Source organism: Capronia coronata, assembly GCF_000585585.1.
Source record: "Capronia coronata CBS 617.96 chromosome Unknown acBCG-supercont1.1, whole genome shotgun sequence".
In the NCBI taxonomy this organism is placed as follows: Eukaryota; Fungi; Ascomycota; class Eurotiomycetes; order Chaetothyriales; family Herpotrichiellaceae; genus Capronia; species Capronia coronata.
This window is the reverse complement of record NW_006912893.1, coordinates 3,385,180-3,518,335: the sequence shown is the minus strand read 5'-3', so window position 1 is coordinate 3,518,335 and position 133,156 is coordinate 3,385,180. Positions and strand designations below refer to the sequence as shown.

The following is a 133,156-nucleotide window of genomic DNA, read 5'->3' as shown; positions in this document are numbered from 1 at the left end:
CGCCTGCGATACCAGTGATCAACAAGCTGCTCTGACCTATGCGCACGGCATCTGCGATCCTGTCGGTGCATCATCCCGCCTGGTACGTTCTGTTCGAAGCTGTGATATTATGATATTTTTGCCGTATCTTTTTGTTATCTTTCTTGCGGGGTGCACATTGTGGAGAGGATGGGTGGAACACTGTACCTCTCTCCATACCCACCAGGAGTTGACATAATCATGCCCGGGAGAAGGACTGGCTCCGCCGAGCTGGAGTTTTGGTTCGCGTCCAGATGTGAAAGATCTGTTCCTGTTCAAGTTTCCACACCACTCTTGCCAGCTCTATCGACCACCGAATTGCCCGAGACGACAACCCGTTCAAGTACCACCCGCTAATCATATCTCCGTATAGCCCACTTCGGCAGGCTGCTCTAGCACCTCTGGCAGCGCCAGTGCTACTGGCAGCTCCGCGGCTGCGAGCACTACCGGCAGCAGCTCCGCTAGTGCAACAGGTGCAGCGGCCTCATCGGCCTCATCGGCTTCAGAGTCGTCCTCTTCAGCTGTTGCGTCTGCTTCCTCCGCCCTCAGCAGCTTGTCCTCGTCCGTGAGTGCGTCGGCATCCAGTGCCAGCGCCAGCGCCAGCAGCGCAGCTTCCACTGCCTCGGCCGCTGTATCCAGCGCTGCTCCTGCGAGCGCTTCGTCCAGCGGTCTGGCTGGAGACCGTTTGGGCGTTCAAGGTGCCGGCATGAGTGCCGTCGGTGCTGCTTTGATGGGGTTGGCTGCCTTTTTGTAAAGGATGTTGCTCCTGGGAAAAGAGATGGGCTGAAAATATGTCAAATATTGCAGACCATTTTGCGGATGTTCTACCATCCTAAGTAACATATTGTGCAAAATTGGGATACTTAATGCCAAAGACATTGACTGGGATCCTAGAAGCAAGAGTAACTTGTCTGATGCTTTACCCCCGTTCCGCCTATGCGTAGGAGCCTTTAGTGTCAGCTTCATCTTCAGAGACGGTCATGTTATTGGACTATACTTCATATAATACCTCCGTTCCAGTTGTGTCTACGTACCCTGTATATTCTGCGTGGGGATCAAGTATACAAACTTTTGCAGGGACCTTGCTCTCCCTTTAGAAAAGACAAGGATATAGCGGCTCTTTCACGCTCCACGTCTTCCGTGGACATTGCTCATTCATCGTCCCCCTCCTGTTGCTGCTGCACCTCCCTCCTCCTGGCCAGCGCTTTCGCCACTTCCCGTCCTTCTTCCTTGAGCACCGTCCACAGATAACCCCAAAACAACATATCCAGAAACGCAGCCGTAAAAGTAGCGCGATTGGCCAGCCTAGCGAGACCGAGGAAAGACGCAGCCACACTCGCCTGCAGCTGCGACTGCGACTGCGCCGCCGAAGTCGAATAGAACACATAGATCCAGACAGCCAATACCGCCGAGCCCAGTACATGAAGACCGGTGAGTGTCAGCCAGCGCGACTGGGCGTTATAAATAGTGCTCAGTTCCTCAGCAAGACGAGAAGAAGAGGCAGAAGAAGAGCTAGAATTGGTGTTTGTATTGTCTCTCTTTGACGATGATGATGATGACGACGACGACGCCGACGCAAACCCAACAGAAGCCAGACTCAGATCTCCAGCGAACAGGAATTGCGTGACTGCATACACGACGAACATCAGCGCCAGAAGCGCGAAGAGTTCCAGTTCCGACTCCGAGTGTCCTCCAGCCCGCGCCGACGTGGTTCGCAGTAGAGACGGAGCTCGGAAACCTTTCGAGCCAGAGCTAGGACTGGCCGCGGCGTCGTCGGGGTCGTCCAGGGCGAAAGCCGCGGGGCGCACGTGCATGCTTTCGCCGAGAAGCCATATCGGCGTCGAGGAGAGGAGTTGGGCCGGCGAGGTCAGGAGGTAGTAGGATAGCGTCACGAGCGAGAGGGCATGCGTTCGGAGCAGAAGCGTCGAGGAGAGGAGTGGCATTTTTTGGGGCGGGGGAGTGGTCCAAGATCAAGAAGTGAGAGAACAAAATGTCGTGAAGTTCCGAGTTCAAGTTTGAAGTTGGAGTAAATATTTTGGTCAATACTAAGCTTCGACGAGGCTGCGGTTGGGAATCACTATTATTTTCGGTTTGGTGTTATTATTCCTTGAGACCCTTTATTAGGTTTTTCTCGATAGGTACCTGACGCAGGGAAAGCTAAGGGTACCTGGGTTAGGAATATATGTCATCGTGGATGAGAGACAGGAGGGTTTCGTCTGGAAATATGGGGTAAGGTCACTTTAATCGTTACTCTGTACAGAGTATATGATGAGCGATCCTCACTGGGATGCTGGTCCCCTTGATTTTTCCGCCGCGACTGTTCTACACTGCAGAGTAACTTATACTAATTATTGTTTGGCTACTGTGTATTGATGTACGTGGCGAGCTGCTTGGACGGAAGTGATGGAAAAGTCCTTGGCCGTCAAACGCGCGTCGCGCAATACTCACTCCGAGGTTGGCGTTAGGAGCCTCCATAGCCCCCCACCTAACTAAGTAACACATGCCTAAGGTACCTAAGGTAGGTATGATCGAAACCGACCGGAAACAACATGCGTTCGTGGCTAATTAATCACCAGGCATTGTAGGTGAGATGGCATCCGAGATCTTCCCATTCGGAACTACTAGTTTATATCAGACAGCGGACCCTCTGCTCGAAGGGACCGAAGCTATGAACATTTCAAGTTTGCCAAGGGCTCATGTGAATGGTGGTACGTCTCCCGTCTATATACGGACATACGGTAGGTACCTACCTTGGCCTCCTACCTCAGGCATCTGTTACTTGAAAAAGATGGAAGATCGGGGGCTTCCGCAATAATTCCTGGGTCCTCTTGGAAGGTACAACGCCTGGAAGAACCAGAGTCTAGACCTGCATCGTCCCACTGGCACTGGCACTGCGTCTTACAGAGCTTGTTCAGCTTGGCCGAGAGGTGCAGGTGCAGATACCACTGCAGTGCTAAGTTGCTGCACGCTGCTTGAAAGGCAGATACCAAGTATCAATGTGATGTTGGATACATTTTGTATCTTATACATGTAAACATCAATCGAGTGGCACCAACACCACTGCAAGAGCCTCAAATGGTGCCTGGTGCAGTGCTTGGTGCACGGCGTAGGATTGGCGTGTATCTTGATTGCGTGGACTTTGATGGGGGCGGTCGAGAGGACGCGCGGCGGGCGGGCTCAACACTACTGTAAACAGGCACAAGAACAAGAGGCCGATGGAGCGTTTTCTCCGCTACACTCAGTAGGCGGCCGTCGTCGTCAGCCTCAAGCAAAGGAGATGGAGAATTTGAAGCAGAGAGGATACCACTGTAGGTAGCTGTGGTAGCAGGAGTGATCAAGTAGTACGTAAGGACTACCACACTTGCTATGCCTGGACTTCAAGTACCAGGCAATAAATAATGCCCCTCAGGCAGCAAATTCCCAGCTATGGCCCTGAAACCTAGGCTTCTAGGTACAACTAGCCCTTAAGAGCTCAGACTTACGCCTCCGAGGGATCTCCTCTGCTGCCTAGACCGTACTCTGTAATACTATGATGAGCACCAAAGACACATGCTGTACAGGCTGATGGATGCTTACCTACCTATTTGGCAGGTGCAATTGACTTTAGTCTCCCTAAAACTCCGTAGTACGGTGCTGGCTTTACTAGTACAGTACGTACCTCTTCTTGACTCGCTCCCCCATACGCACCTAGTAATCGAACCACCGGACCGACAGCTCTGCAGGCGGTGGGTGCAAAGTGGCTCATACAATCCCCGTCCACGTCCACGTAGTCAATTCACTTGGGTTGCGTCTCTCATCACACTGGCACTGGCAAGTCCTCCTCGTCGCCGCCTCGTCTTTTCCACCACGCACACGCACACGCACGCCCAGACCTCTACTCGACATTGTTCCTTCCTTCTACACACCTCTTGACGACTCGGCTGCTGCGACGACTCGACAGTCTTTTGTTCATATGCCTTCAAACACCCTCTCCATAATGCTCCCGTGAATGGGCTGTCCCTTGAATCTCTCTTTGCGGCCGCATTGTGGCAAGGCACTCGACTTGGGCTGTGCTCCGCAAATTGCGCCAATCGTCACTTCCACCGCAACCGCAACCGCAAACCGCAGTTGCGATTCCATCAACGGCCACAATCCGTCCCTTGGACCGACCTGCAGTGTCGATTCTTCTTCTGTCCAGTCTGTCCGACTCCCTCCTCCTCTGGTTGACGGCGAGGAGTCAATCTCGCAGTCATGGCGGATCACTCACGGCCGCGCATTCTCGACGACGAGTTCGACTTTGACGCAGGCGACCTTACCAAACAATTCGAGCAGTTGCTGCGGACAAGAAGACTGAATGAACTCGAGGAACAAGCACGAACACCGCGCTCTGCTTCACCTCGGCTGGCACCTCAATCATCCTCGCAACAGCCCGCCTCGCCGTACCCTCCGACCCCGAACTCCACGCGCTCTTCGCGACCTTCTCAGCAACAGCCGCCCACATATACATCCTTCCGGAGCCATCCCATTGTTCCATCGCCTCCACAAGATGCTGCTTCTCTCAAATTCCGAAATCTCCTCCTCACTTTGTCCATGACGCCCACCAAATACGAAAACCCGGGCCTCCTGGACGAGGCATTGACCCATGTTCCCATCGACCGGATATACACTGAAGCCGAAGAAGAACATAATCTTATGAAGGCCATGGCGGCTTCAAAGGGTGATAATGTGAAGCCTGAATGGGGCTATCAAGACTGCGTTATCCGATCACTGCTAAGGTAGGAACTCCTCACTACTCTGGCCGTCGCGGGTTGCGTTTCTGACAATGACACTGCAGGTGGTTCAAAAGGTCCTTTTTCACCTTCGTCAATAATCCTCCATGCTCAAGATGTAATGGCGCAACTGTCCCACAGGGCCAAACTCCTCCAACCCCAGATGAGGTCGCTCGGGGAGCCACAAGAGTAGAACTTTACAGATGCACAGCTCCTGGCTGTCAGGGCTTCGAAAGGTTCCCTCGGTACTCTGATGTCTGGACGCTGCTCGAAACCCGAAGGGGTCGGGCGGGAGAATTCGCCAATTGCTTTAGCATGCTGTGTCGTGCTGCCGGTGCCAGGGTCCGCTGGGTCTGGAACAGTGAAGACCATGTGTGGACCGAAGTCTACAGCGAACATCAGCGCAGGTGGATTCACGTTGATCCATGTGAAGAGATGTGGGATAACCCCAGGGTCTACACCGAAGGTGAGCCATTTGTTAAGTGGTCTTTTGCCTTTTACAATACTGACGTCTGTTTAGGCTGGAATCGAAAGATTGCCTATTGCATTGCCTTCTCCAACGACGGCGCAACCGACGTCACTCGCCGGTATGTGCGAAATCACCGCTACAGCCTGCCTCGGACCCGGTGTTCCGAGGAAGTGCTCTTATGGATCATGCACGAGATCCGCAAAATTCGAAGAGAAAACACGGATAAATCTGTGAGACAAAAGTTGATGAGGGAGGACGAGCGAGAGGAACGAGAGCTGCGAGGCTACGTCGCCCAGTCTTTGGCAAGCGACATGCTCAGCTCCATCCCCGGTTCCGTTAATACCCAGCGGAGCGACGAGATTAAGTCTCCCGCCGACAGGCAACAGGAGGCCGCCGTTCAGTGGGCTAATCAACAGCACATGGATTTACCGCGTCGTTGACGAGAAGCTCGGTGCTTTCTTCCCACAAAACGGGGAGCAACCTCCGAAGCCGGCCGGGATTGCTCTCCGCTCTCCGACCTCTCCCTGCGCTTGCTAAACCTTGATATGTTTTGACGATACCATCTTACGAGCAATTATTTTTACATTTTGGCGCACTGCATGGCCTCAGGCGCAAAGCGAGGTTACTATGCATTTTGTATGGAGTCCAGACGACTTGAATGTGTGTGGGAACTGGAATTGGAACAAGACCTCGGATCTGGTGGGAGGCTTTCCGCACGCATGTCGGGCGTTAGTTTAGGATTGTGTTTACATGGCTGGTACTCATACGCACGTTCTACGATGGAAGTACTGTTATGCAGCAGGCAGAAGGGCACAGATCGGTCTATCACCCGCAGCAGAGACCAAGGAGGGTCGGTTGCATTTGCGGAGCAAGAGGGATTCACTGCCGCTTTCAGAGGAAGAACAAGGACGGCGGCTAGCTTGCATGCTACTGCTCGGAGACGGGCATTATATCTATTACTTGGTTGCCACGATGGAACGAGTCCATCTTGGGATTCTCGAATGGTGGTGTCGAGCATTGGATGTCATGAAGTACCTTACGTTGTTGAGATGTACGATGGGTGTTTCAGAATATCTATCCCAGAAATGATGAGATCTGTGAACAATTGACTTTCTTGGATATGCCTTTGATGTCTCTGGGACGTGATATACGCCTCCCAGTGTCAAAGTTGGTCGATCATCGTGATGCTAGATCGTCTCAAATAAGATTCGCCTCGGTCCTTCTCCTGGCGCATGATCAGGCGCAAGATGTAAGTACTGAAAGGCTATAAAGCAGAGGATATCACTTTTCGCGCGGAGAAAGCAGAAACATACGGTCCTTTAGCACACTAGCATAGCATTACTATCCATTTGGTCCACTCTCTTCGCCTGCTAGTGAGCGGGCGCAGTGGTGATCGGAAAGGTCCACGTAACGCGGTGACGGGCCGCCCGACGATGCTTACGTCGTCCTCTGGATCTCCTTCCCTGTCTGGCTCTTTTCCCCCTCGGACTATTCCACCTCGACAAACCCGTCTTGTTTCATTGGATAGTAGTCCCATGTCCATGGTGTGTAGCACCGATTAGTGACGAACTATACGATACGGTCAAATCTTCTTGAAGAAGCTGACGAGGAGCCTCTGCCGGAGTTGAGGTCGTTGTCGTCAGTCTGCCAGACCAGCGTGGCAGCGCGCCGGTCCAACGGTGCAAGGAGGCAGAAGACACGGATTGTGGCGGCAAACCCAAGATTGATGTCAACGTCAACATGACAAAGCAGGAGCTCCAGTTCGAGACCATGGTCACAATCAAGTCTCCCATTCCTGGCCCCCGTCAAATCTGGGGAGCTGGGCGACGTCGTACATGGAGCGCTCCACGATGACGACTTCGACGTTCTCGTCCGGCGATGACGGCGACGCCGAGTTTCCCAGTTTTTCAGATGGACCCGTAGATGGTGTTGTTTCATCGCGATCTGAGATGGGAGTGGGCCCAATGACGGATATACCCAGGATCGAACGATACGCGAACGTGTGCCAGTGCGAGGGTCGCGAATTGGACGCCGTCGACAGGGCAGGCTCTGTTGAGCTCAGAGCTCGAGCGTCGGTTGCGTCCGCATTGCGGCGCATGAGGGCTAGAACATCGTCGTCATTGGTCTCGTCGAGGTCCGCGTCCATCTCACTGTCACGATCGACTCCGTCGGTGTCGATGTCGATCATGTGAACGTCGTCGCCGTCGGGCTTGAATTTGAGCATTGCGCTGCCGACCCCACTCTGTCGCTCGCGTTCCGGGATCGTGTCGCCCGCTCCAGTATTACGTTTGCGCTTCTTGTTGGTCTTGTCTTTCGTGTGATCTGTCAGGAGGGAAATCTGCCCCGGCGGCTTCTCCTCCGAGCTGGACTGATCATTGGTGCCAAGGACATTCTGGTCAACCGGCTGTAACACGTCGTAGCGGCCCAGTCTTCCTGTCTTCTCGCCTGTCGCTGGCCCGTCGATGGAGTTCCTTGATACCGGTTGTAGATCTTGAGAAACGTCGAACATGAAGAGCCAGGGGGTCCCATACAGCCACAGCCTCTCCCCTCTCTTTGCTCGGTTCCGATAGTCCCAGAAATGGCCCACGACGCGATCTTTGAGCCGGGTAAAGTCGTGCGGGAGATATTTGGAGGGATTCCGTCGCGACCAATCGCTCAATTTGCAACTCAGGACATCGAATTCCACGAGCTGATGAGTGGCGGTGACGGCGATCACCTTGTGATCAGTGGCAGGAAACTCGGGTGAGACGGGGTGCGGAGTGTGGCGTGTGGCATGGAGACCCAGATTGCCGCTCGCGGGATTCGATGTCGATGTCACAGGTGAAGGGCGGAATGTCAGAATCAAGATGGAGGAGTCAAGTTGCGGGAACTCTGACCCGACCGGGTTACGAATCCATTTCTGCCCGTATATAACAGGCGAGTCGTCTTCATCTTCGTCCTCGTCTGAGGATGAAGAAGAGGATGATGACGAGCCCGTCGACTTGTCTGAGCTGTCTGATGCAGCTTCAACGTAGCCCAGATCTTCGTGACCTTCGAGAATCCATGCGTCGACTGCGCCGGACAGGTCGCCTACTGCAAGAACCCGGCTATCGTTTGAGAACGCAACCTGCGTTATGGTTTGATCATAAGCCCCGAGTGAGGACGGCGCTCTCTTTCGAGATGTGCGATACAGCTTCGCGATCTTCTCGTGGATTGAAGGGCGTTCTTTTTGATCCTCCGATACCAGAACTCTCGCAAGGGCGACCGTGTGGTCTTTCCTGATCATGTATAGCCATTTGCCATCAGGGGAGAATCCCACTCGCCTCGCGCCCAGACGAGCCATTGACGGGGCTAGGTCGACCTGTCTGGTTCGAAGGCAGAGGCGTCCAGATACCTGGGCTTTTCGCAACTGGAACAATTTGACGCTGTTGCTCGTGGCTGCCACAACAAACCTTCCGTCGTCCGAAAGTGTGGCATCCTGAAGGTTCTCGTCGTCTTGCATGACCAGTCTGGCAAGAGTCTCGTAGGACGAATCCGCAGAAGGATCGTCGTTGAAATCGTCGTCGATGCTCCTCTGTCTCCGCACATGGTAAACCACAATCTCGCGATCCCACCAGGAAATAAAGAGCCTGGCTGCTGGAGAAGAAGAGATAGGAGGCCTTTGTGACAGATGTGGCAGAGTTCGATGCAGTTCGCTTTGTGATTTGCGTATTGGGAGGACGACTGGTCTGGCATCCATGCCGCCTGAAACCAAAACACTCAATTCCTTGCTCTCGAAGCTTGCGGAGCATTTGACATCATGTTGATGGAACCTTCTGTGAGAGACCTCGGCCCATCTCATTTTCTTGGAGCCGGGGTGTGCGGCAACCGTCTTGTAAGTCACGGTTCGTCTGTCAACGCCCAGCGAGAAGATCATGTCTCCGGAAGGGCTGGTAGCAATATCGAGGATATCAGCCTTGTGGCTCTTGAGTCTTTGCACCAAAGAAAAGTTCTTCGAGTCCCATATCTTCAGTTCGCCTGAAGAATCGCCAGACACTATGGTACCATCAGGAAGGCACTTCACAGTCCATACCACAGAGTGGTTGCCGTCGACGGGTTTTCCCAGACTCATGTTGCGGAGAATTCTCCGGCTTGGGACATCGATGACTCGAATAATGCTGTCCTCATAACCAACGACCACTGTATTGCGGTCTCGCCAGGCGATGCTCAAGGCCTTCGGCTTCCTGACGGGCGGTGCTAGGAGAGTTCGTGAATAGCGCAGATCATCATCATCTGTAGAGAATAGAACGACTGTGCCATTGGAGCATCCTGCAGCCAGAAGCTGAGAAGGCGCACCATCTGCGAGTCCTTCCCCGTTATCAACATTCTCCAATTGTGGTTGTGCAGCAAAACACCAGATGTCCCCGAAATTTCCCTCCGCCCGTCTCTTGGGGGATCCTGTAGACAGGTCCCATTCAGTCACAGAGCTCGTGCCTGCTGTGCTGAATAGACGCAGTGGTCCTTGTGAATCTTTAGGGACCGGAGCATCATCGTTGAAAAGTGTGTCCTGCGTCCATGCTAATTGCTCGATCGTAGTATCTTTGCTCCCTCTGAGAGTCGTCTCCTGTACCCACAGACCGTTTCTAGGATTCCACAATTCGATGTCGCCGTTGTTGCGACCGATGGCGAGACGAAGGTCTGAAGGCGCCTTGTGCTTTGAATCGGAAGAATGAGAGAAGGCGAGTGCATTAATAGAGTGCGGCGGGTATTGCACGAAGCGGCATCGGTGAATATCCATAATGTCGGGATGAAATAGGACACACAAGCTAATTGATCATTGCCAGATACTCTTGCCGTCCATTGTCGGGATCGCGAAATCAAGGATCTTCTTCTTCTTGTGGACAGTGAGTGAGTGAGTGAGTGCCTGGTGGAAACAAACTTATGGTGCCGCCAGTTTTGCAGGCGCAGGAAAAAAAGTTACAGCCCTCGGGGTTTAGCTCTGCCAATAATAATGTCCGACCCGCCTCATTGTCGTTATCGATAAGACTCTGACTTCTGTCTGATAAAGGGCGCGGGGAGAAGAACTAACTGACTTGAACTGCCTGCGCCCCTTTTGGCTGCGATCTGCCTCGTCTGAAGAGTCAATCTACTAATCTACCTCTGCTCGGACCAGCACTGATCACGAACGACTTGGTCTCATGGCACGGCATCTCGATTACACAATCATGTTGCATGGTCTCGGCGATCTGACCCTCCCTGATCTCTCGGTCCTTCTCACTGCATGGTTTTCCAAGTAGCGACCTGCTTGTCACCTTACCCTTTCTTGCCTCTAGTCTTCTCACTCGGAGCTCGAAGGTGCACTGCACGACTGATTGCAATAGCAAGGCCCAGGCGCTTTACCGCTCTGGGATGCCTAGTGCTGGCAATAGACTACACGATAGACTCATCTGTCATCTTCGCCTCTGTCCGCATCGCCGTTGCTGTGGCCCCTCCTACCGCTTATATACCAAGAAGTGATGCGCCTTCGACACAGGAGACTCCTTGGTCTTGTGCCTCTGGTGCCTAAGGCGCCGGTCGCAAATCGGGCAGCTATCTGAAGGCTTCATTGAGGCGGTGTCATCCTCCACGGCTCATGAAATCACGGAGCCAACCTGCACATCCCACCACGACATCTCTGCCAAATAGTGAATACCTTCTGGTTTTACCTTCTAGCAGGCCTGACACGAATCATTCCAGACCTTACGGTTTGGGATGACGAAAATTGGCTAGGTACAATCATGGCTACATTAATCAATTACAATCTGTCAACTTTCAGAGACAATCCCCAACCCAACAAGCGTCGGCTTCAGGAACTGCAGCATTCAGAGGCCAGAGCTCATGCCGCCCGCGTTTCCTACTGGAGAAAACGAAAGGGTGAAGTATCCAATGGAGCCGAGAAGAAGGTAGTGAGTAGGGCAGGCGAAGAGGACGAAAATCTGAGGCCACTTTCGACAGCCTTACTTCTGACAAGGCCGCTGTCTGGTAATGGCGGTTGGGCCTTGGCTCCTCAGAGAAACTGTGTGACAGACGAGCAGAGTGCAGCCTCGGGACCTGCTTTTCTCGAGGGTCTTAGATCAGGAGTTCCGTTCAGCATTCAGTCAACCTCGACGGGCACAAGCGCGCATGAAAGCCCAATCAGCAACAGCGAGAGAAGCGCTTCCAGCTCCTACGATAGCTGGGATACCGGTGGCAAGGATGTCGATTGTCGCGATGATTCCCCCCCGTATGTGAGGCTTACTCGAGCACCAAGCTCTAGGCTTTTTGACCCACTGGATTCCTTTCCCGTCCGGCAAGGCGACGAGGTTTCCGCGGCCATGAATCATTGTACAGTCTCATATCCCTTTCCCTTGACCAAGACTGCTCTAATATTTGGCAGACGTCACTCATTGGGCTCCGTCACAGCGGCCTGGATTGAAAGACCAGACAAGAGACAACCCTCTGATCAGAGAGACGCTATCATCGGCGCTCCAGAACGTGGAGCTCTTTGAAGCCATCGTTGCGCTATGTTTGAGCTTCAAAGCAGCCGGTCAAGACTTCCACATCCGCCTGTCAAATGCTGCTTTACATCACAAAGTTCAAACACTAGCTGCAATTAGACGCAAATTGGCCTCGGGGATTGTGGACGAGGCCATCATCATGGCGACCGTCTTTCTGATGATTATTGATGTGAGTCTTGCTACTGGAGTTATCGCGGTTGTAATTAATAAGTACAGAATGTCTTCTTGGATGAACAAGCATATCAAGCACACCTCGAAGGTCTCCGCAAGATGGTCGCGGCAGGGATTTCAAGGCACGGGAGGGCGCCTGCGGCGTCTGTTCTGTCCTTTGTATCTTGGTGAGTCAAGCCCACGCATCTGCGGGCCGGTATTTAACAGCAGTGAAAAGGGCTGAATGCAATGCGCTGCTCATCTTCGAGGCCAGTATCGCCTCAAGTGACTCCACTGTCGACAGCTCAAGGTTGCAATATCCCCAAAAGCCCTTCTCGCCTTTAGTCCTCAACATGACCAAAGCCCTTACGCCTGGCTTCCAAATGATCGCCATGGATGGGCATCTATCGATACAAGCCTTACGTGCTCTTGGTAATACTGTCCGGTGGACGACTTGTGTTGATGACTTGTACGGACAGACGCCCTCACATGAGAAACAAGCGTTTCTAACAGACTTCGACCCTCGGGCAAACAATGCTAAACTCATGAGACTCTGCCGAGCTTCCCGCCACAGTCACCCCATGGAGGAAGCGACCTGCAAGGTTCTTTTCATATACCAGGCAAATCTCCTGAATTGGACCTGTCGTTGTTCGGGATACCGTCGTATTGTTGCCGAGCTTGTGGAGGCTGTTCGGTTCTGTGATACCCAAGAGGCGGGGAGTGGAGACTTTTGGAGTTGGGTAGCCCTGATCACAGCGAATGCAGCAAGGCGAGGCGGCATGTATGAACTCCAGATGGATGCCATGACCAGCTTCATGACCCTGAGAGGAGAAGCACATTCTTGGGAGCCTATTCAAGGGCTTTTGAGGCACTTTCTCATACACAGCGCTTTGGAGCGGGAATGCAGACTGTGCTGGGAAACGGCAACAGTTTCTCCCACACGGCCGCTTTGATACCGAGGATTTGCGCCATACCAAGGAGAGTGGGGAGGTCGAACATGACTCGTCGCATGTGACAGGCCATGGCTTGATACCGGGAAGTCCCTCCCGGTTAGCTCTACGATCCCGTCCGATCCGTCAAGCTTGCACTTCGCATCTTCGCCCGGCTCAAGAGCGCGCTTGCACGCCGTGTGTGCTCTGTCCGCTCTCATCGGGCGCGTATTCTGGTATCTTGGTTATAGGGATCGAACAGAACACCGGCCGAGAGGCTGGAGAGACTGGTCTCCCATCGGAAGAGCCAAGACAGGGACTAATGCATGCAAAGATGGTGTCTGGGGATACAGCTGGTCGCCTCTACGATGTACTCATCCGTCATCAATGTGCACCAAGCAGTACAGGGAAGATGAGCGTGGATCCCAGATCCTTCGACATATACGTCTTGTACTCTATATATCAGATTCAATTGATAATGACTTCTCCGCGTCTCCTCCCCGTCGGCTGCTCGGTTAATCCGACCCGAGCCAAGCCCTCTCGGTAAACCTGCCCTCCTGAAGGGCGGAGGCAGCGACCGTCGGACTTGCCCAATTCGAACGCGTTGCGGCGCGGACTCCCCAGCCGCATTTACAAGGCTCAGCACGACTCCCTTCTTCCATCACCTCTCTCCTTTCCTCGCCCTTTCCCTGTCCTCCTCGTCGTCGACAAGACCGGGCTGCTCCACTGCTGCTCTCCCAAGTTGCCGATTCCAAGACTGTATGTCATGAATCTCAACATCATTTGCCTGTAGACTCAACCGTGCACGGAAGATGAGCGAAGTCCCTAGTCCCCAGTCAGTGGCGATCCCGCCCCTCGGTTCGGCCAATACGAGGCTAACATAGAGCACAGTACTGGGGAGAAGCAGGCCAAGCGGGCATGCACAGAATGTCGGCAACAGAAAGTGCGTTCTTTGAAGTGCTCCTGGATGGGGTCTGTCCGTCAGGATATTGACACCATCACTGACTGGCCCATAGGCGAAATGCGATGCATACCTGAATCCAGGCAGTCCTTGCTCAAGATGCCGGAAGATGAATAGGGGATGCACCATCTCCGAGCCTTTCAAGCGCGAACACAAACGCAAGTATGCAGCCCTCTCTTTACTACCCCTGGTAGGAATAGGCTTTGACAAATTTCGCCTCGTATAGGCGGATGTCTGAGTTGGAGCACCAGACCGATGAACTCCAGGAGCGACTCAGGTCTTCTAGCCAGCCCGTTGCCCCGGCTTTACCAGAACATGCGTGGACTGCAGTTAACGACCATCGGACCGCTGAATCGGAAAGCCGGCTGGCCTCGGTGGCCCCGTTCTTCAGAGATGCGGCTATCGCTCCAGTCTCGTTTCGGTCGTTCTCCCAAGCACCCGAGTCCTTGCAGACTCCAGAAAGCCTCCCACATGACCAGCAGACTTCCAGGACTCTGCCTCGCAGCTTAGAGGGTTATACGATCGATGCGAAGGACATTGACGCCATGTTTCAAACGTTTGTCCTTTCTCGTCAACGCAGTTCCGTACGAGTGCTAAGCGTCCCACAGATACTTCCGCGATTATGCGAGTCTCGTGCCCGTACTTGATCCTTCCATGACCCCAAACGCGTATTATGCGCTCTCTCCCTTCCTGTTCTGGGCCATTATCGGCGTCGGCTGTCGGACCTATTACAGAAATCCGACGTTGCTAGGGGTTCTCCCTTCCAAGATCAAGAGCCTTGCACTCCTCACCATGGATTGCGTTATCACCCTTCCGATTGTGCAAGGCTATCTCCTGCTTCTATACTGGCCATTTCCCAAGTCGAACAATACGCCGGATTTTACCTTTCCTTTCAGCGCTGCCGTCTTACACATGGCAATCGCAATGGGGCTCCATTTGCCAGTGTCATCCCAAGAATTCAGCAAGGTCAGAATCCGATTGAGTGAAGACGAGAGCAAGAAACGTGCCGAGACTTGGGGCTATTGTATGCTGGCCTACCAACGGTGAGTCTAGGCTACTGTCAATTTGATACTCTTGCTGATGTCCTCGTTTAAGCTCGTGCCTCTGCAAAGGGAGTCCGGCAATACCAATCTTCGACATTCCACACGATCTTGAGCAGAGACGCACACTATTCCAGAAAATGACATCAAAGCTGAAATTCGAGCTGAAGCTACAGGACGTTGTGACGCGGAGCTGTATAGCCTTCTCGCAAAATGGACTACGCATCATGTCACCAGAACAGGAGAGATCGCTGGACGCTTTGCTCAACCTCTTTCAATCTCAGATTGCCAGTGTGGGCCTGGAATATGCATCAGGTAACGCTGGAACACCCATGTCCCCTTCGGCGGCTAACCTTTCCGAAGACATCGAACATCTTTATGTTCAGATTGCAACGCTGCACATACAATCTTTCAACCTGTACAAGTCTCCAGCCGCTCAGGATCCTACGTCGCTGTACGATCTTTGTGCATCATGCTGTCAGGTCATTGAGTCCTTTGACAATCTCGACAAGGCTGGGCAAATTTCGCTCCCTTCGTCTGGAGTGTATTTCAATTTCAGCCTAATACTACCCTGTCACATCCTCCTTCGGCTGTTGAAGACCTCCTTCTCACGATATGTTCACGTCGAGCGAGCCAAAAGCGCATTGTTCCTTGGCATCAGTCTCCACAAGCGCATGTCATTACAAAACGACGACCTACCGGCCCGGAACGGGGTAGCCTTGACCCAACTGTGGAATAGTACGAGGGTTTTCCGGAAACCTAACGGGACAGAAGCAGTTGCGCTCCGTATTCGAAGTCGCCTATGTGGGAGCATCCTCCTCGACGGGATAGTGTGGTGGAGGGAAGAATTTGGGGGTTTCATGGGGGTTTATCCACCGCCCTTAGTGGAGGGACGCAATGGTAAGAGACGTGTGAGCAGTGAATCAATGCAAAATAGACTGACGATAGCAGAAAACCCAGACGAAGGCCCGGTCAGCGGGACGGCGACTGCACTCAATGACACTGCGATGCAGACCATGGTGAAACCCGACTACACCAGTTTTCTCGACGATCCCATGTTGGCTGAATTCGGCTTCCCCATCGGCGACGAGATCTTTTCGTCAATGTGGACCGACACCACGGCTGAGACGGTGTGATGGAAAAGTTTGTACGATTGATTAATATTCCAAGTAATGACACGACACGGTCAGGGGAGCTGCCGGTGAAAGCGTATACGAGCGACGTCACAACAAAAATCGATTCTCGATCTACCAACATTGGTGGAACTCCCGACGACTAGGGTATCAATTCCTCCTTCTCATTAGCCCCTATGACCACTTGTTCTCGTATCTCCCGACCCAGACTCCCCAGCCGATGATTTTACCCCTGATCTGCTGCATCACTTCCCCCTTTGTCGCCAACGGGCTCATCTCCGCAGTATTGATTTTTTCCTTCAAGGCCACCACCTCGAAGAAGTACCGGTGCTCGCCGTGCCCGAGGACAGGCCTGGGGCCGGTATACAGCGTACCTCTTAAATTCTTCCCGAGTCGGAAGCCGCCCTTCAGCCATTTCTCTCCGCCCGCACCTTTGCCCTGGCTGGTGTCAGAATCAATGTCCTCAGGCCTAATTTCCATCTTGGTGGGCGGGATCGCGTAATACACGGCATGGGTGCCTGGTGTGGGAATAGGTGCGTCCGGATCCTCCACGAACAGAAGGTATTCCTTGATGTCGGACTGGGAAATGCCGGCGTCGCTCGCCAGCGTCCATTTCAGGTGCGGGAACTTGTTGTCGCCGAGCAAGGAGTGCTTCAGAGTCATGTGCGAGCCTGACGGTCCGACTTCGGGGGAGTCGACGTGGATGTTCTGCGGGACGTCTGTGAACAGGTCGCTTTTCGTGACGAGTTTGTCGTCGTGGCCTCGGACCCCGGAGAAGAGTTGCCCTAGACTCCATTCTATATACTTTGCGACACCCATATTGTGTTGGTCGGTTGTTGCTCGTCGATTTGCGGTTGCTGTCGAGCCGGAATTGATCGTCTCTCTTGGACTGGTTAAAGATAATCAGATCAGATTTGTTGGTTCCCACGAGACTTCTAGGTCCGGCTGTGCTGAATGAAGCTTCGATTACAATGCCCAGGAATATATGAGTTGTGGGATATCAGCTCCGATATCCTCTGTATGTGTTCTACTGCCAGTTGAAGAGTGCGCAAGAGGCCAGAGATGGGGGATGAAAAATAGATTGATGGCAGGGAGGGAGACTCGACGGCGGGGTCTGGAGTCAGGAGTATTAATTTAAACCATGTGCACTACAGAGAGGGAACCTTCCAACCCTGCTGGATAGAAATCTTATGCTATGCATCTTTTCACCTCGACCCGGGCTTTAAATCCGTCCGAAGTGCAGAATTCGTCCAACGGAGAAGAAAGCGTGGTCGGACTTTGGGGAAGGAAATACGTAGTAGGAGAAAACAAGAAGAGCCGGGACGCCCAAAACCGGCCCGTATCGAGACCGCGTGTGTGATTACCTACCTAGGTACCTACAGATAAAGGGTTTTGTTTTAAGGTGCGTACAAGCAAGTACTCTGTAGTATAGCGCCTGTTTTAATCAAGCACGTGCCGTGACCGGACCGGTCGTTGCTGATCGGTCGGGTATTATTGGTCGGTGGGCCACAGCTCAGGCCCGTTCAGGCCGGACCGGGTATCATGGCCAACGGCCATGGAACGAATGGATCACTGGCAGGATTGTTGGCTGCCGCAGGCAAACACAACAGTGTGAAATCACATAGATCGGAAGATCAAAGGTCGCTGCCATTCAGAGTACTATCTATCTATCTATCTATCTATCTACTTACCTGCCTGCCTGCCTGTCTAGGGCCAGTGACTCCCCCTGCTCATCGATCCCTCATGTCTCTCCGTTTCGAGTTCCTTCTTCGTCCCGTGGTTGGACGCTGGTAGATGTGAATGTGGATCGACCGGCGTGGCAGGGAGCGATAGTTTGATGCCCTCGTGCCGTCCGAACGACGATCCAGCTGGCACAGTGACGCTACGGACACCGATGACCGGGAGCCTTACAATGAGGCCCCCTGCGCAGATGACATAAAAATCAACGGGCGTGATTTCTGGTAGCAACACTAGTCATATATAGTTGATAGGGGCGCATCCCTCTCACTCAACATCGAGAATCTGGCACCACCGCACGTCTGAAACCGCGAAACATCGAGGCTTTTTACGAAGCAAACAAAAGTCTGAACAATCATTCTGTCCACACGACCAGAGGCACAGGTGCTGCACACTGTCAAGAAGAAAAACCACGTCCGTCCGAAAACCGAGCCATTAGGGTCGGCGGCGGTATGAGTGAAGAAGATGAAAGAAGAGGTGTAGGCGAAGTCCCCACGGAGCAGGAACCGACCCCGAGTGATGGCTCATCAACAAAGTATGAGCAACCAGACGATAACCAAGGTAGTCAAGACACCGACAGTCCGGTCGACGTCGAGCGGCAGGACAATACCGTCGCAGGGATGGCCGGGAAGGTAGAGCCTGCGGTGCCACCCAAGGCCTTTTCGGTGTGGAGTAAGAACGAAAAGAGACTCATCATTGCAACCGGCTCGCTTGCAGGATTCTTCTCGCCGCTCTCGAGCTCAATATACTTCCCGGCGCTGAACACGATAGCCGTCGCCTTGGGCGTGTCGGGATCCCAAATCAACCTGACGGTCACAACATACCTGATCTTGCAGGGGGCGGCGCCGATGGTGATCGCCGGTTTCTCGGACAGCATGGGCCGCCGGCCTGCATATGTGCTCTGCTTCACCATTTATCTGGCGGCAAACCTTGGCCTTTCGCTGCAGAACAGCTATGCGGCGTTGCTCGTTCTGCGGTGTCTGCAGAGTGCTGGGAGCAGTGGCACGGTCGCCCTGGCCAACGGGCTGGTCGGCGACACCGTGACGTCGGACGAGCGAGGTCAATATATCGCCTTTGCGTCGCTGGGAGGACTTCTGGGTCCTTCTGTGTCGCCCATCATCGGCGGTGCCATCAGCCAGTCCCTGGATTGGCACTGGATCTTTTGGTTCCTGCTCATCTTTTCGGGCGTGTTTTGCGTGCCACTGTTCCTGTTCCTTCCGGAGACATGCCGCAAAATCGTTGGCGATGGCTCCATACCTCCTCCTCCCTTGAACTGGTCTCTGACCGATGTTATCCGTCACAGGCGCCGGGAAAGACAAGGGGTGACCTACGACCCCGAGGATAGAGCAGCCTTGCTGCAGAATTACAAGTTTCGGTTTCCCAACCCCCTGCCTACCATCATGATCCTTCTCGATCCGGAATCGCTGATGATCTTGGTCGCCACTGGGTTAGCACTTGCTTGCTTCTATGCTATATCCACGGGGGCTTCTTCGTCGTTCAGGGACATCTATGGGTTCAACAACATGGAAGTCGCCCTTATGTTCATTCCGATCGGTGTGGGTGGCATAGTATCAGCGTTCTCGACGGGACGGATGATCGACTGGAATTACCGGAGGTATGCACGGAAAAAGGGTATCACAATCGTCAAGGGCGTGAGGCAAGACTTGACCGATTTCCCCATCGAAAGAGCACGTATGGAAATAGCCTTACCGTTGGTGGTTTTGTGTTCGGCGTTCGTGATAGGTTATGGGTGGACGATGGATCACAAAGTGAGCATAGCAGGTCCGGTGATCCTGCTCTTCTGTATAGGGTACACGGCGACGGCCACGTATCAAACCCTCAACGTGTTGATGACGGACATCTGGCCAGGAAACGCGGCCGCAGCGACGGCTGCCAACAACTTTGTGCGATGCGAGCTCGGTGCAGCAGCATCGGCGGCGATCGATCCCATGACCAAGGCGATGGGTCGAGGGTGGACGTATACAACGCTCGCACTGATCTACCTCGCGGCTACGCCGACCTTGCTCATTCTGATGCGTCGTGGCATCCAGATGCGCAAGGCCAAGACGGAGCGACAAGAGCGACGAAGGCTTCGGAAGAAGGAGAAGGCTGGGCAAGAGACCTGACGGGGATCGCTCAATCAAATCTTGACATAGGCGTAGAGGTTCACGAACGACAGCAGAGTATGTCACTTACCGCAGTCACACAAGCACCCAACGAATCTCCTTGACGGTGTTCCCAGATTCAAGATATTCAAATATTTGTTACTCGAGGCACCCTCCTCTTTCTTGGTCAATTCCCGTAGTGTAGCCTATACGATCTGCTCCGGAATCCTCCTGGATCACAGCACAAGTTCCACAGCACGTAGTAAGATGCGTGAGTTCCAGACAGGCGTACGCCCAATGGCCGAGAGCGCTCTCACAGGGCGTCTTTCATTTTCTTGGGCGCCGTCGTGCCATTTGCATCCTGGGGCGAGTGTCCGTTTGACACGGATGTGGTGTCTGCATATTATGATCGGTTTATCATGCCTCATAGCCGGCGTGAAAAGGTTGCTGCTAAAGGACGCGAGGAATTATCCCTCCATCCGCAGGGCGCAGAGGATCCGTCTTATTAGGTCTATTTGACCCAGAGACTTGCATTGCTTCGGTTGAACAGGACTCGTTTGAGGGACAGGTTGGCGAGGAGAATGAAGCACAGCAATGGCAGGTCATGCCTGGGTTGAGTGGGAAGGGTAGAGGGAGTGATGGCAGGGCAAAGATAGAAGAAGATAGGCGCAGGTGGACATCACGAGAAGCTAAAGGCGCAGTCTGTGACTATTGGACAAAACGCCGCAGTTTACGAATAATGCAAACTGCAGACTGCAAACTGCGCATTGCAAACTGCGCATTCATTCATTATTCACTCACGGACCTCTGCCACTGCTAGTACTCAGCGACTGTCCTCTACTGTTTAAACTGTGTTGTGATTGTGGATTATACTATCAGAAGTTCTTTAACTACGATTATGTACGTATGTGGCCTACAGAAACTACTAGGTACGTGTCTAGGTATGACCGAAGCTGGCCCGTGGCGCCTTATAGCCACCCACAACATCTGTGGGTTGTGGGTTGACGGTCACGTAAGAGGCTGCGGGCGACACTCATCACTCATCTCTCATCACTCATCATTCATCATTCATCGTGGAGGACCCTTGTCCCCTTGTCCTTTTATCGTTCATCCTGACCTTATTCTTCCTTAGTTCCATCTTCCAACCGGTTCGCTCTCGATCCGCACCCATCTTGTTCCTTTCAACCTTTCTAAACAACGGTTAAGGAGGTCCTCATGGCCATGGTCATGGCAATGGCAATGGCATAAAGCAGCTGTCAAACCTGCCGCAGTTCTCACACCCTTCATACTCTTCTCCAACAACCACCAACAACTTTGCCATCCTTGTCACCCTACAAGCTCCGACCACCTCGATTTTTGACGTCCAAGCTTACCTAATAACCGCCCTGCTTGAGCCACTGCACCAGACATTGATCTTGACTTTGTGCACACATCGTGCGCGCCCGCACCAGCCGACTCATCCGTGCCGCCAGCGTCAGACAATCTTCCAGCCTCACTTAAAAATAACGACCATCATCAGGCCAGCCGGACAACTGACGCGGCGGGAGTGACGAAGCATGGCAGAGTCCTTTTATTCTTCTTGACACTGCCTGGATCCTGCTTCTAAAACCCGCACAATGCCGTCAAGGATGCGTCCGAACCTGCTTAAGCGGGCACAAAGTTCGAACGCTCGCCAAGGGCTCAGCAATCTATTACATTCCAGAGGCAACTCGCCGCACCCGCAACCCGATACTATTTCGGGCCTGAAGGTCATCGAAGAGGAGACATTGCCCAGGTACAATGCCGAAAGCTTCTATCCTGCACGTCTGGGAGAGGTCCTGAACGACCGCTACAAACTCCTCGTAAAACTGGGCTATGGCATGACTGCCACAGTCTGGCTGGCCCACGATCTACAAGCGTAAGTATCCCCGCCTACTCGGGCAAGATGGCGCCAATCGCTTACATGTGCCACCAACAGTGCCGCAGATGCTGGGAATCGGAAATACGTGACAGTCAAAATCAACGTGAATAATTTGTCCGATGAGTTTCTCCAGGGTCGTCGTGAAATCGCGGAAAGGCTCCAGACAGCGAATCCGAACCACCCCGGCTATAACCATGTTCGATTCATGCTCGACACGTTTCGCATCAAAGGCAGACAGGGCGAGCATCTGTGTATCGTCTACGATGTTCTGCGTGAACCCATCGACATGTGCATGGAGAAATTCCCCGGGCGACGGTTCAATTCCGAGAAGCTTCGAAAGCTGTTGCCCGCCCTTCTCCTGGGCCTTGATTACATGCACAGCGAAGCACGGGTCGTGCATACTGATCTGAAAGCCGACAACATTATGATGGGGCTTGGGGACCCGTCAGTTCTCGACCGGTTTGTACAGCATGAGCTCGAGCATCCCTCGCCGCGCAAGATGCCGGACCACCACGGCCGCATCATCTATACCTCCTGCAGCGACTTTGGTGAGGCTCCTTCAGACGCGGTCATCGAGTCGGCCAAGATCACCGACATTGGCCTGGCTCAATGGGGAGACGTGAAAAACACGAGACCCATCCAGTCGAACGCGTTCATGGCCCCCGAAGTCATCCTACAGTGTGGCTGGTCCTATCCGGCCGACATCTGGAATTTGGGAGTCATGCTGTGGGACTTGTTCGAAAACTTCGGCTTATTTGACGGTATCGACACGCGGCCTGGGCATTATCGACCGGAAAAGCATCTAGGTCTCATGATCGCCCTGCTTGGGCCACCCCCCATGGAACTCCTGAAGCGGGGCGCGAAGACGTCAAACTACTTCGATGCTCAGGGACAGTTCAAGTACCCTGACTATATATCCAACGACGACCTCACCTTTGAAAGCTCCATTGTGCGCTTCAGGGGAGAAGAAAAGGAGCTGTTCATCGACTTCGCCAAGAAAATGATCACTTGGCTACCGGAGGACCGGTGGACCGCGAAGCAACTGCTCCAGCACCCCTACCTGACCAAAGAGCGGGAATATATCCCCACCCCGGCCTTGAGCCGAGCGTCAACAGAGACATTCGGCTCCCTGATGCCGTCACGCGTCGGAACCCCTGGGCCTTCAGCACATCCGTTATCGTCATGCATCCAAGTGTCAACTCCCCCGGAGGAGCCGCCTGCTCACACCTCTCCGACCGACCCGCGCGGTGCTCCGCTGCAGAAAGCCGTTTCCATCCCCCGTTCCCATATGACGACCTTGCCGTATCAGCTGAAGAAAACAGACTCGGTTCTGAGCGAGAGCGCAAAGTCTACTGTTCCACAGTCGAACAAGTCTTCGCAGGACCTTATCGACTCGATCCTTAAAAGGGGAAAAGCAAATCAACCTAAGCCCGCGGAGCCGAATTGAGAGTCCGCGTGAAGCATTTAGCATCTCAGGGCAGTACCGCCGTACAAGGGTTACTGGGCTTGGGTCTTGGGTCTCATTTGCTTTCAGCTGTGCATTATGATCCGCGCATGGAGTCCGTGGAATTGGCCAAAATGGTTATTTGGGGCCAGGCTTCTCTGTCGACAGCCACTATGGGAAGGGTTATGGGCCAGAGAAAATGGGAGGTGCCGGCCTCATGCTCGTTCGCAGGCAGATACGATGCCATAATTCAGTTTCTTCACCTTTCGCTCGATGATTGCCTTTCTTCTCTTACTTCCTGACCGACTAATCATGTTCTCCCAGTCGTGTTCTATATTGACATCGATGTTCTCCCTCTCCTCATCTCCTCTACTCCCTGGACCTTGGTCTTTCGTTTTCTACTAACGCGCCCTAGTCGTCAAACTCTGCCTAGTCATATTCTAACTGGAACCCAAACGATCAAAATGACTGCCTTACTCACTATTCAAACAGTTCGAGTTCGCTTTCTCTCCTCAAGAGTCTGTGCACAGGCAACATATCGAAGCGTTTCTTTGCCGCCGGGGGTTGAATGGAAGGCACCTTTTTACGAACAGCCTCGAGCTCTGCACCACGGTCCTGCAATTGGTATATCTCCAGCAACTGCTCGTAGATGATACCCGCGCGAGGACTATCCGGGTCAATGATCTTCTTGCATTCGACATCATCGACCAGCGCAAGACAGTCTCGCTCCGCCTCTGCAAGCTTGCCCATACGGATCTTCACATGGACAAGTCCTGACCGATTGTGAATGGAGTCGGGGTGCCGTGGAGGGATAACGTCGACCAAGCCAGTCAGCAGGGTCTCTGCTTCAGCCCATCGCTCGCAGAGGACGTAGGCACGGGCAAGATTTGATTTGGTCATGGTCATACCGACGTGCTTTTCACCCAACGTGCGTACGACTACGGGAATGATGGCCTCGAGGTTGTCGACGGCCTGTGTCGCCTTCTGTCGTTCACACAAGACTTTGGCCAAGTCGTTGATCGACCACAGAGTGTATGCATGCTCTTCTCCCAATATTTGTTTTCGGGATTCGACGACATTTGCGACCAGCCTTTCTGCAACGGCTAGCCTCATTTTCTGCGCACAGATATTCATCCCCAGTTCATTCCTTGTCATGAGCGTATCGGGGTGGTTCATCCCGAAAAGCTTCTTGCGCTTGACCAACACTCGTACGAGCAACTTGTGACTGATTTGGTGCTGGCCCATGTGTAAATAAGTCCGAGCAAGGTTGAACATTGCATTCAAGGTTCGCGGATCGTCAGGCCCCAGGATCTTGATGAGACCTCGAACCGCCCGCTCTCCGGTTCGCTTGGACAATTCCCGCAAACCGGCTAGCCACAATGTGAGGGTCAGGTCATCCAAAGCCAGACAGTATTCGATATGGGTTGGCTTCCAAGGAGGCCATAGAAGCCAATGCTTCAGAGATGGCCGCAGCCACCATCGAGTGATCAAGACGGCCCTCTGTATTGAAATAGCAGATTCCACCTCAAAGAGGTTCCAATCTGTGTGGGCCAGGCTCTGCTGGATCCTGAGCGTTTCCTCATGCCATCTGCCCAGCCTTTTCCTCCTGAGGTCCAACACGCTTTGTTGCAGAGCTCGGGCATGTTTCCATCTCCCGTTCTCGGCGTACACAGACGCGAATCTCTCAACCTCAGCAGCTCTTGACAGAGTATCTGGCAGCGTCTGACAGTGGAAGCGAAGCTCCCGTAAACAAGCGTCGATGTGAGGCAAGAGAGACCTACGAAATTGCTGTCCTGAAGCCTCTAGGTGAGGGGAGACGCAGTGGGACAAGATGGCACTTGTACAAGTTAGCCATTTCATTTGATCTGTCTCAGCCATTCTCTCTTGAGCCCATTGATGCACGACGGGATGTAGGGAACAAGTCTCGCTGTCTGGATCGTGATCGATAATAGAGTGATCATACAGTATTCGTATCGCACGCCGGAACCTAGCTTGGGCCTCTTCATCCCACGGCCCGTCCATCTGAAGAAGCCGAGGGTATGACATCTTCGTTGACGAAACGCTAGGCAAGTCGTGCCATGATCTCCGGAAAATCTTTTCTGGGATAGACTCGAAATGTAAAAAAGCGAAGATGTGCACCAACTCCACAGCATCTTGATACTCGGTGGACTGTCGTGCAGCAATTTTCTGGAAGGGTATTTCCCACGTTGTGATGGTGTCCGCATGGACAGTCCCAGACGTGTTGTGTCTACTTGTGATCAGTTTGCGATGGCCCAGGTAATGATGAAGATAGACTTCTAGTGTATAGATCTTGTTGCGAATTGTAGCTCCGGCTTGGGCCAGGGCAATAGCTAGGTAGCCCAAGCGCTGGGCGATCGCCTGTGCGAGACCTCGTCTGGTCGGATCCAGAGTCTGTGGTTCAGGTTCTGGGTACGCGGCACGCAGGAGCAGCGTGATGGCTTCCTCCGGGTCCATGCCGCTCAGTCTCATGCAACCCACGGTAGCGTACACATTGGCTCCTGGATTTCGCGTAGTTACCATAATATGGCCATTTCCTCCCGGTGGGAAGTATCGAGATATGTCCATGTCCAGCTCGTCTGCATTGTCGAAGACTAGTAACCAGGGTTTCAGACACGTCGACAGCCAATGGACGGCACTGGGTGGCGTCGACCCCTTGCCATACATCATTGCCAAAGAAGCGAGTCCAGAGTCCAATGCCTCAATGCTTGATGCGTCGATCCAAAAGACGCCCCAATAGACAGATCGGGCTTCCTCCGCGTATCTGAGGACGAATTGGGTCTTTCCGGCACCACCAAGTCCGCAGACAACAAGCACTTTGGGTTTGCGCCATGCGGGTCCTTCTTCGACTGGTCCAAGGGCCTCCCTTGCCTCCTTCGCATGCACATGTCTTCCAATGAAGAAGTTCGTTGACGCATGAGGGACGACGTACTCTCGACGTTCGGTTGCTCCACAGCCCATTGCCAGCTTTTGAGCAGGACTGCTCTGACGTTGGTTCTGCATCCTGAGCTCAGTTGCCTGTTGCTCTCTTTCAGCGGAGCGCTGAGAAAGCTCATCCCTCCACCGCGACTGAATCAAAGAGAGCGCGTCGCGCTGATACCGGATCAAGGCCGCGTGCACGACTCGATAGCCACTGTCATGCTTGCTCTTGAACTTGACCATTCCAGAATGTGTGGCCTGTATACCGCAGCGCTCGTCAATGTCCCAGGCGGGTGCCGCAGAGTCTTCATGAACAACGAAGGTTCTAATATTGCCCACAGTGGTCATGATCTCCTCCCAGAAGTTAAAAATGGTGAACCTTTTCATGACAGGTGCAAACTGGTCTGTGACTTCGGTGAGAAAGGGTGAATCTCTAAGTAGACTGTTGAGGAAGCGTCGATTGACTGTGGAGATCAGGTTGTTCGGCGCGAATAAGAAAGATTTCTCCATTCCTCGATGAGGAGTTCCCATGAACAGGATCGCAAATGTTGAGGTGTAGATTGAGCTTTCCATTTCCTTCGAACGATGTGCTGAAGCATGCACCAACGCTTTCTTAATCAGCAATCCACCGAAGCCGTGCCCTATGAAGATGAGGGGGCGCTCCATTCCATTGTCATGCCAGCGGTAGGCTGCAAGTTCCGCAACCAGGCTGGTGGCAAGTGGGAGGAGTTGGGACGCAGAGCCTTCTCCGGAAGAGATCAAACTCTGGACTGGGTAGTCGTATGCCAGTATCCTGGCGTTCTGTGCCCGGTGAGGGAACAAGTCGCGTAGCCATAATGTTCCGCTGGCTGGGTCTGTCCAGGTCTCACGGGCTTGTTCGTGGAGACCGTGGACCGCTACAATGCTGTATCACGTATTAGTTGTCTTGATCTTACGAGGCACAACACCGCCCGCTGATCTTGAGACTCACTCAACGGTAGCCTGAGCATGACTTGGCTCACTGTCGTGAGAACTAGACTCTGTGAGCTCCAAGATGCTCATGGTCTTCACTCACCGCAGTCATGGTGTTGAGCTGAGCTGAGCTGAGGTAGTAACGAAGGAGGAACAATCTCCATCTAACGCAGGATATGGACGAGTTCGAGGAGGCTCAGTAGGGTCGCCTACACATGTACTAGTACTGCACACCATGCAGCAGGCCTGGTGTGGTGGAAAGGCCGCCTAGGGTAGCCCCTGCGCCCTCGCCTATCCTTGCAAGCGACATCTTTCACCATCGCCGCATCGCGACACCCTGAGTGTGAAGGAGGCTGCGGGTTTCCAAGCTGGGCAGTTCCTGCCCAACTAGCCAGTGGTTGGTGGCAGGTAGTAGCTGATGCGTGACGAGGGATGACATTGTGACCAAACCCGTTGCTGGTTTGGAGGGTAGACAGGAAGATAAGAAAGCAGGAGATATGTCGCCCAATATTGTCCAGGTGGCCGCCCCCAACAAGATCCAGTGAATGCTGGCGTCTCTTGGGCCCTCCTGAAAGGATTATGGACGTCGCTGTATGATGCTGCCTCTCTGTGCAGGGCGTGCTGTAGGATTCCCCGACAAGAGCGTCTAAGCGTGACTGATGCACGTAAAATTAGGCTCATCCGGGTTCAACCTTAAGGTAAAAAAAAAAAGGCAGGACAGGTTTCTATCGTTCCTTCCCGCTCTCGTTATCGGGGAAGCGCCTGGCCCCTGCATCCCCGGGCGCCTAATGTCTTGTCTGTGCCTCTATGAAACTCCCTAAAATCCCTAAAATCCCTGGAAGTCCCTAACTGGCCATTTGACTCGCTTCTTGATGCAAGCCAGACTTCAATAAAGGTACGTTATCGCGAGCTATTCTTCTCGGCTTGAGAAGATGGCAAAGACGTGTTTGGTTGGGTTACATCGATGCTGGTGTCTAGAAACACCACCAGCAGTTCTTCCCATTCCGCTCTCTTTCGATGTGATTGCTTTTCAAAACCGACAACGTTGTTACCATGGAGCGCCCTCATGCCTTACTGGCAGTCTTTGTGCTAATGATCGTGATCTATATCCACGGTAGGATTGTTAAGTACCAAGAGTCTCTAGTATATCACCCCAGAGTGGAAGAGTCCGAGGGTATTAACGGGTTACCAGGAGTACAAGCAACTTGCAGATCAGCATGGCTGTCTTCCACCGCCGAGGCTGCAGAATCAACGGCCCTGGGGCATCGACCGCCTCGAGCAGATATTCCGGGCGAACGCGGAGTCCAGGCTCATGGAACTTTTCCTGTTTCATTTCCAGCAAACTGGGAATCCTCTCGAGCAGGTGTTTCTAGGAACCAAAGCTTTTGGAACCATTGAACCGGCTAATCTGGAAGCGATGCTGGCCACCAACTTCAAAGGTGACCCGGTTTCCCCCTATCGTGCAATTCCAATTGACTGGAGCCCTAGATTACAGTATGGGACCAAGGCGGGACATTACGCTCCCCATGTTTGGAGATGGCATCTTTACCCAGGAGGGTGCGGCCTGGAAACATTCGCGGGATCTGCTCAGGCCACAGTTCGTCCACAAGCAGTACGAGGATCTGACGGTGTTTCGCGAGGCGGTGGATGACCTCCTAGATGCTATCCCTCACTCGGAAGGTGTCGTTGATCTCCAGCCCTTATTCTTTCGGTTGACCCTCGACACCACTACCGCATTTCTCTTCGGTGAATCTGTGCGAAGCCTGAGAGCACCCGATAAGGTTGGCGAGCAGACATTTGCCGATGCCTTCAATATCGCGCAAGAATATGTGGCGAAACGATTTCGACTCCTGGATCTCTACTGGCTAATTGGAGGGAGGAAGTTCCAGGAAGCATGCGATAATGTACACAAATTTGCAGACCAAATCATCGAGCGGAAGCTCCAGACGAAGGAAAACGGCGCGGGTCATGAAGGAGGATACACGTTCTTGGGCGCCGTTTCCAAGGAGATCCCGGATCGACATGCTCTTCGAAGCCAGATCATAAACATCCTGGTTGCTGGTCGAGATACTACGGCTTGCCTCCTCTCCTGGACATTGTATGTTCCCTTAAGGTGCCTCAAATCCTCCATTCTCAGCTGACGATGCTATGCAGCTTCACTTTGGTCCGGTATCCTAGAGTCCTTGCCAAATTGCGCGAAGAGATCGCCTTGGCTTGTGAAGGGAAGTCGCAGCTCAATAGGAACGATCTGCGAAACATGGCCTATCTTCAAAATGTGATCCGAGAGAGTAAGCTCGCAGGCCTTATCCTCCAGGGCCAGCACCGAGGCCACCAAAAAGCCACTGAGCTGACCTATTGTAGCTCTGCGGCTTTACCCATCGGTCCCATTCAATACCCGCACAGCGACAAAGACGACCATCTTACCCACTGGTGGTGGGCCGGACCGCACATCTCCCGTTCTCATTCCCAATGGCTCGGCTGTGGCGTACAGTGTCTATTCAATGCACCGTCGTCCGGATCTCTAAGGAATGGACGCAGAGATCTTCCGTCCTGAAAGATGGGACGAGGAGATGCCATTATATCACGATTCAACAAATGCCAAATGGGGCTATCTACCTTTCAACGGTGGCCCCAGGATATGTTTGGGCAGTATGGTCTTGCCCCTACTCTGGATTGAATCTGTACAAGCCGTATTGCTAACCATCTTCAAAGTGGACTTTGCTCTAACTGAAGCCGCATACACCATCGTTCGAATCATCCAACGATATCCCAGTCTCGGGCTGCCCAAGAGCGAAGTAGTCGAGCTGACTGGGGTTGAGAAACAGACAATGACGCTAGTAATGTTTATTGCCGAAGGATGTAAAGTTGACTTGTACTCTTGAACATCACCCACCAAACCACAACCTGGAACCGTTTCGTACTGGAAAGTCCTTCTAGGTTCCTCCGACGGGCTCTTCTCTGCTAAGTACCTATAAACAATTCAGCAGCCTCATTTGTCCGCATCGACCTCAACAACGAGTCTGTGTGGATCCATCTCTGCGCGACAACATATGACGCTTCTTCGGAATAGCGCATCAGGGCCGCAACGACGACTCGATATCCGGGGGATGTTCGGGATTCGAATCTGCACAGATTGCGATGATCATACGGTAGTCCACAGCGCTCCGTACCGTCAAGAATGGGAGCAGCGGAAGACTCGGTGACAATCTGCCCAGGGTTATTGACCTGCAGGTGGCGACACGAAAGGAAACGATTCAAAAGGTGGTTTCGTACATACATAATCATTCGTGACATGCAGATCTGTCTTCTCCTGCTCCCAGAAGAAGTAAATGCGGAACTTCTTCATCAGGGGTACAAACAAGTCGGTGATGTTTTTCAATGCCTCAGAGCCGGGCTTCAGGGCTTCTAGAAGTTGGCCATCGGTGTCACAGAGCTTAGAAGGAACCATCACGTCCACGATCCGGCGGGTGGAAGAAGCGATACCGGCTTTGGTGCTTCCATCGTGTGGGGTTCCCAGAAACAACAGGCCGAAAGTGGAAACGTAGATGGAATGCATATTCTGAATGGACTTTGCTGTCCGACTCTGTGAGAGGATGATGGCCTATTTTTTCGCCATTCAACCAATGTTCAGATGGATCAAAGAGGAAAGGACAGACACACTCGCTTCACAATGATTCCGCCCAATGAGTGGCAGACGAAAATCAGTGGGCGCCGGCTAGCATTTTCCAACTAGACGCCGGCAACATTTTTTGTTAATGACGGTTGGCCTTGGAACCAGTTGTTTGGCTGTACCGAACTCACCTGACGATCGGCGATCAGCTCTGCGACGAGAGTATGGGCATGCTCCAAGATGCGATCGGACGAGGTTCTGCCGAAGAGCTCAGTCACGGAGGCATTATAGCTGTACGTCAGAACACGGGCTTGGGGCAGGTTGGATGGTAACATGTCAGGTTCTCGTAGCCAACACCGCCCCGTCTTTGAGGTCGTCCAAGACATGAGAGCGTCGCCGTTCAGTCCATGTACTGCGACGATACTGTAGGCACGTTAGCGGACGGCAGGACGGCAGCATGCAAAGCATGGGAGCCTCACTCCACGATGGGGTTTTCTCCCCTGTAGAGTTCAGTCAGCGCTGGATGTCGTGACATGTTGGAGTCCTCGTAGATCCGGTGACTCGAATCAGGCTTCTTCCAAGGCATCTGTCATAAAGAATCGGCAACAGCAGACAGAAAAGAAAAGGATCTCAAAAAAGGGTCAAAGACTCGTCCTGCAAAATGGCGAGCAAAGACACAGAAATCATGGGAGAGAGGAGAGAGGAGAGAGGAGGGAAGACATAGGCCTGTCCTAGCCTTTCGAACACGCCCAGGTAGAGGCGGCCCAAGAGATAACCCACAGCCACGCCCGAGGCTGAGCATGGCCATCTGCAGTCTCCGGCGCTTACTAGGAAGTACAGACCGTCGAATATGGGCTCAGTCTGCGCGTTTCGTCTGGCGGTGTCTGTGGACATGGCTGCATCACAATATCTGTGAGAGGCGTGATTCCTGTCAAGCGCTTGCTGGAGCCTAGAGAGCCTTGCCGCCGTAGACCACATCCATCATAAGCTTCTTCAACAAAACCGCTTAAAGCATCGGCAAATGTCTGCTCGCCGACCATGTTGGGTGCTTCTTAGATAAGGGCGTGAAGCACCATGTAGTCCCATTGCTGGTGGGACCAATAGCCTTCCTGGGAAATTCTTCACCTATAAGACTCCCTTTCAGACCTAGATCATAGGTGCCTATGTAATTGAAGACGCCGGGCCTCAGAAGCGGTGGTCAGGGGTTTCCACGCACAACTTGTGTAAGGATGGAGAGTGCCGATAGGCACGATGGGAATTCCAGTCTCATGTGCCTGAAAATTTAACCTACTGTTGATCTTGTTTTATCATGCCGCGACGCCTGCAGTACAGGGAAGGGCATATGGTCAAGGCCGGGTGCCAAAACAAATGGCGGTTATCTCACCCGGGTGTTTCTGGTCAGGACTCGTCGTCCAGGTTCCTAACCATTCGAAGGGCGATGCCGAACAGGTCCAAGGGATCTGATAATATAAGTAGGCAGGTAGCTAGTCAGATATTGATGCCGGTGGGTTGAACGTTGTGGCAGCCAGCCAGTGAGTGAGTGAGTGACGGACGGGAGGTGCCGCCTCCACTCGTACATCATGACCCTTCGTACAACCAGCTTGGCCCACTAGTGACAGCCGATCATGATCAAAGTTCGACGTCTTGCTTCTTCGTATCAACCTCTCATCAATCCATGTTCGATCTGTTCCTCTTCCTCTCCATCCCACTCGGCCTACGCCGGGTCTCATCCGGCTGTGCAATTGGCCAGAGTCTGCGACGGAGATCCAGTCGCACATGGACCCTGTCCTCTACGCGTGTCACAGCCTCGATTTGATGTTTTCATACTAGGGAGTCCCCGCCACCGCTGCCTACATAATGTACGAGGCTGCTATGATGGCCGGTTAACACCAAGGTTGAGATATTCCTCGTCTAGATGCTATAAAGCCTGCCTTCGTCCCCAGATCAAATGTCCAGTTATCATTCTTCATCATCAGAACACAGCCGAAGCCAACACAACCCATCTTCCTTGCGAAAAGCATCCCTTATCAGTCTTGATCCCTTTCCTGATTCATTCGATTCCAACGCAAACTACCCATCTTCACAGACATCAAGAGCAAGATGTCCGGCATCATCGTCGAACCCGTTAACGCCTCCCAGCCTGATCTGGGAGCAGTGCTGAGCAACATCGACCTGGACAACCTGTCTGACGCCGGCTTCAAAGTCCTCCGAGATGCGCTGTACACTCACAACGTGATCTGCCTCAAAGGACAATCCAAGCTCACACCCCAAGCGCAAGCCGAGCTGACCCGGCGCTTCGACCCGGAAGCCATGTCCTACGGCCACGGCAAGACGATTGACGCGAAGCGGTCGATTCTGCACCCGGACCTGAAGACGATCCCGCACCAGCCAGAAGTTCAGGTGATCGGCAACGGCTTCGTCGCCGAGTACGAAGGGCTGAAGAACATCACGCTGCGCCACCCGCACCACCGGACGTTCCACAAGACCGTGATCCCCGACGACCAGGATCTCGACCACACGCGCTTCTACCGCTGGCACATCGACGCCGCGCTGTACGGCAAGCTGCACCCGCCGCTGGTGACGTCGTTGCTGGCCGTCAAGGTCCCCGGCGGCCGGACCCAGACTCTCCTCTACGACGATGGGAGCAACGACACGCTCCAGGTCCCGCTGGGCACGACGGCCTTTGTGTCGGGCTACACCATGTTCGACCGCCTCAGCCCCGAGCAGAAGGAGTTCGTGTTGACCTCCAAGATCGAGTACGCGCCGCATCCGTACGTCTGGATCTCGACGGCAAAGTCGCGCCCAGACGGGCTCGGCATGGTCTCCGAGGGCAAGGAGGTGCCTCTACAGTCGCTCCCTCCCATCGAAAATTCCGCCGACATCCAGATCCTGCCTATGGTCTGGCAGAACCCCGTCACCGGCCGCTTTGCGCTGCAGATCCACCCTTCCGTCGTGCGCAAGATCCATCTCCGCGATGGCCGCGTCATTGACGACCTCGCCGAGGTCCGCGAAATTGTGCACTCCTTGCAGCGACCTGGCATCGCTCCGGACCTGGTCTACGCTCATGACTGGCAGGAAGGCGATCTGGTGCTATTCAACAACCATGGCGTCTTGCATAGCGTCGTCGGCGCTTTCGCCGAAGACGAGGTCCGGCTCTTCCGTCAGTGCAACCTGGCTGCGAGTCGACCGCCGATTGGGCCCGGAAGCGAAGTGCTGGTCAACTAAGAGGCTTGTTCCTCGGACCATCGAGCACCACTGTCGCATTCGAGAAGTCGAGGCTACGACTGCATTTGTGCAATCAATCTCGCTGCCACCATTGGTGAGCCTTTCATTATGCGAGGCACGCGGATATGACATCTTATGAACTCTACGTTGTCTATTGGAATTGGGCGTCACTTCTTATATCTTGCTTTTGTTTGTTTGATTATCATGTATTATGGGCGAAAATATTACTGAGTTGGAAGGCAAATGGGATAAGCTAGTGGTTTGGACCGCCAAAAAAGTACTTAGACAGCAGGCGACAAAATATAGCGGAATTTCCAGACAAAGATCAATGCTACAAAAGACAAGTAAACGGGATGACTCGTAAATCTCCTGCTTATATCTGAACCATTCAAGACCCAGACATTCGACCTTCTCCCAAGATCCTATACCTGCCAACACTGTCTCCAAAAAGGTTAAGACAGTTCGTATGTTGAAATGGCAAGCTGCCTGCTACATGCAGATCAGTAAATCGGCCACAAAGAATACAATAATCCCCTTTCCTATGTCCCCGTTTTGCAGACTAGTGGGTGGGTCGGTAACGCTCCGCTCATCAGTTCAAAACTTGTACACCCCGGGAGCCCACTCTCCCTCTCCTTTCTCCTCAGCCTCGATGCTCTCCATGATTCTCTTCTTGATGACCTCTGTCGAAGGAGGGCCTGCGCCAGCTGGGGTCTTGCTGGTATCGGCGACGAAAAATGGCACCGCCTTGACAGCCTCAACGGCGGCGCGGATCCGTTGGAACTCCTCTGGCGAGTAACCCCCGCCTACTATGATCAAGCCCACGTCCGATCTGTTGGAGCCTTCGGCATTGGTACCGAGTCCGGAAGAAGGCGCGCTCACGCTGCCTTTGAGAAGGGCTGGTATCTCCATCACGGCGGCATCGACCGTGGTGCAAGCAAGAACAACTGTTGCCCCAAGTCAGTGGGCACAGAGAATGGACAAGGAAAATATCCCTTGCAACATCATAGGGCAAAAGAAGACGATTTTGTGGAAAATGAGGCTCACCTTCGATCTTTGGCAACAGGTTTTTGACCATATACTCGACATGGTGAGGCACTCTGCCACAAAGAACGGCAGCAACAGGGGCCATTGTGACTGTCAGATCTGTGATCGTCCAAAGCGGATCTGTCCGAGGGTTTGAGGCTAAACTAGTGCAGACGATGGTTAGTACGGGGTTCCGGGAAGAGAGGTATCGCGGACTACCTGGATTTCGATCTTGTGGTTACCGATTTGAGCTGTTGGATAGAGATCTTGTGCGTTGGATAGTCCTAGTCCAGATATATGGGAGGAATTGCAACAAACAAAGGAAGACTCTTTGGGCTTTCGGGTCAACAGTGGAGTGCGGCAGGAATCAAGCGACTGGTGGTTGGCGGGGAAGCAAGAGAAATGTCGACGCGGGTCGGCGAAACCCTCAGGAGGTTCCGTGTTTCAGTAGAGTATCCGGGGAAACTCTATCCTCGAATGGCTGGGAAGAAGTTCGGGAGCAGGGTCAATTGAAGCCTGCGGGTGTTAGACGGACAACAGGCATTATATGACAGAATTTCCCCCAAGCACAGTCTGTCGTGGGCAACCAGAGTGAGACAAGAAGCTCTTCAACCTTGTTGCTTGTACCAGACCTGCCGCGTCATGCACAAGAGCGGCTGATTGCATCCCGATTGCACGTTTAACAGCGGGGGAATGGGCCGTATTTAATACAGGGCTTGATTGTCTCCAGGGAGACCGGGCGTGAGGAGCGCATCTTACCAAACGCAAACCTCCTCCATACCCACGAAGTCGCAGGTTGCCCGTGGAGAAAACCCCGGGGCATAGAACAGTTATGGCCAGGCATGTCTGTTATTAGCCAGATGGACCTCATCCAAACTCACTCTGGCTTCAGCTCCAAAGATACCTGGGGGCAGAGAACTGAACCTGGCAGCAGCCATAAGAGATACTTTTGGCACAGAAAGTGGTCTCCCGCAGAGCAATCGCCCTGGGTAGAAAGAAGTAAGGGAATCCACTGCAGAAGCTTGAGGCACAAAGCCGAAGCATATGCGGTACGGTCGAGGGATAACGCTCTCCAACCTGTGGCCGCGTGGGAACGTATGTGTTGCTTCCTTCTGCATGACTTTCCCGGAGCGATAGGGAGCAACAGTTGTTGTTAGATCTCCTTCTCTTGGCCTTATCTTGGGATGAAGCCATCCGGAGAGAGGGTGGCAGCTTCAGTCTTCTGGTATGAAAATAGTATTTGACATCGCAAAAATGCGGCGGTGGCTGGGAAGGCGGAAAGTACGCCGATATCCATCGAACTCAAGGTAGGAACCTCGAGGAGAATCTGGTCACAATGGCGGTCGATCTGACGGCCCTGCAGGACAGCCTATAGACACCTAAATGTCGGTGTACTCAAGTAGGCATCACCACCACTGCTGCAAGGGCCCTTCGCTTCGAGACCGATGAATGACTGTTTGTCAGTACGTGGCGAGTCGGAGAACTCTCATGCATGGTACTTCAGGGATGGCACCCGTGGCTGTACGTACGTGATCTGTGACGGACATCGTCCGGCGTTACGACAAGGGCGCGGCTTCAGCATGTCGTTGCTATAGGATGCATCAGACAATGCCAGCTGCGTGGCAGCTACCTTTTCAAGGTGAAAGGGTCAGATGTGGGTGTGGGAAGGAGGCAGTCGCCACAGTAAGTGCCGGCCTGCGCTCCCTGCAATAAACACGCTACCGGCCTGCAGTCCGCCAAGGTGATCTTCCAATGGAGAATATTTTCAGGTATGTAGTGGCACAGATGGGAAGACCTAGATGGATAAGGAGCTTCATGGTCAAAAGTCTCTCTCTACCTAAGGTACCTACCTTCCCTAAGGTGGTCACCGGCTCGTTGCTCGATGCCTTGCGGCTCCATCTTTTCTGCCGGGGCGCGCCAGCTAAATAAACGGCAACGTACAGTAGCTGGCAGTTAAGCCGTCGCCTCACCCGCCATCCTTGATTGGAGTAGTGGGCAGTGCAGATCGCACTGGGGTGCAGGCAGTCAATCATTGGTCGCTTCGCAGGATGATCTTGATGCCTTGAGATGTTCCGGGCCGGATGATGATCATCAGGTTGCTCGAGGTCAACGTGAAGCTGAAGGAATTCTAGTAGTAGTGAAATGCCACATCTATCTGTACGTACGGAAGAAGCACTTCGAGAAGTCTGCACGATTAGCTGGAGAGGAAAAGGCAACGATCGAAATGTTCATCGGACGGAGGCATAGATGCAGAGATCCACTTCAGGGATATTCCTTCATTGTTCTATCGATAGGCTGATGATAACCACGATAAGACACACCTGGCAAGCTGGATACCTAAGTTCCGCAAGAACGCCAGAAGCTCGTATCAGGTACACCACGCAAGACTTGCATCCTCCTCTTCTGTCTCATCATGTTGTGACAATGCCAGTGATGATGGCTTCGGGGTAGGTGGTGTGTGAGAGTAGCCAGCACCCCGAACACAGATAGTACAAAGTTCCCAGAACCACTCCGACGGGTTCATAACAACCAAGATAACCAAGCGAGTGCCGGTCGTCCTTGCTCTTCAATAGTCGCGGAGATTTCTTCGTTTGTCCCAGATATGATAACAACCGTGATCGAACTCCATGCAAAGTCATTGATATCTATTCCCTAAAACTCCAAAATTGGGTATCATAATTCCTAGCTCCATTGCCCATGTTCAAAATCATACAGATGTCCACGTTGTCGTTCACTTCCACCTGTTGGAGGCCATGCCAGATGTGCGTACAGGATCATCTCGAGTGGTAGTGTGGTGGTGGATGATGACAACTTCACGCTTTGGTGCCGGTCGAGGGTCTTTGCGGTTGCGTTCCTCTCGCCGTGAGTCGTGGTATACTCTCTCTGCGCCGCTGCTGGAGCCAGAGGAGCTGTGATAGTGAGGCATGCTGGTGATCGTGGAGCGGTGTTAAAGGGAAGACGGGGCTTTGCGAGGGCTGGTGTATATCGTCCGAGTATAGTTTGTTCGGTGAATTGTTCCAAGCAGCCTTGCTGTCGGACAGAAGGATCTTATAGTCAGAGTGTCCAAAGTGAAACGTGTGATGACCCCCCAGAAGCAAGGCTTAGGGTGCTGTGGCGATGTTCTAAAAGTGGTGATGGCAATGATAGGATGGTGGGGGCGGCTTCCGAAGAATGTTACAAAGGGATTGAGGGATTTTGTCACCGATGTGATGATGTATGGCGTGTGAGCTGTGTCTTGGATTGATAGTGTTCTCTGTTGAATGCTGTAGAGCAGTAGGAAGTGAATTGAAAAGGGAACCGGACTGCTTTATAGAGTACAATGAGGGATGGTCAACGTGGTAGAAGTCAGGCTCAGCAGATGGAAGCCTGGTAAGGCATCAGGCAGATGGGAGGCTAGCACCAGGCAACTGGAACTAAGGCTCGGATGTGACTCAGATGACGAGTGAGAGAAACGAAATAGGGCCAGGTAACTGTGAAGCGTGTGCGGGAGCCCTACGACGCCCAGCATCGGCAGTCAGGGCGCGGTGGAATGGGTTCAAGTTGTTGAAGGGTGGAAACAGAGGAAGGCTGTGGGATTGCAATACGGGCGAATGCCAGTGGGGAATGTCAGGCAGCAAAAACCATCCCCCTGGAACCGTAGCAGGAATTCACCAGAGTCATCGTAGTTAGGAGTGTGGAATCATCATTGGGCAGACGATGATTGATCATCGTAGCCTGTAGTCGTAGTGACAGTCGCAGGAGCCGCGATCATGCCTTGGTAAGAGTAGCAAAGCCGGCCTGAAGAAAGGAGAAAAGGTAAAAGATTCAAAGAAAAGGGGATGACGTGAACGCGCAGGCCAGACGAATAGAAAGCCTGATATTAATACGACCACTGCATCCAGGCGCGGAATTGGGCATGTTGAGTCAACAAGCAACCTGAACCGTGACCACCTGCAGTGGCAGTTACAGAGTCAGGAACGCTTCATGGTAGGCGTTCTTTCCAGGCGTTGTCTGAGCAAAAGGTACGCGTCAAACCCACCACATCGAGCACTCCACGATCAACCCTCATCAGCTCGCCAAAGCCTATCATAGAGCTCCTGTTCCTGCAGCAGACTGCTATGTTTACTGCCGTGTCCTACGTGCCTCTAGTTCGCCCGCTGCCTCTCCACTCTGGCTCTGCCTTCCAGGTGCAGGTGGTCCATCCGCCCTGCCTTGTATCTTAGCCGAAGCATTGCTGTTCTTTTGCCACCGTCGCATCGTCAACACGAACACAATCATTTGTCTCTACTTGACCGTGACAATTGCGACTTACCTACCTTAGCTACCTGACCTGCTGCGATATGACCTCCCAAGCTGCAACCACCAATTGCAATCCGCCTTGCTTTTCATGTTGGCGCCCCAGGGGAGATTGCTCAGATGACCACAGCCCATGAATCGGGGGCTGAGATTCCTCTCTGAAACCTGGCCTGGCAGTCTCCGGCTTTCTTTTACCGAACCATGCAACCCTTCCAACCCTCCCAAACGCACCGCAAACAGACGAAGCTGACCAGCCTGACAGGTGTCGCCGGTGCGACCATCCTCCAGCTGAGCCACGTTTTGAGGCCTCCTACGCACCCAACCCATCCACAGTTGACTTCCACTGGCACCAGTTAAACTCTAGCAGCGCCCCATTCTTCCTGCGCCTGCTCCTGCGCCACATCTGCTGTTATTCTCTCTGCTGTTCACTTCATCCCAGCGTCGTCTATCACTTCTTGTTAGTCAAGGCCGGTAACATGTAGCCGCAGAATATGGACCAAACAGTCAAGATACTGATTATCCGAGCAGCAATCTCAAAGCGCTCATGTCGCTTGCAGTTTGACACGCAAGTCGATGTCCAATTGCGGATGCTGACCCGTCGCAGAGTCCACCATTCTATACCGTATCCTTCACTTCAAGGCTTTTTGTGAAGTGATGCATCCTTGGAGCCACGACTCTGCAGAAGCCCTTCTGCTGTGTCGATCATCCACGGGTGGGCAAAAATGAGGCGAAACACTGGAGCTCAACTGCAGCTGGGCGTCTCAAGGTCTATACGATCACGTGGATATATTCAACCCTCGACAAGGCCAGAGAGCCGGATGTAGCCGTGGCAAATGTGCCCTCAATGGGTCAGAAGAGCAAGTCGGACTAAACATGCGGCTACCCATGTCCCCTTGGTCCAACATCGTGATTGACTGCGATCGACGAGTACTGAAATCGCTTTCGTGCCCAACGAGAGTGCAGATCATCTTCGGCGTCTGTCTGGATCGCAAACCATTTCCCCCGAGCATTGCCTCATGTGGAGTACTTCAACCTCAGCAGGCTGGCATGAAGTACTACTGTATCCATAGGCAGCTTTGAAGGGGTCCGGTGTCTGCAAGAAGCCTGAGAGAGTGATGAAAGCCACTTAGGAGGCTTCGCTATCATGTCAGATCGCCGGTTTGATGTCTTTCCCATGGTTGGCAAGCAATCTGCGATTCCCGTGACCTAGCACCGAAGGATGGAAGCTCTCGGCAGCATGCATGGTGGGAGACCAGGGCGCATCATTGTACGTGCCTAGGTAGTGTGATGATTGTCCTTGGTGCCCCGGAGGGTTGCCTCCCGCGTGAAACAAGATGAGGCGAGGTGGGTCAGCTGCCGATAGAAGACGCACCTACAATATTCTGCCATACCTTGTTCTTCCGGATTGAAAAGAGCATGCACTGTTTGCCTTTGGTTGCCTTTTTCAGTTTTGAGAGCAGGCGGACGACTCTCTCTCATTTAGGTCGCGAGGACAAAAGGGATTCATTAGCAGAGCAGAAAGACCTCACGTACATAGAACTGAATCCCCTTTTGCCATTCGTTTTGCAGAACCCATTTTAAGTTGATGGTTCTATTGATTACAATCTTGTAGTAACTACGGACAGCACCCGAAAAGTGTCCCTCGGGTAAATGACCCTGCCGCCCCATGCATTGAGATCAAAAGAATGAATGGCGAAGAGCTCGAGGGAGAATAACCTGAGCCCTATCCGGTTTGCGTACAGTTTTGATGCTTCCCCAACGCCCTTATGCATGCGACTTATCCCGTTGCTACCATAATATGCCGTACAAAGCCCTCTGGGGCACCCGAATCATTCGCGCTTCCCGTTAAACAACCAGACATGCTCAGAGGAGAGCGACCACGCCCAGCAACAGGCTGCCCATGACTCCGGCTGCGGGAACAACATAACCAGTAGCGACTCCATTCCCACTTGCACTGGTGGCGGCGGCGGATGCACTGCTTGCGGCGGACGAGGTGACACTTCCAAGTGTACCAGTGGCAGAAGTGTAGAAGGAGGTTGCTGCTGCGCCGGCACTGCTCGCGATGCTGGTTTCACGCGAGCTGGCACTGGCCAGGACACTGCTGATGCGGCTTGAGAGACTGCTCTGGGCGGAGGGAGCGGCGGTGGCGGCCTCGGATGACAGACTGGAAACCACGGAACCGGCATCGGAAGCGACGGAGGCGGCGTCCGAGGTCACCTGGGAGACGATGGAGCTCACGCCCGAGGGGACAGCGCTGGCGATGGACGTGGCTAATGAGGCGGCGGATGTAGCGACCGAAGCTCCGAACGAGGTGGCATCTGAAGCAATGGAGCCAGCCACCGAAGTTGCGTCCCCTCCGACCGAGGTCACGTCTGACGCGATCGAGGCTGCCACCGACGTTACGTCGCCAGCGACCGAAGTGGCACCGGAGATGGCGGAATCAATGGCAGAGCCGACGTCCTGGGCGGAGACGGCAGCGACGAGAGCCAGGAGGAGGGACTTGGAGAAATGCATCGTGAGTGAGGGTGGTGTCAACGAAGTGTGAATGAGCGATGTGTGTGTGTGTGTGTGTGTGTGTGTGTGTGTGTGTGTGTTTCGAGGTTGAGGATACTAGTAGGTGAGAGAGGTTGCGTCGTCGATCGTATGTACGTCTTGGAGTGAGTGTGTTGGCTGGATGGAGAGAAGAGTCGAGAGACGATCGAGGCTTTTAGGATCGAAGAGCGGTGGGTAAGTGGAATGAGAGAGAAACAGAGAGAGAGAGTAAGCTGGTGGAAAACGACGGAAGAGACTTGTTTTATGTCTTTTTGCAGCTGCCTAATATGCCGGGCTGGGAGGAAGGTGAAACTTCGATCGTCAGTGCCAATAACAACAACAACGATGATGATGATGATGCACGATGGATGCACAAGAACCAGACGCAGAACCTTGGATAATGTTAAAAAGGGGGCGATGATCCTCCAAACGCTACAGTAGTACAGTGGCAGGCTAATCATCAGCCACGATCACGACGTGCGACAGTGGCGGCTTCCCAGCGTCCAAGCCTTGCGGCGGGTACATGTACCTTCAGGTACTACTACTGTGTTTGCTAGGCACCAAGTGCTACCAGTAATGTACCCCGGAGGACCACGGAAGTACCGAAACTGGTGGCAGGGCTTCTAGGGCCGCCCAGCACTGCAAGTCATCATGGAACGACATAACCAGTGGCCCAGCCTTGCCTGGATGTGACTGCTACTACGTATAGTTTGGTACGTACACCCGATCTTCGTGGCTGGGATCAAAGACCAAATGTACCGAAAACTGGTACGTGTCAAAGACTAAGCTTTGACCACTGACACCAACACAGCCACAGCCACATCCAATGCAGTGCAGGCATTTATTCACGTCAGTTAGGTAAGTTTTTGTGCCTTCAGGTACCCAACACTAGTACAGTACGCTGAAAATGTACCCTAAGGACCCCGCGGCAGTGCCGTGGAACCCCTAAACCTTCCCTATAAGCATGGCTGGCAGCAGCAGCAGCCACAGGCCGCGCAAGCCGCCGCGCAAGTCCGGCATCTATTTCTGGAGCAGGAACATCAACATGAACAGGTACCTGAGGTACTTTATGACCAACTTGAACATAAGAACAGCCCCATCTCCGATCTTGCTATTGTGATATATTCTTCAAAAATTGATGATGCCATGCTGTTGGCATGCCTTTCGGAAGTACTAGTACTACAGTGACAGAGATCCTCAGATGAAAATGATTTCATGTTTGATGAGGCCGCTGTCATCACCTGATTCTCCCTCTACCACTACAGAGTACTCGACCTACTACTAGTACCAGTACCTGGGTGTCCAAAGGTAGCACTGTCGTGATTGAGCTGACTTGGTGTGCATGACTGTACCTTATTCAACGCCATCTCTCTGTTGTTTCTTTCCTTTATTCTTGGTGCAGATAACCGATCATTAAAGCAGACACCCACTGGCATCTTCTCAAGATAAGAACAGCCACCAGCCACCGGCCATTAACCACGTTGGAACCAGCTGCTAAAATTAAAGACGCACCGAGCAATCCGAGTCTTCCAGAAAACCCGCTTGCATCCACTGGCATGTAGGAAAGCTTTCCTTCTAAAAAGCTTCGCTCACGCTCCAGTCATCTCTTACAAACACTAGATTGTGTCAGCCAAAGTACGTAGCACTACTATGTGCTGTGGTACTGGATAGCTGGAAGAACTTTGTTCACGTTTCCGTTCCCGCTGTCGGATTCCGTCGCCTCGAGTCTCTATCCCTCCGCTTCACAGCGCACATCCAACGCCGGAAAGCGTCTGCAGGAATTCCATCGTTAGCCAACTGACTAACCGCGACGTTACGCCAGCCAACATTCCAGCTGTCCTCGGATCCAATGGCGGGCTTAAGCGACCCGGAGTGACTGACCGATCGCCATCAACATAACACAGCCTTATGGGTGCCCGCAGCCTATACGATGCGGATACGCGGAGCGACTCTCGACATGGGTCGCAGGAGGGAGGCAGTGAGCGGACCGAATCAAGAGCCCCTTCGCACGTACACGTACACGGACATGGACACGGCTCCAAGACCAGCCATGTGCTCGTGCCCACCATACTCGACTCGCATCGCCGCGACCTTTTCGCTTCCTACCCGGCCATGGGGGGACGGCACTCCATGCAAAGCGTGGACGAGTGTAAGGCTGCGCCCGACCCCTTTCCACGTCTCGCAATTCTCCCCCATTCACACTTGGCACAGATGTGTATATCCAGCGGAACGAAGAGCTCCTGCTCAAGATCCGCCCTGACGTCCAGCATCCCGTGCTGTCGGTCCTCTTCCCAATGTCGATGCAGGACCCCGGCCTGTTCAAGTGTTTCCTGGTCGGAGCCCAGAGTCTGTACGAGTGGCGGCGCTTCCCACAGCAGGCGAAACCGTCCCAGACCATGATGCGCCTCCAGAGCGAAGCAATCTCGTCGCTGCAGAAACGTCTGACCTTGCCCGCCGCCCATTTGGACGACGGTCTGGTGATATCAGTCCTGCACCTCATGGTTGCCGACGTGAGTTCTCTCCAAAAGTCCTCCCTCCAAATATCCCGTGTCTGTCTGACAGCATCCCCAGGCATGTCTACGCGACCTTCCGTCGTTGAAGTCTCATCTAGGGGGTATAAGACAGATAATAGCTCTGCGCGGTGGACTCGGGAGTTCCCCTTCACACCTTGCAATACGCGCTCTCCTTACGACGTAAGTCTCCCATCTCCTGGTCCGGAATCTGTTCTGTCACAATCACCCCCCGTCTAAACACCCATTCAGAGTCGAATTCTACATTGCCCTAGGCCAGTATCTGCGGGTCAGTCCCGACGACCCGGTCGCTGTGCCGAGCGTGCGCATCCAATACGTCCCGCACCCTTTCCCACCAGACGTATGTCGCTACATCTCCAAGCTCCCCGTCGGGCTCGCGGAAGCCGCGCTCTCCGGTCGGCTGAGCGTGCAATGCATCAAACTGCTCACGTCAGTCGCAGACTGGGCACCCTTGGTCGATGACCCGCAGTCGTCGTCCGAGCCCGACTGCGACCCGCAGATCAGATACTGCCGGCTGTTCTGTGAGCCGCGGGAATACTCCCGCAACGCCGTCATTCTGCTGCTGTCGCTGCAGCGATCCGGGATCCCGCCTGGGCTCGAACACGTCATCTGCCTCGGCCTGGCCATCACGGTGCGCCATTTGAGCGGCGAGAACCGCACCAACTTCTTCGACGGGACCACGCTGGACGCCCTGATCAGCAACGTCAAGGCCATCGACACCCCGACGCTGCCGGAGTCCGAAGTCATCATCTGGCTAGCCCTCGTCGTCAACTGGAGGACCCAGTTGGCCGGCCCGCTGGCCAACGCCGACGACCTGCTCGACTATGTCATCGACTCGTTCCCCGCCGCGCGCACCTGGAAGGCCGTCTCCGTCATCGCCCGCAAGTTCTTCTGGTTCGACCGCTTCCGTCTCGACTGGGAGAAATGCTGGCAGTGCGGCATCCAGAGGTTTCGCCAGCGTCTGATTGCTGGCAAGTGATGTTTTTGATCTCGTCAGACTATTTACAAATAAGGACGATCTACTGCCCATCGCCCGGGGCCGGGGGTCGGGAAGTCGGTGATCTCGCCTTCAACAGCGCCAACAAAGGCCGGCCAGAATTATTAACCAGTCTTGGCAATACCCAGCATGTCGGTTGAGATCGAGCTGCCCCTTGCCCTTGAACCGTGCTTCTCCTGCTCCACTAGTTGCGGACAGGGAAGTGGAAACAGAGCCTCGCGTTCGGATCGACCTTCTTCGCAATAGCTTCTCCTTCGACGGCCCGGTGTTAACACTCGATGCTGACCGGAAGGCCGGAGGATCAGTGTCACTTCGCAAGCGAGCTAATCCTCGTTCACTAGAAAGGTGGTCGATTCTGTCCTGTTTCAACCACAGTATTGCTCTGATAGCAGGTTCGCACATGGGTCATGGATCCTACGGTCCATCGTCCCTCTCCAGCTCAGAATCAAGAGCTACTGTGCTGACTGACTTATCTACGCTCTATGAGCTTGGCCTGCCGTGGTCCAGTGATTTGCCTCAAAACACCCTTGCCATACCTTTTTTTCGAGCAGATGCTCCATCGCAACTATCACGGCCGTTGCTGGCAGTTTGCTTTGCCATTAAGTGAACTGGGCATCAAAAAGTTCAGAGCCACGAGGCTGCGGAGCTTGGGCTGAGTTCTCATTCTGTCGCCTCTGGATTCAGAGGCGACGGCTATTTAAATCATATCAAAGCTAGCCCTAGCTATAGTTTGCTATACCTTCCCACCAGGACTCTTGTGCACAGACACAAGAACGCGCCGCGATCATTCAATGCGCCAAAGGCTGACTACCCCTGCATGATAGCCCGATGGCAGTCCGGCACAGCACCCTTCCATCTCTGCCGTCGTACATGAACACGACGTGGAGTGAGGTGGAAGATAAACAACAATAGTGGTATCTCAGCACAATCAACAAGACCGAAATCAAACTCAAATCCAAACTCCACCAGGGTTGGAAACCCTACAGCAAACCCTAATCATAGCCCGATGGGTCCTGCACCTTGCTCCAGCGCTAAAATGCATTGGTTAGTTTCGTGGGTATTGTGATGAAGGAGATGGTGAAGATCAGAACTCGCGGCACAATCATGCCAGCTGATTCAGATCGTTATCCAATGCCGCAATTGAGGAAGTTTCATCAGGGGCTCCATTTTGGATATTATATTTTGCGCCGGCAGAGTAAAGAAACTTGCCGTGAGGCAACATCTTGAGGAGGAAATGCGTAGGAGAGTCGTGTCGTTTTTGGCTCCATTGAGAACCGATCTGTATGTACAACGCCAGAGGCATCGACGGCCGGCTCAAATTGGACGGGCGTCGTTCTTCTTCATGGCCTTGGCAAGCATCAGCTTCCTCATCCATTCGACACGCTCCTTGGAGCTGTCCACGGCAAAGTGGTGGGACTTGCTCTTGTCAAAGAGCTTCCGACTCGGGGCCGGTTTCTCGTCGGGAAGCAGGGAAAAAGCGAACGTCTGCTCCCTGGATGGCATTTTGTTCTGACCAAGGAGGCTCTTCTTGAACGCGGCGCTCAGCTTCGAACCTGAAGCCTGGGAGTAGGCGTGCAGGGTATACTCATCCACATCGATGGCCTCGATCGGGGTGGCGTTGGCGTAGTGTGTCTCGTGCATAGTGAGCTTAGTGCCGACCAAGGTGCAATAATTGTCCTGCCACTCGTGGCGGAACATGCGAGTTGTCCGACGCTTGCGCAGCCATCCCTGGTGGTTGTCGAGGTCAAACTCGGTCACTCTCCTAGAATCTCGCTCAATGGCTTGAGAGTCGTTCTCCTTGACCGGCGCCACCGATGGAGTGAAGGAGACTTGTCGGAAGTGCCGCCGAGAATGGCATGGTGCCGATGGAGGAGGGGAGTGCTGAGCGGATTTACAACGTTGAATGGGTTCAGTGTTGGTCGTATCGGCTGCAACGCCGTAGCGCATCTCCGGAGGGACTGACTGGGAGACATCCCGTTGACAAGGATCGATGGCCACCACGGTCACGGGTAGATCTGTGGCGGACATGGGAGTGTCAATCCGGTAAATGTCGGCTGGGGAGGCGACGCCGCCATAGTGATATGGGTCCCGTTGCAGTTGCGTTTTGAGATGTGCCTGTATTTGAGTGGGCTGCTGGAGAGCAGAAATGGGTGTTCTTAACGGGCTGTCCTCCTGACTTTCGCACACGGGGATCGTGAGCCTGGGTAGTTCACGAAGGTGCTCGGCAAGATGGGCAGACTTGGCGGCAAAGGAGGCCGATGACGCTGGAGGAGGGGATGGATTGGATGGCTGAGATGGAGACTGGACGTGCTGGAAGCTCAGGAATTGTCTTACGCCCTCCTGGGCATCACGGGGCTGAAGTTCGCTCAAAGTCTCGGCAGTGATCTTCAGAGCCGATGGGCCAAGGATATCTGACGATCCAACGACGGAGGGAAGGGCTTCGGAAGGTGCTTCAGATATCGGTCGGCGGGCATCTTCCTCAAATGCCCTTTGCATTCGAAGGATCCTTCGTTGTTGCTTCTGCCACTTGGGGCAGTCTTCGCCCTTGGAGCATTTGTGCTCTTTGGGAAGGACTTGCTCGATGCCCACAATGGACACGGACTCGGCAGGAGTGACAGTGTCGGGCTGACGAGCTCGGCGGCGAGAGCGAGACCGATCCACAGCCACGACTTGGCACTCATCCGAACGAGGAGTGCGTTGGAGCATGCGCGGACTTCTGGTGCGTCTTGAGGGTGTTCGAGACGGAAGGGACTCAAGCGACATGATGCTGCTGTTGCGAAGCTGATGGATGGAGCTCATGACTCGATGCCGTTTGCCAAATGAGCTGATGTCGAGTTCCTTCAGATCTTCAAATTGCAGGTCTATCAGAACGCTGCCAGAGATGTCGTGGATCAGGAACTTTTCAACTACACCAGCTTCGAAGCCGGCTTCGGCCATCCAGTCGGCAACCTGCCGGGGAGTCCAGTCCCGGACCTGAGACTCGTCGAGTTCTGCAACGGCAGTATTCAGGGCCCTGATGGACTTCGTGGCACTCTTTGGTTCTCGAACAGGGGCCAGACTGAGGAAGACGTCGTCATCGGAATTGCTGAGGAGTTCTGGGGTATGGCGGAAGAGGTGAGGCCCCTGGGGACCTACGACCGCCGACTTGTTGTCGAAGTGGAACTCGAAGCCGCCCAACCCCCCAGAACTTGGAGGCGTGAGAAGTTCTCCCTGGCTTGATAACGTGGACTGGCTGTCGTCGTCTTGGGTCCCCCATGGAGAGCCAGCCGAATCAGAGTCATCCTCATTGTCGGTATCGAATATCTCGGTAGCTTCTGACAAAGGCCGAGGAACGATTATGCGAGGTCCGAGGAACGGGAGCTTGGAAGGCTTCTCGAGCATCTCGACAGACTGTGCCTGCAGCTCTTGCAAGCGTGAAGCCCAGTCCATGATATGGCAGAAGCACAGTGTGGTTCCAAAGAGCAAAGGGCCGACGGGATGGAGAGGCAAACATGGTGGAGACGGAGGCTCGAGCGGGAACGAGGTATGTATAGAGCGTGCTGAAGGAAAACGGACGCCGGCGGTTACAAGGGACGAGGCCAGTGTGACAAGTGGAGGAGACGCAACCAGGATACGTGCATGAGGTGGCCGCAGGAAAATGGAATCGACTAGTTGTTGTCGGTATGCGTGCTGGAGATGTGAAACGCGGGCTGGACAGCCACTGAGTGTACGCAGCAGAAATGCAGGCTGGTAGAGACCGGTATAGGCTGGCGGTAAGAGAGAAGAGCATCCAATGGAGGGACATTCTATGAAAAGTACGCGCTGAGGAGGAGAAAAGACAACGATCACGACCCCGGTCAGCAGGCAGGAGTTGCAGGCAACGGCCGCCCACAGGGCAAGCGCACACTAGGACCGAAGTCAAACTTAGTCACAGGCCAAGCATCGTCAAGGACCCCTTATCCCCCGCATCTCCACCAATGATCGCTCAAGATAAGAGGATTCCAAAAATATCCTGCACTAATTCTGAGCAAGCCTAACCACAAAAGGAATAACCTGTGCCTCGGAATAGCATCCAGCGCTTCTGACTCGCTCTTTCCTGCCTGGCTCGAGCCGAGTTCCTTGCGGAAGGCCCTCCCTTCCACCCACTATCCTTCTCGCTGACCCTTGTCCGTCCCGAGCCGCTTAACTCACGAGTCCTTCTCTTACAATTGCCCTCTCACTCATTCTCTACCCAACCTCCTTGTCATCTCTGCCGTGTTTTTCTAGCTGTTCGATTTTTCTATTGGTTGAATGAAGCAACAAACCGCTCGTGTGGTGCTATTGGTAGCTCTACCTGAATTCGATTGTGAACCCTGTCGGAGATATCCCCTCCTTCCCCTGTTGATCTCATTTCCTACCTACCTACCGAGTCGCACTTCCTGCATGTGACCAAAGCTACAGTCTCCCCACAGCACTATCACAACATGAACAGGATCGGCGCAGGAATGCTATCCGCGTGTATGACTAGCACACATTGCCTAGCCCGTCTCCATCTGCAGGCGACAGTTAACGGCGACAAGCAACAAGCTTCAAGAACGAAAGCTTTTCGACTTTGCTTCCACAGCTGCGAGCTGTGCTCGCTTTCCCGTACGGCGTATTGATGCGGGGGAATTGGCAAAGATATGGCACAGCTGGACCCTGAGATATGGGCTGTCTACTTCAATTCTAGACTCGTACAGACTGCCACCACGAGTCGAGATTCGGCGGGTGGACGAAGTAGAAAGAAAGTTTCAGGGTATCAGAGTTCAAGGGAAGAACACTAGTGAGTCTCCCCTTCGCTGTATAGACTTCGGGTCGAACTTCAATGGGTCCCTCTCAGAGACGGACGCTCAACGACAGAATGTCCCACCATTGGCTACATATCAAAGGACTACAAGATGTTAGTGTGGGGAACGGGTTCATTTTTCTTGCAGTAGAGGGTGTCGAAAAGACCCTGGACTACCTTATCTAGTGCCTGCCAAGCGTGACTGAGAGTCTTGTTGATCATGATCTCTCTGTTGCCCATCAGCTAGGTGCGTCCTTCCCAAGCCAGTCGGACTCTCGCTTCTTCTCGATCTCTTTCGACTCGACTGTGATCTCGTTGTCTACCTGCATTTGCGGACCAATGTGGGAATATCAAGATGGATGTCTGAAGTCATCTGTGACGATTGCCCGTCCTCCGTCGGTTACATTGTCATGTAAAAACTACGGGCCCGATGTACTACTATGTTCATTTCGTTCCCATGTCGTACAGCATATTGACGAAAATGAAATGGCCGGAGGGTAGTTCTACTGGTGGAAGGATACAATTCTGCACATGGTGGTTACAACTTACCTCCACACATTGCTTGTCCTCACAGCGGTGAGCCCACCGCTACTCGCCGGTACCATGGTACGAGGCTGGAAGGTTACGTGGTTGTGGTACCATCGAGTCACACAACAACGAAGGTCACGAGGTATATTGTCCGATCATTGTAGAGTGGCCTGCATGGTGAGAGAAAAAGACATGTGCGAATGCGATGCAGCCCAGGTCTATCCTGGTGTCGGCTACCAGATCCAGACAATGAGGAACATGACGGGGTTGGACAACCTCACTTTACGCATAAGAGCCTGTGATAAGACCATTAAGCTAGAGACAAGTTGATTGAGAATTTGACGCTCAGCATATAAGGTCTATCACCAACGAACCGGCTCTCAAAACAGCGGCATGTAGGTTTCCGAAGAGAGGGACCGCTGGTCAGCCAGATTGGAAATGACAGCAGCGTGGCATCTGGGGTGTCGCGTGTCATGGAGACAAGTGCCTGTCACATTGATGGAGAGGAGGAAGTGATTCTCGAAATGCGTAGAATGATCACCTTTGTGACGAGAGGAAAGAATAAATGAGGAGGTTGGACCTGATGTGACGGAAACGCATTGCCCGCATAAAGACATGGTAGGGGCTCCCAGGAACGCCCATCACGTGGGACGAAGGGGGACGAAGGGAGACAGCACCTTCTTCCGGGGAGTACAATAGTGTCATGCCTCGGCAGGGTCACCATGATCGAAGTTGTGTGATAAGCGGATTCCGGTGAGGTAGGCCACTTGCCTCAAATGCACCGAGTGAGCTCCGAGCGCGGACACAGCAGTATCTTCCTGTGCTGCGTTCTTTATGTTGAGATCGGTAAGCCATCGGCCTAGACTATAGCGAGACCCATAGCGCTGTACTTCGTATGTAAGCGGGTGTTTTCAGCAGGGTCCAGCAGCATGAATGACTACCGTTCAGTGCGCCAGAAACAATGTGGTTCATCAGTTCGAGAGAGCGTTTCTATTAAAAGACCAAGTACAGTACAGAGACAAACAAGCAGTTGATGAATGCAATGCGCGCAGGGTGTGTAGAAATGTAGGCAGGTAGCTACAGCGTCAACAAGTAGTAGTAGTAGACAAGTCGAGAGAAATGAGGGGAAGTGGTGATAGAGGATACTAGAGGGTCGATAAGTGATGGTGGAGCCAGTCTGCCCGCAGTGGGACCTGGATGAGCCGCTAGTCATTCTAGTGAGTCTCCACCCAGGCTACACCCGTCCTTGGTTAGACTCTCGGAATCTTGGCGGTGCGGTTGGTGCCTGTTGCTTCCGCACCTCTCGACAAGCCAGATTGAACTTCACTCGAGCAGGGAAAGACTGGTATGCAACACTGTTCTCGACCAGGGTAGCTCGAGCACTAACCTGCCGCTCGAGACGGGCTCAACCCTGCTCCTCCAATAGACAGTCCTCCCTTCCTATCTTCTACTGCACACCATCGGTTATACCAACCCTCTCCCGACGTCCGTGATGGCCAGAACTGCTCCCCGTCCACCTGCTACCCAGGCACCCAAGCTGTCATCGTACGAAGGACAAACGTGGGCCGCGATGACAGAAGGTACAGAAGAGAGAGGAGACATTCCAGACCGTTACACCGTCGCAAGCTTCAAAATTACCGAGAAGAAATGTACAGGTCTAGGGTAACTGGTTCAACTTATGGGGAGTCGTCAACGAGTAGCAGCAAAGGGCAAGGAATTCCCCTTTTGGTGACTCGATATGTTGAGAGACCGACTACTGCATCAGACCGTCCGGTTGCCGACCAGCAGACTTCTAGGGATGCGGGCAAGCGAGACGACGAGACGGCGAGATGCCCCTCTTCGACTATCCCCTCCTCTGTCGCCATTGTCTTCGGAATTCCCAAACGAACACTGTCCCAGAAATGTACATTCAAGATTGCGTGGCTAACCGCATGGCAGTGTCAATGCGCAGACCACGCTCATGGTCAGTGGCTCCAGTGACGGTGTGCTGGTTCTTCCTTGGCAGTGGTACGTACCCAGTACAACCGCAGCCCGTTTCGTGACAAAGAAAACCAGTTGTAGCTCTCCAGTGCCACAGCATGGCTTGCACCATGACCTTAACACCACATGACCTCTCACCACGGGGGAGTTCCACCTCGGGACCATCTTGTGACAACTATGGCTTGATGTGTGATGCTGATACGCCTCAACAATATTCCCGCCCACCCTTCCGACTTGAGCAGAAAATGGCTAACTAGACCAGCCTGAACGCCGGCGGTCGTCGGGGGTTGGCAACTGATCTCCAATCGACCAGAAACAGATTCGGCCATGGCAGGAAAATCGCATGACCAGGGTATACAAAGGGACAGGGGTCGCATGCAGCCATGGGGACGGCAGCGCTAACTGACCTGCCTCCAGGACTCGTTGAAGCTCTCGAGGTCTAATCTTAGCCCCGAAGCGCCATCTCATCCCCATCCCTCCAATCACTGTCTTGACCTCCCACACTTCATGCCGATTCCTTCTGGCTTGCTGCACACTATCGATCGACCCCAATCGACCGAGAATTCGTTACCTGCCTCGAGAATAAGCCATTCGACCAACCTGCTCATTGCTCAATCATGCAATTCCCCCTCCTCGACCTTGTCGTCCACCAATGCCTGATGGGCGTTTCCAGACACACGAGATGATATTCATAGATACAACTACACCAGCATGTGCCGACCCTCCCTCTCATTCGTCCCTGAAGGCAAGAGTTGTTTCCTCCCATCTGTTCCTTTACCAAACCCAACACGGAGCCTCAATCGAGCCGCATGACATTGCTCTTCTGCAATCCAAATATAGCTCATAACGCAGACTCAAACTCTCTCATATACATCGTCCTTGGCCAATGTCGCCGTGACTTTCTTCAAGGCAGACCGTTGCCCTCGCTGTTGTCCCTCCACCTCGTCGACAAACCCTCCCCATAGACGTGCGAACACTGCTGGCCAGTATTCGCGACCACTCCCTCGTAATAGTTAACAACAGCGCGGTTCACGGGTTTCTCCTTGTTATTGTCGGGCTTGGTGTATTTGCTTTTGTCCTTGGGTTCTATGCGACAGAGAGATACTTTACATTGCGGCGTCAGACATGGTTTCTACAAACGAGAAGAAGGTTGCACCAGCCAGCAAGGACTCACCGTCGACAAAGTCCTCGAAGATGCACAGAAGGTCTAGATCTGGTAAGTCTTCGTCCCCAAGACCCCAGGACCTCCTTGTTCTGCCATCATATGTCACTGATCAACTATAAGGCTGCTTCACATGTCGCCTGAGACGCAAGAAGTGTGACGAAGGCAAACCGAAATGCAAGGCTTGCCGACATCTGGGTCTTGAGTGCGAATATAAGAGGCCGCATTGGTGGGGCAACAACGACAACCGAAGAAAGCACAAGGAACACATCAAGACTGTCATCAAGAGGACCAAGACGAGCGAGAAGAGCTTGGCTTCGCAAAGTCAATGTAAGACCAAAGCCCAAATATATCCCACCAAATCAGCGTTTGAACAGTTGTGTCTAACATCCAACCTAGATACCTTTGGCAGCACGACCCGGGACACCTCAGAGGATTCGCCGGATGACTACGACGGTGATACTGCTTTTGACCCATCGTTTGCAACCACACCTGGCATATATGACCCTTATATTGCGAATCTCTACGTGCCGCACCCAGACCACTGCCCCCAAGGCTACCCGTGGGAAGTTGACGTCAAGACTGAACGTCACACCTATGTCAACGACGAACTCACTCGTCGAGACTCGTCGATATCAACCTTTAGTACCTTCGTCCCGCCACCTGCCCAGACCACACTGCCGTCTTACACTGGAGATGACTGGGTGCAACATGACTTTTACGAGAGCCGACAGGATTCGTTCAGTGGTGAGGAGAACCTAGACTTCAACTTCTTCGACTTTTCCTCCCTCGCACAACAGCCTCGACCTCAATCTTCAACTGTCCAACTCGAAGACTGTGACCGTCCGCTTTTCGACCACTTGTTGGAAGACGTGCTGCCTCTCCTGTTTCCCGTTCTCGAGGCCAATCAACACGGCTCCGTCCGCGCAGATGTGATCCTTCCCGCCCTCGAAGACAACAAGGCATACCTACACTCTTGCCTGCTCGCTGCCGCCACACACTTGAAGGCAACTCAGCCATACTCAAGCTCCAGTACGGCCGACGACGATGCCATGCGCCACAAACTTGCCTTTGTGTCAATTGTTGTCGACGCTCTCAATAACGACACCCATCACGCAGCAATGCTAGATGCCCTACTAGGTATGATCTCGTTGCAGGGTTGCGTCGGCTCGGCCACGGATCTCGAAAAGGAGTTTCAGATTCCCTGGCACCAGCACTTCCAGGCTGCCACCGACATTGTCCAGAAGCTCGACCTGCCAACGATACTGGAAAGTCTCTGTCAGACAGGAGGTCACCCGCCGTTCAACATGACCTTGACGGCCTGGATTGATATCCTTGGAGCGACCATGCTGGGCAAAGCACCCAAGTTCTCCAACACCTACAGGAATTTGTTCTTTGCCGGCGCCACCACGGGACTGGAACAGCTGATGGGCTGCAACGACCTAGTGATGTATCTCCTGTCCGAGGTCGCCTGTCTGGACTCTCTCAAGCTCGAAGGGAAGCTGGACGACATTGGAATGTGCAGCCACATCACCTCTCTCGCCCAGACCTTGGATCAGATCGAACCCACCGAACCTCCGCAGATACCCTACTCCAAATCGGGTGCTCTTCGACCGAAGCAACTTTCGAAGAACATCACGGCGCTGTTCCGCAAAGCCGCTCGTATATACCTTTGCTCCCTGGTCCCAGACCATAGTCGCTACCAACCAGCCACGGTCAATCTCGTTGCACAAATGGCCGAGCTTCTTCAGTATATCCCCTCCGGACCCACTGGCTTTGACCGATGTCTCGTCTGGCCCCTGCTGATTGGTGGTGCGAACTCGATTCCCGCATCGCCCTTCCGCAGGGCTCTTTCGGAGCGTTGCGACATGCTAGGCGACGCGGCCGACCATGGAGCCTTTGGCCGCATGGTGCGCCTGTTGCACGAAGTCTGGAGGAGGAACGACGACATGGTCATCTCGGCTAGTGTATGTGAAGCCACACCCGTGACGGCCGGAAGCCCTGGAGGGTCGATTTCAACGCCGATCGCCGCGGGCGCAGCCACAGCTACAACCGGAGCCTCCTTGGGCAACACAGCCTCTTCGACGACGACAGTACCGAGGAACCAGAACGTCCACTGGCGGGACGTGATGCAGCAAAACGGATGGGATTTCCTCCTGATATGATGGAAGACGTTGCCAATTCATGGGAACCCGATCTCTTGACGCGTAGGTCGGTCTCGACGATCGATCTACCGAGATGGGTTTCCCTTGAATCATAACAGCAACTCCTTTGTCGGGACAAACCACACTCATTACAATCATGCTTCGTTCCTTTATCAAGGACGATTCTTTGGGTGCTTTTGGCCACCCACTTGACATTATGATATCCTACCATCTGTCCTAATCTTTTCTGGCAAAGGATTAATATCACTTTCTGCATCCTGGTCTGGACAACACAAAAATCATTTTCCTCGGAATTACCTGGCGTTTTCTAGAAGAGGCTTGAGTCACCCATTGCGGCGGTAGCAAAAGCATTGGCGACGGCGACGGCGAAGGGCGCAAAACTTGGGCATAGCAACACCAGCAGACAACGGCCACATGCCATGGTACATCAGGGATTCCGATGAACAGGCTACAACAGGGTAAGGGGCCTTTTGCCTTGGGATGAGACGACCCCTGCTCGATCAGAAAGAGGAGGATGTTATGCTCGAATCTCGATACCCAGAGCAGGAGTCCATATTCAGACTTTGTTGACGAATTTCCTTTCCACTCTCTGGATGTTGTCCCTGACACTTTTGGTAGGTGGCTCTGGGTCGGGTCTGAAGGAAGGGCGGGCCTGAACATAACTGCTTCTCTGATCTTAGCAAAGGGAGAATATGGGTCGACCGGAGCGATGAACGACGATATCCATTGCAGTTCAGAAGCTGGTTGAGTTGGTGGTGAGGTCAAGAGTAACTCCATGGACAACGGTCCCCAGTGGAACTGGCGGACGAACCTTAGTGGATATATGCTATCCACACACCGCTGTAGAAAGAAGGGTGGGAGAAACGAGTAAGAGAACCCACAGTTTGGCGCTGGAGCAAAGCGGACGAAGATAAAGACCCACGCGAAGGTGGAACATTAATTGCTTCATGACCTGAGACGAAATGCAACCAATGGGAGCGGACATAGGAGCATCGGGAGCTGAAGAATCAGAAGGATGCAAAGCGAAACTCCACGACACGAAATGCTGAGAAAACCAACAAACACACTTTCCCGCCTGGTCTCTCGGACTGTTTGGAGACCCATTGTCTTGTTCCGAAGGTTTCCTAAGCTGGCAGCTTGATGTTCTTTTGTCTTTTCTGTTCCACATCCAGGCGAGTGAGCATCATCATCCCGGATCCCTAGTTCCTGGTTTCGTCAGCTATACAACACCAGTGGCCAGCATCAGCATCAGTTAGCCTGGCCTTGGCCCAAATCGTGTTCGTGCATCTGAGGAGCTCCGTCCACAGCGGCACAAGTCCGGATCTCGGCCGTGTTAGACGGAAGCACAAGATTCCAGTATGCTATCTCAGGAAGGTGCTCCATGACATCGTAGTACGTCCTTGCCAGTGTTCCTCAGAAGTCTCTAGACTCGCCTGAACAGAACAATACAGCACAGCCATTGCGCCGGGGGACAGAGGAAGACAATGGGATGATTGACGACTTGAAAGGCAACTATGGAAATCGAGGTGGTGTTGAAATGCTCTGTGGGACAAGGCGGAGTTCGGATCGGGGGATAGCTTACCCACCCAATAACTCCCACTTGTTGAGGAATAGTGGTTTATCAGACTGTAAGAATGAAACGCGAGGTCCGAAAACGTGTGGCTTGATCAAGTCTCGAGAGAGTATCAGGGTCGTGCTTGTCTCTGACCCTACTCACACTGATGGCAGGGAAAGGCCAAGATCTGTTTGTGAGATAGCGCCCTGGGCCTGTGATCATGATCGATGACGCTGGTCCTGTTCTAGACGACAAGGCTAATCTGCACTGTCGCGGAAGACACATGACCACGAAGAGATCCGAGGGGTTGATCCTGTACCGGTATGGCGGTGGTAGACAGGGACCGGCGACTATGCTCTGCAAGAGCGGCTAGGAGCCTCAGTGAGGCGGTAGCCAGGTGTGGGTTGAGAACGGTCTTGCCAATGATTAGAGTCGACGTACTTGTTTCCCGTAAAGGTTGCTTCGATGCTGTGGCCTTGGGCCCGGTGCGCGTAGGCGATGACAGGGTGACAGTAAGCCTTCTCTGGCACGGGAGCGATTCCGCTAAGCGAAGAGACATGGATGCGATGTTCTGTCCCGTTGTGGCATGTCGGGTGAAACCGGTTTAGAGGAACGCCCAAGTCAGTTTTGTGGTGTTCATTGCGTTGGCGAAGGGCATCTTCTAATATGCGCGATCCGAGGAGGAAACACTCAGGATCGTGTCAGGTCAGAGGAGAACAACGCTGTTCTTCGACTCTCCGAGAATGTCAGATTTCCGATCACCAGAGTTGCTTGAGGTTAGCGGTTGCGGATCCGGAGGGCAATATCAGTCAGGCTAGCAAGTCGCAAAAGAGAAGCGTCTCAGGTCGTCCCGCGCCCCGACGCCACATAGATGTAGCGGCGATAGAATTATACGAGCACCGCCGTACTTGGAGGATTGACCTATAGGTGTCGTAGATTTTCCATTACTTTGCGGAGGTGCTGGTCTGGATGTGACCTCGTATACGCTGCTGTCTCAAGCGTGATGAACGACTACGTACTTCCCTGGCATATTTCCTTGAGCACCGCCGTGGTTTGACAAGGACAGCAGCCATTCGAAAAGGCAGGACTTCGTGACAGACAAATCACAGAGAGAGCAAGCTCCGCAGAGGATGTCATCGTCGTAATCACGAGCCAGCCTTTTCCCCAGCAAGGCTTCGCCACCGAGCGTGGGGTTACTGCCGCCCCGTTCGCTTCATGTTTAGAATTCCCACAACACGGGACGGGGAACCGTATTCCAACCCGGACATAGGTCAACATGCACCATAGTGAAAGGCGTCGAAGGGCCGTGAAAAATTTGATCGTACGATCAAACAATGTTCTTAAGTATCTGCTTCAGTCCAGCGTCTTTGGTTCTTCCAAGAAATGGTAGTCTGACATGCCTGACCCGATCAGATGCAGAACACCCGGATTGAGTCCTGTGTCCAGAAAACCACGCTAGGAGATTTCGAGCACTCATGGCCCAAACACTCAAGTAGGCATTTGGCTCGAGAGTCAATCAGTTCTGACGATGTGCAGGACAATCGGAGTTCAAATCGAAGGCCGCCGACCACGACGAACAGAGGAGAGTGGCATGTTGAATGTATTCGTCTATGGCGGGCAAAGCGTGCTTGATTTGATCATCCTGGAAAATGACAGGAATGGCCGAGCTGGGAAGGGGAGACTTTCCTCAGCCGGTGGAGACGAGCATCGCACGCAGGTTCAAATGGAGGATGATCTGGTTGTGGCATTAACAGAGGTCATGGACGCCCTTACCGATTCGAACATCGTACAAGACGCATTACCGTACAGAGCCCTACTGGTAGGCTGAGGGAACGACCGAGCAGAGCATGAAAAAAGCAGCATGAAGGCTTCAATGCCAATGAAAGTGGCTGAGAGTCACCCTGAGGATCAGACGGCGCGAGAGGACAAGGACCAGGAGAAAAGGAAAGGACGCGCCAAGTTGAAGTTCGTTCAAAGAAGAAGTTGAAGTTGGAAGACGAACTTGAAACTTGGAAGACAAAAGTACCGCCAAGATCCGCTAAGCAGCTAGCAACGAAGTTAAGCACATCCTAGTACGTAGTATGACAATTGCAGAAGGTACGCCGGGGACGACCGCAGCAGAAACGACGATGCCTGGTACAAATATACTACCTACTAATGTACCTAGGTACAAGGGGATCAGGAAGATAGCATTTACAGACCAGAGTCGTAGAAGACTAGAAGACTAGAAGACTACAGATCGTACAATCTTTGAAATCAAAGTCACTATACAAGCCTATCTAGGTAGATATGGCGTCTATCTTCTATTTCAGCGCGCTGTGCAACACGCAGCAATATATGCTCAACCCGGCCTTCGCTTAGGGGAAGTCTGTCCGCCTCCAAAAGTCCACGAGATGTTCGACAATCTGATCCGGCTTCGTGATAGGCACGTCATGTCTAGCGTCCAGGACGACGAATTCCACGTTACCGGAGAGCACCTCTGTCGCATCCTCCTCCAGCTCCCATCTAATAATGATCGGATCGGTCGCACCACAGACGATCAGAACTTTCTTCTGCGTGCCCTTCTCTTGATTCTGTCGACTAAGCCGATCTCCAATGATTCGCCATCGATCGTGCTGGGACCGGACTGGCCCGTATCGCATACTTGACACGTAGGCGGGGACGAAACCCGGATGAACAGTCAACTGGTCTAGGACCGCGGCTTCCACAGTGACGTGAGGACGGATCTTTGAGAGGGCGGCTTGGGAGTTGGATTCGAGGTTGACTTCGGCATGCACTGCTTCGGTTGCGTCCCCCTTCTGGCCCTTGGAGTCTCCCGCGTTGGCCGGTGTCGCCAGCGGCTGTCGAAGTCGCCTCCTGATCAAGCGCTGCAGGATCGGTTCAGGGATGATGCCTTCGGAATAGATGATTCGGCTGGTCCTGCTGATGTGGGCGGGTCTGATCAATCCTGCTGGCGCGACGAGGACCAGACTGTCCACCAGATCCGGGAAGTAAGATGTGAATGCGGCCGAGATACCTCCTCCCAGGGAATAGCCCATCAGCGAGAATTTGCCCGAGTCTTTCCCGGTCCAAGAGAGCGGCGACGATGCCAGTGCCAGCAAGATCTGCGTGGTGAAGAGCCTGGCGTCCTGCGGAAGGTCCACCGGATTGTCCGAGTAGCCTCGTCCAAACAGGTCGAAGAGCATGACGCGGCATCCGTGGTCCACGAGCCCATGGGCCACGCCGCCCAGCGAGATGGCCGGCGTGCTGATGCCATGCACGAGGAGCACCTTCCGGCCGTCTTCCGGACCGAACTCGTAGACTTTGATCGTGCCGTACGGAGTGTCGACATCCCTCGCTCCGGGAAGCACGTCCGGAGGGTACGGCAGCTGCGATTTCTCCTCCTCGGACAGTTTGGGGAGTCGAGTGGTCCGCGGCGACGGGATGATGGTTGCTTTCTTCGGTCTGCCAGCGACAACACTGCCGATGAGAGCGCCGGCCGTGAAAAGACAGCCTCCTGCGAGCAGAGCTTTCCACTCGAGGCTGCTCAAGAATACGCTGGGTTTCGAAGCCATCTTGTCTGCCGACGCCTTACCTCCTGAGCGCAAAGAGTCCCCCCAGAACTGCCTGGAAAGGCCGAAGATAACACTTCTCAACAACAGCACGCTCTTATCAAGTACTAGTGTTACGAATGACGAATCCACAATTGACTCACTGTGTTTATTAGGGCTATCGCCGGTGCCTCGGCTGACCGGGCCGAACGCCGAAGAAGCATTGATTAATCTGTCGGGCTGCCATGTCCGAGGTCAGCCTCGTCATATGTGTCCCATCTTCATAATTGATATATTGAGTTGCATAGTTCCAGACATTCATTCAGTGGCTCGATCGACTCAATTGGCAACTTTTAATGTACTTCACGGAGAACGCAAGGCCGCTGTCCTACGTGACTGAGCCAGGCCGTAACCTCACTGTCCACAGCAAACCGGCCCTTGACCAGGTCGAATGCTGCCCTGCCAGCTATTTTGAAAACACGCCTATATGTAAACCAGGGTATCAATGTACATCCATGATAAAACCACGATTGCTTTTCTGTACACCGGTAATGCATTAAAGGGAAAAGTCCAATGCTTTTCCTCCCGACTTGTCCTTCCCTTTGTTCCTCTTGCGCTTCTTCCGTTTTGATTTGGGCTTGTCCTCTTCATCGCTACTGTCTGGCACATCAGAGTCATCGCTGGCCTCATCCGAGGAGATATCGTGCTTTGCTGCTGCATTGCGACCACCTCCAGGGAGGCCCTTGGCTTCTGTCCATACCTTGACGGTTTGACCTCCTCCACTGATCATACGTCCTTCAACATCGAATCCCAGCGCCACGACTCCATCGACCTCGTCATGTTTGCCGTCCATGTCGGGCATCACTCCATTCCGGCCGACCCGCATGAAACGAACTCGGCCATCCTCGAGACCAGCAGCCACAAGTTTCTCGTTCATCTTCAGCTTCCCGCTTCCGAATCCGAAGGGCACCTCCGCCAAAGCATCGATGCTGAGGCCTCCTCGATCAACCACCAGACGCTCATCCAGGTCACCCCATACACCTCTCTCCCACAAGCTGACCACGCCGTCGCTTTGGCCGACCAGGACCTTCTCACCGACGCTGGTGCCGCCCCTCTTCAAGCCTTGGACCATGACCACACTTGTCAACTCCACTTCCTGATCCTCGCTCGTCGCAATGGTTCCCTTGCGCAGATCAGTCACTGCGAGCGTGGTGCCACCGACGCTGACCCACTGTTTTGGGAAGCCGCTGGTGCTTGTCTCACTGGCTGGCAGGGGAACAAGAGCATTGATATGTTCATTGCCATGAGGCGTCCAGGTCTGACTAGCTCTTGACACGATCTCACTACCACCCTGCCTCAAATCTTGTAGATACAGCTTCCCGGAGTCCGTGCCGAGTAGAAGCGCTTGCGGTGAGAGGGCATGTAACACCGTCGGCCCATCGAAGCCGGCCCCTTCATCGCTCGGTGGAATCACTATCTTGCTCACGACTCGGCCGCTTTCAGCAGTAAACGCCTTCACGAGACCGTCGGTCCCTGCCGAATAGCATGTTTGTCCGTCATGGCTGAATGTCAGACATCTACAGGAGCCCTTGTGTCTCCTTGTGGCCCAGACGGTGTCTATAGACCCAAGGCCGCTTTCCGAGGCGCTCGTGGTGGAGGATCTGCGCAGCAAGGCGGGCAGTCCAGTTGATTCGGTGCCATTGGTAGTGTTTGTCGACGTGGGTGGAGAGGCAGAACTGTCTTGAGATGAATCGTCCACGACATCGGTGTCAGAAGGAAGCTTGTACGCTTGCACATGCCCCGAGGATAGGCCTACTGCGAAGAGAGGTTCGGAGGGATGGATCGCTTGAGCAAAGAGGTCGGATTTGAGGGGTAAGGTGCAGATGATGTCGAGCATGGCTGAGGGAGGGCGAGGACGAGGCCTCAAGGCATGATAGTATGATGTCCGACGAGGTGCAACGTCAAGTAAGTCTCAAAGGTCGAGAGTGGTAGTGCTGGGAGCAGCAAGAATACACTGTACATGTGTGTTGCAAGGGACCATGTCATTTACTGTAATCCTGGAAAAGAAAAAAAGCCATTGTACCCTGATCATTTTTGGCGGAAGATCATTGGGGAAGCTGCAAGCAATAGTAGCGGAGGTGCTTAAGGAGCCTGCCAATCGCCGCCTGGACCGTTCAAGTTTGTGGGTGCAAACCACCGGTGGTAAGTACCTGCAGGTGGGCATATATAGGCCCCTAGGCTTATCGTTATAACTGGAAGCTTGACCTGACGCCTCGCCAGGCTAAGGCTCCTTATTAGCCCCCAAGGGTTAAGTTTCTGAGGTCTTTATCCCCCGAACCATACCGATTCATGGCTGGTGGATGCCTAACGCCAGGCACCGTCTGCTCTGTCTCGATATCTAAAGCAACCTATTCTGATGTAAGACGAACATTTTATCACAATGGCCCGTTTGCTGCCTACCGTATCGTCACTCTACATTACTTGAGTCACTCCAGCACATATCTCAAGCTCACGTTCCATCTCACAGTGATCGACCTCCTCCAGATGAAACAGCTAGAGTCTCTTCAAGATGACCTCTGCAGATATATCCGAGAGCACCACCGACCCTCACGTCGATGAGACGACGGCCTTGCTCGCTCCGCCGGCCAACGTATCAGCAGACCAGCTTGACGACAATGAACATGGAGAATTGAACAGCAAGCATGCCGACGAGGACAAGCCGCTGCCGAAGGACCAGATCTTCTTCCTTTGCTTCGCGCGTGTCGTCGAGCCCATTGCCTTTTTCTGCATCTTCCCCTTCATCAACCAGATGATCTGGGAAACGGGCGATGTTGCACAGACAGATGTTGGGTTCTACAGTGGGCTGATTGTGAGTCGTTCTGTTGATCCTTGCTACTCCAGTTCTCGTCGTTGCGCAGTCTGATCGTTCATGGGCCAGGAATCCCTCTTCTCGCTGACTCAAATGCTGCTCATGATCCCTTGGGGCCGAGCAGCGGACTACTGGGGACGAAAGCCCGTGCTGGTGTTCTCCTTGAGCGGTGTCGCCGTTGCTACTGCCGTCTTCGGCCTCAGCAAGACGATATGGCAGATGATCCTCTTCCGCTGCTTTGCGGGCACATTTGCGGGCACTATTGTGTGAGTTCCCTCAGCCTCGTCCGGCACGCCACTCTGCGACCCCGGCCCTCCCACGGCTGACACGACGGGAACCTGTCTAGGACAATACGAACGATGATCACAGAACATAGCACGCAAAAGACTCAGGCCCGAGCATTCAGCTTCTTCGCGTTCAGCGGTAACATCGGGATCTTTCTAGGCCCATTACTCGGTACGCCTTCTTTCATCCTGCCCACCTCAACATCGACTCCAGGGTCGGGGGAATGCTCAATGTATCTGACTGGAGATGATCCAATCCACAGGTGGTGCGCTTGCCAACCCGACCACGGTATACCCGCGCGTCTTTGGCCATATCAGATTCTTTCACGACTATCCGTACGCATTGCCGACGTTTGTGACGGGCTCAATTGGGGCTATTGCCACCGTAACCAGCGCGATGTTCATCAAAGAAGTACTGCTTTCCTTGCCCCCTACCACTTTCCGACTCTCCATCATACAAACTTGAACAGCAGAAGAAGCTAACGACAGAAAATGTACCAGACACTGGTCCGTAACCCCAAGTCTTCATCCGCCCATGATCCGCCGCCCATGACGACTCTCGAACTGCTGAGGTCCCCCAACGTCCCAATCACGCTATACATCTATGCACACGTCATGATGCTGGCGTTCGCCTACACAGCCATCATCCCAGTTTTCTACTTCACGCCCGTGTCGCTGGGCGGGCTCGGCTTCTCGCCGTTCCTGATCTCCATATTCATGGGCGTTGGCGGGTTCAGCCAGGCATTGTGGCTTCTGCTCATATTCCCCTGGCTCCAAGCGCGCATTGGCACGGGAGGCGTCATGCGTCTCTGTGCCACGGCGTATCCGTTCTTCTTTGCCGTCTTACCGCTGAGCAACATCCTCCTTCGGAACCACCTGACCGCCGTCTTCTGGGTCGTGGCCCCGGTCAGCGTGGTCGTCGGCAGCGGCGTCAGCATGTCGTTCACCGCCATCCAGCTCGTTCTTAACGATGTCACTCCCAGCCCTCAGGTGCTCGGGACGCTCAATGCTATCGCCCTCACATTGGTGTCTGGAATTCGTGCCTTTTCGCCTGCCCTGTTTGCCAGCCTGTTCGCCGCCAGCGTGAGGAGCCGTATCTGGGGTGGCCATCTTATTTGGATTCCCATGCTCGCTCTGGCTTTTGGCTTTACCGTGGTCAGCCGCTGGGTGCCGGAGAAGGACAAGATTAGCAAGGATGGTGTCGAGGTGGACGACGAGTGATATTAGGCGAGTCCGCTAGTACTGCAGTCCTTGATGATGCGATTTCGACTGGGATTATCTAGATCATGCATTTCGCATAAGGCATTTGTGGCATATAGCAAGTGACATATAGAGAAATAGGCGACGCTTGCAAAGCCACTGCAACAGGTTTCTCCAGCGTTGACTCGCTAGCAGAGTACAGTACATTCAAGGATGCAGACAGTCTTGAAAAGAAGGACCTGCTTGTCTATTGTGCTCTCCTCTACCAAGGCCACTCAATTTACATGTATTTTCTATCATTGACTACAATAGGAAGAGCCAGTCTATAGGTCAGCCCGTGCAGGCTCTCCTGCCCAGGCTCTGCGGATCAGCTCACGGATGGGGCCCTTCTCCACCTTCCTTGGGTTCGGATACTGGTTGCTCACGGCAATCTCGGCGGCCTTGTCGATATCCTCTTCCTTCATGCCAAAGTCCTTCAAGGCACGCTTGACCTGGAGTTTCTCCAGCAGCAGGTTAAGCCCCTTGGTGGCATCGCCGTCACTGCCGGGCAGCACGGACGCGAGCTTGGCCATGGCATCTGGGATCGCGGGGGCATTATAGGACAGTGCATGGGGCAGCACGATGGTATGGGTCTCGGCGTGCGGCAGGTTGAACGAACCGCCCAGCGTGTGGCATAGTTTATGGTGCAGGGCCATCGACGAGGAGCCGAGGCAGACGCCGCACAGCCAGGCGCCATACTGGGCTTTCTCACGGGCGGGCTGGGAGTGCGCATCCTTGATGATCTCTGGCAGTGACTCCGCCAGAGCCTTGGTGCCCTCGAGTGCCAGCAGGGAGATGATCGGGTTCTTATTCTTCGCGTACAACGCCTCCACGGCGTGGGCGATGGCGTTGACGCCAGACGTGGCACTCAACGAGGCCGGGAGCGTCATGGTCAGGTTGACATCGTAGATGACTGTGCCTGGAAGGATCTTGGGGTCTGACCGCGTCGTCTTGCGGCCGTCCTGCGTCTCGCCGAGAATGGGCGTCATTTCACTTCCGGCGTAGGTGGTTGGAATGCAGATATGCGGCAAGCCCGTCCGGATGGAGATGGCCTTCCCCAAGCCTATTGTGGACCCTCCTCCTATTGAAACGACACAATCTGCAGATTTCTCGCGGAGGTACAACATGGCTTCCTCGGTGATGTGGGACGGGGTGTGCATGGTCGCGTTGGTGTAGGTCCCGGCCGGTTCGAGGGATGCGCCGGTCAGGATCTTCGCCAGCTCGTCCGCCTGACCAACTTGCTGAGGGGTGGACAGTAGGAGCGGTGACTTCAGGCCTAGCCGCTTGATCTCGTCGGGGAGTTTCTGGATGCTCCCTGGCCCGAAGACCACTCGGCCGGGGTTGGCGTTGTACTCGAACGGCTCCATTCCGACTAGTGGGACGACTGGGGGCGTCTTCAGGGTATATACGGACCGTAGAGATTTCTGGGGACTGCTGAAGCTGCAAGGAGCACGAAGAGAACGTTTATGAATGTCTGGTAGAACTCGAGGATGGAAGAATGGTTTCCAGCAAGCCCGGACAATGGAGGGATGGTCAAGCATTATGACCGAGGGCCCCGCATCAAGTGCCGCGACCCCCAGAAGTCGTCGGAAGCGGGTGTATTCCCGGGAATTGCACCACATGAAAACCCCCGTTTGTATCTCTGCAGTGGGTTGGTTACTTTATAGGTGTTTTTCTTCCATCAGGTTGCACTCCTTTTCTTTCCGATGCTCGGGATAACTTAAGTACTGGGTGTCCACTGAGCCTTCGACCTGTCCGTACCCTCCACAGACGCGCACGTCACTTGGCCAGCAGCAGCCAGAGATGGACCCCACTCGAGATAATCCAACTGACTGCCAACACTCCCAATGTTTGTAGCAACTGGTTCGACGCGGAGACACCATCATTATAATCTGTTAGAAATGGGACTTTGGCTTTGCCACGCCAGAAATTCCGGAGGTGCCTGCCTGCAAGTCCCAGCCCGATGGCATTGGCAGTGCTTAGCAGGAATGGAATCGAACTTTGGCCTTCAGAGGAAGAGATGACGGCGAGAGCCACGGAGGAGATGACACTGGAGATTACCTGGCCATGCGCGTCAGTTGCTTGTGATTATTGCTAATAACAATGCGTAGACTTCGTCCGGAAAGACATTGTTCGCGCGTGGTCACCTACTGCTAGAGCCCCACTAGTTTCTGTCGTCCGCGTCTTATGGAGTTGATGTTCGGCTGTATTGGAATACTGAGCTGCGTGTTCAGCTTGTTCCTCGCGTTGCTGGAGGTTGTAGATGGCCGTGGCGGAGAGCAAGCCAGCGTAGACGCTGCCGGCGCCCTGGATGGCGTGAAACAAGGTCAAACCCACAGACATGACCAACAGGGCCGGCGACAAGCCGCAGTCTCTGTCAATATAAAAGCGACTTGACTTGGCCTTCGGTCTAGAAGTCGGAGAGTATGAAGTACAACAGTATAATCGTCTCTTTTCACCTTGGTCATCGAATACCAGTAGTGATCTACCAGTTATAAACGGACTGCGTTCATTACTCGCTTCCTACATCGCATGACGTACTACATTTGGTGAAAGATTAGATTAGATCTGCAAGCCACGGCAGCCTCGTCGGCAAGCATCAGCCAATCATGATTTATCTTCCTGTGCTGAATCAGCATTTTCCCCGGCCTGCCAAGATATCCCAGTGCCATACCAAAAATTTCCGCTACGTTCGTCGCCTTAAATAGTAGTAGTACATTTGCCTCAGTGAGGCTCTGCAGCCGCTATTGTCGTCTTTCATGGTTAGAAAAGCCTGATCAGACCACTGACCGCATCATGGTGGAAGAACTTACTGCACCGCCTGTTCTGTCCACTCCTGATACTCACGTTCTAGACGAAGAACTCTCGGCCGCTGCACACCATCCAGTGGAAGCCTTGTCAGATGACCAAATCAAGACCAGATATGAAATCAACAGAACCATCGCCGAGATCAAGCAACGGAGATGGAGGCGGGTGGCGCTGCAATTCCCAGATCAGATGCTGCCCCATTCGGCTCGGGTCTATCAACTCCTGGCCAGAGGATTGCGAGAGACTACAGCCTCGCAGGACGATGCCAGAGAAGGCTCGGCGACGCTGGCAGCCGGAGTCGCTAGTCTCGCTGTCGAGGACGATAAGCCGGTGAGGCTGACCATTCTGGGCGACACCTCGTATGGCTCGTGCTGCGTGGATGAGATTGCAGCAGAACATGTCGAGGCAGACGCTGTTGTCCACTATGGCCGCGCATGCTTGTCTCCAACGGCGAGATTACCGGTTTTGCACATATTTACTACCATGGAGCTGGATCACGAGGCCGTGGTTAAGTCTTTTCGAGAATCTTTCCCGGACCTCGATGCAAAGGTGGTCTTGACTGCCGACGTACCTTACTCGGCGCATGTTGAGTCAGTCATTAAAATACTCCAGCAGCTGGGCTATACGAATGTGTTTGCAGCATCTATCGTCCACGACCCTTCATCTTCAATTCCCAACCGCACGGTGCCCGAGTCCGTGACCGATGATCCTTCGTCTCTTTCGCAATGGAGCCTGTTCCATATCTCTGAACCGCCGACATCCCTCCTCCTCACTTTGACCTCTCGTATGGCCAGTGTGAGAGTCTACCCTACCGACGCCATCAACACTGCGACCGCGGCCTCGGCCTCATCTGCACTCGAGACGTCCACGAGGTTCCTTCTCCGCCGACGCTACGCCACTGTGACTTCGCTCACCACTGTTCCTGTCTGGGGGATCCTGATCAACACGCTAAGTGTCAAGAACTACATGGACATCCTGTCCCACATACAGCGTCAGGTTGCTGCCGCAGGCAAGAAATCCTACCTCTTTGTCGTGGGCAAACTTAACCCGGCCAAGGTTGCGAATTTTTCCGAGATCGGTGGATGGATTGTCATCGGGTGTTGGGAGAGCTCTCTGGTGGACAGCAAGGAATTCTACAAGCCGATCATCACTCCATTTGAACTGGAACTGGCTTTGCAAAGCGACGACAGTCGGCTGTGGACAGGCCAGTGGCGAGCAGACTTCCAAAATGTGCTGGAAGATGCTGCAAAGCGGGCGGAACAGACAGCCACGGACCTGGAATCGAGGCCTGCGGGAGATGGATTACGGGGGATGTCTGGCGCGGAGGACCACGAGACCGAAACCCACACGGATTCCGAATCGGAGTCTGAACCGCCCGAGTTCGACCTCCGGACAGGACGCTACGTCTCGCGCTCGAGGCCGATGCAGCGCAATCGAGCGGTTTATGGTACGAATCAGCAATCAGTGCCGAGTGGCTCGGCTCCTCAATCCGGCACTCTCACCAGGCGCGGCAAGGGCGATATGATTGCTGTCAACGGCGTCGTCTCACCCGGTGCGGAGTATCTGGCGCAAAAACGCACCTGGCGTGGCCTGGGCACGGATTTCGAGGTCAGATATGAGGAAGAGGAACAGGGAGATGTTGTCGAAGAAGGTAGGACAGGCGTTGCGAGAGGATATACCGTGGGAGACTCTGTCCGGTCGTGAGGCGCTGCCTCTGGAAGAGAGCACGTCCTTGCCAGTATGAGCGATCTTGGAGAGCGTCTTCGAGCCACTGAGTGCTGGCCTCACTGGTAGCGAGAAGTCCAAATCAAAGACCAAAGCCACCACTTGGAACGGAATGTCCATCCTGCTGCTTGGGAACCCGTGCCAACCTCCACTGCCTGTGCCTGAACCCGCCGAGCCACCCTACAAAATAAGTGGCACCGCAAAATGATATAGGTACCTGCCTGGTATTTAAGCAGTCCGTAAGGTTAATACAACAGGCGTTCTCCTTCAACGTAGGTGTACCTACCGCCTATTGAATGTTTGAAGGGCGCCCCTACCAAGATCTGGCGGTGCCACTTATTTTGCAGGGTGGCTTGCCCCTTCTGTGAGAGCCGACTCTGTATAACGAGGAACTCCCTTCCTATGTTTGGGACATCCTATGGCGCGGGGTTTCACGACTTGTCGATATACTGTGGTCCAGAAGATCGAAATCTCGGTCTGCCATCCCTTCCAGCCGAGACCGGGACTTTTCCCATAGTAGTAGTTGTGCTCTGGTAGATCAAAGCACGATGCAGTGAAGAGCAAGGTTGGCGTCCAGCGTGGATGACGGGCCGGATATCGTTTGCCGGTTACGGTGCGGGGAAGGCCCAAATCCAACAGCATGATTGGCCACTGGTATTTACGTTGGGCTGACTTAGGGATTTCTCCACGTTTATGACTTCAGTTGTACTGTGCACTGCAGTGGTAGTACACGGTGTGGTAGGTAGGTACCCTGTCCTCCGTACATCATACTACCGTATGCAGGACTGCAAGTGGGATCATCAGTGATGGGAACTTCAAGACGGAGCAGATCATCAACTGAGCACGCAGCCGTCTGACGTCACGGAGCCTTGCGATGGATTCACGATTGCCGGCCCCTCCTAGTACTTATGGTCTGGGGTCAAACAGCAAAATCGAGAAGGATATCTTCTTCATAGGTACACCTCTTCATCAAGTCTTCACTGGCCCCCTCCTTACTGTCTCCTTGCCAGATCCAGAAACATTGCTCTCCAATATGGCAGCACGAAGCGCTACCAACTTACTCACCAAAGCAGTGCGACCAACCGGTCTATTGAAGTCACAACAAGGACAAGCACACCGGTTTTTGTCTACAAGTCCAATTCAGAGCCAGGCAAAGACACTGCTCGAGGACAAAGAGAATGGATTTGGGTTCATTCGGAACAACCCGCGCACACCCAAGCCTCGTACCAAAGGCGTGACCGAGATCCGGGGCCCCTATTACTCTGTATATGGGAAACGGCACCTACAAGACGTGCTGGAAACCATGGGACACCACGTTGACGGGCTCAAATTTGCCGGGGGCAGTTTCTCTCTGATGCCCGAGAGTGCGGTGCGAGAACTTGTCGATCTTGCCCATGAATATGATGTCTATGTCAGCACTGGAGGGTGGATGGAACATATCTTGACTCAACCGGACGCCAACACTGTGGTGGAGAAGTATCTGCGCAAGTGCAAAGACATCGGGTTCGACGTGATCGAGCTGTCTTCCGGGTTCTTGTCATTCCCACCAGACGACTGGCTCCGACTGGTGGACAAGGTGCACAGTATGGGCTTGAAAGCCAAACCTGAGTTGGGCATCCAGTTCGGCGCGGGTGGTGACACGGCAGCGGAAGATTTGGAAGCCGCGGGTACCTCAGACCCAAGCAAGGTGATTAACCTGGGCAAGAAGTTCATTGAAGCTGGAGTGGAACGAATGATGATTGAGAGCGAAGGGATCACCGAGAACGTCAAGAGCTGGCGGACAGACGTGATCCAAGCCATTCTGCGAGACCTACCGCAGGAGAAGGTCATGTTCGAGGCAGCCGATCCGCCCGTGTTCAACTGGTATGTGCGAGAGTTCGGCATCGACGTCAATCTGTTCGTGGACCATTCGCAGATTGTGCAACTGACCTGTCTCCGGAGCGGTATTTGGGGGATGGCTGACACGTTCGGGAAGATTGTGAGCTACAGGGATTAATATTGATTTGGGTCCTGTACGCATGTGGCGTTCCACGGTCCCTGGTGGCCTGTACACAGAGTTTAGCCGTCCCTGATGACCTTAATGTAGCAGCGGCCTCCGCCCCAAAGATAGCAAAAGGGTACTGGTCTTCCTATTTTCATTGTGTAGTCCATCTCTTGGTACGAAGGAGATCCAGGTTCCCGCGGACAACGGCGTTGTTGCTCTCATGCTGACAAGGAGACGGTACCTGCGTAAGGCGTAGGTTGCTTTGTGGTGACACAAGCGAAGGAGCAGCATCGTAGCCAGATCGAATACGAACCACACTTGTCAGATCGCAGGCGGGCGGAACGGCCACATCGACAACCGAAGGCAGGGTCCGCGGACGTAGAAGTTGGTGTTGAGAGGATGAACGAGCTGCAACCCATTATTGCCGACAGGGAATATCGAGGGATCTCAGTAACGTACTCGTATGTTACTATGCTGAATGCATCCTAGTAGAGCCACGTAAGGGTCAGATCAGTCAAATGGTAACGCGGACAACAAGTGTGTTAGTTAGTAGTACTAATAGTATGACAGGGTTTAAAATCTGTTATGCACAAATGCAGAATTGTGCCACGCTACCAATTCCCAGTTATGTCCTCGTCGTTGCTCCCCTCGCTACTTTGTACCTCTGTCCTGTGTACTACTACTTCATGTTTATGGCGGACTGACTCGGAGGCCCCTTGAAACCAACATCGGTCAAATTGTACCCGGATCTGCCGGAAAGGCTGATGGTCATGGCAAAACTCAGCCTCCCTTTGCCTCCTGCTGACGAGTCAGTTCCCGTATAGACTGCGGATTGTGGATCAATGATTGACATCATCTCGCCATTCCACTTACTGCACTGGCTGAATTGCTTCGCAGCTGCTCCGTGTTGTGAATAATGGAGACCCGATCGATACTCTATGCTCCAGTGTCATCTCAGGCGTTGCAACCCACCTCACTATACCGTGAATAGTGTCGAGCAAATATGACTGTCAATCAATAAGTGTATCCTCTCTTTTTATGTTTTCCTCATCTTCTCTGCGTGCTGCGAATCCCCATCCCCCTTGTCCCAGAGCATCACTAAGACACCGTCAACCATGAAAATCGCTCTCCTGGCTGGGACGGCCGGTGCTCTCGCAACCGGCGCGAACGGTAAGCAAGTCTGCGGTGTTGTCAAGTACGCTGTGTTCGAAGAGCCATGACTGACCTCATATAGCGTATACAATCTCCGCTCAAGATGCCTACCCCGATGTGACGACAGATGTTGGTCACCTGCGTCGAGCGCTACCCAACGCTCCGGATGGTTACACCCCCGTCCACGTCCAGTGTCCTTCCAATCGTCCTTCCGTAAGAAGCGCCTCTTCGCTGTCGGCGAACGAGACGGCGTGGTTGGAGGTGAGAAGAAACAATACCATTGATCCGATGCGAACATTTCTGAACCGATTGAATATCACTGGGTTCGACGCCGGCGGATACATCGACCAGGTTTCCAACAACGCCTCAGCTTTGCCAAATATCGGCATTGCGGTGTCTGGCGGTGGCTGGCGAGCGCTGATGAACGGCGCGGGCGCCCTCAAGGCTTTCGATAATCGCACGGACAACAATACTGGCTCAGGACATCTAGGTGGCCTGCTACAGTCGGCAACCTATCTTGCCGGCCTTAGTGGAGGCAGCTGGTTGGTTGGCTCTCTGATGATGAACAACTGGACGACTGTGGAAGCACTACAAGCAGACGATACAGGCTCGGTGTGGGAATTTGGAAACTCCATCCTTGAGGGGCCAGACACTGGCGGTGTGCAGATTTTCGACACGGCCGAATACTACGCGCACCTTCTAAGCGATATTGACGGTAAAGAGGATGCCGGGTTTGACCTTTCCCTGACCGACATCTGGGGTCGGGCGCTTTCGTTCCAGTTGATTAACGCCACAGATGGCGGGCCGGACTTTACCTGGTCTTCAATTGCGCAGTCCCAAGGCTTTCAGAATGGAGATTACCCCTTTCCCATCATTGTTGCCGATGGACGAGCGCCCGGTGAGTTGGCGATACCGACAAACACGACGGTCTTTGAATTCAATGCATTCGAGATGGGCACCTGGGATGCTACGATCTATGGCTTCGTTCCCACGCAATACCTGGGCACGAATTTCACCGCCGGCGAAGTTCCAGACAGTGACCGATGTGTGGTGGGCTTCGACAACGCCGGATTTATCATGGGAACCTCCTCCACTCTTTTCAACCAGTTCATCCTGCAACTCAATTCAACCGACATATCTTCCACCTTGAAGGACCTCATTGGGGACGTACTGGACAAGTTAGGTCGCGACAACGACGACATTGCCGACTACACACCCAACCCGTTCTTTCAATACCGCCCGGAGACCGACCCTGGATATAATTCGACTCGACTCACCCTGGTCGATGGCGGAGAGGATCTCGAGAATATCCCTCTTCACCCTTTGATTCAGCCAATTCGGAACGTCGATGTCATCTTTGCCGTGGACTCTTCCGCAGACACGGACTACAACTGGCCCAACGCCACCGCTCTTGTCGCAAGCTATGAGCGATCCTTGAGCTTGAAGTCAAACAACACTCTCTTCCCGAGCGTGCCGGACCAGAATACCATCGTCAACCTTGGTCTCAACACTCGCCCGACATTTTTTGGCTGCAATAGCTCCAACTTCACCGAAGGCGCGCACATCCCGCCACTGGTCGTCTATATCCCCAACTCTCCGTACTCGGCGTTCAGCAACGAGTCTACATTTACACTGTCGACGAACGACTCGTACCGTGACGCCATCATTCTGAATGGACTCAATGTGGCCAGCATGGGCAATGGCACCGTCGACGACAGTTGGCCAACCTGCGTTGGTTGTGCTATTCTCAGCCGCAGTCTTGAGCGCACCGGCACAGATATCCCCGAGGTCTGCACTAGCTGCTTCAACCGTTTCTGCTGGAATGGCACGGTTGACTCGTCAACTCCACAATCTTACGAGCCGACTCCTATTATCCAGTCTGCGGATACAAAGAGCGGTGCCACAACCATAGTGGTGGGTCGCTGGGCTGCGCTGGCCGCTGCAGCTGTAGCAGTTGCCTCGATTCTATGATTTTTCTGTGATGATGTCCCTATGGTTGGACATCAGTCGGACACCTTCGGAACGAAGCAAAGCAGCAGCATCGGGATGACCTCTGAGAGGTGTACCATACTGTTTATATATGGATGCTGGCATATATGTTCAAGCGTTGGTGGGCTGGATGTTGGTTAGATTTTCCAGCAATGCTTTCTGTTGCGACACCCCCGTTTGGCGGCAAGCTGGGAATAGACAAAAGGATATACAAGGAGAGGAGTTTGCATTGAGAGACTGATTTCTTCTGGATGGCTCTCGAACATTGCTTTACCGGATAGCACCACGGGCGTAGTTGCGCGGCTGTTTGGACCTTCCAGCGGATGCGTGTATAGAATGATAAAGACAACTTTGTTCAAAGCGCTTTCTTGGGACCTCGCTTGAGAGCAACAAACGACGTTTGGCTTACAGTGTGTCGCTGACATGATTCTTGTGGTTTTGGTCCAGTATCGCCGCAGAGCAAAGGATTGCCTCGGCTTCGTTGCTGGAGGTTACAGCCGTCTATTGAAGCTATGACTGTTCTTTCTATTCCCTCCTTGTTCAGCGGACGTATCTCGGAGCCCGGGGACTCGCCGTGGGGATTGCCAGTGGTTGCTGACCCGGGGTCCGAGGTGACTCTGTACTTGACGGAGACCGTGGAGGGAGGAAGCCAATGTCATAGCGTGCTGTTGGCCCATCAATTAGTAATATGTGCTCTCCAAGTAAGATACCCCAGTCACTCTACCAGATGAGATGGCGTTGCCGTTGCCGTTGCCGAGTTCCGTGCCCACCGCTCGCTCGTTGTGGGGAGAAAAGCGTATTGAATTGGGGTGCAAGTCGCCGTCGTGGAGATCTTCTCCACTACTCGTATTTGTGCGATGATTGATGTTGTGGGTTTTTTACTTGGGGTCCTGCGACGTGGAAATGGATGGTGGTAAATTTGCACATATACCTGTCGACGGTTGAACCTTGGGTTGCTTGGTTGTCTTTCTTGATCTCCAGTCCCTGACGTGAATTCCTTGCCCAAAATGGCCCAAGGCGCCGAGAAAGACGTGATGTCATCGCCGTCGCCATCGCCGTCTGAAGAGACACTAAGACAACCACAACGAGATCAACACCAACACCAACACCAACACCAGCATCAACTCCAAGTACAGCATGGAGATGAACACTCAGACAACCATATAGACATCGAGAGCATCAGATCCAGCGAAGAGCCTGTTCCGGTGCTGGAACCACCTCCTCACCATCACCACCACCACCTCCACAAGAAAAACAACCAATATGACGACGTCGCAGAAAATGGCATTCGCTACGAGTACCTCACCTTCGAAACCGAGATTGTGTTTGACGAGATATGCGCGACAAGCAATATCCCTCCGCCGAACTTGAAGAAATACCAATCACCACTGACCTGGTCAGCGACGCACAAAACGATCATATTGATCCTGTCATGCTATTGCACCTTCATGGCCGCATACAGCGCGGGCGCCTATTCGATCGCATCGGCACCCCAGCGGGCCAAATGGCACGTATCCGAAGTCGTCTTCAACACGGGCGTTACGACATGGTGTCTCGGGTTCGCGACGTCGCCCATGATCCTGGCGCCCTTCTCTGAAATCAACGGGCGCCGGCCCGTCTTCATCGGCTCGGCCGTCATGTTCATGGCCGGGCTGATCGCGTGCGCGACCACCCCGTCGTTCGCGGGCATGTTGGTCGCCCGCTTCTTCGTTGGCGCCGGCGCAAGCACCTTTGCCACCATGGTCGGTGGCGTTGTGTCGGACCTGTACGACGCTCGGCACCGCAATACCCCGATGGCCGTGTACAGCGGCTCAGCGCTCGTCGGTACAGGCCTTGGCCCGCTCTGCTCTGGCTTCATTGTCGGACGGGCCAATTTCCGCTGGGTGTACTACCATCAGATCATCTCGCTCGGCATCATGCTCGTCGTGGTATATCTGTTCTTCAAAGAGACGCGAGGCTCGGTCCTGCTCAGCCGCAAGGCGAAAGTGCTCAACGACTACCTCGACAAAGTGCACAGGAGCAACGGCGACAACAACGGCAAAGGTAATAGCACACTGGCACCGCTGGGCGACAAACCAGACACCCATACCGCAATCCACCACCACAGCCATGTCCGTCTGGACCAGGATTCTACCACCATCCAAGACGAAAAGCACATGGCTGGTATCGACAATGACACCTCCAACAACCACCATCCACCCACCCGCACGCGGTACAAAGTCGCGGCAGACGATTCGCGCTCCTCACTGGCCCACATGCTGTATCTGTCACTCACGATCCCGTTCAAACTGCTGGCGACCGAACCTGTGGTGTTCTTCTTTTCGCTCTGGATCTCTTTCGCCTGGGCACTGCTGTACATGACTTTTTCCGTGCTGCCGCTGGTCTTCTCCACCCGCCACGGCTTCACGACCGAACAGAACGGCGCCGTCTTTGCCGCCATCACCATCGGCACGGTGGTGGCGACCGTCGTCTCCATCTTCCAGCCCATCCTGACCAATCGCCGCTGGCCCAAACTGACCACCAGCCCCGAGGGCCGGCTGTACTTTGTCTGTCTCGAGTCCGCTCTGCTGCCCGTCGGTCTGTTCTGGTTCGGCTGGACCACGTCCGCGTCGGTGCACTGGATCTCGCCCGTGCTCGCCATCGGCGTCGCCGAGATGGGCATCTTCGTCATCTACCTCGCCGTCTTCAACTACTTGGCCGACGTCTACCATCGCTACGCCTCGTCCGCGCTGGCCGCCCAGAGCTTTATGCGCAACACCCTGGCCGCCGTCTTTCCGCTATTCACCGACCAGATGTTTCGCACCCTGGGCTATCCCGCCGCCAGTAGTCTGTTGGGTGGTATCAGTGCTGTCTTGACCCTGGTCCCTTGGGTTTTGTTGTTCAACGGCGAGAAAATCCGCGCCAGGAGCAAAATCGCGAGGCAGATCATGGCGCATGCTACGTGAAGATCGGAGAGAAGATAGGACAGTTCAGATTGAAAATAGAAGTCCAAACACATCCCTCCCTAGATTACAAACTGTTTGGCGTGTCTTCCAGACCATCCTTCAATATGGGAGGGTCTTCTAGTCTCCGGAAATGCGGAATATGTCGTCAAGTATGTTTCAGGAAGAAGAAACACGTACAGTATCTTTCTGCAACACGTTTGAAGGCCCGCTTGTGCTCATTTTCTGCCTCGCAGATCATGGACATAGCTGGAAGACGAAGTATGTCCAACATGGGAAAACAGCTTTGATTACTTTCCCTTTTTTGACCTCTATAGCCCCAACCACTCTATCATACAAAATCAAGAATGTTAACTTTTCCCGTTCGGTATCGTTTCATCGCAGTCCAGCCAACCGACGTTCCTGGACTTCTGTGAGCGCCCTGCTTCCTGAAAGGAAGGCCACAACACCCAAAGCCAACAACACCGGAAGTGTCTTGAAAAGATTCCAAACAGTGTAGTAGAGAAAGAAGACTCCTTCGATGCCCACAATCGAGCCAAGGAATAATGTATGGGAAACTGGTGCGCTGGATAGTGCTTTGCCGAGGTGGTTGATATTGCCGCCAAGGTACAGGAACTGTGTCAGAGAGATTAGCATACATAATCGGATACACCGAGGGACCAGAAGATATCTTGGCCCCGGGTAATCATCGACTTACAGCTCCAAGCAGGGCAGGCACTGTAGCCAGCACCGCACCGAGGAAGACCAGGCTGATGACGACGTTTGGGCTCTGCGGGTCTGGTCGGAAGATATGGTGTATCTCGGGCAGTTTTCCGTAGCGGAGTGGTTTCTCTGCAACGGGGATAGGGACATTCGGATCGAGCTCAATCGTCAAGGGAAAGGCTTTGCTGTTGTACCCCTCCGCGGAGCCAAAGGAGGCAATGACGATAGACGCACTCAAAGGATATGATGAGCGGAGCAACTGGAGCGGCAGGTCCTTATGGGACTGTGGTGATCAAAGTAAGAGGTCTATATTCAGGATCTTCCACCCTCGGAACAGGGTGCGTGGTAAACTTACCAGCTCGACCTTTGCCTTTCCCGACTCTTTGATGCTGAAGGGATAGGAGACGTCAAGTTTCTTGGCTGGGTCTTGCAAGAGCAGGAATGCTTGATGGGGCCGTTTCGCCGACTGGCCCTCCTGCGTCGTCAAGATCACCTTGAGTGTGTCGGCTGAGCCCAGCTTCACTGGCGTGGTGAGAGGTTTCGAAGGAGTAAGCCTAGTCGCAAGAAAAGATCAGTCAAGTTCCCATAAGCTGGCGTTCTGGATGAGGATGTCCAGGTGCGCTGGCTCCAGGGAATGTGGAATGGTTCAGACATACGTTTCCTTGAAGCCACCTCCAACTCCTGCGCCTTTGGCCGCGACACTGATGGAGCCATCTGCAAAGGTCCACGAAGCTGCAACAGCACCGGATTGCAGGGCTGAAAGAAGCAGACACACCTGCGGCAACAATGATTGTAGCCTCATGTTCACGACCACACAAGCAATCACAACCGGGAGTTCAATTGGCCTTGGTCAGTAGTAGCAATTGTTACTACGTCGCCAGATGTAATGTACATACCTACCTACTAGTACTAGTGGTTAGCAGGTCTGGAGGAGCGAGATGCAAACATGCCAAGAGGCTCAGAACAGCCGCTGCTTTAGGTGGAAATTGATGCTGCTATTCATGTCCTGGGAGTCCTCCATCGATATAGAATTGGCGCCTCCACAAAACTAAGGTATCTACAGAGTACCAACAGTGGCAACTGGTGTGCAGAGCTTAGGCTTTGAGGTTGGTGCGAAGAGAGCCATGCATCCCTCCACGGATGGCGCAATATCTGGTCCCTCATCAGGCTCAGGCACTTTGGTTGCCCTTGCAGAGAGCGCTGTCTGACGTCCCCATTGTATCATAGCCGCTTATACCAGGGCAGGGTGATGTCTTCTCCCTGTCGCAGAGGAGACATGTCCACTATCTTGAAGTTGCGTGGCTGAAAAGATGGCGGGCCTGCGGTTATGCAACCACGCTCAGCCAGAAGGTGCCCATGCTTGCCACCTTCTTACTTACCTCTTCAACGATACAGCAAGTGCCCGAACCATCCCCTTAGGTTCGTGAAAAGAAAGACCGTGAAAAGCTAAGGCTTTTTTGCATAGAACGCAGTTGACAGGGTTGCAGTGCAGATATTAGCGACTGAGAAGGAGACCACCGACTGGTACAGGTAGCAATGCTGGACAGTTTTATGACAAGCTAGTTCTCCGTCTCACTAGCCGAATGATAACGACCAGATATATGCTTAACCTAGCCCTCTCGTGGGACAGACTGTGCATATCCTCCCTCATCAATTCGAGTTCAGCTCCTGCAACATCTCCCGAACCTCAGCCAGGTTTCCGGGTCTCTCGTTGTATATCGCGGCGATCAAACTGCTGTCAATGTTCGGGAACTCTTTCTGCAATTCTGCCTGAATTTTATCACCTTCGCTCTGTTGCGCGTTTGCCTCGTATTGCTGCATGTGTTCGACCTGTGCTGCTTTGTCTGCTTGCTGCTCGAGTATTTGCTCGGTTTCTGAGCGACGGATACCCTGCGAAGGAGCGCCTGGCTGCTGCCACTGCTGCTGCTGAGAGAAGGAGGGGTTTTGGGACTGGGGTTGTGACAGGTTGGTCTGATAGTAAGACTGCGCCGTATTCTGGATGGGATGAGCCGTATTTGACTCGTTTCGGCTTGGAGCATCAGACCAGGGGTTGTTGGACTCCATAGCGCGTTGTCGAGGATTCTGCTGTTGGGGGAGGATTTGTTGAACGCGTCCGACACGGCCGTCGGTGAGTTTGACTTTAATGCCTCGTGGATGGTTGTGGCGGGTGAGCAGTTGGGAAACCGTGCCTTGGACTTGCCGACCGGTTCTTTGATCTGCCTTCAATACTATGGAAACCAGGAGGCCCGGCTTGATCTGAGTATATTGGGTAACGGGCATTAAAGATAAGCCAGATCAAAGAAGTGCAATACACCTGCAGGTGGTTTGAGAAGAACTCGAGAATGCGAAAGGGCGGTAACAGGCAGCGCGATTCTGGTGGAAGCAAGCAGGATGATGATATCGTGGCTGGCGGTTGAGTGGCACTGTGGCAGATGTCACAAGTGTGGCTGAACATTCGATGACGTAGCATGCATATAAGTGCCTCAATCCTTTCCGCTTGCATCGACGCTGTCTACCTGATCGTCTACATTAGGGATACTAGGTATATATGATAGGTATCAATGGGATCTCTTCCAGCACTAAGCGCCTCGAGGTACTGTGGACACGGAAGGAATGCAGACAACTAACGACGGCGACCAGAAATACAGCATCGACTGCATATACAATTGTTCAACACGTATGGACATAATGGTAACGGCCCCCTCCCTTCTCACGGGAATTTGTGAAGCCGGCAACGAGTTGTTGAACACTCATTTCAACGTCTTTCACTTGGAAGTATCCGTCATCTTATGGTGCCACCGGCCAAACTCCTCCCTCTTGTCATCCTGTCCAAAATCGTGGGTATGGCCGAGCGTAGTGTGATCGAGCTCATCCACGAACTCGGCAGCAATGCGGATGCCGCCCGCCTTCTCAAGCTCCTTCACCTTCGAGTCGGCACTCTTGGGAAATGTGATGGTCATAGTACTTCTGTACCAGTCGGCGAAGTAAATGAGGTTGAGCATGACTCGGACTTCGTCGGCGGTGCGGTTAGGCATGCCGGCGTGCCACAGCCTCATATCGCGAATGATGATGCCACCTTTCTTCACTATCGGCTGGATGGGTTGTCCGTGGGTCTTGACTCTTTCATCCAACAGATGTTGATGGATACCATTCATGCCATTCTGATCTGAGAATTTTGTGGTCGTATGGGTCCCCGGCCAACATTCTGTCGAGCCATTCTCGGGTGAGCAGTCGATCAGCACGATGTTAACCGCCAAGCTGAAACATGCACGTGGATGGTCGTAGTGCACGTCGCTATGAACCGGTTGACGGCTCTCGCCCGGGAAGTTGGTGTTGGCCTTATGATAACGGAGGACAGGGTTGGGGCCGATCATTGTCTTGCAGACATCGGTCGCGAAGGGGTTTGCATGCACGTCTGGTAAGAGGTAATCTGGCTCTGGAATCATATGTTGCAGAATATTCTGAGCTTTCGTGCTGTAATTGAACCAGGTTGACGGCCCTTCACGGAGAGCCTTTGCCTCTTCGACCATCCGCGGGTTCAGGAAGTCGAGGCTCTCTTGTGAGACGGCTCCGTCCAGGACGACGACCCCATCTTCAGAAAGCGCCACGACAGCTTTCTCCAAATTTTGTTTGGATATTGTGTTTGAGGCTCGCTCTTCTGGCGAGATCTGGACGTGGACCACCTCGGGCTTTTGTTCGACAGGAGCAATCATTTTGAGGGCGAAGGATATCAGGAAACGGTGATGGTGTGAGCTGGAAGAGCGAAGCAAGTGCCAGGTGCCCCTGTGCAGCTTCGCCACTCTGGTAGGAAGAACAACTCGGATGACTTATATGCCTATATGGAGATTCCAATGAGGGATCGACAACAGCTTCACGATGCTGGCCGAACTGAGACGCTGTTGAACAGTAGGATCTCCGATAACGCGACAAAATGGTAGGATAGCCTTCTGGGATAGAATCATGAAGCCCTCTGAGTTTCGTCCTAGGCTCACTTAAGTTATCACAACTGTTCGAATTGCCCTCTCTGGCTTGGCTGACCACCGAAAGGCATTAAAGCTGGAGCTTGATAACAAACTGATGATCTAGTTGAGCCAAACCAGGAGTACCAGAGCAAGAACGGCAGCTCGAACAGTCCCTGCCACCATAATCGGCGCCGAGCAGCCTTGATAGACCTCTATACACCCAAACCGTCGTCTACCCGCTCTCAAAAAGACCATGCTACAGACGATTACCGACGATATATGGAGAGCGGGAGGCTTATCCGACGTGAAGCTGTCAACATGAGGGTTGTCAATCTACGCCCTTTACTACAATCGGCAAGTCGAACAGTCCCACATTATAAAGCCCCGTGCTACAGGGTAAAGCCTTGCCGCCTTGACACATTGACACTCGGCGGTCTAACCATCTTACAATCTTCGGCATTCGTTGAAGAGCCATGATTCCTCTCGCTAGGACGGCGATATCTTGTCACCATGTGTTGTTCCCAAAGACACTCGCCTCTTGCCAGTAGCTGGTGATAGCTTCGTGTACGTCTATTGGCGGTACTGGTGTGAGCCAGATATGCTAGTTCTGCCACCTCCTCGAACCTCATGATAGCCCGTTTGGTCTCTTCGGACGAATGGCTGGTCTCTGATCTCCCGTTGGACATATAACATCTTGTTCCTCTTCCCTGCACGCTGACCCGATTTGCCCCTTTACGAAAGTATCCAAGGGTTCTGTATTTGGCTTCGTGACATCAAACCTCATGACTGTTGTCCAAGACGTTAAGGAAGCAACAGACCAGTCGACCATGGCTATGGAAGGTGTGTTATATGTTCAATTCTGTTGTTGTACATGGAAGGTGCTGACATAGACTGAAGCAGTTGATCCTGAACACCAGGGTGTTGTCCCGTCATCTGGCAGCATACGCATCTTTGGATACAAGATCCCAAGCTATTCAGCTCCCATGGTCCAGATTGTGATTGTTGGCTTCATTCTGTTCCTCAATCCTGGGTATGACCCCAGTATGCTACGCCTGCTTCGAGGCAAGGAACTGATGCAGGAATAGCATGTATAATGCCTTGGCTGGGCTTGGAGGTGCTGGACAAGTCGATCCCACTGCTCAGAACAATGCAGGTATTGCTCTACACACGACCTTTGCAGTGATCGGCTTTGTGGTGGGAATCGCACACAACTTCCTGTGAGTCGAGTGTCGCTTGAGAACGGCGACGTCAACTGATGGTTTCAGTGGTACAAAGTGGACCATGGCAATAGGCGGAATCGGTTACTGCGTCTATTCAGCCGCTTTCTTGTGTTACAACCATACTCAGAATGAGGGATTCGTCATATTTTCCGGCGCTCTGCTTGGATTTTGTGCTTCGTTCCTCTGGTGCGCACAAGGTGTGGTGATGATGGTGAGTGTACCCTGGCCACTAACGACGTACATGTATCCATTTAGGTAAAGGACAAAACTGACCAAGCATCGCTATGTATCTAGTCGTACCCTACTGAGTCGCAGCGAGGCCGAGCCATCTCCATCACTTGGTTATTGTTCAATCTTGGGGCCGTTATAGGGGCAGCCGTCTCGTTGGGTCAAAATTGGAAGGTCAAGGCTGGTCATGTCACAGACGGCACTTACGTCGGCTTCATCGTGCTCGAGGCCGCCGGTGCTCTCCTCTGCTGCTTCCTCGTACCCAGTGAAAGGATCATTCGAAGCGACGGGACAAAAGTGCAGAGGGTCATTCATCCGGGTCTCAAATCCGACATTCTGGGCCTATACACCACCCTCGTCTCAGATCCGTGGGTTCTGTTACTTTTCCCCATGTTCTTTGCCTCTAATTACTTCTACACGTATCAGTTCAACGGCAAGTGAACATCCAGGCAGCCAGCTGCCCTCTGTTGGCTAATGAGAATCACAGATGTCAACGCCTACTATTTCTCCACGAGGACGAGAGCCTTCAACAACATCTTCTACTGGATATCGCAAATCATTGGCGCTGCTGCTTTTGGTGCCTTCCTTGACTGGACCCGTCTCAGCCGTCGCGTTCGGACGCTTACGGCGTGGAGCATCATATTTACGTTGGTTATGGTCATCTGGGGCGGTGGATTTGTATTCCTGCAAAAGACGAATCGTGCCGTGAAGGGACCTGAGATGGATCTATTCGACACTGATTACGTCTGGTATCTTTTCGTAAGTCTCTCCGCGGAGCTGGACGACGGTGTATTGACTCATGATACTAGCTCTACATGGCATATGGTCTGCTGGACTCCCTTTGGCAGGTTTTCTGCTACTACACCATGGGAGCCATGTCCAATGATCCGCGCAAGCTTGCCTACTATGCGGGCTTCTACAAGTCCATTCAAGCCGTTGGCGCCACTACCATCTCGAAGCTCGATGCAGTAAGGGTCTTCATCCTCTCATACTCAATGACAGAGCGCTCATAAATTTCTGCTACAGGAAAAAGCACCGTTCAGTGTCAATTTCGGCACCAGCTGGGGATTGATGGCCGGTGGATTAGTGATTGCACTGCCTCTCTATGTTTGGCGTCTGCATGATACGGAAATTACAACTGAAGATTTCGTCGATGGCAAAGAGTTCGACGCCACCGTTGTGATCCCCGCAATTACCGTGGGTGAACACAAAAATGACGAGAAGACTGTTGTCAGCGAGAAGGGTGCTGCTCGTTGAGGTAGATGCTGGATAGCAGCGAATGGGTAGACGGCTTGAGATGCTCGACTACGCCTCTTGCAATGAAAAAACGAGATGACTGCATCCAGACTCTAAACCGATTCGGTAAACTGAAGTCCGGCTCTTCATCTGGGGGACTGGCGATTGAGAATTTGCGATTCAGACTGAGACAGATGACGGAATACGCATCTTGCAGGCGCTTAGGTACGTCCATTGACGAGTCTAGACCGTCTTTCTCGTATACTCTGTACAAGGGACCCCGGCCTTGGGACATGTGGTCGGATAGCCCGGATGACACTTCCCTTCGACTTGTAGGCGCTGATATTTGTGACTTGACACAGCAGGTAACAATGATGTCGTGATAGATTGCGGAGGTGGCTTGAGGCTGAATTTTCGATCCGTTGATTCCATCGATGTTATCGCTGAATCGGTGGACAGTACATATCATGGATCTGTCTGTCATTTCTGTTGTAGAGGCTTCCATTGGCCCGGATACTGGTCCTGAAGGATACTGCCAGACTCCCTAGCATCGCACTAGGAGCATCGGTCATCAGAACTGACCAATATGAGGCTGGAATTCCTCCTTATCACGACGCCGGTGGTTGACCGCTTATCATTGGGCGAGAATCCAACGGGAACAAGGGCCAGATCGCTCCATGACCCGGCTTCAACCGTCGCCCTCTTCTCTCCTCTTATTCTCACCAGCTTTCCATCTCCACTCCACTACAGACGTCGTGCCATCCAGACGCGAACGCAGAAGCAGCCGGCCTTCACTACATATCAAAAAGGACACAAATACGCTTGATGGTGTCGCTGGTCCTGCCTTCCACGCGCCCAGTATAAGAATTCTTCGAATACTGCGACAAGTCTGAACATCCAAATTGACGCTGTTGGGACACATCGCGCTTCCCACTATGCCCCCGCCGTGATGCCATCTGGCAGCATTAAGCGCGTTAGGACAGGTGCAACAAGATTCCATCCTCTGCATACCATGCAACGTATGCTCTCGCAGAGACTAACTTCTGGGCAGGGTGTTGGACCTGTCGGCAACGTGGCTATCGATGCGATGAGGGCAAACCTGTGTGCGCGGCATGCACTCGCCTAGGCATAGAGTGTCAGGGCTACGACATCCGCCTCACCTGGATGCAATCAGTGTCGCGAACCAAGGGCCCAAAGAAGACTTTCAAACGTAAAGATGCTGGCGCTGCTCCGGATCAGCCTTCGACCGCCCTGGCTGCACCCACTCGGAGCCGTGTAGCAGAGCCAGCATCTTCCTCGGGCGACGGATCTGAAGTGTCCAGATTACCCGCGGCGCCTTCTTCCATCATGTCATCGAAAGAGCAATTTCTCCTTCAGCATTATTTCTATACCGTTTCAGGGATCCTCTCCAGCACACATGACCGCACTATCAATACATACTGCCGGGTTGTCCTGCCGATGGCCATGTCTTCGAATATGCTCATGGACACCCTCTTACTGGTATCCACGTCCCATCTGGCATCCAGATACGAGCAATTTGCAGTCGACTTGCCGCACTATCGAAGCCGCGTCCTCCCGCGTCTGATCGGGCGCATCAATTCGTGGGATGGCTTTGATCCCACCATGTTGGCTACTATCATTATGATGGCTATCAATGAGGTGAGCATATGCCCTGGTTTCAAGGAATTCCTTCCGCCCAACACAACCGAGATTTTCGTCTGATAGGCATTGCTTCAGATATTCGAAGCCAACCCCAAGAATTGGTCCGAACACTTAAGGGCGGCCGGAAGGATCATCTCAGACTACGTGGCTCAATGTAAGGAGCCAGACCACGACACCAGAATGCTGCTCGATATGTAAGTCTTTGAAGCGGCATCTACGCCCCTTTTTGTCTATTCGTATTTCTTCCTTGTGCTTCGTGCTTATAGCTGGCTCAACAGATTTGCATACCATAATGTTCTGGCCAGTGTCGGTGCAAACCATGCATCCCTCGTCATGGACTATTGTACCAGAGACACTTGGTCCGCTCTGGCCGGCCACTCGAACGCTTTCCTCGCCTCGGTAGACCGTCTTCTCTCCCTGGTCGCCAAACTTTCGATGCTTTCTTCGCAGTCAACCGACGATGCCGGGGCCCGCTATATCAAACCATCTCAACTACCGGCCGCCAATCATCTCAAAGCCGAGCTAGAAAACTGGCAGCCGCCGAAAGCCATCCCCAACGATGCCTGCAACACTGCCGAAGCGATGCGCCATGCCGGGCTGTTGTTCTTCTACAAGTTGACCTCGGCACCTTCGCCGGGCGATGACCGAAGCGGCATTCTCAGAAGCTGCGATGAGATTGTTCGGCACATTGGTTACGTCTCAATCGACAGCCCTGCTGCTGCTAGCCACCTGTGGCCGCTTTACATGGCGGGCTGTTTCCTGAACAAATCGAACGATGACGGATCTATCCACTGGCAGAGTCAGGAATTCATCCGTTCTCGCCTGTCGGCGCTCAAGTCCAAACGAGGGGTCAAGACGGTGGACAGGGTTCGTGAACGACTTGAGCAGATCTGGGATTGTGACGACACTGAAATGGTGGATGTCAACGCGCCCTTGATCTTGGTCTGATTCGTTCACCTGGCACGGTGCAACTAGACACCCTTGAGCTGTGCCCACGAAAGAAATGCGAAATGGAAGATAATACTATCTTATGGGTTTCTATCCCAGACTTTTCAATACACTTGGGACTTGACAACCGGGCCGGTTGCTCTTGTGCAGATGTTCTACAACGTTTCGAGTTTCGAGGTCTACTTCAAAGCCGTCTGCTTCCTGACGGCCCACATTCCATCTCTATCCGAGACCAGGAAGCACGGTCGCCGGGATCTATGCTAGGATTCAACAAGGATGACATCCCGAACATCACCGCCATCCAAAAAGCTTGAATGTGCTCCCGCTTTGGCGCTCAGTGATGTCGGTCTAGGCGCGGCATGATGGACTACCCTGCCCAGCTGGGAATATAGTCTCCTACGTTATGCCATCGTTTCGACTGTGGTGACGAGGATCAGGAAAGCGTTGCATAACTGGTCAGCCAGCTGAGCTATTTCGTTGCTTGACATGACCATTTTCCAAGAAATCAGCAGCTCTCACAGCCGGATGTGTCTATTATTAAACATGGTGGCTCAGCACGCAGAACGAGTGATTCTCGGGTCTGCTCACATTATTTCTGATTCCGTCGTGGCTGATTGGTTTCTGGTTTACACGTACATTGCAACCTACCTACAAGTAGGTTGGAGCTGGCTGGGAGGGACCTTCTTCCCTTCAGATGCGTTTGTCAAGTGTTTCCTTCCCAAGCCTGTAAACAAAAGGCAGACACGTACATTTGATTGGGTCTTTCTAGCCAGGTGTTTGCTTGGAACGATCAGGGCATATGCAATCATCAACACAGCTTGAGCAATGAATGGCACACTCATGGGGTGACGTGGAAGAGAACAAAGAACATCTACGAGGTAGTGAACAGCAGTTGCTACCAGCCGTCAAACAAGATGAATCTAAATGGAAAGAAGGATGCTGGTGCAGCGGGCAGCCGCCCGTGTCAACGGTCCAAATCCAAACCTGCAAGTCAAGGGATTCATATTTGCGCATCAGGATTCAGGACAATCGTTTACTCTCTTCCTTTCACTCAATCCAATGCTTTAATCGTTGTACCATCTATGTTTGCATCTTAGCCCATGGGCAATCATATCAAGACAGACCGACTCTTTTCATCACTCCTTCAAAACCTCTACTTCCTGACGCTCATCTCATCTCAGCTCAGCTCAGCCATCTCCTCACTTCACAACTCACAACTCGCCTCACAGTCCATCGCACATGGTCATGATGCTCTGAAGTGACGAAGTCAGTCTTTGAGCAAGAGGTATCACATGCTATTGCATGGTCGTCTTCACTTCCTAGTACTGACCCTTTTCTATTTAAGGCTCTTCTCTTGTCGACCCTTCTCTTCTAATTTCACTCTTCCTCCTCGTCTTTCGAAAGAGCCGTGCGATCCAATCAAGTCCAACAAGCTACCGAGCTGGCAATTCCCAAGCCTCTCTACACACTTCTCATCTCAGTCGTCGTTCTGCCTTGGACAGCGAGGCTGGGCGGTAGCTGGCTGTACACTCAGAGCATCAAACAACGACGTTTACGAGGGCGCAGCAAAGCCACTTCATGCTCCGCCAAGAATTGATGCCTTTTAGTCACTGACTGAGCCACTACTGCAAGATGTTTGGCAATAGCAACCGTGGTGGACGTGGCAGATGTGGTGGAGACATCCCTTTCCGTACCTCACGAGGAGGTGGACAAGGTGCTGGCCAGTCCGGCCAAGGCGCTCGTGGTAGTGGGGGAGGTGGAGGTCGTGGTCGTGGTGGTTCAGCTCACGGAGGCAATGCTGGTCAAAACACAACATCCAAAGTCTTTGCGTGAGACATGACTCCAATCCTCGTTCATTTCAATCGAGTCTACAGGCTAACTGTTCATCTTTTCACACTCCAGTCATTCACCTGGCCCCCCTGCTCGATTCGATCCGGCAGTCAAAAAGATCGAAGACGAGACTGCGATAACCCTAGTCTCCACAAAGAATCAAGCAAGACTTCCGTTCAGACCAGGATATGGAACTCGAGGGACAGAGGTGCTTCTATGGGCAAACTATTTCAAAGTTTCCGCCGACAGAGAAATACCGCTTCATCGGTACAGCATTGAAGTTCGCCCAGATAATGACGGCAAGGTACTGACGGGAAAAAAATTAAGACGGGTTATTGAGCTGCTGTTGGAGGAACACTTTGCTGAGCACCGCAGCAACATAGCCACAGACTTCAAGCTATATCTCATCAGCACCACCAACATCGCCATTTCTCGGCCTGTCTACGATATCACTTACCGAGAGGGTGGTCAAGTCCAGACCCAGAGCAACGCCAAACACTACCATGTCCGAATCACCCACAATGGCTCAGTGACCTTGGCGAATTTATTGGATTATTTGACATCCAGCAATGCCAGTGCCATATTAAGCAACAGAGAGGCTCTTCTCCAAGCACTGAACATTATCGTGGGATACACACCAAAGACGGCGGCGCCAGTCTCTTCCCTTGGAATGAAACACTTTGATACCACTTCTCCCGAAAAGAAGAGTCTCGATGTTAGACTCGCAGCTCTCCGTGGTTTCTTCTGTTCCATCCGGGCAGCCACTGGTGGCCTACTTGTCAATGTCCAGGTCAAGCACACTGCCTTCTACAATGGAGGAAATCTGGCACAAGCGATAGCCAGCTTTACGAAACAGACCACGAACATGTTCGAGCTTGCGAGGTTCCTACGAAAGCTCTCGGTGACCGCTACTCACGTCACGCCCCCAAAGGTGAAGACTATCTCCGGACTGGCAATAGTCCAGGACGGCATGAACCTACCACATCCACCACGTGTTCCCAAATTCGGAGCTTCAGCACAGGAAGTGATGTTCTGGCTGCCCAGGGAGAGCGCTGGCGTCACAAGTGGCTCACCTTCCGCAGGACGATATATCAGTGTGCACGATTTCTTCAAGGAGACGTATAACCGGATTCTGAAGTACAAGCTGCCAGTTGTCAACGTTGGTACGACCGGGAATCCTATCTATCTTCCTGCCGAAGTGTGCGAGATCATTCCCGGGCAGCCGTTCAGAGGTATCTTGAGTGACAAGCAACTTCAAGAGATGAACAGCTTCGCCATTCGCTCGCCCAAAGAAAATGCTCTTTCCATCACGACCGGAGGAGCGCAACTTCTTGGATTTGGCATCCCTAATTGCCCGACTCTGGTAAGTGGTGAACTCCTTCAAGACTCAAGTTGCGGCGTTATACTGATATTGTCCCAGCAAGCCTTCAAAATCCGTGTCACTCCACATCTTGTCGCGGTTCCCGGTCGCATTCTGAACGCCCCACCTGTCAAATATAGTCAAGGGCGTCAGCAAGTGGCTCGTTACGGGAGCTGGAATTTAGTGAACGTCCATTTTGCAAACGCTTCAAGGCTCCCGACGTGGACATATTGTTGGATCAAGTGGAGATCCTCCAACGGTGGCTATTGGAGAGATACGCAACAACTTCAAACTACCCTGACTGCCTTTACAACAGCGCTCCGGAGTGTAGGCATCCAGTGCACAGAGCCTGTCGATGGCCAAGTTGCTGAAGTCGACTCGAATAACCTGGACGCCATCGACACGACTTTGGCCAGATTCACCAGACCCAGCACTCGTGGCATACCAGGCCTGGTGCTTGTCATTCTCCCCTCCAAGCATACAGAGATCTACAACAGGGTCAAATATGCATGTGACATCAAGGAAGGTCTGGTCAATGTCTGCATTGTAGCAGAACAGTTGGCTAAGAAGAGCCGTCAAACTCTTGCCAACGTGGCTCTCAAGGTCAACCTCAAGTTGGGCGGCCGAAATCACGAATTGGACTCGTCAAAGCTTGGTGTCTTGTCTGAAGGCAAGACCATGGTCGTCGGCCTCGACGTTACACATCCATCGCCAGGTTCAGCACCCGACGCCCCCAGCGTGGTAGGCATTGTGGCATCGGTCGACGAGCTTCTTGGCCAGTGGCCGGCACAACTTGCTGTTCAGCAGGGGCGAAAAGAGATGGTCTCGGAACTCAAAGGCTTGATGAAGTCACGACTGTGTCTTTGGAGAGACCATAACAAAGGAGAGTTGCCAAGCCAGATACTTCTTTACCGCGACGGTGTTTCTGAAGGACAATATCACCAGGTCTTGGAATTAGAACTTCCGCAGATTCGGGCCGCATGCAGCGAGATATATCCTGCAAATCAGTTCGAGCGGGGCACACCGCGTATCACAATCATTGTTGTGGGGAAAAGACATCATACTCGCTTCTATCCGACCACAGAGAGTCAATGCGATCGGACAGGAAACCCACAGAACGGCACAGTAGTCGACCGAGGGGTCACGGAGGCACGCAACTGGGACTTTTTCATGCAAGCCCACACTGCCATCAAAGGCACCGCCAGGCCCGCGCACTACTTTGTGGCCTATGACGAGATCTTCCAAGACCGCGCTGTTCAGAAGCCTTTGAAAAATGCGGCCGACTGTGTTGAGGATTTGACGCACAACATGTGCTATCTCTTCGGCAGGGCTACCAAAGCGGTGAGTATCTGCCCACCGGCTTACTACTCAGATCTCGTTTGCGACCGCGCGAGAAAGTATCTCTACGACTACTATGTGCCCTCAGCCAGGAGTACAAATGCAAATGCCGCTGCCGCTGCCGGAGCTGGAGCTGGTGGATCGAGACTGTCAATGCAAGACAGAGTGTCAATCCACGAAAGAGTCGAAAACACGATGTTTTACATCTAAGCCAGCCATGAGATAGAGCAAGAGAAAACGGGATGTTGAAGGGGTGCGACTCAATCAGCACTTCGCCGGGTGATGAGACGTTCAACACGGACGAATCTGTGGGAAATGCTTGACACGATTTCAACCGAGAATGGCGATCGATTTTGGAGCAGAGCTGGACATGAGGACAGAGATTCTTGCTGTGTGTGTGACGATGGAACGGACAGAAGGGACGTCTTTCAACAAGCATCTTTTGCGCTGAGCCATGGGGGTGGCTTTCTGTTATGTACGATCAGCAATTCCAGGGGTTCACTTTGACTCTTTTCGTCCAGCTTCATTCCAGAGCCGTAAAGAGCCCCTTAGGCCTGCACCGCCACCTCCAGGACCGAACTTGGTGATCACGTAAGAAACCCTTAGTCATCGGTGTGGCTGAATGTACCTTGGCGAGGGCTCCACCGCGTTTCCCCTTTGGGATGTTGTTGTTGCAGCCTTCACGTACAGGGTGAATTTGGTTCCTCGACTTTACCCCTGACTCCAATCTGCAAGCTCCCACCTACCCGAGACCATCCGTCGATTGACAATACGAGTTGTGTGAGTACGTAGGTAGGGGAAGTTGCCCGTGTTCAAGGCAAGTACGTAGTCAATCACTGACCTCAGGTACGCACGACCCTTCTGTTCCCCAGGTTTGTCAATGTCACTGTCAATCTCACGGCCCATGGGTTTGGCAGACGCGCTCCTCCCGATCCGACGCGCTGTCTCCTGTGTCTCACTCAAGCTTGGCGATGGCTAGGTTCATCCCCTAGCTAGAGTCTTATATTGTCTTATTCACAATCTCCACGATCCTCTTGCATCGGCACATGAGCCGGACAAGCACTGGGGCCGTTTCGAAATGAATCAAGCGATCATTGCTTGGCTACTCCTATGTTTACCGCCGGCCTAATCTCCACCATCGAAGGTTGCATAAGGTCTGGCTAAACAGGTGATGAGCTGCCGAATCCTCCAGCCCCGCAGGCTTACAGTCACAAGTTGGCTGATTCGAGGTCGACTTTGGACTCGCGAATCCCCACAAGATCCCAATAGGCTGCGAGCTACATCAAGCTCGCCACGATGGCTTGCCGTAAGCGAGTCTATCGAGACGGCCAAGCCGAAAGGAGGAGGGAGACAGATTTAGTATGTCACTACGCTACGTACAAAACCCAAAGAACCAGCACTTGTCGTCTGGATTGAACTTTGGCTTGGTCTTTCTCTCTTCACACTCATTCCCATTGTTTGTTTGGTCACTCCTTTGAAGGCATTTTTGCTTTCGTCCCTTCGTTATTGATATCTTTTTGTCGCTCTCTTCCCCCCAGCATTTCGTGATGAGATCGCTCAAGTATTGGGCGGCAGTTCTGCCGGTGCATTTCCTGGCTGTTCTTGGAGGAGGAGAATGGGAAGAATGGGGAACAGCACCAGAGGTGGATGTCATCGTGACGGAGGTCGTGACGAGGACCATCACCATCTGTCCTCTCACCGCGCTGTTTACTTGTGACGCCGACCTTCCTACCAGCGCGACCACTCTCGACTCGGCGTCTGAGACCGGATCGACAACGGTGGTTGCAACCACTACTTCCGAGGGAAGTGGTACGGGTTCTGGTTCTTCTGGTTCTGCTACGACGACCGGGACACCAGAACAACCCGAGTCCACCACCTCCGGGTTTGGCGGCGGATGGGGAGAGTCTTCCAGTTCCAGCTCCAGCTCCAGCCTGACGACGACCACGACACCAGAACAACCCGAGTCCACCACCTCCGGTTTTGGCGGTGGATGGGGAGAGTCTTCCAGTTCCAGCTCCAGCTCCAGCCTGACGACGACCACAAGCTTGCACTACGGCAACGGAACCACCAGTTCGCTTTCTGGCAGCATGTCGAGTGGCATTTCAAGCACCATCTCGTCCGGCACGCTCTCGACCACCACCTCGTCTGGCATCTCAAGCACCATCACATCCGGATCGCTCTCGACTAGCGCATCGGGTAGTATCTCAAGCACCATCTCGTCCGGCACGCTCTCGACCACCACCTCGTCTGGCATCTCAAGCACCATCACATCCGGCAAGCCCTCAACCAGCGCCTCGGGTAGCACCTTGAGTGGCATCTCCAGCACCATCTCGTCAGGCACGGTCTCGACCACCATCTCGAATGGCACCTCGAGTAGCACCTCGAGTACAATCTCATCTGGCACATCGAGCACAATCTCGTCTAGCACGCTCTCGTCTAGCACCTCGTCCGGCAACTCAAGCACGATCTCAACTAGTACGCTCTCGACCATCACCTCGTCCAGCAGTACCACCACAAGCTCTCTCTCGCAGACAACCTCGAGTTTCTCGACGACTTCTAGCTGCGCCAGCACTCAGACGGTGAGCAGCATCTCCCAACCCTCCTGCAATGACGCCAGCAGCCGTAGCCAATGGCTGTGCGGAGACAAGTCGGTTGACGATGACACCGACAATCTCTTTTTCTCTGGAGAGACGAAGCAGTACAGCCTGACCATCCACGCCCAAGACATTGACTTTGACGGCACACCACAACCTGCCTTTGCCATCAACGGGAAGTCCCCCGGTGATCCGATTGTGGCCAACTGGGGTGACATGGTCGAGATCACTGTCTTCAACGGACTGGCTGATAATGCCACCACCATCCATTGGCACGGTGTCCGACAGTACGGCACCAACGACCAAGACGGTGTCCCTGGGATCACTGAGTGTGCCATCGCCCCAGGCACTTCTCGAGTCTACAAGTGGCATGCGTCCACGTACGGGACCTCATGGTACCACTCTCACACCTTGGCACAGTATGGCGGCGGTATCCGAGGTCCCATCATCATTCACGGCCCTGCCACTGCCAACTACGATCTCGACATGGGTTCCGTCATGATCCATGAGGCTTTCGGCCAGACGATCTTCCAGATGGCTTACAACATCGCCAGAGTCCGCGGTGCGCTGCCACCGTCGACCAATTACCTCCTCAACGGTAAGAACCAGTCTCCGGATGGCACCACGGGTGAGAACGCGAAATGGGTTGTCAAGAAGGGCAAGAAACATCTCTTCCGCATCATCAACAGGTACGTGACATGCTCATCTAGGAGCTCATTGCTGGTCTCCCAATACTGACTGCACGTCAGCTCCGCTCAATCCGCCTATGCTGTGCACTTCGACAACCACCAGATGACGGTCATCAGCGCTGACTTCACCCCGATCGAACCGTACACGACTGATGTCCTGTACATCCAAAGTGGTCAGCGATACAACGTGATCGTCGAGATGGACCAGGTCAGTAGTTCCCTTAGGGGTGGTTTACCCGCTCACTTGACTGACACCCGAGCAGCCCGAAGGAGCATACTACCTCCGAGCAGTCATCCAAACCGGCTGCGGCGAAACCAGCCTGAACACCGGACTCGGCACATCCAACGGCATCTTCACCTACGAAGGATCATGCGCCACTCCCACTTCGGGCAATTTCACCCTCAGCACCGCCGGCGACTGCAAGGACGAACCGCTGGCCAGCCTTGCGCCCCGCGTCAAGAAGGACGGCGGCTCGACCAGCGCGTTCCAGGACACGGTCAAGCTCCTCCCCGGCGGCAACGCAGGAAGCCAGACCTTCGAGGGCTACGGGTCCGTGGTGCGATGGTTCCTGGGCCCGCTCGGCGACCTGGCCTCGAACAGCGCCACTCCCGCCGCCAGCAAGGCCATCAACGTGACCTTCAACCAGCCGACGCTGAAGACGCTCGCGACCCTGCCGACCCTGGACTACAACAGCTCGTTATACTCGAACGCCGCGGTCCTGGACGGCCCGGCCGACGAATGGGTGTACTTTGTGATCCAGAACAACTTCCAGACCTCGCACCCGATGCATCTGCACGGCCACGACTTCGCCGTGCTCGGCCAAGGCCGCGGCGTCTTCACCGCCGACATGGTCGACCAGCTCAACTTCGACAACCCGATCCGCCGCGACACGGTGCTGCTCTTCGGCAGTGGCACCCCCGTGGCCTTCACTTCGGGATGGACCGTCATCGGATTCCCCACCGACAACCCGGGCGCCTGGCTCATGCACTGCCACATCATCTGGCACGTCGACGGCGGCATGGGCCTGCAGTTCCTCGAGCGGCCGGACGACATCGATGCCGCCACATACTACAACTCCGCCGGATTCCAGGACGAGTGTTCGGCCTATTCGTCCTACGAGGCCTCCGGGGGCCCCCTCAAGGCCCCCTACGAGGCGGGCGTCAAGAGACGCCACGTCGCGGATCGTGCGTTCCGCGCTCATCTCCATGGGAACTCTATTCGTCGTTTCTGATGCAGAGAGCGGAGAGCCGGTGCACAGTAGCCCGCCCCCTGAACACCTGAACAGCAGGGTGTGGGTGTCTTTGGGCTCTCTCTGGCATGACGGAAAACGAGAGGGGTGGAAGTGGATTTGGGATGTCGTTGGTTTTCGTGCATGTCTGGCGGCGGGCTGTTAACACAACCGAGGGATATGTCTTGATCGCCAGAACGTCTGAACAGGAGTCCTGTATGCAATGTATTTATCATGCTAATATCATGTTCATGGCGTGTGTTTTGTCTTTTTTCTTCTTACTGCTAGTTTCGACTAGATATTGATCTTATAATGATAACATGTTGCTTCCAGCTGGGAGCTCTACTCTGGGTGTATATTTACCATGTACGTACATGGATTCAAGAGCACTCCGGAGTTGGCAATGACCGTGATTATCGCTCCTCCTCCGTAGGTCAGCAACGATTGTATGGGACAAGGTGCGGTGGACCCTTGAAGGCAACGGGCAGAGAGCAAGAGTGGTAAGATGTTTGGGCATGGAGACTTAGGAAGTCCCCTGAATGATGCATGGGCTCGTTTACTCTATGCTTTAGCGGGACACCAGGAAGAGACTCCCTTTCCCCCTCAGAAGCCCCTTCCCCATGCTGCAAGTACCCAAGTGAGTACGTATCTACCGAAGGAGCTGAGCGGTAACTGGACCGCATCTACATTTCAGGGGCTGTGAGGTCAACTACGTATTTAGCACCCCTGAAGCATGGTCAAATCCGGTCCCCCACCCAACCGTGGCCAGAAAGCAAAACGTCGACGTACTTTGCAGGATATCAATATATGTATACTATCCCCCCCAACCTCTGATACTGGGTCAAGAGTGGGAGTGCGTTGAAGAAGGCTCGGCTACCGTGGGTCAATACTGCAGACAGGTAGGCTACAAGGCTGGGAGGATTGGTGGACAATGGACATGTCCGCTGGACGGACTTCAAACCCCCTATGACATATCTAGGGAGGTACCTACAGTAAGCATGTCAAGGTCACCTCTTCCCTTTCAGCGCCAGACTCATTTGATTCATCACGCTTGAATCAGCCCCATCATCTACACGACTCGATGCTACTTGGACATTTGAAAGATCCACTCTTCTTTCTGGGCTTGGCTTATTCATCCAGCCTCTGTGATATCCAGACACCACCATGACTTTAGAAAGAAACCTCAAAGCAGAAGCAGGAGCAGAAGCAGGAACAGAAACAAAACCAGAAACAGAAACAGACGGCAAGAAAGTGTTCATCATCGGCCCCGGCTTCATCGGGTGGAACATTCTCGAGCTCCTGGTCGACCAAGGCTACCAGGTCACCGCGCTGACTCGGCGAGCCGAACATGCCTCAGGCATCACCCAATCTGGGGCCCGGGCCTTGATGGGCACCCTGGACGACCTGGAGCTGATCACGTCGCAAGCCGCATCCAGCGACATCACCATCCAATGCGCCACCGGCGACAACCTAGCACTGGCGCAGGCGATCCTGGACGGCGCCCGCCGCCGCGCCCAGCAAGGCAAAAACACAATCTACATCCACACCAGCGGGGCGAAAGTATTTGACGACGGCGCCAAAGGCATGTTCCGGTCGGACCGAATCTACCACGACGACTGGCGCGACGAGATGGACAGCGTGCCTGATCACGCGCCGCACCGCGACGTCGATCTGGCGTTGACGAGGGCCCAAGAAGAGGACTTGCTGCGCGACCACTTGCGCCTGGCCATCGTCTTGCCGCCCGAGGTGTACGGCTACGATGCCAAGCATGGACGGCTGTCGATGATGATCCCGAACCTGACGCGGTTCGCGCTGAGACACGGGCATCCGCCGGTCATTGGGGCCGGGAGGGCCGTGGAGACGCAGGTGCATTATCGAGACCTGGTGCGTGGATATGTGGCCGTGCTGCATTTCCTGGAACACGCGACCCCCGAGGCCGTGAGGGAGAATCCGTACTGGCTGTGTGAGAACGGAGAGGAGTTTTCGTGGATGGAAGCCGCCACAGTCATTGGAGACTCCCTGTGCAAGGCTGGCAAGATTGCGGATCCTACGCCGAAGCAGCCGCCCAGGGAGCTGTATAAGGAGTTATGTGGCGAGAGGACGGAGAGCTATATGGGCCTCAATTGTCGCGCGAAGGCCGTGAGGCTGCGCCAGTTGGGCTGGGAGCCGACGGAGAAGGGGATTTGGGAATCCTACCTTGAGGATGAGCTGCCTGTTATACTGAGCGAGAATGAGAATGGAAAAGAAGGATGACACTTCAGTGAGGTTTGTTTTCCCTGGTGTGGGTTGATTAGACAAGGAAGTATTTGTTGGTATACATACTGAGCTATAGATGAGCCTGTATAGACACCTCAGTCTTGTGCGTTGCCTCGGTACAAACACCGCTATCAGCTAGTGCACCCCCCGCAATTGAATCAGATCTCGGATCAAGCCAATCGGCTTCTCAACGTTACGTTGGACAGGCTTGACTAAAAGGACGAGGGCTTTGCTGCTCGCTGCTGATAATGTAGTATATGAAAGGATAACGAGACTCAAGGTATTGTGCGACTAAAGGCACTCGCCCTGAGACAGCAAGAAAATGGTGGACACCAAAGACTATGAGACACGGCAGCTCGATTTCGAAAGGCACCTCGAGCTGAAGGAAATCGCGCCAGTAGGTGAACACCATCCATCCCGTGACACATACAGTCGTGGCTGTTGCCTCGTTTGCCATGTCTGATGGTGTACACGCGGATAGGATGTCTTCAGCAACATCCATCAACCATGGCTGTTCCACATCACCAACACGGTCCCCGGGCCCGTGATGATGGCTCAGGCCGCCGCGGCCGCCTACAAAACTGTCCCCGAAGGTTTCGCGCTCGACTCGCTGCAAACGCATTTCATGCTGGCTCCTGACGCGACCAAGCCTTTGGTCTATCGGGTCCAGAGACTCAGTTACGGTCGAAGATTCGCGGTCCGGCTCGTGACCATCGAGCAAGACCAGAAGGCATGCGTGACGATAACGACCAGTTTTATGAACAACGTTTCTTGGACGGGTCAGGCCATGAAGTATGAGGTGGCCGTGAAGATGAAGCAACGGATCGACGAAATGGATATCACCTTGGACGATTTCGAGGCGACACGCACTTCGCTTGGACCGTTCATGAAGTCCGAGAGACTTCCACTCATGTACGAGGGTATAGTACCCAGCGATGTGTTCTTGTTCTTGGATTCACCCTTGCCATCCAGTGATACGACAACGCAATGCAGAGCTGACATGGTGTATCGATCTGATAGAACCGCGAGACCCAAGCACGACCATTGCACCTGTAATCGCTCAGATCGATCCGCCGATCAAATCATCAACCGGGTCGCCAGGCCACATCTTAGCAATCATCCATCTGTCAGACTACCATGTCATGGACTGCCCGTTGTCCATCCACGGGGTCGAGTTCGGGCTCTGGAAGATTGGCGACCACACGAAGACGCCCACAACGGCAGGCATGAAGATCATGACGAGTCTTAACCACACCGTCCACTTCCACGTCCATGACGACTTCCGGGCTGACGAGTTGGTCTATATTGAAGTGACTTCACCTTGGGCGAGGGATGGTAGAGCCATGATCCATTCCCGAATCTATAGTAAACGCGGGTTGCTGATTGCAACGTGTGTCCAAGAAGTATGTACCGACGTTACCTTCCAAGATTGCCTTTATGACCATATATGCGTGGGACGCTGCTGATGTGTGTCAGGCATTCTATGTGTTCAAGGACAACGCTAAGCTATAGCATAGCGTTGCCTATTCGACGAACCCTGAAGCTGTCTTCCCGGAGTTTGAGATTCTGGGACCTCGGCCGGCAGAGCTTTACAAGGCTGGGCAAATGGCAATTCTGCGCGTCATGCCTGGGGCTTGAGGTGTCTATCGTTTCTAATACCGATAGACATCTTCAAACCTGTAGACAAACTATTGGAAGGAGAAGGTGGAGAATCGAAGGAAGATGGTGACCATGATTAATTTATATACGAACCTGCCAAGCCTGTGGTGTAGTCGGCTGTATGATGCACCGTAGACTTTCTGGCCTTCGTTACTGCGGACCTTAGAATCTGTGAGATGCGGAATCAATCCTCGAACCAACAACAGTCACTCTTTTGAGCGCGAGCCTTGTTCAATTCTTCACGAGCCCACCTAAGAGCCTTCTTCTTGAATTACTCAATGCCATAACCGAGTGTTCCCAAAGACGTTTCTCACACTTCTGGGACGATACACAAGGTTCGGAATTTCCATAACTCTACTGTCCCCAGTTCTGTCTAAGGACTGCAAAAAATGCAATTGAAGATATATCCTCTACCTTGGGCGCGGTGCTCATAGAACTCGCCATGGCCGAGTCTCTGAACGTGATCGCCCTGATATCAGGCGGCAAAGATTCCCTTTACAGCATCCTTCATTGTCTTGAGAACGGGCACAAGGTCGTGGCATTAGCCAACTTATATCCTCCTCCCCGGCCAGCTTCTCAGAGTCAGAATGGCCGGAAAGCTTCCCATTCTCACGGTTCCGAGCACGAAATCGAGGGCAAGGACGAAGACGAGGACGAAGACGAAGATCTCAACAGCTTCATGTACCAGACCGTCGGGTACTCCATCATCCCTCTGTACGCCGAATGTCTCGGTCTTCCACTGTACAGGCGTGAGATCCACGGGTCTGCATTGCAAACAGGCCGCTACTACGATGCGAGTAATCTAGTGACAAATTCTGGATCCGAGTCCTCACCGGATGAAACGGAAGATTTGGTACCCCTGCTTCAGGACATCATGGAACGCCACCCCAAAGCCAACGCTCTCTGTTCTGGCGCCATCTTGTCAACTTATCAGCGCACGAGGGTCGAATCTATAGCTTTCCGGCTGGGATTGACTCCGCTGGCCTATCTGTGGCAATACCCGGCGCTCCCTCCGCCTGTTGGTCGCGATGACTCCCTCACCGGTCTCCTGGATGATATGGCCGCAGCTGGATGCGATGCTAGAATAATCAAGATTGCAAGCGGCGGCATCAAGGAGAGCTTGTTATGGGCCAATGTCGCCGACCCCAAAACACGGTCGAGGCTAGTCGCGGGCTTAAACCCGTTCTTTCCAGATCACGAGTTTTGGCTTCGTGGCGCCGTGCTCGGTGAGGGGGGAGAATACGAGACGTTGGCGATCCGCGGACCTAACAGACTTTGGAAGAAGAGGATTGAAATCCCGCAAGGCACGAGGCCAGCCGTTGCTGGAGATGGTGGCGTCAGCTATATCCGATTAGCAGGTGCAAAAACTGTGCAGAATGAACCAGACTCGTCTGAACAGGAGGAGGAGGGTGTCCGAGTGCCGCGTGCCTTAGATCCTCAATTCGAGGCTGTGAGGACACAGATCCAAGGTGTTGGGTCAGACTCCTCGGCAGTCGAAGGTGAAAAAGAGCGTGGTCTTGAGCAGAAGCCATCCGAGGATACTCCGTCGGCGGTGGTGTTGCAGCTATCTCAGAACGTGACGGCGACGTGCCTTGCGATATCTAATATTACCGCAACATCAACAGTGGGTGCGGACGTTACTGGAACGCCCACTGATCAGATGAGGCAAATCTGCAAAATCCTGAATTCTTTACTGGCCGACCTCCCCAGCTCCAACGGCTTGGATTGCAGACCAACCACCTCGAACATTGTCTTCTCGACCCTACTGCTCAGAGAGGTTTCTCATTTCGGTGCGGTCAACAGCGTATATGCGACGCTATTCCGCTCTGGAGAGCCCAACCCGCCCGCTCGGGTGACATTTGCGTGCGATCTGCCTGAGGGAGTTGAGGTCAGTCTGAGCATAATCCTCGATTTCAGACCCCGTCAGGCCCGACGTGGCCTTCATGTCCAAAGTCGCAGTTATTGGGCACCTGCCAACATAGGCCCATACAGTCAGGCGATATGCGTGCCGTTGAACGACTCGCAGGATTTCTCCGTGAATGTGCACGATGCAGGCCTGGTGGAACTCGTACATATTGCCGGCCAGATTCCTCTCATTCCACATAGCATGAAAGTCTCGGACGGAAGTTTTCTGGACCAAGCTGTGCTCAGTCTCCAACATCTCTGGCGCATCGGCCAGGAACGGGGAGTGGATCTCTGGCCCTGGGGAGTGGCATTGGTCAAAAAGAGCATAAACATATCCGCTCAAGCGCTTGAAGCGAGCCAGGTCTGGCAACAAGTGAACTTGATTGGAACAAGACCAGAACAAGACTCCTCCAGCGATGAGACCGGTGAGGATGAAGACGGTCCAGACGCGTGGGACAGACAATATAATCGATTCTCCCAGTATGGGGCGACAGTGGCCCAGACGACGGTGGGAGAGCATCTCCATATGCTACCCAACCCGCGAGTCTTGAGGGAGGCATCGTCAAAATCAAGATTTGTCCCTCCTTTCATTGCAGCCGAGGTTGTCTCCCTACCTCGAGATGCAACCGTGGAATGGTGGAGTTTGGGGGTTGCCAACTTGCCCAAGCTTCCTGAATCAGTGCCTCGGATATCCACGAGTCGGCAGGACTATACCTGGGGCTCCATTTGCAGGGTGTCTGTCCATCCTCCGAAGAAGGAGCGTAACCAGGAACATGACCGGAAGCAAGATCAAGATCAATCGGCGTCAAATACCACAGACACAACCATCAATTTGATGACGGTCTTGATTCACTCACCACTACATCATCCCACAAGCAGCATTCGGGAGGGTATCGATGTAGTCGAGCAGGATCTCGCCGCTTTTCTCTCTGGTCGGACAGACAGCGGGACATCATCATCACTCGAAGTCGTCCATGGCACAGCGTTCGTCTCCGCCGAATACCAGACACCATGGTCCAAGAAGCAGAAGCAGAAACAAGATCAGGACTGGGACCAGTCACTCTTTGCCAACCTGACAGTCATCCCATGCAAGTCAGTGCACGGCAGGGCCTCTTCCAGCAGCTCCAACTCCGGCCTTGCCGACCAAGGCAACGAAGACAAGAGCAGCGAGAATTTCCAACCTGCCGTGCAAGCCGGCTCGGACTCACCACCGAGGGTGTCAAAAAAGTCAGTGGCACAAGAGGCGTCGTCGACGTCCACAGCCTTCAAAAACAACGCCGCTCAGTCATGCCAACCTCAACCTCTCGCGGCAGCATTGACCATGCGCATCGACGGTCACAATTCTTCTTCCAGCCAGTACAGGTTGGCAATCAGATGAGTCTGTGTCAGGATCATTCGAACTTTGCATGACTCTTTTGTGTCGTGTTCAATGGTCAGTGACTCTCGGCGGCTTGACGCAGTTGTCCCTGTCCCCGCTTTTCACCTCAGACACAAGTTGGCAGATACGTAGGATACCTAGGGTACGTCTCTGGACTCTGTATCAGCGTATCTTGACTGTATCTATATAACAGCTGTCAAACCGATACACCAACCACGCCTGTCCACCTGTGCACCTGCCCACAGATCACGGACACAGACCATAGAACCAAAGACCGGAGGCCCAGCCCACCTTTTCAACTCATGGGTCTCGTGTGGACGGTCCCCTGGGGCCCGTCCGATTCGAGGTTTGGCACCAAGGCTGCATCTCCACAGCGGCAACGAGCACAGACATCCGAAGAAAAACTGGGATGCCTCGTCAAAAGGTGTGACCCCGTCCCGACTTTGCTCGATCCGGTTAATTCTCCTTCCGTGCCTCTTCTTCCAAGTCCAAGTTCCCAGTTCCCCATAAAAAGAAACGCGAAGGTCCAAGCTTGACACTTCCCGTTCCGCGTCTGGAGCGTGAACTCAGACCCTGCCAGCAAAAACAAGACTTCAGAAGCGGATCTTACTATCTAGTCAGTATCCATTCTGTGGCCCGCAAAAACGCGGGCAAGAAAGCGGAGACGCCACACAGACAACACTTGAACATAGACGGTGGTTGAACTGTGTAGAACGCGTCACTTCGAGTCGCGAAACGCGTCCTTCAACACGCGTCTTGAAGAGACAGCTAGCACAACATATCAACAGACTTGAATGTTATTCACGCCATGTTTTGACAGTTGGACGCCACTACCTAAGGTACACTGCACATCACTGCACTGTGTATGTCAAGCATGTTTTGAGGTGTCAACACAACACAGGACAGAATGGCACCACCTGTAGGTACAGCTGGTACTTACGTACTCGATGGACTGGTTGGACGACACGAGCAGAGTTTTCTTTCTGAACCTCGAGCCGACTTCTTCGAGATGCAAATACTCATTTTGCCATCTAGTACTGGTATGACAGTCAGAGAAGTCTTGTGAGAAGAAAGGCGGTTCCCTGTGCTTTGTGGGTTGCAATGACTTGCCGACGTCACTGCTGGTCCAGGCTTTTGTTACAGCTATCAGCCAACAGTGAACAACTCAGCTATCAACACTGCATCCTTCTATCCATCTTACAGGTAGTTAGGTACGCAGTCATAGTCATCGACAATGCTGCACCTACCTTACCTACTAGGTACCTTACCTGTAACTCACATGTTGTTGCGATGATCTTGCAAGTACCCTTACGTACTTCACATCGGCTGGAGACACCTCAAAGGCTCCAGTGTGTACCTACCTTACCTATGCGTATATCCATAAAAAAGTAAGACGCTATTACACATGAAACATGGAGAGGTAGAGAGGCACCCACCTCATACCTACAGAGTAGGGATACCGGATACCTTACCTCACCCAAGTATTTTCTAGGTATTGTCATCATCAACAACATGAACAACAAAACAAACGCGTCGCTTTCTTTCGCGCGTCGATTGAAGAATTTTTCTCGTTTTTCTCTCTGACACTCACGCTCTTACTTCGCTTTGCAACCTCTCGCTACTACTACTACGTAGTATCTCTCTTGCCTTCAAGACCCTTCCGAAGGCATTCAGACCGTCGACTCGCCCCGAGACCTGGATCATGTTTATACCTCTGCCTCCCCTATTAGTACCTAGGTACCCAGGTAATCAAAGAATCAGAACAAAAAGTCCACTTTCATAGGCCTCATGTTCCTTATCTACTAGTCCCTGAAGTTCCTATCATCGTGCTATCAATTCTCCTATCTAGATCTGCCGGCACCGGTGGGGTGATCACTGCCACTGATCAGAGTAAGTTTCCTTATCAACCTTATCGACCTCTATCGATACCGACGAAAAATGACGACGGGGGCGATACTGTGTGCCCCCACAAACTTGTAGGAAGATACCTGAGATACCTTAGGTACGTACCTAGGTAGTATTGCAATATTCTCCCCAAGTCAAAAAATCATGAATCAATGCTGAAAGTTACAGTCACAGAGCTCCTTGGGAGAAATGGAAAAGCCATTGATTGATATTTGTAGCAAAAGGTAGCAAGTAACGTCGAGCAACGGTTCTTCTAATAGTACAGTTCTGTCGGGTACGAATACATAAATACAGCGCAAGACGGGCGGTGGTGGTATGCGGTCGGTGATGAGGGCAAGATGGCAAGATGGCAAGAGGGCAAGATAGCCAACTGAGGACCACTCAACTCACTACCAGCCGCGTACCACCGCTGCCACTGCTGCTGACACAAATCTCTGCTCATGTCTTTCCTTCTCTCCTCAGTCTTGTGTGCGTCGGACAAGAGGAAAAGTCCATGATGAGAAACAGAAAAAAAGGATTGTCAATGGAAAGAATGAAAAAAAGGAAATATGAGGTCTTGGCTCTCAGTCCTCGAAGCCCCTTCTTCAGGCTTGCACTCCTTCTCCCAGTTCCCTGTTCCAATACCCGTTCCCTCCCATACACACACACATAGGGTCGCGAAGACCTTCTTAGAATACAAGTTGGTTTGAAACAGCGGCGGCGAGAGAAAAAGAAGGCGAGCAGGGGCTCGATTCCCAAAGCACTTTTGACCGTCTCCAGTACACATACACAGTTCTTCAAGCTCCTACACTGTTCCGTCCCATGACCCCTTGAATCCCGTGTCCCGAGATCGAGAGAAGATTGTCGAGCGAGCTTTCACCCCCCTTTCTGAGAGATATGGCGTTTTCTTCTGCTGGTTGGCTTGGGTCCTGGTTCACATCATACATGATCATTCCGTCGTGGATGGAGGGGGTTTTTTTGTCGCTTGGTTGAATGTTCGAATTGATTTGGATGTTCATGATCGTCTTTTCTCGTGAGGAATACATTTGCGGGGGGTGATAATTTACAAGGACTCGTCTCGCTTTCTCTTCTTCAGGGCACGCTTGCTGTCACTGGACGAAGAGCTCTCGGAACCACTGCTGCTGGAGGAAGTGGCCATGGCAGCGCGTTGGGCCGCCTCATAGAGTACATGACCCATCTCCTCGTTGTACGGTTGATGGGGCTGCAGCTCACCGTTCTCCAGGACACCCATGACAATGGCACCACTGCCGTGGGTGCGGGCGTGTTGAGCAAGGTTGTCGGAACGAGAGAACTTCTTGCCACATTCGTTGCACTCGAACGGCTTGTCGTGAGTGTGGAGAGAGCGGTAATGACGCTTGAGATGTTCTTGACGACGGAAGCGACGAGAGCAGAGCGTGCAGACAAAGGTCTTGGACGGATCTTCGGTCAAGGATTGCTTGCGTCCGCGGCGGCTGGTAGGGGTGGCATGTGATTGAGCAGAGCCATCGGCATTCATCGAGACGTTGTTATCGTCGGTCGAGCTTTGCTGATCCTGCGAGTTGGCCGAGGAGTTGGTTTGACCTTCATTGTTCATGGCGGCATCGGCCTCGGCCTCAGCCATATGTTGGAACTCGAAGTCGCTGTCCATGGAATCGTTGCGCTTCATCTTGCGGTGAGAGGATGACCTCTTCTTGGTGGCACAGCAGGAGCCTGCGTCGGAGAACGAGGATGCAGGAGGAGAGGGCAGACCGACGTGGGCGGCGTGCTCGTCCTCATCAAAGCTGCCGAAGCTGTGGACGCTCAAGAAGTCTTCCTCTTCCACCAACGACAACTTTAGTCTCTTATCGCCGTTGTATGCAATCTCAGCCTCGGTGAAGTTGACAAAGCTGAACTCGTCTTCGGAATCTAGCTCGCTGCAGAACGAAGACTCGAAGGATGGATTCTGAGGGAGGGTGAACGGGTCGGCCGTATCATGCTCAGGGGTGATGGGGAACGAAGTGGAACCCAGGGCAAACTTGTGCTCGTCGTCCTCTGCGGACAGAGTAGGCAAGGGAGGGAAACTCTGGGCGGCAGTAGACTGGACGGACTCGAAGGAGGTCGCACTCAGTTCTCGCAGGTTGACAAACTCGGCTACAGGGTACGCGGCCGACGGAGAGACCTGAGACTGAGGTGAGGCAGGGGTCAACAAAGGCGACGTGCAGCCGGAGCCGCAAGAGGCAAAGGAAGTCGAGGTGGTGAAAGAGCCGCAGTTGGAGTTCAAGGTCAAGTTGGAGGCGGGATGGAAGTTGCTGGGCAAGAGCTTGGCATCGCCAGGATGCGGGAACAGGTGAACTTCTGTTTTCCTCACCAACTGCAATCAGCGTCTGGATTCATACACAACGCAACGCAATTGCGCAATCAGGGTTGAATGTACTCACGTCCGCTCTCCATCCATTCCTCCATAAACGGCAATGGCTGCATTTCCTCCTTCGACACCTCCAGAGGCAGGTGATGGAAGTATCCGGCCCCGTGCACCGGCGTCTGGTGGACGCTGCTGGCCGGCGGGCTGCTGGCAGTGCTGGGACACACCGAGAGACCTGGGGTCGGTGGTGAAGAGTGTCGGCTCCCGTGGTAGTGGCCATGCTCCATCGGGCCATTGTGCTCGACCATGAACTTGGGCATCGGCATGGCCAGCGTCAAAGGAGAGGCCTTGGGAGTCATGACCTGCTGTGGCATAAAATGGGCTCGAGCAAAGTGAGCTGGCGCTTGCCAGTATTGAGGAGCCATATAATGCTGGGGAGGGTATGCGGCCATGGGGCTGAACATCGGCTGCTCGCCGGGCATGGGCGTGAACACAGCATTATGCCGTGCGTCCGAGTCTGGCCGGTATTGGTAGAACTGAATCTGTTGAGCAGCCATTGGATATGGTGCTTCCATTGTGGAAATGGTTTTTCTGGGGTTTGTTCTTTTTGGTGTTCTTGTTGCCTCGCTCTTGATGCTAGGCGAGTCTCAAGTCAGTCGATAGCTGGTGGCTAGATTCGAGGTAGTACAATTTGATGCAAGGAAATGTTGGTCCAATGAATGGCAGAATGTCGTCTCAGATGTCGCTTCTCCTTTCGTACATATAGATACAGAGGATGTTGGTAACCGTCGAGGTGGTGGTCTTGTCCCTGGACGTATGTGGTATGTATGTAGGCAAAGAGATGGAGAGGGAGGGCGATTATGATATGGTACAAATGTTGGCACAGGTTTGTTAAGGAAGGACTGGATACTTGTTCACAGGTACCCTGGTGTTGTACAAGAGTTGGAACAAGATCCGGGAAAGGGCCTGGTCAACGAGAAGAGATATAACAAAAGTAAAAGAGAGCGTGAGATCGCGGGGAAGAAAAGAGCGACTGTCTTCGATATGAGAAACTGAGGAGGGAGGATCGAGCAAGGTGCAAGGACGAGCCATAAAGAGTGATCGCTATGTGCCCTGAGGGTTCTGAACGGCCGACCCATCCATCGACCAGTGACTTGGGCCACCGCTCGATAAGGAATAGTAGAGAGGCCTGCAGGAAGCGGGCGCTGCGTTCGGGACCGTCGTCGCGACCCATGCAAGTTGGCTAAAGGATGGTGGAGCGTCAAGGTCTCACCACCACCCCCGTCCGTCTCAAAGACTATCACCCACTAACTTGGCCCACCCATGCCAGCCGCATCTCCATCTCTTTGGACTTCTTTAGAGCGGCGACCTGTGTATGGCGAAGAGAAGATCGGAAGGGACCTTTCAGGGACCCTCTTTTGGGTATGTCTGGCCGTGTCTGCCAGTCTGCCTGCCAGTTTGTCCGTCTGGGCTGTGCTGGGTGACGCTCTCTCACTGCCTGTCACACATCACTCATATGCACAGGAAATTGCACACACTGCTGAGGACATCCATCCCATCCGTCTCTTGCTGCCGATGACGCACTGCGACTTGACTTTTTTCGGTGGCCCTTGCCCCAGGCTCTTCGCTGTGGCCTGACTGGCATGGGCTTCACCTGTGACAGCATCGTCTCTTGAAGAGGCGAGTAGTCCTGTAGAGGTGGGAAAACATGCCGAGTGATACCTTCGCCTTCGTCATTGGCGGGAGGCAAACACGCATGTCACAGAGGAGCGCTTGATCAACAGACATTGAGTGGTGGAAAACGGTCATGGTATTGGTACGAATATAGGATCTTGGCCGAGGCTGGTCTATAGGTACCTGAGTCGCATCGTCGCCTCTGAAGGCTCGACTGCAGAGGTGCAAAAGACTGCATCCACGCCGATTCGAGTGATATCATTCGTCTGCGACACGTATCATGACATGGACGAGACAAGTCCCAAACGGCAAATGATCTGCCTCGATACGTTCTGCTCTGTCGTCGTGCACAAAGGGCACACACGAATAACGCTGCTTGAATCGATAGCCTCCCGCGAGTCCACGAGGTTTCCGGCGTGCACAGGTACAGAGAGGTGTGGGCATCCATCCACAGGCAGCCCGCGATGCTCCAGCCCGACGCGTTCAGTGACTGGGCGAGGCGCTGGGATATCGGACGCCAATCAGGGGCGTGACGTGGGAGCGCCGTAGGTGATAAGCTGCATCTTCTCAGGCCCAGAGCGAATCGCTGTTTGACCTATTCTTGGACCCGGCCACAAACCTGAAATTATTTTGGCCATATCACATCTTTGGAAACCCTCAACAGTTTGTGCACTCGGGGTGGACGGCCTTCGTAAACGCTCATAGCTGATCATGGGACAGAGGACAAGCCAGATCTCTCGTCACGGTTGTCCTCCAGATCGGGCGTCCTTCCTCGACGCGAACACATGTGGTCTGTTCTCAGCATTGACAAGTGCTTGACAGCATGTGTCTTCTGTTTGACTGACCCCTCCAACGTTGGCGTGAGTGAGGTCAGTTCGGAAGTGGTGGCAAGCCGGCTCCGGCTGTACCGTGATACTGTACTATCACGAGTCGATGGACTAAAGCAAAGAGCACAGAGCACAGAGCTGCCGAGGGTAAGAGGATTTGTGTTGGTTGTGCAGAATGGCGCGTGTGTCTCAGACACTGCCAAAGCCACTGCCGCAGCTCCATACCTGCTACTAGGTACCTAGGGATCTAGTAGTATGCAGGTACACCTCCGTACCCGCGTAAACGCGTGCTTTCGAGCCAGTACACACGGTGGCGAGTGTTCACACCGTGTCAGAAGAGGGCTGGAAACCTCTCAGAGCGTGATAGCAGTCCATCAAGATCGCATGAGGGGTCTTCTTGACGCGACACCATGTCCAGCATTTGCTGCTTTAGACTTTTGTTTCCTTTTCCCGCTTGGAGGGCGCGTCTTCGCGTCGACGACAGCATCAACAGTCCAAGTGGTCTGGCGAGGCTAGAAGATGCAGAAGATGCACATGCCATCTGCAGCACTGAGGCAATAACAAACCACCAGCATCGTGGCAAGTGGCCGCCTCTACCTGGGTATGTACTGGCCGGCATCCATGGAGTCCCAGGTTTGCTGAATTCTCGACTTCGGATGAAGGCCTCCCTAGGCCCTGGGTTTCTTTCCCCGCCATTCTTTAGGGGCACCCAAAAGTTGATCGCGTGTTTCATCTTCTTCCAACACCGTGGTGGAAACGCGAAGTCGGTTTCTCGTAGGCTCGCCAGTGGGTTTGGGCTCGCGAGAGCGGGTCAAGGGTTTCTCTGTCTGTTGACAAGTCAGCCAGCAGGATTTGAGACCGTGCCAGCATCAAGTCCGTCCTCTGTAGCATCGAGTTATTGTCGACCCGCAAACCGGTTGATCCTTGGGCCCAGAGCTGGGTTGCGGAAAGACCCATGAAAGGGTAAGGTGGCGACCCGCCAGGGTCCCTGAGAACGCCCCTCAACACATACCAGGTACAAGCCTGTAACAGAGTGAATTTTATGAAGGCAGGTGGGTTCTGCTCCCACCGAACTCGGACAGATATCGATAGCCATCGGGTTACGGCTGGGAGGATAGGCCAGTTCGATAGCTCCAGCCAGGAGCTATCACTTCCTACCCCATCTCTGAGTTTTTCTTCTTGTGTCCCATGTCCATCCAAAAGTGACAACTTGAAGGTGGCTTAACATCATGCTGCGCTCAACAGGTGCTGATCACTGGGTAATGTGATAGTTGTACTCAGTAGGGGGTGGTGAGGTAGGGTTTGTTCGCCGGAAGGGTTAATGCCGACTTGATTCCTTCTTCTCACTGCCACCTGTGCTATCTCCTTTAGCGAGCTCGAACTATGAACACGTGTGATTGCACTTTTGGTCCAAGGATGTCGACGTGCTTTTCCCGGTCTCCAAGTACGTACAGGAAGCGGTCGAAGGGCCTGGCTGTCTGCGAATATCGGCAGCTCCCGCGTCTCGATGCAATTGGTGGTATGAGGTAGCAATGAATGGATCAGCACCAAGCACTGTAGCAGTGTGCAATGTGCAATGTGCAGTGAGTACTACTGAGCAGTGCCTCACTGCTCAGTGCCGTCTCCAGCCAACCCTCAGGGGATGAAATGGGTACCACCAGGTTGAGCAGATCCCTCAAGGCTCGAAGTGGCTCTGTGCAGAAACCATGACCTCTTCGTCAGGTACCCGAGCACGCTGACTCGCTCACAAGAACACCAAGGTTTGGTGTTCCGCGCCCCGCGGCGCCCACTGTGGGATTGTGGACACACGACCCTGGCCTCGGTGCCTCGAGCCAACAGCTCCAGCCCGCTTGCTTAAACGCGCCGTCGGTGGTAGCGCGCGGGCCATCCTGTTGGCGCTCCCGCCAGTGTCTCCAGCCACTTATGCCGAAGGGGAGTAGAGGGTTTCCAGAAGACCGTTGCTGATTCGATTGCAAAGGAAACCCCACGGCTTTGGGACCAGAGAAGGTGGTACCCAGTATCCTGCGCTCATCCTCACCTAACCCAGCTCGCGAAAGTCGCTAAAAGACACCGTGAAGGGGCCCGCTCTATGGCAGCACCCTAACGCAGGAACACTGCCCATCTCATGCAACTTGTACGTACCTGTCTGCTTTTGGATGGGCCTGCCTTTACTCGGTCCAGGGAAACTCGCCGTCGGATAATGAGCCAATAATGGTCCCAACGGAACTGATGCAGATACAGATACAGAGAACACTTCTTGAGTCCTCACCCATCAGCACCAAGGCTTTGGTCGTCTGCTCGACCCAGAGCTGCAGGTGTTGTTTCATGTTCGAGGCGAAGCGGAACAATGCCATGTGCTTCGTTCAGCATCACAATCTTTACCATCGCCTGCATCTGCTCTCGACTTGCTTTTGTTTCGACCTTACTCGGCACAGTCCCAACGCTCTCGCGGGCGTCTTTTTTCATAATCATGGCATAATAATGTGGTGGCAACGCCTGGGCTACTCTGTTCTCCTGGACCATGCTCGATTTTTCTTATCTTAGTGCTGGTAGGCTGTGTGGGCTAGGATTTCGCTCCAAGGTTGGTGCTGCTACCCAACAAGTGCCATGGAACTCGCCTACTGGCAATAAAGGCACTAGAAACAAGTAAGGTCCGACTTCAACTCGCGGCTTCGGGATGCCGAAGTGAGCATCATCACGCCTTTACTTCTGGGTGGCAGAACCGCTCAGAGCTGTCTGCGGAGGCCGACGTAGTGCTTCCGGGGAAATTGAGGTTCCACACTTCTATCTTTCTTATCAGACCTGGCGTCGGGGAAGGGTGAGATGCCAGGATGTGTAGGTTCTTTAGCTTGACGCCGAATGTCACGTTCTTGCTTCCATCGGCTTCGTCGAAATCTTTCGCTCCTCGACTCGTGAGCCATCTGTCCAGGTCGGGTTTGACCAAGTGCCCTCAAGTTCTGCCGGAGGTATTTTGTAGTCTCTTGGATGGAGCTGGCGCACTGGATCTTTGCACCGCTGCCCTCTGGGTGCTACCATCATGTCAAGTGCTAGTCATGCCCAGTCAGAAGATCGGCCAGCACCTTGGACGCTCGGGAAGCCCTAGAACTTTGTTCTCGAGGTCCATTGTGCGACTCGTCTAACCCGCTTGGATAATAGTGAACTGAGTGGACTCTTTCGTCGGCTGAGTCTTTGGCGACCACGGGCGATCAACAAGATGTAGCCGATCATCCAATTATGCCTACCTACTAGGAGTGTTGCTCTAGGGAAACGCTCGGCAATCAAATTGTTGCTACGAAGAGTATGAGTTCTTCAAGCCGTTGATCAGTATTATCAACCTTCTTTGATTTTGCAGCAAAGGCTCCCAAGTGTGTAGGGCCTGATGGTAGCACTGAAAGGCTGTTGGATGTGCACCTCAGTGATGCGGCCGAGCAGTGACACAGTACGTACGAGCATTTTTTCTGTCGAGGATGGCGGCACCTTGGATCGAAGCCACCTCGCCGATCTCGCAATGCCGGCCCAAGAGGGTCTTCCTCTTCATGATCGGAGTTTCCCTCAACAGAGTTAGGTCTTATCGATCACGGAGCGCCACTTCTTCAACAACCTCGAAAAGGAATGGTATGTTAGACTGACAGGAGGTACGGACTTGACGCATAGCGGCAACGGCAATCGCACAGATCGAAGGGGGAAACTCTCATGTGCTCTCAGGACCGATTCTACCGGTGATCGAGCGAGGTCTGTGACACTCGAAGCCTTTGAGAGCTTCCACCTCGAATTTGCTCCGGGACGAGAAGTAATCGGCAAAGCAGGCGGCGAGGACGGGCAAACCCAGCCATCCACGCTGGTACGAGACGGTGTGGTGATGCTCGCTCGCGTTCTGTCAAAGTCAAAGCACGTCTTTCACACGCCCAAAGCGCCGTCAGGCGAGTCAACCGAGGCGACTATTCGAGCGCTGTGCATCCGAACCTGCCATTTTTCCCAACATCCCCATCCAAGACGATGGACGATTTATGAATGCGTATACGCACGTATGCTGGACCCTGAAACCGTGAAGGTGAGACTGACGGCTGTACGATCCTGCAATTTCTACCTCCTCCATGTCTCTTCGTGTACTACGTTGTTGAAGGACGTCTTGTCGGTCCAGATGCATGGACCATTTGCCGTCGTCAAGAGTCCCCACGCAGCACGCCTATAAGCCTCGGATTGCTTGTTCCTGTGAAGGTATGCAAACCACTCGGGTAAGGGCCACCTGCGGATTGAATTGCCACTCGGCGGGAATGACGCTGCTGTACCAAGGTGTTATCGTTGATCGGGCGTGCATCTCGTTTGCAACTCAGCCAGATATGCTGTCCCAATTCAACATCTCTACGATAATGCTTACTAGCAGGGGAGACGTCAGACTGCCACTACGAATCTGATGGCAACAACTTGATGCTGGGATGCTTCTCTTGCCTCTCGTTCAATAACAGCCACGGCGGACGAAAACACAACTGGATCTTGGTGGAGAGTCGAAACCAGCACACGTACTGGTCCGCGATAGCTGAGGTTGATCCAACGTGGATGAAGCTGCCAGGTCCAAACGCACTGGCACAGCACAGCCAGAGAAGGAGCTGATGACGTCAAGCTCGAATAAGCCTCTTCAGCCTCGCCCATGAATCCCTCCATTGAAGGTGCACAGGATATCGCGAGGAGGATCCGAGAGACCCCCGCCTTGTAGCAAATATTCGTTATTGAATTTCACTTACCGCCTCACCCGGGCATTAGTGACTTGCTGTTTCCGTAATCCTGTTCGACGGGATGTTGACTTTTCAAAAAGAAATCCACCTGTCGTCGGAATATGTCCTGCCTCAGACACGAGAACCCGACACGGTCAGGTTGGTCAAGAACGCAATGCACGGGAATCATCAGTCCACAGCCGTCACGGCAGGGCACACCGGAACCAGATTCCAACCCTTGAGACGTACCTTTCCGAGCCTGAGGGGCAGCAGTCTCTTGCCATTCGAACTTGAACCAGATCCCACCCCTTGAGACGTACCTTACCCAAGCTGAGGCTGAGGAGCAGCAGTCTCTAGCCATTCGAACTGATTTCCCAAAGAGCAGACGTCCGTGAACTGAAAGCTGCATCAGCGGACTCCTGGCAACATTCTCAACCCCAGCAGCGTGGCGGCCCTTCAGGCCCTTCAGGCTTCCGGGTCGAAAATGCACACCCTATTTTTATCATCATATCTCTCAACTGCTGAGATAGAGATGACGGTTGGCTTCAGAGTTTCAGTCAATGTTTGAGATCAAGCTCGGATTTCCCCGAGCATTCATTCTCTTCCTATCGTATTTTGATGCTTTTAGCAGTTCATCACAAGCCTTACCATAAGGTAGAACCTTAGTAGGTAGATTGGGAAAATCTCGTTTTTGCGCTGCCAGGGCAAGCGAGGGATAAATGCCAAGCTTTACAAACCAAACACTAAACCCAAACAAGCTAGTCTCGCTCGAGCACCGGACTGCGGTCTATCTTCATTCCAATTTTCGTGACTTCTTCCTTCCTTCTCTTTTTTTCCTTTCTTCGTGCGGCGCTGCCACCATTATTTACCCCTGTGTTGCTTGGCCGAATCCTCATGTCTTCGTACGAAGGTGTGTTTCTCATGACGGGTCCAAGTGTCAGTGGCAGCACAGATTAATATCAATTGCAAGCTGATCTCCGCGACGGATTTTCAATAGCTCGTTCTCCGTCATGGAGGCGGGCCCGTCGTGTGTTTCTGCGCTCGTTTATGCGTGGGGTCGGACATAATGACTTTGAAGGTTCCAATGGTTTGGCCAGGAGTGGCAAAGAGAGAGGGAGAGAGCAGAGAGGACGAATCGATGCTGCAAGAATGCTGAAGAGCGTGGGTTTTTCGTATACTCGGTCGTGATTATTGTCTGGCAGCCTCTGAACAAGAACATGGCGCAGTCTACAGTACAGAATACATGATGTATTACTGTATGGCAAATGCGTGCCAATTGTATCGGCCAGATGTCTGCTGGGAATGGACGTACGAAAAGTGGCTTCATTCTCCTCTTGCCTTCATTCTCCTCTTGCCTTCATTCTCCTCTTGCCTTCATTCTCCTCTTGCCTTCATTCTCCTCTTGCCTTCATTCTCCTCTTGCGATATACTATCAGTCTCAAGACATTTGTTCATGATTGTGCGGGATGCAATGCTTCATTCCTATCAACCTGTAGACGTCGAAGGCCTTGCAGCCGACTTCACGGGTTCAATCTCCATGCTCTAACGTTCCTGCTTTGGCAGCCTGCGCTCGCTCTGATCTATGACTTTTACCCGTCTGAATGCCGTCGTGTCTCGTCTCTCGTCAAGGATGCCTGTCAACAGTATCGCAGTATCAGTCATCCGAAGCGACCTTTTCGATCTTGCCGTCCCTTTTCTCGCCTGTCTCTCCAATGATTCTAATCCGATCGAGGCGGACTTTCTCATTGTCCCCTTCACTCTCGACGATGAACAAGACCAAACTGGACACGTTCTGGAACTTGACCAAGCGCAGATCTATCTTAGCGGTGCCGGTTTTCGGGTCCCAATCCTTCTCCGATAGAGTGATCTCTTGAGTCGGCTGTGTGTCCTCCGCCTCGTCGAACCCGAGAACTCGTGGCCGGTTGGTGTAGAGCTTGATCAACTTGGGTCTGCTGGGCGATTCGTCGTCGTCGTCATCGGAACTGCCGGGCAGGGAAGTGAGGTGTATCGAGTGGATCTTCAAGGCGCACTGGAAGGGGAGGTAGAACATGAGTTGCTCGTCCGTATCACTTTGAACCCAGTCGGTTGGGGCATCTGCTTGACCTATAACTTCTTGTCAGAAACATACTGTGGACATAGTGTGTAGTTAACTACATCTCAAGCAATGAGAGCGCAGCCTAGCCTTACCTTTCGGTTTGCCACCACTGATCAAGGTCCTGGCGTTGCCATGGTCCGAGTCCCAGTTCAGCAGTTCCATGCCCAAGACATCGGCTTGAGAGGTCACATCACTGTAGCCGCGTGGAAGCTCTGCTCCGAGCCAGGTGCCGTTGCTCGAGGTCCCGCCGGCCTCGTCGGTTTCCATCTTGTTCGCCTCGGTGGCCAGTTGCTTGACGGCGTTGGACAGTCGGCGCGGGTCTGCGCCTTCGATGAACTCAACACGCCGCGCGTTCTTGAAGATCATGAACGTGGGCATGGCCTTGACTCCGTAGGATCGGGCAAGGTCGACCTGTTCATCCGTGTTGATCTTTGCGAATGTGATTTTGTTGGGTCGCGACAGCTGTGCCGACAGTTGCTCGTAGATGGGGGCGATCTGACGACATGGCCCGCACCAGTCGGCATAGAAGTCGGCGACGACAATGGCTGAGGAGGACAGGAGGGTGGAAAACTGCGAGGTCGACTCGATATGGATCGTTTTAGACATGACGGCGGATGGAGGGGGTTAGGTTGGGCGTGTTCAGTTCTCCCGGTCCGTGGCGGACGTGGTGAGGTTGCGCTGGAGGCCCCACGATCGAGAGGCTCTATCACAGAGGGACAAGCTGGTGCAGTCGATAAATAGGATGAGATACTTGCGAGTCAAAAACAACAACTTGAAGTAGACGGGGTCAAGGCGACGAGCATATCATGTGCAGAGTGAGAGTGATACATGCAAGTGGCGTCTGAGTCCGCCTGAGTAGTAACTGACTAGTCTTGGCCAGGCTGCGCTTCAGACTTCAGTAGAACATCGTTTCACCAAACTTGAACCACAGCCGCTTCTCTTGCCCATCGATCGCTCTCACTGTGCTTCTTGATCTGGACTCTTCCGGATCGCATCACCTCAGAGCAGATACTTTAGAGATGTTCCTTTGTCTGTGGTGGAAATACAAGATCGATGAGCTTATATGATTGAAGAGTTCCATCCTTCGTTTCCTTTCCAGAAGAGAAGATATACACAGTATAGTAGTATTCAGTCCACTTTCTGTATTCTTACACACCTAGACAGATAAATATACAATGACAGGTAGTTAGTCAGTCATCTATCTCCTCTCAGTAGCCAGTACTTTTTTCATACCCGCTATAGCAATGCCTTGATGCGAAGAAACACCAGCAAACCCACGAGGAGCACCACGGTTTCTTATGATTCCCATCTCCGGAGTCCCTATTATAATGTTCCATTCCCATATATGCAATGTCCAACAGCATGCTTTCCGCAATGTTGATGATAGTCCAAGTCCTCCCTCATCCATACGCCGTCCATGCCCGGATATGAAAGACGCCAGTAAAACCGTCCCAGTTGAAAACGTACTTACTGTAGGCACACCCTTTACACTTCAGTCTCGACTCCTCCGCTCTTCTTGTCTTCGTTATGCTCAAAAACCTGCCCGATCCGACCTTTGCCACGCTTGACTTTGCCAGCCATCCAATCCATCGTCCTGACCCCTTTCCACTGCATGACACCGCGGTGTTTGCGATGCAGCTGGCGACGGTGGTCCTTGTAGTCTCTAACCTGGGCTCTGAGCCCGCGCGAGCCGTTGTCTGGGTCGTTATGGCCATCGACATCCAGCATGGCTGCGGCGATGTCTTTGACCTTGGTGAGGGGCTTCTGGGCCAGCTGGGTGGGGTCGAGCTTCGATGTCGGTGACGACGTCTCGCCCATGTCGCTGTCCGAATTGGACGAGTCGTCGTTGACGTGGGTGCGCAGTTTCTTGTGGCGGCGACTTCTCTTCTTCCCCTTTCTCTCCTTCGCAGCCGAGGGCACTCCGGCTTCTGATCTTGATGACGAAGGTGTGCCTGCCCCTGAATCCGAGTTCGAATCCGAATCCGATCCGGAGTCTGAATCTGTGCTGGACCGGTCGCCCGCATAATCGTCTTCTTCGTCTTCTTCTTCGTCCACTTGGCCCTCGTCGTTGGCGGTGTCCAAAACCTCCATGACATTTTTCAATTCGCTGTGCTTGCCTTTACTTGCAAAACTCTTGTGATAACCGCTCAAGCCGCGCCAGAATTTGAGCGTGAGTTCAATTTCACCCAGCGGCTGTTCGCCTTCTTCCATGCCGTTGTACCCGTAGCTCGTCGTCATGCGGTGTGCGTTTTGCTTGCCGCCTTTCCACACTGGGATTGAAATGGTCCTCTCTTCGTCGTCCGGGATATCTCTGAGCCAGAAGACACCCAACGCGGGCGTCGAGTCTGGACCGAAGACCGACTTGCGGAACTCCACTATCAACGGACTGGAATAGCGTTTGCGGACAGCCAGGAAAACGCACTCTCTCTCGTGCTTCGGTCTCCATTCGACTTTGCCATCCCCGGTCGGCGACATCTTCGCTCTCATGAGGTTGGTCCTTAACTTCATGCGATGTTGAGTGAACGAGCTGCCATTGTCACCACTGGACTTCAGCTTGACAGGACACTTGATCTCCAGCGTGCCGTAGTTCCAACCCAGCAACTCTGTGGGCAGCTTTAGCTGCACGCTGCGCCATACCATGCTAATCCTCACCCTGCCATATCCTATCCCACCTACCAGTGGATAGGTCTCCATGACCTGACTAGATTTCTCAAAAACCCGGCGGAGAGGCAAGTAGACGATTCCGAGCAAAGGGTCGTCTTCCCTTTCGCGATCATCACGCACAGAGACCATGATCTCAGCCGTCTTCCAGTCTCCAATGAACCGCTCCGTGCCAGCGTTGAAGAACGGTTTCGAGTTCTTCGGCTTTGTCCGGGTGCGATATACCTTCTGATGGTTGAGGATGATGGTGGCGTAACTACTTGGTAGGTCATCATTCTGCTCGGCCTCGTCCTCCCGGTCACCGTCTTTATGTTTCGAGTCTCTCTTCTGTAAACTCTCCACTTCCAAGCCCGTAATATTGTGAATTTGAATGCTGAAGATTCCACTGGGATAGTCTGTTGGAGGAGGGCTGGAAATGATCAGCGCGTCTTCCCGTTCCTTGTAGTCTTCTTGTTGTTGATGCTTGATCTCCTTGCTTTCATTGTGAGCAGTGGCTTCCCGCAGCTTGCTCTTTGCCGACTCGGTCACCTTCGCACGAAGATCTTCAATGGACCGGATATTTGGATCTTGCGTCTGCTCGGCAAGTTGTTCTTCTGTTATCTCCGTCTTAGCAAAATATCCAACTCGCCATTGCACCGTGCCGGGCATATCTTCGTCTGGGTCTTCGCCTCTAAAACGGTCCTCCCGATCGCACATTTTATTCTTGGTTTTCGGACTGTGCATGAGGTTGTGCAGGTCGACTTCGACCCGTCCAAGGTCGTCATCCGCCGTGTATTTGTCCGAGTCCCAGATTTGGAGTCGGAGTTTCTCATCTGCGTTCACCTCTTCAGGCGTGACCAAAATAGACGCCCACTCATGCCAAGCTGGGGCCTGGTCATCGACGATGACTCTTGTAGACGCCACAGGCTTTCCAAACTTACCCCATGAGACAGTCATGTAACCATCGCTCGAGCCGCCAAATGGACCAATCCTACCGTCACCTTCTTTAAAGCCTTGGGCAGACTTGATATAGATCATCACCACGCCCCTGGCAGTTGTGTCTTTCTTGAAATCATCCCCAACAAGCATGTCTTTAAGATCTAACGTCAGACTCTTGGGTGCAACATACTCCGCCAGAGCGGCGTCGATTGCAGATTGGACAAACGACGATATCAAAGGCACATCCATCAGATTGAGGGCGTGTCTAGACACAGGTATACAGGACATATCGGCCTGCGGTTGTCCCATGAATGTCAATGTACAGAGACTGAAGAACGGGGGATCCGGCGTCAGTTGTAGTCTCAACCTCAACGTGCCGATGAGGCCTCGTAACTCTACCCAAACAGGAACCGCAATACCTCCTGGAAGGTAGAATTTGAGGTAGAGATGAGGATTTTTGGCCTTGGCTTGTAGCGATTTTCCGGAGGATCGAGCTCGATAGGCGAAGGCCAATTCCAGATTGACAAAGTCACCTTGTTCAGCCTCCATACCTTCACGAATGGCTTGCTGTTCTTGTTCGTCTTCTTTCCGGCCAGGGCCCTTGTCGTCGGACTCCCCGTCGTCGCTTTTCTTACCCTCGATGTCATCGTCTTCGATCTGTCCTTGGCCAGGAGAGGCTCGGTCACTCTTTTCCTCATCTTCGGCTGGCTTAAGCTTGCCGCCTGCGCCTACACTTCGACTAGCAGCACCTGTCGGCAGCCAATTCACGCCCAGGATTCGGAAAGCCTCGCTTCCCTGACCGAGGTCATCGACGCTGACCATGCGGATGACTTTAGGCAGGGAAGCTTGCATGACATCCTCCAACATATCGGCGACGGAGGTGAACAGGTCCGGGTTGATAAGTGGCCAAACTGCGGCCAGGAGCTTATTCAACCAAGTCACGGACTCGGGGATAATGTCCTCTGAGTCGGGCGCTTCGAGTTGCTGTTTGCGAGCCGCATCCCACACTTCATCGCTCCAGATCGCCTCCACCTTCTTCCCTAGCCAGCCACGCATTGCAAAGATGGCTGCGAATCCAATGGCCGCGGGGATAGTGGAGATGGCGACCACGGAGACGAAAGATAACCAATTAGAGTGACCAGGCTTGTGCAATCGGGGAGAGTCAGAGTTCAGATCAAGGAGTCGAGAGACAGCGATTGATAATGACACCGACAGCACAACACTTCCCAGCCCAACCGTCAAGGCAAATTGATATGTCCTAGTCATCTCAGCTCTCACCTCTCCAAACATCGGGGGTGGGAACAATTTCTGCATCCCATCATGACTCTTTTGCAAGTAGTCTTGCTCCGAAACAATGTCGGACTTTGACTTTCTCGCACCACTAACTCCTGTCATGGTGCTGGGCTCGCTTCCCGAGGTAGAGATGTTCTCCGGCGCGGCCTTGAGGTCCTTGCGGGTTGAGTCTCTGATGATGATGGGGAGATGGGTCACAGGATCGGTGACTTCCCTACCACCAGCGTTGCGCTTCTTGTGTTTCATGGCCTTCCTCTTCTGCCGGGGATCTGTTTCCGCTGCGACGGCCTCGGTGGCCGACTGGCCCTGCTCATCGACCTGGTCATCCTTCTCGTCAGAGGAAGACGCCTGCGTCTGTCCATCCTGGCCATCCGTGTCTGACTGCTGCTGGGCATCAGGTTGCGACTGTCCCGGACGCTCCACGTTTCTGTTCTCTGTCTTGTACGGGTCATGCGCTGGCTTGGAACCGTCTTCGCCCTTCAGTACACCTTTTACAGCATGGAATGCTCTTTTCACCGTGCCGCCGTCGTCATCCGCGTCGTGCTGTGCATCTTCGGCCTGCTGTTGCTGGTCCTTCAACCCGCCTCGGTGCTCTCTATATCTTTGGATGGTAGGAATCGGATGTCGCGAGGTATAAGGTCCTTTGTGTGCCCTCCGGTTACTGTCTGGGTTGAAGTCGTTTGATGAAGACATTGTAGGAGGGCGTCTCTGGTAGGGTAGAGTAGAAGTAGAAGCAACTCGACGAGGTAGAGACAAGGGACAAGTGAAAGAGACCTGCCTACCTCGAGGTGCCGTGCGAGGCAAACAAGTATCAGCATCAAATTACCCAGGTGACGGAGATTACCAGGAGTATTCGACTCAGACCGTGAACGTGTCTTTCTAGGGATGAGAATAGGGGAAATTCTACTGCGGAAAACATCATTCATTACCGCACAGGGTCTGTTTTGAACGACTTGGACCAAGGCGAAGAAGTCAGAAGCAGGAAGCAGGCATTGCGAGAAATGGGCCAAACATGACGTCGTTACCCACGCGGCAAGAATCAAGCGAGAACTTGAAGCCCACAAATGCCTAGAACTACTTAGTAGGGCCTAGGGAGCCTTGCAGCTTGGGTCAATTTCAGGCTTTGCCGTGTCTTTGGCCTGCACTCCGCATTTTCACCTCAGTGCTACAGAATTATTATTACAAGAGCAGCAGTATACAGGGCAGCAGAGTAGCAGGGGGCATTGCCTCGACCGGGATTCTGCAAGGATAAGGAGAAGACAAAGAACTTGATCGGGCCTCCCTCCCCTGTCAAGGGGTATGTAATGCCTGCATTTGCCCGCCCAATTCAGCACCTGACCCCGGATGTGATCACCCGCCAACGGTAGTAGGGATTGTGGCGCCACTATGACGCCTAATTGTCTAGACTATACCAACAAATACGGCGGTGGAAATCTTACCATCGCAGACAGACACACACCATCCTCATCTTGAGAACAACTGCTCCCCTGATATACCAGTTTTGACCCTGCACGTATCTATGCCTCTGACCAGATCAGAAGATCGTCCGTGTATTGATGTCCAATAACAACACCCCGAGTGCTCAAGGATCGCAACACACCCACTACGACGTACTTCAGCTCCCCCGACACGGAGACGGACAACGGTTGTCGAAAGATGAGGTCAAAGCCGCATATCGCCGTGCATTGCTCCTCCACCATCCCGACAAGGTCCAAAGCGGTGCGTTGAAGCACTCTACTGGACCTACCACATCTCTGTACTCGGTCGACGAGATTGTTGTTGCCTATGAAGTCCTCGCCGATCCTGAAAAGCGTCATGCATACGATCGAGCGCTCGACCAGAATGACAGATCTGGGCTGAAAGGAGCCGATGGGGGTAAAGGCACACATATCGGAGTCGAGCTATACGACTTGGAAGATCTGGTATATGATGAAGTTCGGAATATCTGGTCCAAAAGCTGCCGTTGTGGTGACGAGCAGGGATACACTTTGACAGAGACGGACCTGGAGAGGGAGAGTCAGCATGGAGAAATCTATGTTGGCTGTCGAGGCTGTAGTCTGTTTATCAAAGTCTTGTTTGGACTGGTTGAAACGTGAACTGTAAACCACAGTCCCACCTTCGAGCATGTCTCAACTGTGTTCGTGCTGCCTTCATTGTGCTTTGACGTCCATCAGTTCCCGAGTTGCTTTTTCCTCCAGCGCGTTGAGAGCACCGAGGGCCTCTTTCACATCGCCTAAGCGACCCTGCAAGACTGCCTCCAACTCGGCTTTCATCGCATCATACGCGTCCGCGAGTTCTACAGCTTCCTTGATGATGTTGCTCTCAATATCGGCTTTTTTCCGCGACAGGTCAAGCAGACGTGCTAGCTGGGCGTCTTGAATACGCATACTGTGGCCATGCAGAGCGTCAGCTTCAAGGTGACAACGAAGGCATCAAGCAAAAAAGGAGGTCGGGCAGCGACTCGTGTGTGAAGGATGAATGGATTTCCCTGGAAGGGCACTTGGCAGAATGAGAACTCCGGAGCGGTGAATGAGTCAAGTTGATGAAGCAACGACGATGATTGACAAACAAAGAAAGACTAGAACATACCGCTCTCGTCGATACTCCTCGACTCGCTGATCAATGCGATCCTCAAGTGCCTGTGTTTGTTCTTCAAACCGCGCTTCGAGATGCTGCTGCTTCTGCGCTTTGCGTAGTCCGGCCTGTATGTCGAGCAGCCAATGTCAGTGTTTTAGGTCACGTTGTGTTGGACAACGAGGGATGTGATGGGTAGTATGATGTCTCAGGTTTGAGAGAGAGGGAAGAACAGCAGAACTGACATCTACTGCCATACTCCTCTTAATGCTCTCCTCCATCTCCCTCATGTCACCTCCGCTTGCACTCGCACTCGCACTTGGACTTCCACCTGTCACCGAGTCACCATCTACATCCGTATTCACGTCCAGGTCCACGTCTCCAGCTCCATACAAATCACCATCCTCAGCCTCGTCTACAACTGTACGGCCTTGGCCTTTGTGACTGTTTCGACTGACTTCCGACGCACCGAGAGACCGAGATGGTAGCGGCGCCGACCTTCTCGCTGGCCGTTTCGGAGGCATTTTGACTTTGTGCACAAGTGTGGCTTGAGCGATTTGTAGTGGACTTTGGTGGTGCGGAAAATCAGCAGTGGATAGAGGACCGTCGAAATACGAATTCTACCAGACAGGTCCAGCAAGAGTCAGGTCAGGTCACCTGGAGGGAATGGCGCAGGGATTGAAACCCCGAATGAAGAAATAGCAGGTACGAGACTGGCATTACAGTCTTTGGTAGTATCGAGCTCGTCACTCGTGGTCACCCCTTGGCAAGAAGAACGATGCTTCTGGTATGGGAAAATGCAGTTGGTGATAAGACAAATGAACTGGAGAACATGGGAGCACAACGAAGCAGTGTGAACAATTGCCCCCAAAACAAGTACTTCATTGTATGGTGATGACCACACTCGGACTGCGGACCAGCTGCAGTGGTCTCTATTCCAGTGTTTCCCGCTCCAACTCTGCTTCCACCGCCGTGGACGCAGCTGGAGTACCCGGCCACTATTAATGACTGCTCATGCCGCAGTTCAGGATACGACACCATACTAACCGTAAGGCAGATATGCAAATGATCCAGGTCCAGGCCTTTCCAACTCGAGCCCTACTATCTTGATCTCTAGGGCGGCTGTCCGAGCAGCCCTACCCTTTTCTCTCCTTTTCGTTCCAGTTCGTGCCTCACTCAACGATTTCTAGCTCCCCCTGTCGGTCTTTGGCGAAGACATCCTTGTAGGCGTCCCACAACCGGACCAATTCCTCCACATATCGTGCATGGACCTGATCCAAGTACTCCTCGTCCACTTTGTTGTTCTTGGTGCCTTGCTGCACAACTTCGATCGGTCGTCCCACGACAATATTGACGGCGCGTCGATATGGCATGAGGCCGACATCATAGTTGAAGATCCCCCGCGCGTGAAACAGCGGGACAGTGAACCCCATCAGCTTCTTGATCAGCATCTGGCTCTTGTGGATCAACGGGTGCTGAACGCTGTCGATTTGGTCGTACAAGTCGTTCTCCCCGAAAGCCAGGACAGGCACAAGGTCTGCACCCTGGCGAATCGCCAGCTTGACAAAGCCTTTCCTGCTCTTCAAAACGAGTCGAAGCGTTCCAGGTCGAGCATCTAGACTCTCCCGAGCACCGCCAATGACAATTGTCACAGCACGACCCATGCCTTCGCCGTTGTGGCCGCCTTTGGAGAGAATGTTCTCAATGGACTCGCGTGAGACTGAAGCGACGCCCATCGCCAAAGCATAGTCTCGATACAGTGGGACACGGAAGTTGGCCTCGAGTGTTAACAGAGTGTTCGTAATCCCCGGATAGAGCTCTGAAAACCCAAGTGCTTCCGTGGCGAAAGCGGCAAATGCTCCATGGGAGACAATTCCGTGTGGATGGTATCCAAAAATGTACTTTCTGGTGGGCTCCAGCTCGACCGTGCGATGCAATCTGGCGGGAAAGTAGGATGCAAATGCAGACCAGACTTTCGATCTGCGTAAACGCTCCGACCGCCTCGCGAGGGTGCCGTTGGTGGCTTCCTCGCTGATGAGGAGCGTATATATCAGGTATGGAATGAGAAGCGGCCACGTCAGTGGGATGGCGCACAGCACGAAGAACAGTGATAGGAATATAGGAATGGTAACGGTATGCCACAAGACCGCCAGGGTCTGAAGGCGTCGTTGCAATGGTACGTTGAGAGGTGCCCAGTGTATCCTGCGAAAGGTCAATTAGCAGAACTCGATGCACGGTGATAGGTTCTGACGTACGCCGACTTTTCCCAGCCTGCACCCGCCCGTCGGCCACTGGCAAGCTGCGCATTTGGGATATCCTGTCTTTTGGACGGCCTGTTCGACTTTTTCTCTCGCGGAGTACTCTCCGTGCTTTTCTGGAGGCTCTCCTCATGGCGGTCGACCGGCTTAATGCTTGTCAAGGGCACCTGTCCGTGGGAATCGGTATGCTTTTCATAGAAAAGTCTGTCCTTGTCAAGCTGTTTTCTCTGACCGTTAACCTTGACCGTATGACCGTTGGCACTTCCGTTAGCTGCACCATTTTGAGCCGTAGCATTCACAGACTCGTTGGGCTTTGCATTCTCCTCGACCGGTTCGCTGACCGCAGCCGCGTATGACTTGGGAAGATGGCTGTCCCCTGTAGTATCTTGTGGCTCCACAGGTTTGGGGATTGATTGATCGGTGTGTTTAACTGTGCCATTACTCTTGCCGCCCATTGTCCCATTCTGTGAGGCTGCAGAACTGTCGTGTCTTGCCTCTTTATCGTGGATCTTGCTCTCATTCGGGTCTTCGCTGGCCGCAGCGGCGTAGGACTTAGGAGGAAGGTTATGTTCTGCACGATCCTGCGGCTGCGACGGCTCCGAGTTCAATTGGCCGGTGCCAGCAGTGGCATACGTTGACGCCATTTCAGAGTAGTCGGACAAGGAACCACTCTGCAGCGACTGAGCACGCTCACCGAACCATGCAAAGTCGGAGTTGCCACGCTCAAGCATGAATCAGCAACTCTGCGACATGGCGAAGAGACAATAGAAAGAATGCTTGTGGCTTGTAATGTTGCACAGGAGGGGCTTTGGGGGCTTCTTCTGTATGTAGAGAAGCTTGTGTAGGTAGTCAGGTACGTCCTAGATGAGCAACATTGTCTCCATGGTCATGGTCACGATTGTGGAAATCAAGGTGAGCACTGCAGTCGTTGCTTGCACAGCTTGCACAGCCCTGATGACGTCAAAGCATAGTAGAACATCGTATAACCACTAGTAGCACATAACTACCGACTAATTGTGCTAGTAGATATTCAACACCTACTAGTAGTAAAGCGGTGGTGGGATGAATGTACATCAGTACAATTACCTCGTACGACATGTAGTCAAGAATCATATGCTAGATGAAAATACCTTTATGTATACAGAGATACGTATACGCATGCATGTCGACCAGACACGATCCTAGGACGCCCACCCCACTCCTCATGCAACCCGTGCCATATATCTCATTGCCATTGTTCGGAAGTGAAGCATCACTAGTATAAACAATACTCGACGCCGCCCGTCGAAGCATTGCAAAGACGCTCAGTGTAAAAGTCAGGTTGCAGCATATTCCGTTTTCACAAAGCTTTCGGGGCAAAGCCAACCTGAGTGTTGTCGCTGTCGAACACGGCAAAGACGGCTTTGAGGAAGACATCTCCGTAGATGGAGAAGCCGAGGCCTTGGTTGCTCTGGATTCCTCCATAGCATGCTGCAATTAGTTCAATCAGTCCCGTGAGTTGACATGGTCAAAACGAATGACTTACTTGAGCCGGTGGCAGGCGCAAAGTTGATGAATGAGCCTGGGACGACAGCATGGTAGTCTTCAATGCCGACCACGAAGTCCGGAAGGCTGGCTGAGCAGGGGAATATATAGCCACCTTGAGTGTTGTCGTATCTGGCGCTGCTGACTTGGCTGTAATAGTCGCTGACAATAGAATCATCCAGGAGAAGAAGAGTCGTGCCGGTGTCGGCGATAGCATCGATGCTGATCTGCTGGAAGGATCCGTCCCCAACGCCGTAGCCAGTACCTGTGAATTCCCAGAACCCGTTGGCCGTATTGACTGGAGTGTAGGTGATGGCCCCGGTGTGCTTGCTGCCGTCGATGAATCCGAAGTTGTAAGTCCCTGGAGCGCCCTTCTTCAAGTCGGCGGTGAAAACATTTTGGTCAAGGGCTCCTTCGTTGATTGCGGTATCAAAGAATGTGGTCTGTTGGGTAGGCTGGACTGAATAAAAGTCAGCTTGATCCCAGATCTCGACGTACTAGTAGGCAGGGTCCAGCACCGACCTGTGTTGATAGAGCTGAAGGCCAGACCGAGCAAGCCATCGTTGTCTTCGTCTTGCTGAAACTCGGCGCTAATCTGCGAAGCCAGTTCGACAGCTTGGCCGGTGACTGTCGTGCCCCCAACATTGACTGTGTCCGTGTAGACGTTGCCACTGGCACCAGAGCCATCACCGTAGCTGATGTTCCACGTCGCACCAGAAAGCATTCTGCTGGTGTTGGACTTGGAAGCATCATAGTAGCTGTGTCCAGATCGCTGAGAGGCAGGTAACTCTGACGAGAAGACCCATCTATGCATGATAAGCATCCACTCATTCAAGGTCTGAGGTGTCTGAGCCGCCTACAGATCTGCAGATCCCGTGTCAAAGTCCAAGTTCAATGTCTGGCCACCCACGGTCACAGGGCAAAGATATTCTGCATCGTACTCCTCGGGGGTTGCGGTGACGGAACCATCAGCTGCAGCTGCCTTGACGTCTGCGGGGATAGCCTTGTTAAATTTGTTATAGGCCTTTTGCAAGACGACTGGACCGGCTTGGAATGGCTTCGCAACGGCTTGAACAATCGTGAAGCCCTTCTTGGTCGTCACCTGAGGGGCAGGAATAGGTTTTGCATGGGTAAAGGAAGCAAGGGCGGAGATGGCCAACAGAACTGAAAAGGAAGGCATGTTCAGGATGCAAACGAGGGACTGAGCTGAAAATTAATGATAAGGGAGCCAATACCTCGCGAATGGTCAATGAAAGAGTGCCTTGTTCCAGAAGACAGATGTCAAAGAGGAGCTTCTCGTCGAGGCTTTATACATCTCGACATGATCCATCAGTTGTTGCCGGTAGCGCTTGCCGTTGCGAATATACAGCGAATCCATGGTCTGCTCAGAGCCTTGCGCTATGTGGCCCCAAAACAGACAAACCCACATCACAACGCGATGGTACTCTATACCTGGCAGAACGAGGATCTTCCATCCTGAATGACTCCAGTCGATGATGACACATTGGAGCAATGTACGATTGGAGACGGTCGAGAAGTGATCTAAGCCTCGAAGCTAGACGCAGACATGTTGGATGCCTCTTGTGATTCGAGAAGGTATTTGAGCACGTCAAGCATCCGAAAGAAGCTTGACGGTTTTAATCTGACGACAGAGAGCGTGTGAGATACTCGATTGGATGCTGTTGCAAGTGAAGGCGGCTGATGTACTCCCCACCGTCCCCCTACCTTGCATCATCAAGAGTGACATGGGTTGCAGATAAGGACATCTCCAAGCTGCATGGAACAATCGAATCATGCATGGAAGAAAAGTTGGACTGGGGGAGAACTTGAAGGGATAGCCATGTTTGAGGAAAGAAGATTAAGATGAAGTTGGAAGTTGGAAGCAGAAGTGCCTGTTGCTGATGCTGATTGGTTGCCAGACAAGGCACGCTATGCCATTCTATACAGAGGCGAAACCCCCTTTGGTGTTGGATGTATTTCCCACTTCCACAAACCACAGTCGTCCTCGGCTCCTCTTATCAACCCCTGGCAAGGTGGTAGCCAGGTCCGCTGAAGCCAGTGAGTGCACTCGAGCCGGTTCTCACGGGTTTGTATACCTGCTGTGAATCTCTATTTGTAAAGGTTGAAATGAGTTCCTCCACTACTAGTCATCCGGTTTTCCAGATGAGGATCCCTGGCAGACCTGTTATGGGCCAATGTACGCAACTTACTGCTTCCTGACGCAGATCAACCCGGAAATGACGGAGTATTTGTGATTTGACGGCTATGCCAGACACGGTCCGGCTGGCAAATACGGTGCAGACCTTGTCTTCTTTTCGCCATGATTGCATGCAGAACGCAGCGAACGCGTCGAGGGTAAACGCCTTCCGAAACGTGTCATATCCTTTTTGAACCATTGAGATGCATGTCATCGGCAGAACTAATGCAAACCTGAGATTGTAACCTAACAATCACCTCTTGCTACAGGGGGGCAGGGTCCAACGACAGGCCTCCTGACTGCAACCCAGATTCAAGCATTCGCCGGGGTACTAAAGCGTACCATTACCCAAACAAGAAAGGATACAGCAGAAGCCCGGGCTGTGAACAACGCACGCCATGGGCAGTAGTCCTAGTGAGATCGACGGTCAAAGATATGAATGTCGAATTCGTGCTGTGCATCCTGCTGATCTAACACTCTCAGAAGTAATGCTTGTTGAAAAATAAACATATCACATCCAGCTCACGAGCCATGTGAGGTATTATAGCGCCTTTTTATTGTTTATGTTCTGTTCGTGTCGTCATGTAGAAGTTGCATTGGAGCTGTGCCTCGCGTCAGCTAAGGCGCAGTTCGGGGAGGTGGTGGATAGTCGAACGGCCTGTCCGTGTCCAGGCGGGAGATGGGTGTGGCGGCCAATCCAGCTAGGGTGCTGGCCGCATCGCTTTCGGACCGCTCCAGTACAGGATGAGAGTCCTCCAGCCCCGGCCTGCGGAACGCCAACGGATTCGTTGGCGCCGGCGAACCACTCTCTCCCGGTGCTGTACCCACGGTCGACCGACTTCGAGGAGGTGGAAGGGTCCTTAAATAGGGCCCGTGAGAGAATTCGGGGACACGGTCTGGCGGGAAAGGTGGTGGCAGTTGGGGAGGATGTGGTTGCTGCATCCCGACCGGCCCATATGGCAGAGAAGAATGACCACCTGCTGGTTGGTCTGCGTATCCGCGGATATCAACCGGGCGGCTTCCCCATGGTCTCTCTTGCATGGTCGGGGAGGAGAAGTTTGGCGGGAAAGCCGCGCTTGGTGGAGGCGCGCCACTGATACCAGACGCGGCAGAAAAGCTTGAACGCTGCTGTTGGTATTGAGGCGATTGGTGCTGCGGCGGATGCAAAGGCTGCTGCTGCATTCCGTACAAAAGCCTCTGCCGTGCAGGTACATCAGGGGATCCCATCGAATCCACGAGCAACGCGCTTGAAGCCTGCGGCTGAAGAGGTGGTGTGGCCGCCGACGGAGGAATCCCAAGTGACAGAGTTGCCGTGCGCATCAACGGCTCCGGTAGATCACTGCGTACTGTGGATGACTCGTCTGAGATTGAGCTGTGACGCGAGGGCACACCAGGACGGAAGTAGTCTCGACTTTGCTGGAGCGCCGGAGGCGAGCCGCTACGCGAGGAGGGCAGCGGTGGCCGCGACGTAGGTTGCGTCCCACCACCGATGAAAGGCGACGATGCCACAGACCCGACTGAACCTCCCCTGGCATGGCCGGAAAGCTGTGAGACAATGTCAGGATTGGTCTCCAGTGACTTCGCGGAAATGATGCTGCCGCTGGATTCGGCGTCGAGCTTAGGCCTCTTTGGCTCCGACGTCTGCCCATGCTTGCTCTTGAAGTCCGCGAGATACTGCATATACTCCTTGTACGCCTCGGTCTTTCTATATGTGGACAATTGGATATTATATCTTTCTTTAGCGGCGTTGGCCTGGCTCTCAAATGGCTCCTTGCCGGCAGGATCCAGTTTCTGCCATCGGTCGCCCACGAGTTTGGCAATCTGTGTGAACGACAGGTTCTGGTCCTTCACCTCTTCACGCACCTTGTTCGAGAATATCACGTAGGCGGAAGGAGGGCGCTCGGGAGCATTTTCATCGGGCTTGGGATGACGCCTATACTTCCTCTTGGTCTCGGGAGGCGGCCCCGACGCCCGTTCCGTACCCAGGGCAGGGGGTGCACTGCTCTCAGGAGCTCTGCCACTGTCCGTCAGCGTTTCCTGCGCGGGTGACCCAACGAGGCGTTCGTAGGAGATGCCTCGGTATTCAGCGATCGCGCGC

General features: G+C 53.3%; 47 protein-coding genes across 47 annotated transcripts in view; 24 read left to right on the top strand and 23 right to left on the bottom strand.

The window, feature by feature from the left end:
• Nucleotides 1-91, top strand: part of A1O1_01243 (uncharacterized protein) — a gene marked incomplete at both ends in the record, with an annotated part of 500 nt that extends 409 nt beyond the window's left edge. Inside the window, one exon of the mRNA XM_007722156.1 lies at nucleotides 1-91. This exon is cut by the window's left edge and continues 52 nt beyond it. Within this exon, the coding sequence (XP_007720346.1) occupies nucleotides 1-91 (91 nt within the window).
• Nucleotides 92-1,169: 1,078 nt separating this feature from the next.
• A1O1_01242 (uncharacterized protein) lies at nucleotides 1,170-1,961 on the bottom strand (the record flags this gene model as incomplete). The annotated part of the gene is made up of 1 exon (XM_007722155.1): nucleotides 1,170-1,961. The coding sequence occupies one exon, from the start codon at nucleotides 1,959-1,961 to the stop codon at nucleotides 1,170-1,172; it is 792 nt and encodes a 263-aa protein (XP_007720345.1).
• Nucleotides 1,962-4,248: 2,287 nt separating this feature from the next.
• A1O1_01241 (peptide-N4-(N-acetyl-beta-glucosaminyl)asparagine amidase) lies at nucleotides 4,249-5,675 on the top strand (the record flags this gene model as incomplete). The annotated part of the gene is made up of 3 exons (XM_007722154.1): nucleotides 4,249-4,772; nucleotides 4,832-5,232; nucleotides 5,287-5,675. 3 exons carry the CDS (start codon nucleotides 4,249-4,251, stop codon nucleotides 5,673-5,675), a joined length of 1,314 nt encoding a protein of 437 aa, XP_007720344.1.
• Nucleotides 5,676-7,015: 1,340 nt separating this feature from the next.
• A1O1_01240 (uncharacterized protein) lies at nucleotides 7,016-9,991 on the bottom strand (the record flags this gene model as incomplete). Its single annotated transcript, XM_007722153.1, has 1 exon — nucleotides 7,016-9,991. The coding sequence occupies one exon, from the start codon at nucleotides 9,989-9,991 to the stop codon at nucleotides 7,016-7,018; it is 2,976 nt and encodes a 991-aa protein (XP_007720343.1).
• Nucleotides 9,992-10,970: 979 nt separating this feature from the next.
• Nucleotides 10,971-12,123, top strand: A1O1_01239 (uncharacterized protein; the record flags this gene model as incomplete). Its single annotated transcript, XM_007722152.1, has 2 exons — nucleotides 10,971-11,556; nucleotides 11,609-12,123. 2 exons carry the CDS (start codon nucleotides 10,971-10,973, stop codon nucleotides 12,121-12,123), a joined length of 1,101 nt encoding a protein of 366 aa, XP_007720342.1.
• Nucleotides 12,124-13,999: 1,876 nt separating this feature from the next.
• A1O1_01238 (uncharacterized protein) lies at nucleotides 14,000-15,945 on the top strand (the record flags this gene model as incomplete). Its single annotated transcript, XM_007722151.1, has 5 exons — nucleotides 14,000-14,325; nucleotides 14,378-14,812; nucleotides 14,865-15,124; nucleotides 15,173-15,709; nucleotides 15,761-15,945. The coding sequence occupies 5 exons, from the start codon at nucleotides 14,000-14,002 to the stop codon at nucleotides 15,943-15,945; spliced, it is 1,743 nt and encodes a 580-aa protein (XP_007720341.1).
• Nucleotides 15,946-16,116: 171 nt separating this feature from the next.
• Nucleotides 16,117-16,761, bottom strand: A1O1_01237 (uncharacterized protein; the record flags this gene model as incomplete). Its single annotated transcript, XM_007722150.1, has 1 exon — nucleotides 16,117-16,761. The coding sequence occupies one exon, from the start codon at nucleotides 16,759-16,761 to the stop codon at nucleotides 16,117-16,119; it is 645 nt and encodes a 214-aa protein (XP_007720340.1).
• Nucleotides 16,762-18,131: 1,370 nt separating this feature from the next.
• A1O1_01236 (uncharacterized protein) lies at nucleotides 18,132-19,805 on the top strand (the record flags this gene model as incomplete). Its single annotated transcript, XM_007722149.1, has 1 exon — nucleotides 18,132-19,805. One exon carries the CDS (start codon nucleotides 18,132-18,134, stop codon nucleotides 19,803-19,805), a length of 1,674 nt encoding a protein of 557 aa, XP_007720339.1.
• A 1,607-nt stretch (nucleotides 19,806-21,412) lies between these two features.
• On the top strand, nucleotides 21,413-23,131 carry A1O1_01235 (CMGC/SRPK protein kinase; the record flags this gene model as incomplete). The annotated part of the gene is made up of 2 exons (XM_007722148.1): nucleotides 21,413-21,681; nucleotides 21,742-23,131. The coding sequence occupies 2 exons, from the start codon at nucleotides 21,413-21,415 to the stop codon at nucleotides 23,129-23,131; spliced, it is 1,659 nt and encodes a 552-aa protein (XP_007720338.1).
• A 477-nt stretch (nucleotides 23,132-23,608) lies between these two features.
• Nucleotides 23,609-27,106, bottom strand: A1O1_01234 (uncharacterized protein; the record flags this gene model as incomplete). The annotated part of the gene is made up of 2 exons (XM_007722147.1): nucleotides 23,609-26,969; nucleotides 27,036-27,106. 2 exons carry the CDS (start codon nucleotides 27,104-27,106, stop codon nucleotides 23,609-23,611), a joined length of 3,432 nt encoding a protein of 1,143 aa, XP_007720337.1.
• A 1,222-nt stretch (nucleotides 27,107-28,328) lies between these two features.
• On the top strand, nucleotides 28,329-29,541 carry A1O1_01233 (uncharacterized protein; the record flags this gene model as incomplete). The annotated part of the gene is made up of 4 exons (XM_007722146.1): nucleotides 28,329-28,455; nucleotides 28,499-29,114; nucleotides 29,171-29,304; nucleotides 29,378-29,541. 4 exons carry the CDS (start codon nucleotides 28,329-28,331, stop codon nucleotides 29,539-29,541), a joined length of 1,041 nt encoding a protein of 346 aa, XP_007720336.1.
• Nucleotides 29,542-29,977: 436 nt separating this feature from the next.
• Nucleotides 29,978-31,161, bottom strand: A1O1_01232 (uncharacterized protein; the record flags this gene model as incomplete). The annotated part of the gene is made up of 5 exons (XM_007722145.1): nucleotides 29,978-30,223; nucleotides 30,294-30,617; nucleotides 30,677-30,745; nucleotides 30,818-31,049; nucleotides 31,106-31,161. 5 exons carry the CDS (start codon nucleotides 31,159-31,161, stop codon nucleotides 29,978-29,980), a joined length of 927 nt encoding a protein of 308 aa, XP_007720335.1.
• Nucleotides 31,162-32,726: 1,565 nt separating this feature from the next.
• On the top strand, nucleotides 32,727-33,851 carry A1O1_01231 (uncharacterized protein; the record flags this gene model as incomplete). Its single annotated transcript, XM_007722144.1, has 1 exon — nucleotides 32,727-33,851. One exon carries the CDS (start codon nucleotides 32,727-32,729, stop codon nucleotides 33,849-33,851), a length of 1,125 nt encoding a protein of 374 aa, XP_007720334.1.
• A 594-nt stretch (nucleotides 33,852-34,445) lies between these two features.
• A1O1_01230 (uncharacterized protein) lies at nucleotides 34,446-34,980 on the bottom strand (the record flags this gene model as incomplete). Its single annotated transcript, XM_007722143.1, has 2 exons — nucleotides 34,446-34,795; nucleotides 34,896-34,980. 2 exons carry the CDS (start codon nucleotides 34,978-34,980, stop codon nucleotides 34,446-34,448), a joined length of 435 nt encoding a protein of 144 aa, XP_007720333.1.
• Nucleotides 34,981-37,605: 2,625 nt separating this feature from the next.
• On the bottom strand, nucleotides 37,606-37,800 carry A1O1_01229 (uncharacterized protein; the record flags this gene model as incomplete). The annotated part of the gene is made up of 1 exon (XM_007722142.1): nucleotides 37,606-37,800. The coding sequence occupies one exon, from the start codon at nucleotides 37,798-37,800 to the stop codon at nucleotides 37,606-37,608; it is 195 nt and encodes a 64-aa protein (XP_007720332.1).
• Nucleotides 37,801-41,012: 3,212 nt separating this feature from the next.
• Nucleotides 41,013-41,663, bottom strand: A1O1_01228 (uncharacterized protein; the record flags this gene model as incomplete). The annotated part of the gene is made up of 1 exon (XM_007722141.1): nucleotides 41,013-41,663. The coding sequence occupies one exon, from the start codon at nucleotides 41,661-41,663 to the stop codon at nucleotides 41,013-41,015; it is 651 nt and encodes a 216-aa protein (XP_007720331.1).
• Nucleotides 41,664-43,589: 1,926 nt separating this feature from the next.
• A1O1_01227 (uncharacterized protein) lies at nucleotides 43,590-45,191 on the top strand (the record flags this gene model as incomplete). The annotated part of the gene is made up of 4 exons (XM_007722140.1): nucleotides 43,590-43,830; nucleotides 43,893-44,191; nucleotides 44,253-44,374; nucleotides 44,444-45,191. 4 exons carry the CDS (start codon nucleotides 43,590-43,592, stop codon nucleotides 45,189-45,191), a joined length of 1,410 nt encoding a protein of 469 aa, XP_007720330.1.
• A 1,332-nt stretch (nucleotides 45,192-46,523) lies between these two features.
• On the bottom strand, nucleotides 46,524-48,638 carry A1O1_01226 (uncharacterized protein; the record flags this gene model as incomplete). Its single annotated transcript, XM_007722139.1, has 1 exon — nucleotides 46,524-48,638. The coding sequence occupies one exon, from the start codon at nucleotides 48,636-48,638 to the stop codon at nucleotides 46,524-46,526; it is 2,115 nt and encodes a 704-aa protein (XP_007720329.1).
• Nucleotides 48,639-53,625: 4,987 nt separating this feature from the next.
• On the top strand, nucleotides 53,626-55,827 carry A1O1_01225 (uncharacterized protein; the record flags this gene model as incomplete). The annotated part of the gene is made up of 2 exons (XM_007722138.1): nucleotides 53,626-53,716; nucleotides 53,786-55,827. 2 exons carry the CDS (start codon nucleotides 53,626-53,628, stop codon nucleotides 55,825-55,827), a joined length of 2,133 nt encoding a protein of 710 aa, XP_007720328.1.
• Nucleotides 55,828-58,901: 3,074 nt separating this feature from the next.
• On the top strand, nucleotides 58,902-59,201 carry A1O1_01224 (uncharacterized protein; the record flags this gene model as incomplete). The annotated part of the gene is made up of 1 exon (XM_007722137.1): nucleotides 58,902-59,201. A coding segment is annotated over one exon (300 nt), but the record flags the coding sequence as incomplete, so codon positions are not given.
• Nucleotides 59,202-59,739: 538 nt separating this feature from the next.
• A1O1_01223 (uncharacterized protein) lies at nucleotides 59,740-60,936 on the bottom strand (the record flags this gene model as incomplete). Its single annotated transcript, XM_007722136.1, has 1 exon — nucleotides 59,740-60,936. One exon carries the CDS (start codon nucleotides 60,934-60,936, stop codon nucleotides 59,740-59,742), a length of 1,197 nt encoding a protein of 398 aa, XP_007720326.1.
• Nucleotides 60,937-61,468: 532 nt separating this feature from the next.
• A1O1_01222 (uncharacterized protein) lies at nucleotides 61,469-62,809 on the bottom strand (the record flags this gene model as incomplete). Its single annotated transcript, XM_007722135.1, has 1 exon — nucleotides 61,469-62,809. One exon carries the CDS (start codon nucleotides 62,807-62,809, stop codon nucleotides 61,469-61,471), a length of 1,341 nt encoding a protein of 446 aa, XP_007720325.1.
• Nucleotides 62,810-63,481: 672 nt separating this feature from the next.
• A1O1_01221 (uncharacterized protein) lies at nucleotides 63,482-65,286 on the top strand (the record flags this gene model as incomplete). The annotated part of the gene is made up of 5 exons (XM_007722134.1): nucleotides 63,482-63,781; nucleotides 63,851-64,047; nucleotides 64,128-64,237; nucleotides 64,329-64,477; nucleotides 64,567-65,286. The coding sequence occupies 5 exons, from the start codon at nucleotides 63,482-63,484 to the stop codon at nucleotides 65,284-65,286; spliced, it is 1,476 nt and encodes a 491-aa protein (XP_007720324.1).
• Nucleotides 65,287-65,588: 302 nt separating this feature from the next.
• Nucleotides 65,589-66,671, bottom strand: A1O1_01220 (uncharacterized protein; the record flags this gene model as incomplete). The annotated part of the gene is made up of 1 exon (XM_007722133.1): nucleotides 65,589-66,671. One exon carries the CDS (start codon nucleotides 66,669-66,671, stop codon nucleotides 65,589-65,591), a length of 1,083 nt encoding a protein of 360 aa, XP_007720323.1.
• Nucleotides 66,672-67,083: 412 nt separating this feature from the next.
• A1O1_01219 (uncharacterized protein) lies at nucleotides 67,084-67,647 on the bottom strand (the record flags this gene model as incomplete). The annotated part of the gene is made up of 2 exons (XM_007722132.1): nucleotides 67,084-67,365; nucleotides 67,456-67,647. 2 exons carry the CDS (start codon nucleotides 67,645-67,647, stop codon nucleotides 67,084-67,086), a joined length of 474 nt encoding a protein of 157 aa, XP_007720322.1.
• Nucleotides 67,648-68,100: 453 nt separating this feature from the next.
• Nucleotides 68,101-69,816, top strand: A1O1_01218 (diphthamide biosynthesis protein 2; the record flags this gene model as incomplete). Its single annotated transcript, XM_007722131.1, has 1 exon — nucleotides 68,101-69,816. One exon carries the CDS (start codon nucleotides 68,101-68,103, stop codon nucleotides 69,814-69,816), a length of 1,716 nt encoding a protein of 571 aa, XP_007720321.1.
• A 1,054-nt stretch (nucleotides 69,817-70,870) lies between these two features.
• Nucleotides 70,871-71,833, top strand: A1O1_01217 (cysteine sulfinate desulfinase; the record flags this gene model as incomplete). Its single annotated transcript, XM_007722130.1, has 1 exon — nucleotides 70,871-71,833. The coding sequence occupies one exon, from the start codon at nucleotides 70,871-70,873 to the stop codon at nucleotides 71,831-71,833; it is 963 nt and encodes a 320-aa protein (XP_007720320.1).
• A 1,103-nt stretch (nucleotides 71,834-72,936) lies between these two features.
• Nucleotides 72,937-74,944, top strand: A1O1_01216 (lysophospholipase; the record flags this gene model as incomplete). Its single annotated transcript, XM_007722129.1, has 2 exons — nucleotides 72,937-72,991; nucleotides 73,056-74,944. 2 exons carry the CDS (start codon nucleotides 72,937-72,939, stop codon nucleotides 74,942-74,944), a joined length of 1,944 nt encoding a protein of 647 aa, XP_007720319.1.
• A 1,025-nt stretch (nucleotides 74,945-75,969) lies between these two features.
• On the top strand, nucleotides 75,970-77,907 carry A1O1_01215 (uncharacterized protein; the record flags this gene model as incomplete). Its single annotated transcript, XM_007722128.1, has 1 exon — nucleotides 75,970-77,907. The coding sequence occupies one exon, from the start codon at nucleotides 75,970-75,972 to the stop codon at nucleotides 77,905-77,907; it is 1,938 nt and encodes a 645-aa protein (XP_007720318.1).
• A 372-nt stretch (nucleotides 77,908-78,279) lies between these two features.
• Nucleotides 78,280-79,408, bottom strand: A1O1_01214 (uncharacterized protein; the record flags this gene model as incomplete). The annotated part of the gene is made up of 4 exons (XM_007722127.1): nucleotides 78,280-78,519; nucleotides 78,602-78,889; nucleotides 78,962-79,160; nucleotides 79,263-79,408. The coding sequence occupies 4 exons, from the start codon at nucleotides 79,406-79,408 to the stop codon at nucleotides 78,280-78,282; spliced, it is 873 nt and encodes a 290-aa protein (XP_007720317.1).
• An 848-nt stretch (nucleotides 79,409-80,256) lies between these two features.
• On the bottom strand, nucleotides 80,257-80,886 carry A1O1_01213 (uncharacterized protein; the record flags this gene model as incomplete). Its single annotated transcript, XM_007722126.1, has 1 exon — nucleotides 80,257-80,886. The coding sequence occupies one exon, from the start codon at nucleotides 80,884-80,886 to the stop codon at nucleotides 80,257-80,259; it is 630 nt and encodes a 209-aa protein (XP_007720316.1).
• A 485-nt stretch (nucleotides 80,887-81,371) lies between these two features.
• A1O1_01212 (uncharacterized protein) lies at nucleotides 81,372-82,319 on the bottom strand (the record flags this gene model as incomplete). Its single annotated transcript, XM_007722125.1, has 1 exon — nucleotides 81,372-82,319. One exon carries the CDS (start codon nucleotides 82,317-82,319, stop codon nucleotides 81,372-81,374), a length of 948 nt encoding a protein of 315 aa, XP_007720315.1.
• A 1,076-nt stretch (nucleotides 82,320-83,395) lies between these two features.
• On the top strand, nucleotides 83,396-85,273 carry A1O1_01211 (uncharacterized protein; the record flags this gene model as incomplete). Its single annotated transcript, XM_007722124.1, has 8 exons — nucleotides 83,396-83,408; nucleotides 83,469-83,598; nucleotides 83,654-83,785; nucleotides 83,834-83,999; nucleotides 84,083-84,453; nucleotides 84,496-84,775; nucleotides 84,826-84,984; nucleotides 85,043-85,273. 8 exons carry the CDS (start codon nucleotides 83,396-83,398, stop codon nucleotides 85,271-85,273), a joined length of 1,482 nt encoding a protein of 493 aa, XP_007720314.1.
• Nucleotides 85,274-86,416: 1,143 nt separating this feature from the next.
• On the top strand, nucleotides 86,417-87,862 carry A1O1_01210 (uncharacterized protein; the record flags this gene model as incomplete). The annotated part of the gene is made up of 3 exons (XM_007722123.1): nucleotides 86,417-86,911; nucleotides 86,990-87,108; nucleotides 87,193-87,862. The coding sequence occupies 3 exons, from the start codon at nucleotides 86,417-86,419 to the stop codon at nucleotides 87,860-87,862; spliced, it is 1,284 nt and encodes a 427-aa protein (XP_007720313.1).
• Nucleotides 87,863-89,494: 1,632 nt separating this feature from the next.
• On the top strand, nucleotides 89,495-92,600 carry A1O1_01209 (uncharacterized protein; the record flags this gene model as incomplete). The annotated part of the gene is made up of 3 exons (XM_007722122.1): nucleotides 89,495-89,691; nucleotides 89,765-91,055; nucleotides 91,113-92,600. The coding sequence occupies 3 exons, from the start codon at nucleotides 89,495-89,497 to the stop codon at nucleotides 92,598-92,600; spliced, it is 2,976 nt and encodes a 991-aa protein (XP_007720312.1).
• A 1,337-nt stretch (nucleotides 92,601-93,937) lies between these two features.
• Nucleotides 93,938-96,905, top strand: A1O1_01208 (uncharacterized protein; the record flags this gene model as incomplete). The annotated part of the gene is made up of 3 exons (XM_007722121.1): nucleotides 93,938-95,673; nucleotides 95,734-95,881; nucleotides 95,934-96,905. The coding sequence occupies 3 exons, from the start codon at nucleotides 93,938-93,940 to the stop codon at nucleotides 96,903-96,905; spliced, it is 2,856 nt and encodes a 951-aa protein (XP_007720311.1).
• Nucleotides 96,906-98,066: 1,161 nt separating this feature from the next.
• Nucleotides 98,067-99,155, top strand: A1O1_01207 (uncharacterized protein; the record flags this gene model as incomplete). The annotated part of the gene is made up of 1 exon (XM_007722120.1): nucleotides 98,067-99,155. One exon carries the CDS (start codon nucleotides 98,067-98,069, stop codon nucleotides 99,153-99,155), a length of 1,089 nt encoding a protein of 362 aa, XP_007720310.1.
• A 553-nt stretch (nucleotides 99,156-99,708) lies between these two features.
• A1O1_01206 (uncharacterized protein) lies at nucleotides 99,709-100,796 on the top strand (the record flags this gene model as incomplete). Its single annotated transcript, XM_007722119.1, has 3 exons — nucleotides 99,709-100,078; nucleotides 100,131-100,561; nucleotides 100,671-100,796. The coding sequence occupies 3 exons, from the start codon at nucleotides 99,709-99,711 to the stop codon at nucleotides 100,794-100,796; spliced, it is 927 nt and encodes a 308-aa protein (XP_007720309.1).
• Nucleotides 100,797-101,259: 463 nt separating this feature from the next.
• On the top strand, nucleotides 101,260-104,100 carry A1O1_01205 (uncharacterized protein; the record flags this gene model as incomplete). Its single annotated transcript, XM_007722118.1, has 1 exon — nucleotides 101,260-104,100. One exon carries the CDS (start codon nucleotides 101,260-101,262, stop codon nucleotides 104,098-104,100), a length of 2,841 nt encoding a protein of 946 aa, XP_007720308.1.
• A 2,947-nt stretch (nucleotides 104,101-107,047) lies between these two features.
• Nucleotides 107,048-108,900, bottom strand: A1O1_01204 (uncharacterized protein; the record flags this gene model as incomplete). Its single annotated transcript, XM_007722117.1, has 2 exons — nucleotides 107,048-108,318; nucleotides 108,402-108,900. The coding sequence occupies 2 exons, from the start codon at nucleotides 108,898-108,900 to the stop codon at nucleotides 107,048-107,050; spliced, it is 1,770 nt and encodes a 589-aa protein (XP_007720307.1).
• Nucleotides 108,901-117,192: 8,292 nt separating this feature from the next.
• Nucleotides 117,193-118,239, bottom strand: A1O1_01203 (uncharacterized protein; the record flags this gene model as incomplete). Its single annotated transcript, XM_007722116.1, has 2 exons — nucleotides 117,193-117,641; nucleotides 117,726-118,239. 2 exons carry the CDS (start codon nucleotides 118,237-118,239, stop codon nucleotides 117,193-117,195), a joined length of 963 nt encoding a protein of 320 aa, XP_007720306.1.
• Nucleotides 118,240-119,118: 879 nt separating this feature from the next.
• Nucleotides 119,119-123,198, bottom strand: A1O1_01202 (uncharacterized protein; the record flags this gene model as incomplete). The annotated part of the gene is made up of 1 exon (XM_007722115.1): nucleotides 119,119-123,198. The coding sequence occupies one exon, from the start codon at nucleotides 123,196-123,198 to the stop codon at nucleotides 119,119-119,121; it is 4,080 nt and encodes a 1,359-aa protein (XP_007720305.1).
• Nucleotides 123,199-124,061: 863 nt separating this feature from the next.
• Nucleotides 124,062-124,601, top strand: A1O1_01201 (uncharacterized protein; the record flags this gene model as incomplete). The annotated part of the gene is made up of 1 exon (XM_007722114.1): nucleotides 124,062-124,601. The coding sequence occupies one exon, from the start codon at nucleotides 124,062-124,064 to the stop codon at nucleotides 124,599-124,601; it is 540 nt and encodes a 179-aa protein (XP_007720304.1).
• A 54-nt stretch (nucleotides 124,602-124,655) lies between these two features.
• A1O1_01200 (uncharacterized protein) lies at nucleotides 124,656-125,603 on the bottom strand (the record flags this gene model as incomplete). Its single annotated transcript, XM_007722113.1, has 3 exons — nucleotides 124,656-124,893; nucleotides 125,095-125,207; nucleotides 125,325-125,603. The coding sequence occupies 3 exons, from the start codon at nucleotides 125,601-125,603 to the stop codon at nucleotides 124,656-124,658; spliced, it is 630 nt and encodes a 209-aa protein (XP_007720303.1).
• Nucleotides 125,604-126,251: 648 nt separating this feature from the next.
• Nucleotides 126,252-127,981, bottom strand: A1O1_01199 (uncharacterized protein; the record flags this gene model as incomplete). The annotated part of the gene is made up of 2 exons (XM_007722112.1): nucleotides 126,252-127,281; nucleotides 127,335-127,981. 2 exons carry the CDS (start codon nucleotides 127,979-127,981, stop codon nucleotides 126,252-126,254), a joined length of 1,677 nt encoding a protein of 558 aa, XP_007720302.1.
• Nucleotides 127,982-128,676: 695 nt separating this feature from the next.
• On the bottom strand, nucleotides 128,677-130,041 carry A1O1_01198 (aspergillopepsin I; the record flags this gene model as incomplete). Its single annotated transcript, XM_007722111.1, has 4 exons — nucleotides 128,677-128,807; nucleotides 128,863-129,321; nucleotides 129,384-129,667; nucleotides 129,722-130,041. 4 exons carry the CDS (start codon nucleotides 130,039-130,041, stop codon nucleotides 128,677-128,679), a joined length of 1,194 nt encoding a protein of 397 aa, XP_007720301.1.
• Nucleotides 130,042-131,676: 1,635 nt separating this feature from the next.
• The window catches only part of A1O1_01197 (uncharacterized protein), a gene marked incomplete at both ends in the record, with an annotated part of 1,745 nt that continues 265 nt past the window's right edge, over nucleotides 131,677-133,156 (bottom strand). Inside the window, one exon of the mRNA XM_007722110.1 lies at nucleotides 131,677-133,156. This exon is cut by the window's right edge and continues 8 nt beyond it. Coding sequence (XP_007720300.1) covers nucleotides 131,677-133,156 — 1,480 coding nt within the window.